Genomic DNA, 144,179 nt, shown 5'->3' on the forward strand with positions numbered 1-144,179 from the left:
GCAGTTTTTCACAAGCATCTATGTTCAGGGAGTACAGAACTGGGACCAGCTGGATACAAACCTTGCTATTATTTAGCTGAAGTAGGTAATGTATTTGGACAAACCGATATAGAAAAGAATAACTTTGAATCATTGCTGCCTGGCCTTTTACATACATTAGGCCCCCGTTTAAAAAAGGAAATGCATCATAAGAATATTAAGACTTTTAATTTGTTATCTTCAGTTCTTTTGATCAATTGCTCTTCTCCTAACACTTAGCTGAAAGGGGGTACTAAGACAAAGACAAGAGTCTGAAAGGGGTCATTTTGGAAGTTGTGCAGGGGGCATGTCAGGGTATAAACATCAGCTGACTGTGTGGCCTTGAGAGAGGAATGTGGGGGCGAGGGAACTCCAGCATTGGAGGGTGTGCTACAATGAGGGTCACAGGAGACCCCCATTCCCTTCTTTCAGAGTACTCCCTGGCTTCTGCTGCCAGGGCAGAATCTCTACAGGATGATACCTTCTGTTCTTGCTTGTTTCCTGTTTCCATCCCCCAAATCATGTACTCTTTTTAACTTGTCCCCTCCTGGGTTAACGCCAGAAAATAAATATGACTGGCTTTACAGAGTTGACTTGTTCCCACTTTCTGCTTATCAAAACAAAGAGACAGAAATCATTAATTTTTTTCTTTTGTCTTTTGTTGGACTTTGTCCATTTCAGGCACTTTTTAGTATGTGTCCCTCTAAGACTTCTCAGGAATTCCCATCAGTGTTTCTTCTTAATGGTTAAAATTATTTCCTACCCATCAAAAACATCCTTTTCAAAGGCAGGGCTTCTTTTATAAAGTTACTGTAAATCTTGGTTTCAAAATGCATAATGTAGAGAGGAACAAGATGGTATCTAGCCACTTACAATCAAGATCTTATTCCCTTGGACATTTAATTATTGATGGATAGTAATAAAATTCAGTATCTTATGACTATTTTAATTCCAAAATAGGGATACTCATTAGAGAAAATAAACTTTTATAGAAATGTCCAGAAGGTAACTTTTATCAAATTACTTTTTGATATTACACAGGACTTTACAAAAATGAAAAAAAAATAATAAAGAAGATTTTATTTAAGTTTTCAGGGAAAATAAAAACAGTTATGTATCAGCTCAGCAATTTTTCACAAAATTATTTATCAAGAATTATTTTGTTATCTTACTTAGCTAAAAAATTTATTTTATTTAAATAAATTTGTTTCATTTATTTGTTCAAAAATTAATTACAAAATGTTTACTTTTAAAAAAGCATCATTAATCCAAATATATTAGTAATAGTACATATAACTAAAGGTAAAACTGGTTACTTTACCTTAAGTGCCTTAACTCAATAATGTCATGAAAAGAGGCCCAATAAACCTACTAAGGAAAAGAAAATTTGTATTGCATCTTTTTGAAAAACATAAAATTCATCCATGGTAAGTGCGCAGTTTGATGATTTTTAGTTTACACAATTTTAAAGTTATCTCCATAATCTAGATTTTGAATACTTCTATCAGTTCAGAAAGTTCCGTCCTGCTCAAATGCAGTCAATCCCCTCTTTCATGCCCAGCCTTGAGCAAACTTCAGTCTGTGTCCTGTCTTTATAGTTTTGCATTTTCTAGAAATTTTAGATTAAAGGACTCACACTATGTAGTCTTTTGTATCTGGCTTCCTCTGTTAGCATAATGCACTTGAGACTCATCCATACTATAGTGTGTATCAATTGTTTCTTCTTTTTTGTGGCTCAGTAGTTTTCCATTATATGAATATACCTTATTTTCTTTATCCTTTTACTATTGATAGACATTTGGATTATTTCTAATTGTTGTCTATCATAAATAATGCTGCTCTGAACTTTTTCATATAAATCTTTTTATGGGCACATTTCATTTCATTTCTCTTGGTTAAATACCTAGGGTCATATGAAAGTATGTGTTTAGCTTTATATGTAACTGCCAAACTGTTTTCCAACTTGACTGTGCCATTTTATGTGCCCACCAGCACAGTGTGAGGATTACAGTTTTTCCATATTCTCCCTAAAAAACTTAGTGTCAGCAGTCTTTGTGATTATAGTCACCCTACTGCGTAGTTAGTGGTATCTCATTATGGTTTTAATAAACATTTCCCAATGGCTAATGATATTCTCCATGTTTTCATTTCTTATTAGCCATTCATATGACATTTTAATGAAATGTTTATTAAATTATTTTTTCTTCTTTTTAAATGAGTTGTCTTTTTACTATTGAGTTGTAACATTTCTTTATTCTAAATAAAAGTATTTTATTAGATTTGCAAATATTTTCTTAGCGTCTGTGACTTCTCTTTATTTTCTTAATGGCATCTTTTGAAAAAAAAGCAAACCTCTCAAATTTTGATAAAAGGCTAGTATGTTAATTTTTGTGGCCTGTGCTTTCGGTGTTACATATAGAAATTTTTGGCTAGGCGAAGACTGAGAAGATTCTCTTCAATATTTCCTACTAGGAAGTTTATGGTTTTAGTTCTTACATAGATCCATTCTGAGTTACTCTTTGTGTATATTGTGAGGTAGAGAGCTCTAAGTTCATTTTTATTGCATATGGATATCATTATCATTTGTTGAAAAAAGTTATACTCTCTTCATAGAACTGCCTTAAAACTATTGTCAAAAATCAACTGACCATAAATAAGAGTTTTTTTCTTGACTTCCTCTTCTATCCCATTGATTGATATGTCTGTGTTTAAGCCAATACTACATAGCCTTGATTTTGTAGCTTCATGGTAAATTTTGAAATCAAACAGTGTAAGTCTTCCAAATTTGTTTCTCATTTTCCAAATTGTTTTAGCTGTTCTAAGTCCTTTGCACTATAAATATTAAGATGATCTTGTCAATTTCCATGGAAAAACTTGCTAGAATTTTTTAAGAGTTGTATTAAGGCTTCTAATCCATAAACATGGTCTTTTTGTCCACTTACATAGCTCTTTCTTGATTTCTCTCAGCAGTTCTGCTATTTTATAGTTTTCCATATGCAGGCCATATATTTCTATGTATTTTAATAAGTTTTAAGGTATTTTGAATAGAATTGTTTTCTTAATTTCACTTTCAGATTCTCTGTTGTTAATATATAGAAATACAATGGAATTTTTGTATTGATCCTTTATCCTACAACCTTGTTAACCTTGCTTATTAAATTCAATAGTTTTTTTTCTGGATTCCTTAAAATATACACACATAAGGTCATGTTTATACTATAAAGACAGTTTGCTCCTTCCTTTCCAACTCTGTGTCTTTAACTTCTCTTTTCCCACTTCAGTGCACTGATTAGAAGCTCCAGGACATTGTTGAATAGGAGTCCAGAGAGTGAACATTCCTAATCTCAGAGGGAAAGCATTTACTTTTCACCATTAGGTATAATGTTAATAGTAGTATTTTCATAGTCACCTATTATCAGGTTAAGATACATATACTCCATTCCTACTTTGTTGAGAGTTTTTATCATGAATAGGCTGTTAAATTTTGTCTGATGCTCTCTTCAACTATTATGCTTTTTCTCATTTTATGCTATTTTTAGGTTTATTGATTTTCTAAGAGTTTTTTTGTTTTTATATGTTTTTTTATGTTGCTGGATTCACTTTGCTAATATTTCATTAAAGATTTTTGTGTTTATGCTCATGAAGAACATCGGTCTGTAGTTTTCTTTTTTTGTGATGTCTCTGTGTGACTTTTATATTAGTATAATAGTAGCCTCACTGAAGCAGTTGAGAAATGTTCCCTTCTATTTTCTCAAGTAGTTTGCGTAGTAACGGTATAATTTCTTTCTAAAATGTTTAATAAAATTCAACAGTGCAGCCCTGTGGACCTGTTTGGGTTTTTGTTTTCTTTCTGAGCATATATTTAATTACCAACTCACTTTTCTTATCTGTTTTAGAACTTTTTTTGATTTTGTATTTTTGCTTGAGTAAATTTTGTTATTTTGTGTCTTTGAAGAAATTATCTGTTCAACTAAGTTATCTACTTGTTGGCATAATGTTGTTTACAAAATTCCCTTACAATCCTTTAAATTGTTACAGTTTCTGTAATAACGTGCCCCTATTTCATTCCTAAATTTAGTAATGTTATGTTTTTCTTAGCTAGTAGATCAATTTTCTTGGTCTTTTTGAAGAACCGGCTCTTAGTTTTATTAATTTTTCTCTATTGTTTTTACTTTCAGTTTCATTGTTTTGCATGTTTTTTCTCTCTGATTTTTCTTTCTCATTAGTTCAGGTTTGATTTGCTCTTCGTTCACTACTTCCTTGATACGTAATGTGAAATTACTGATTCTGGGATCTTCTGATAATAGCATTTATAGCTACAAAATACTTTCTAAGCATTGTGTTAGCTGCTCCCCATAACCTTAGAATTGTTGTATTTTCATTTGTGGTTTCTTCTTTGACTCATCAGTTATTTTTTTGGAAGTGTGCTGTTTGATTTCCAAGTATGTGGGGTTTCCCTAAATTTCTTTCTATTGTTGATTTCCAGTTTAATCTGGTCATGTTCAGAGAACATACTTTGTAAGATTTCAATCCATGGACTTATTGAAATGTGGTTTATGGCTGGCAAATGGTCCATCCTGAAAAGTGTTCCATGTACTCTTGAACAGAATGTGTATTCTACTGTCTTTTAGTAGTTTCTGAATATGTTATTACATCCAGTTGGCTAATCGTGTTGTTATATATATTCTTAGTGATTTTCTATCTGTTCTTCTATACTGAGAGAGAAGTATTAAAATCTCTGATTATAACACAGAATTATCTATCTGCTCTACAAAATTTCATGATATACCATTGGCTCTAATTGGGTTATGAATTCAATATCTTAGCCAAGCACCATAGCCAGAAACACAATGGTCTGATGGTCCAGATCTGAGTTAACAGGCTTCCATCAAAGTCAGACTTTAAGCCAACTTTGCCCAAACTGCATGGACTGAAAATAGGGAAGGATAGTGTCCTATCCTCTCAGAAAAAGTGGAGTACAATTGGCAAAAGGAGGAATTGGTGCCATTTCCAGTTTGATTTATAGATGTTTATACATCTGTCTGGTTTTTCTGGACACATATTAAAATATCTTATTCCATTTCTCTTGCATCTAGAGCTTGCTACATATTTTCTTTTACTTCTTTCCCCTTTTACACTGTATCATAGCAAAATTCTTTCACTCGACCCCCATTATTTTGTTCTTCAGTAAGTCCATCTATCAAGTATTCTTTTTAATTTCATGAAGAAATTTTTATGTCAAAATCTCTGGTAGAGTTTCTGTAAGTGTAAAATATTCTCATATTTTTATTTCATTTTATTCTAAAGTCCTGATCTGCTTGTCCTGTTGACCTCATTTTCTCTTTATAATATTGTTAGTTTCCTTCAAATGTTGAATAATCCCTGTCTGCTCATTTTTGTGTCTCCTCTTGCTGCTTCTATTTGCCAAGATCAGCTTCAGGATTGTGCGGGAATGGCCAGTTGTGCATCTGGGAGGCCTGTGCACTGAGCCTCGGCTTTCCTCCTGTACAGCAGCGCCTGTCCTCCCTGGAGCAGTGCCTGCCCCTGGGGTCCCATTGCCCACACTTGCTGTAGCTGGTGGGCAAGCACCATAGCTGTCTGCTGCTGAGGGCAAGTCAGAGAAGCAGGGTACTCAGTAGTCTTTTGCCTACGGTGTCTTCCCAGTTAATAGCCACTTGAGGAATGCTCGAAGCCCACCTCTGTCTTCCTGTGGCCACTGGCCCTCCCATCATTCTTCCCATTGCAGTCTACTGTCACCTATGTTTACTTTGTGTTCTCCTTTATTTATATGTCTATAGATCTGGTCCAGTCCACCTTCCATCTTTCCAGAATTTTAACATTTCTAGACTACTGGTGGCAATGTAGCTTTTTATTTCCTACCTTGGTTTGGATTTACACTTTATTTAAAAAAACAGCATATTTTGCCATTTCATAGGTTTTCAGGTGGGAAGGTAGATATGTGTGCTCAGTTATCTTAATCAAATCTCTCTCTCTTGTTTTCTATGTAGTTTTAAAAAATTCTGCCCTGTTTCTGCCGTCTTGTATGGAAAGGACCAATATTTTCTATGGGACGTCCTGAAATAGTTAAGTTACATTAGAAAAGGATTGGGTCAGGGAGTGAAGGAGGAAACTTATGTTCTTGAGATTCTACTATTCATCAGTTCAAGTAATTAGTTTGGTGACAGCTGAGATCCAGATGGAAAATTCTGTTTAATACGAATAGTGAGATATTAGACATGTGCACACGCATGTGCATGCACACACCCACACATTACTGTTGATACCTGTGAAATGCTCTTCTCTTCTAGGAAATCAGAGAAATTCAGTGTACTTTGTTACAGAGTGACCTGAAGCAGATCGTGCCCTGTGTACTTCTGAAAAGGCCAATTGATACACACAGATTATTAAAGCCAGCAGCACTCCCAGGGCCCTTGGCAACCACGGTCTAGGGGGACTGTGTTTTTGTCTCCTAGAGAGGTTATTGAAACAATTAATAAATCTGATAAGACTATTTAAATTGTGAGATATTAAAGAAAGCTAATTAAGTTGGCCCCTAGATAAGGAAAACCCTGCTGAGAGTCCATTTTATTATGACAAACAGCATTTCAAATTTTGGAATAAAGTAAGGTATATACATTTATTTTATTTGTATTGTATTCCTATAAATTTTTACTCCAGAACTTAAACAAATGATGAAAATCTTCAGTGAATTTTTGTATTAACCTTAACCTGAAGCAACAGCCAAAATTTTGTGATGAAATTAATCTTTACATTGTGAACTTTTATTTCTATTTAACCTGAATCAACAGCCAGGATTTAAAATGTGTTTCCATGATATCTGCCAGTGAATGAGAGATGCTGGCAGATTTCTCATAGTAGCAGTACTACAGTATTAAATTTGAAAGTACACTGAAGCTACCTGCTGATTATGAAAAGTTCCTATGGTAGAACTCTACCTGCTAGGCACTTTATAACTTTACACTCAGATCATTTTAGACTGACACAGTAAGAGCACAAAAGAAAGCTCTTTTCTCTTTAAGCACCTCTGCCATTTACCTTAATAACTTTATTATATGTGGAACTTTTCGAGCCCAAGGATATTTTAAATTATTATTTGAAAACATTTTATTGAATTTATTTTAAGTAGCTACCACAAATATCTGTAGTTTAAAGTTTGTCTTCAGTATCTAGAGATATTCTTGTTTTACTGTTTCCAAGATATGTTCACATATCTCAGTCTTTGAGGAGAAAAACTTTTTAGGGTCCCAAGTCTTAAGCCTCTTAGTGAATTCTGGGCAACCATAGCTCAAAGAGTTCAAACAGAATTAGATGTAAAATAAAGTTTTTATGTCACTCAATTCATGATGGGAACTGTCAGATTAAAGCTAAATAACATCAAATATAAAATGAGAACCTACATTCCTTTCAATTTAAACCCAAGCTAGCATTTTAGATATAGAAGTAGTATTACAATTATACTAATTCTTATATCAGGAACCTTGCCTTAACATGTGAAATATATGCATTATCCTTTAAAAGTATGAAAATTACAAGATATTGAATAAAAATTGTGCTTACCTTTATTCATGGAAAACGACATCCTGTTTCTACTGTTACACACACACACACAGGTATACACATCCAAGTAGAGAACTGTTCCTTTTCTCACACAGTCAATAGATTGCACCCACTTTTATAGTTCCATATAATTATACAAGGAGTGGTTCATTCTAAGTCAATATCATGTCTTTTTATTAGACTTTTTATTAGACTACCTTACATAAATGATGGGTGAACACTAAGTTTTCATAATTTGAGCTTTAAAATTTGATTCCTGGCTATTGAAAAAGAATCACCTAATTTAATTATTGCTTTGTAAGGTTATCTCACCGATGGTCCTTTTGTAACCAACTTCACAAATCAAAATAGTTAACAGTGGTAGCCTTAGGAAACTTATCTAGCTTTTGCAGAAGACTGTTACCAACCTCCTACTAAATAAAAGGCAGATTACCAAGAAAAGTAAATAAAAGATTGTAGTTGTCATTTACTTGTTCAAATATATTACATTCAGTAAGTTGGGGACAAAACTGAGTTTCCAAGAGAAAATTATCCAAGATAAAATGTAACAAATGTTTCATACCATATGTATATGTGTGGATCTAACATAGATACAATTTGAAGAAAAGTAAATTTCTAAAGAGGGTAATTGACAAGTTACCTTGGAAAAGCTGTAATGTTTTCTTGAATTAAGCTATCTGGATATCAAATGTGACAACTTGACTGAAGATGCCCCATCTGATATGTTCTCTGTTTTCTGTTCCTAGCATTTCTATTTACTCATTTGATTAATTCAGAAATAGTAGACAGTAACTATTTACTAGGTAGTATATAAGGATCTCCCAAGGATCTGCCAACTTAATGTGAAAGAAAGAGAAGTGCCCCAGAGTATACAGTGTATTAGCATAGGCCAACTGCAGTGATAAGTAATGAGGCTGGCACCTCAATCATGTAAAGTCCAAAATAGGTATTCCTCATCAGCCAGAAACTTTCCTGCAAGTGGTGGTTCAGAGACAAGGATTCTTCCATATATTGACTCTGCCATCTTCTTCTCAGGGCTTCCTGTGTTGCCTTATTTATATGGACGGAGCCATGGAAGAGGAAAACATGGAGCAGCTCTAGGCACATTGTTCTGTGCCAGGCCCATTGTGGCCATATGACCATGATAGCCTCAAGGGAGGCTGGGGAATGTGGTGCCTAGGAGGAAGAGAAAGTATGTTTCTTGATAGTTCCGTCTGCAGGTGCTGTGGATGAGAGGTCAGGACAGGCTCTCTGAAGGAAGCAGAGCCCATCTTATTTGATGAGTAGAAGCTAATCAGTAGAAAACTGGGGTGGTGAAGGAAGATGCATGTGAGCAGGACCATTGTAGACAGAAAGAATGGCATGTGCAAATCTCAGAAGTGGGAGAGGATGGGCAAATTAAGGAATTACAAGAACATGGGTCAGTAGTCATTAGGAGTAGAAGGAAGGGAGAGCCTGAAAGACAATGGATGCTTTTGTAACTGGGCTGTCCACACTGTAGGGTTTAAAACTCTGTATTTTGAGCTCTTTCTAACAGCATTGTAGGGAATGAAATCAACAGGTCAAGAGTGGGTTCAGAAAAACCAATAAGGATGGCATAGGGTCAGAAAGTCAGAAAGAATAAAGTCCCAACCTAAGCAGTGGAAATGAAAAGGGTGGTAGTAATTATTAGACTTCTGGAACATAATTATTATGAAGTGGGAGAACAATTTGAGGGTTAGGTGAGTGGATATACACTCTAGAATAACTTTAATCCTTCTGATTTCCAAGGGAGGACATCAGAGAAAGGAAAAAGTGGGGTGTATTTCAGAGAGAAGGGAAGATAAAAAGATTTGTTATCCACAAGGCCATGAGAGGAGTTTTAAAATGGTAGAAATACTTAACTTCATAAAATCTGACAAATGGTAAAGAAAATGAGGACCAAAAATATCTTCTCTATATGGAAACCAGAATCTTGCTGGTGATCTTGGTAAGAGCAGTATGAGAATCTAAATTTATTACTGATTAACAATAAGTGCTTTAATAACATTAGAAATAATGACATCACATTTGTTATAATAAATAATATGGCTCACTCTATTGTTTAAATTATAAATAGTGACAGCTTTGATGTTTATCACAATGATACTGGATAAAGTTTAAAATGAACCTGATTATGCTCTGAATATATTTTTTTAATGATCTCTAGTACAGAAGTACTGGGGCTCCAGCCCCACTGTGTCTCTATGCAGAAGGCCTTCATCTCTGCCTACATTTGCTGGGAAATTTGATGATGATCATGCATATGATTATTATTACCAAAACATCACACTGAATATTGCAATTTGCAATAATATTCTTTAAAATTTCCCTATCAAAATGAGAGAAAGTCATGCTATAAGCAAGAGTGATAGCATAGAATTTGTGACTACAAAATTTCAAGTTATGCAGAATTGATAAGGGCTTTTTCAAACCCTCATACTGAACAACAGTATGCTTTAGTTATTATTTAATGAAATCATTTGTCAAAAAATCATTTGTCAAAAATAAACATTTAATAACAGATGTTTAATGTGCAATACAAAATCTCAGAAGAATAAGGAGTATCTTATAGAAAATTAGCAAAACTGGAATTGGTAGAACAGAAAATTGTGGTTTTACTAAGGAAATAACCTCTCCAAAATTAAAGTGTAGCACTGCATTATCTGAAGGAACAAAATCTCAACTAAAAGTGATTCAGAAATTCACTAATTAAATATATTTGGTCATACAATCATTCATACCTTTAAAAACTAAAATAATGTACCTTTTTCATTATATATTCTATGAGAAGCTCAAAAGGTTAAGTGGAGAATGACCTGCATTTATTTCAAACTTATAATGTGTGTTGTTGCAAAGAAAAAGAAGAAGTAATCTGTTTTTTTTACAAGTGGTTGTTTTTGGTTTTGTTTTTCTGTGGACTCACTAGGGATGATGTAAATATAATAATTCCATATTAGAAAGTAAAATAACTATAGAACAATGGAGAGAACTGCTATGAAGGGTGGTCTATTGCCTCAAAATAAAATCAGCAAACCCACTCCCAAAGTACCATTTACCCACAGAAGATTCCACAAATGCCCTGCTAACCCCAAAAGTCATGTAGTGACATGGAATTTAAAGTAAGACGACCAAAGTTTGAGTTCCAATCTGCCATCTGGCAATTTTGAAACCTTAGGTTGGTCATTTAATTTCTCTGAATCCCTTACGCACAAATGGAAATGGTAAAAACCAGCCTCACTGGGATTATGTTAGAAACAAATTAGACAAAGTGTGAGAAAGTGCTCATTAAACTATAAAGCGCTATATAACATAGTCATCTGGGGTTTACAAGCAGCATTACAAAAGGCTTATTTATTATGCTGATGATCATTTCAGTAATAGGACAAAGTGTTAAGAGCATAGTACAAGACAAACATTAAAGTCAAAGGTGTTTTCATGTGGTTCTAGGGAATAAGAAACTTTTGGTGAAATGACTATGGATTAATTTTTTAATTGAGTCACTGTAATAAAGGTTTTGCTTTCTCCTTATTTAAGAGTCACCAAGATACAGTGATTACTCACTGGCTAATATTATTAATGATCACAGTGAGCCGGGTTTCATACTTGCTATCTAATTTAATTGTTTTACATTTATTATCTCACTGAATTCTCATGGCAGTTTAGGAAAAAGGTCCTTTATTTTCCCCATTTTACAAATGAGGAAATTAAGGTATAGAGTGGTGGAGTGATTTTCCCAAAGTTGATGTGTATGGCTTTTAAGGACTTTTAGGGAGCGAGATTCTGTAACATCTTTGGTTGCCAATTCTAACATTTAATAATCTCTGTGTCTCAGCAAGTCACCTCACCTACTCCCTCCATTGCTCTCCTCAAGCAATAATTATTTTAATCTGTAAACACTGAGACTTGGTACTCTGATTCATCCTGACTGTGCTCAATAAACATTCTGAAATTGCCTGCCCAAGAAAAATTCCTTCCGTATATAAATTTCCTGTGTTGTGGTTAAAGAAGATGAAACAAATTACAATTACTTATTTGTTCAACTGGTACACAATTAATCCAAATTAGGGTTAACACTGGACAAATTTCTTTATCACCCTCTGAGGAATTCTAAGCACAGACCCAAGGGAGGTAACTAGTTAATCTCTAATGAAGGCCAAATTGAGAGCCAGGGTGAATGTAATTACTCTCTTTCTTTAAAAATCACAACACTACTACCAGAAATATCAAGGAAAATATCATAGGGTTTTTTTATATCTAACAACATTTAAAATAAATCTTAGTGTACAAACTGAAATGAAATAGGGAATAAATACATGGTCAAACATTAATCTCCCATTTTAAACATTCATCAAACACTAAAGACCTCTGAGCTAGGCCCTGGAGATCTAAAAAAGACATTGCTTCTGGCCCGAAGACCTTCTCTTAGAGGGAAAAGCACTTAGGCGTGTTTACAGGAGTCAAGAGATGGTGCAGAATGCATTTCAGGGAGAAGAAAGCATGGAAAAAATCTTCAGGACCTGAAAGTCTGATACAAGTTTCCAGTGCTCTTGTAGCATAAAATTGGTGGGTGAGTAGCTGCCTCATAGGTAGAAGTGAGATTGTTAAGGGCTTTCTCTTTCCTCTTGTAGGTTGTGTGAGACACCAAAAGACAGTGGAACAGCATTCAGTTTGCTTCTTAGAAAAATCAGTCTGGTACTGGTATAAAGAATGGGTTGGAAGACATAAAAATTAAAGGCAGGGGATCAGTTAGATGGTCCTAACAGTTGGGTGATGAGGAGAGTGTGGTTGGGGGCAGTAGAAATGCAAATGGTGAGGCCTGGTAGATGGAAATAGTTAATGGGAGCAGAAACAGCAGGAATTGTAAGCAATTCAGTGTAGATAGGTGAAAGGGAACTTTTCTGAGATCACTGTTTCCAAGTGGGGGTGACACATTTCATCTGAAGATCATAAGAGAAATCTGAACTTGAGGTACAGTTGAGACCATTGGAGTAAATGAAATCAACCAAGATGAATAGCTGGAGCAAAGATTGCAAGTCAGACTAATATCATAAATGAGTGAGGATTGGTGGAGCAACAGAAAATGCTAGGCAAGGAGTAGTATACATGAGACTGATAAACTTGAGAGCTTAGGTCCTGTCTAAAACCCTGCAGTTCAGAGTGTGGTCCATGAACTGTCAACACTGACATTGCCTGAGAGCCTGTTAGAAATGCTCAAACTCAGGCCCAGCCCCAGAACTACTAAATCCAAATATTCATTTAAACAAGATTCCCAAATGATATTCAGGCACGCAAAAGTTTGGGAAGCACTGGTCTAAAAGCTAAAAAATTTTTCTGCACAGGTGATTTGTTTGGTGTGAGAATATGGGCCTGGTATTGTCAAGTTTTCTGATCTTTCAAGAGGCAGTTGCCCAATTTTAAGAGACAGCAGCTGTGTGATCATGGTCCCAGAGGGACACAGAATTACTCCAAATGATTCAAACATAAGGATTGCAATAAAAGGCCTTCTTGTAGAGGCTGGTTAGGATTAAGAGAGCAAATGCTGGATAGTGAGGCTTCCAGGAGTGGGTAGCAATTCAGTGGAAAGCATGAGAGCCTGTTGGGGCTGAAGGGACAGGAGAAGGAATAGTTACCAGAGCCCCCTGGGAGCTGGAGGGCTGGAGGAGAGGCTGCAGGCAGGAACAAGGCTATTGCCAGACACCCAGCTCTGGAGGAGGGAGGAAGCAGGAAAGAGCTACCTTCACTTTTCTCCTCCTAGCCTTCAATCTTCTGCCAGTGTCTTCTGTTGGCTAGACGCCCCCTTCAGCAAGCTGTAAGGGACCTTCCAGAGCAAAAACAAGTAGGGAAAGAAGAAAGGCTGTGCAAGTCAAACCAAAAACTCTTTGGCTTGTATCTAGAATAAAGAGAGAAGAGAGCGAAGAATAGTGTCCCGGGAAACACCACTTGGGCCCCACCAAGTGTGGGTGTGCTGCATTGCCTTTTAAAGGGGAGCCACTTCAAGTAGGAGAAAAGATCATGGTACAAAGGAGTAGCTCAGGCTAAGAAGGAGCCCCAGAAGCCATCAAAGAATCCCCACAAGTAGGAGCTGCCAGCTTTGATCTCTTCACTATCTTCCTGTTGCTTCCAAGTGCTGTCTTCATTCTACTTCTCCTGCGCCTTCATTTCCAGATTTACATCTTTTCTCTTGGGTGATCTTCCTTTCGTGAGGATTCCAGTCCCATGCATGGGAATAATCTGATCCAATGCCATCCATCTGTTCAAACAGTAACAATCTACTGCCCTGATAGAACCTCTTATTAAAAGCTGATATACAGAGCACACATTTCTACAAAGATGTTGATCTTCCATTTTGATCAAGTGTTTATACTGCCAAATGTGCCTCATCCTCTACAGAGTTGCCTCATCACTGTTTTACAGTGTTGTTGCCAATTCACAGAGTGTCTAGCCATATGAAAAGTTTAAAACATCAGAAAAACTATTTCAGCAAATGAAATAAATATTTGGGAAGAAGATAAATTCAGATATGTTTGTTCCGGAATAGTAATCACTATATAATCTCTATCTTCATTTGTTGATTTTTCCTTCCTTTGGTGGACTTTTGTGCTGTCTTCTGGAGTTCTTTGATACATTTTCACAGTGTTATTTTATTTTGATTTCACAAAAATAACTTGATCTGGTGTATAAGATGAAATATCATCAGAGGTGCATATCCTTTAATTATTTTTGCATGGTGGTGATGAGCTAGCATTCATCTATTAACACTTCTGTCGATTCTTTGTAGTGTTATTGTAAGATTGGAAGTATTATCCTCATGTCAGCTTACTCATTTAGCTAGGGCAAATTTACATTCTGATATATGATCTGACTGAACCTTCTGTTAAAATATGTGTTGTGCATTATCTCTGTACACTGAAAGTATTATGAAGCAAATTATTTTAAATATTTTTCTTACTTTTCATGTTGATTTCTATTGACCTACATTTGGCATATAACACATGTTGGGAAATGCACTGTTGGAAAACTCATGTGAGGACTTTTGTTCAAAATGGTGCATGGCAGGCAGCCACAATGCAACCCAGGACAGATGTGGTTCCTTGCCTGCCAGATGTCTGTCCCACCTTTTTCTTTAAAAATACTGAATTTTGTTTGATGAGCCCCAGGCTAAGCTATAATGGGTCCAAACTGTTAAGGTAATCCTATTCCACCTTGCTAGTGATCCGTCTGGGTATGAACAGAATTGGAGACATGAGGAGGTTGGCTTGGGTGGTGGTGGGCTTCTGAGAATAATTTTTCTTGTTGATTACAGGAAAGAAGCAAATGATGAAAGGCCCTTTTATTTCTGCCTACCTCTTTCCTTCAACTTTGGACATTATAACATGAGGATTTAATTCATGGATATGTAGCAACTATTTTGTGACATGAAGCAAACAGTTTGAGGATGGAAGCTGGCATGCTAAGAGTGATATGGAAGGATGGACAGATTCTATGTGACACTATCATGAAGGTACTGAGTCAATCTTGGAACTATTTTTCTCTGCACTTTTTGTTAATAAAAAAAGTATAGTCTTCCTTTTCCTTGCATTTAAAACATTCTTTCTAATACATGGCCTCTCCCAACTTCTCACTGAACTACCAGTGATGACACAAGAAAAGTACTAGAAACTCATTCTAAAACCAAAACAGCAGCAATAAAAAGCCCTTATCGTTACTCCTTTCCCTTTATTAAAATTAGCACAAATTTGTAAGATGTCCCTTTGGTGCTGGTAAAAGAGGAAACCAATCAAAATCAAGCAGAGATTAGCTCCCAAATGTTGGTTTTATCTTTTATTGGAAGCAAGAGGACTCATTACTCATATTTCAGGAATAAAATCAACTAGCAGAAATTTCTTCCATGTCCTGCTTTTCTGTTACTGAGGCCAATTACAGTGACAGAAGAGTCAGTATTGGTAGCTTTGCCAATGTACTCTCCTGCTTTTGTCACCATAAAAGTTCATTCATTGGAAACTTATCCAGGAAGACACCATGATATTTCAGGTGCTTAGGCCCATTTCCTGAATGATGACTCAAGTCTCTTAACATCAAGACATGTTGAGGGAAGATAGGTCATGGTTATATAAATCACATTTGCTATCATAAAAGACAGTATCATTGGTTTAAACATCCGGTGTTCAAGAGGCACCATCATTCCTTTATATAAATACCCAAACCACAGTGATAAACATGCCCATTGTATTATTATTATGTCACTTGAATCCACAAAACTGGTTTGCTACAGAAAGCTGTTTTGTTTTCTGCCACATGAATTCTCTTATGAGCCTTATAATTGTAATTTAAAATGTTGATTTTTAAAAAGCAATTTCATCAAATGTGTTTGCTCATATGCATCATTCCAAAAACAGAATGTTGTAAAAAACATGTAACAAAACTAGATAACCCTATCATAGAGATCCATTGGAAAGAGGAGCATTTTAAAGAGTTCAAATGTGTGTGTGTGTATGTGTGTGTGTGTGTGTGTGTGTGTGTGTGTGTGTATAACATTCAGGAAATATTATCATTTATTCATTAAATAAACCATTAGTAACTAACTAAACTTGCTAATGTGTATATAGATGTCTATAGTGTTAAACTAGATGAGAAAAATAAGTCAGGAAAGCAATATGGGAATCAGATCCTATACTGAGTGAACTTCAGAAAGAGTGAACTTCTGGATCCACAGAAAACATTCCCATTTTTCTCTATTGATGCATATGCATTTACATAAAACCATCTCCCCTGTACTCAAACCAATCAGGCTCCTACTTTTGGTTTTATTCGACAGCAGTGGTGTAACAGATTTGATTCTGAGACCTCAAGATGTCTATAGTCAATTACACTCCTACCCTTTCCTTCTCCCCCTGTGCAAAGTGTCTAGGATTGTGAACCTGTAGACACTAAGAAATATCTAACTGATATAACCCATCAGGATGCTCAGTGGCCAGGACTCAATAGCCTCCAAAAACCACTCCAGGCCTATTTAGGAAGATGGAATGAGGAGGGTAGGGAAAGGGGGAGTTAGGCAAAAGCTCTTTCATTAGCATTAAAAAACTATGTACATGCTCTATTTGGGAACATGAATGCTAACTGAATTTTGTATGGTATTAAGGGACTATGGCAAATACTTCAGTATAATAATATTAATGTGGCTACATTTTTTAAAAAGCCCTTATAATTTAGAGATACAGACTAAAATTAATTAAGTGAATTAATATGAAATGAATGATATCTGAAATCTGCTTCAAAATGATACTAGAAGGGGGAAGTGAGAGGATATTTAAATAAGGTCAAGGCTAATATCCAGAATATATAAAGAACTCATACAACTCAACACCAAAAAAAAAAATCTGATTAAAAAAATGGACAGAGAATCTGAATAGACTTTTTCCAAAGAAGACATGCAGATAAGTAACAGACATATTAAAAGATGCTAAACGTTACAAATGATCAGGCAAATGCAAATCAAAACCACAATGAGGTATCACCTCAACTAGTCAGAATGGCTAATACCAACAAGACAAGAAATAACAAATGTTGGGCAAGGATGTGAAGAGAAAGAAACCCTTGTATACTGCTGGTGGGATTGCAAATTGGTGCAGCCACTGTGGAAAACTGTATGGATGTATCTCAAAAAAACTAAAAACAGAAATACCAAAGGGACCCAATAATTCCACTTCTGGGAATTTACCTGAAGAAAACAAAATCACTAATTCAGAAAGATATAATGCTCTCTATGTTTATTACAATGATATTTATAATAGCCAAAATATGGAAGCAACCTAAGTGTCCTTTGACAGATAAATGGATAAAGAAGAAGTAGTACATATATACAATGGAATATTACTCATCCATAAAAAAGAAAGAAATTTTGCCATTTGGGACAATATGTATGGTCCTAGAGGGTATTATGCTAATTAGAGTAAGTTAGGCAGAGAAAGACAAATACTATATGATTTCACTTGTATGTGGAATCTAATAAAACAAATGAGCAGACAAACTGAAATAGACTCATAAACAGAGAATGTAAACTTATAAGCAGGGAAACTGGTAGTTGCCATAGTGGACGGGATTGAGGATGGGCAAAAGAGATGAAGGGGTTAAGAGGTACAAACTTGTGATTATAAAATAAGTTAGTCATATAGATGAAAGTACAGCATAGGGAATATAGTCAATATTGTAGAATCTTAGTTTGATAAGAGATGGTAACTACACATAAATATTTAACAAGGTTGGTCATAGCTGATCGTTATTGCTGAGTATGGTTACATGGATATGTGGCAGTTCATTATGTTATTTTGTCTACTTTCAAAACATCTTTGTAAGGGAAATCTTGACTGATTTTCACAAATTTAACACACCTGTATAACTAGTACTCAGATGAAGAAACAAAGTATTGGCAGAACCTCAGAAGACCCCACTTCTGTCCCCTTTAGTGCTAATACTCCCACTTTCTCACAGTTTATAACCACCCTAGCATCTCACCTCATATCTTTGTCTATTTATGTAATTTGTATACATAGAACATTCCTTTGTGCTGTGGTTTTTCATCAATATTAGGTTGAGATATTTGGGAATTATTTTATGTACTTGTAAATCACTCATTCTTATTTTTGCATATATTATTCCAAAATATTAATATACCACCATTTACTCATCCATTCTATTGTTTGACATTTGGAATTTTCAGATTTTTGTTGTTACAAATAGTGTCACTGAAATTTCTATCTCATGTCCTTTGGCAAACATACATGTTCAGTTGTTGAGTATATATCTACAATTATTATAGATTATAGGATGTGTATTTATTCAGTGATAGGAGATGCCACTAAACTGTTTTCCAAAGGTGTTATACCAATTTATATTCATACTTGCATTATATAAGTGTTCCAGTTTCACCACATCTTTGCCAACACTTGGTATTTTCCATCTTTTTCATTTTTTTAATTTTTGGCAGGAGTATTATGGGATCACAATGTGGTTTAAATGTGTAGTTTCCTGATGACAATGAAGGTGAGCATTTAATATAGATTTACTGGCTATTTGGATATCATCTTTTGTGATGTACATGCTAAAATATTTTATCAAATTTTTTGGTATATTTATGTTTTTCTTATTGATTTGTAAGGGTTCTTTAGATGTCCTGACTAAGAGTCTTTTTCAGTTATATGTAAGATAATATCTTCTTCCACTTTGTCTTTATACACTCTGAGTGGTGTCTTTTCATATATACAGGGTTCTTAATTTTAATGTAGGCCACTTTATCAACTTTTTCCTTTATCTTAAATGCTTTGTACTATTTTAAACAATTTTTGCCTATTCCAAGTGATGAAGATGACTTCTTATATTTATTTCTGAAAGATTTGATGTTTTAACTGCCACATATAAATTTATGATGTACAGGGAATTGATTCTTATCCATGGTGTAAGATGGGCAAAGTACATTTATCCCTCATATGAACATCTAATTAACCAAGCACTGTTATTAAAAGCTGATATTGCTTGTGTACTTCTAAGTCAGCTTTGTCATAAAGCAGGTGTCTAAACATCTGTAGGTTTGTTTTTGGAATATCTATTCAGTCGCTCTCTTCAGTTTGCCTGTGTTTGCACCAGTGAAACACTGTGTTAATGCTGTTGATGGAATTTTAATGTCATTGTCTGGTAACCCCAAAATATGGACTATTTATGGGTCAACTCTCTGCCTAGTAATTATTGATTATAAGTGAGATAAAATGAACCATTAAGGACCATATTGGCTCTACCATGAAAGAACCATAAAAGCTCTAGTTGATGTAATTTCCCACCAGAGAGGTTTCCAATTTCCTTTCTTAGGAAGAGAGGGAGAAAGGATGAACATCTAAAAAAGTTCAGTCAAGGATTGTGCTGAGTCAGAGCTGGACTGCAGTTTTAATAAGACTCGTTGTAGGTCTGATTCATATTTATTTTAAATCCTTTCTGGGATTTTAATTGAGATGTTTTTGGTGCTAGCCTCTTTAATCTTGAAACACTGAAGGAGATTGGCTTCTGCCTTCAGATGATCTTTGTAGATCCTCACATAGCTTTACATTTTATCAAGGAGCTTGAGGAATATTGGCTGTCATTTTTAGGCAGTGAAACTTCCCAGGACCCCACTCTGCCTTTTTGAGGTGCTTTGCATTCCTCCTCAGCCTCCTGTGTAGACCTAGAACTCAGAAAATGGCCCATGGGGTAATTTCCCAAGCAGTGGGACTCCTGAAGTCCCCAATACTCCAGCTCCATATAAACTCCCAAAGTTTCGCTGATCTCTTTCTTTTCATAAAACCCCTCTGTGAATTCTAAAGTCTGTCTTCAGCCCATGCTGAGAATTTTCAAATACTCCCAGAGGAAAACATCTGGCTGTCATAGTTTACTTTGAAATGGATTTATCTCTCTGTAATTTCAGTTCATTTCATCCTGTTGCTTCAACTACTCAATGATACCTTTAAAAACTCGATTTGCATAATTTATCTAACTTTTCTTAGTTGTTTCAGTAAGAAGGTTAGTCTACTGTTACTACATACTAACCACATCTCTATTCCATCTACTTCTCAGAATGTGTACAGTTTCCCATAATAAAGTGTAAGAACAACAACAGAAGTGTCTACAGAAGAGTTGTGCTAAGTCCACATATGTTAGGAGTGTTCTCATGAAGAAGGTCTGAATAATGTGATTGGGGGGTGATATCTAGTGCTTCATTCAGGTAGTTACTGGGAATAACCTTCTCTTTCACTAGAAGCATTAGTGGAGAACCAGTCGGTGGAACAGAAGCTGAATTTCTGTACCCTTGTTTAAGAATCTTTCCTTCCTAGAACAAGAAACCAGAAAAAAAATTGATGATATTGTTGGGGGGGTTTACATTTATTTTCCTCAGTTCTTGTTCTTGTTGCAACAAAGAATCCATTTATCGACTTTCACTGGGTACACATAATCAACCAGTTTCTAGTGCACTTAAGGAATAAAAACATATAATATTGTAATATAATAGTACCCAAACCACATTTCTTCAATATTACAGAACATTGGGTCAAATGGATCAAAAATACAATTCCAGCAGTATTCTCCTGGGCTACCATATGAGTGACCCATCAAGAAAGCAAATTAGCAAGTAAAAATTCTTTCTGAACTCTCAGACTGCAAATCACCTGGCCTCTCCCCAAAGTATTCATATGATAATCATTCCAGAGCATCTGTAGAAATCACCTTTGTTCCTTCTGGCAATACCAGCGTGTGATTGTCCTTAGTCTTCCAGAGTTCCTAACAGAGTAAGCATCCTCCTCTATGAAGATTTTCCACATTGAAATATAATTATTTTAGAATAGGAACATAAACTTGCTTTATAGCTTCAAGAAACTTGCTTACAATATTTTGGCCTAATATCAGCATCTTATCCTTTTTAATTTAGATCATTTTCTTGGCCAGATAAGCTAAAATCAAAATAGCATTTGTGTACTTCTTGCTGAAACAAATGTCAGTTTGTATTTATAGCTTTTATTCCCTATATTTATAATGCATAAATAGTTATGACTGGACTTCCCACTGTTCTAAGTTTTAATTCTTTAATATAGAGAGCCTTCCAACTTTGTTATGTCTTCAGCATTGAATATTCTAGGCCTCTCATCTTTCCATATAAACTTTATAACCACTTTTCCTTTGGCCACAAAATGGCTTGCTGGGATTTTAATTACATTTAATCTATAGATCTAGTGGAGAATATTAATATCTTAACAATATTGAATCTTCTAGTCCATGAACAATTGTCCCATTTATTTATATCTCCTTTGATTTCCTTTATTGGAGTTTTGTAGTTTTCCACATATAATTCAGTACATGTTTTATTAGATTTATACCTAAGTATTTCATTTTTTTTGGTGCTATTGTAAATGGTATTTATTTTTAATTTCAAGTTCCAGTTATGTATTTCTGATATTTATGGAAGCCATTATATTAGTATATTAACATTGAATTGTGCAATCTGTTATAATTGCTTATTAGTTCTAGGTGGGTATTTTTGTTGATCACTTGAAATTTCCTACATAGACAGTCATGAACTCTGTGAACAATTTTACTTCTCCCTTACCTGTCTGTATACCTTTTATTTCCTTTCCTTGTCTTATTATTCTATCTGGGACTTCCACTACAGTATTGAATAAGGGTCAGTGTCAATAGAAGGTACATCTTTGCCTTGTTCCTGATCTTTGGGGAGAATATCTAGTTCATTTTTATCAGAAAACATACTTTGTAGGATACCTATTCTTTTAAATTTTTTAAGGTGTACTTTATGGCCCAGAGTGTGATCTGTCATGGTGAGTGAATCTTGTGAATTTAAGAAGAATGAAAATTCTGATTGTATTTGATGGAGAATTAGTAATGTCAGTTAGATCAAGTTGATTGATAGGGAGGTTTAGTTCAACTATATCCGTATTGATTTTTTGCCTCTTGATCTACCAATTACTAAGAGGGGTGTTGAAGTCTCCAACTATAATAGTGAATTTGTCTATTTTTCCTTTCAGTTCTATCAGGTTTGCCTCACATATTTTGATACTCTGCTATTAGGTACATAGACATTAAGGAGTATTATGCCTTCTTGGAAAATTGACTCCTTATCATTATGTAATACTTCTATTTATCCTTGATAATTCCATTGTTCTAAACTCTACTTCGTTTGCTTTTAGATTTACTTTAAATCTATCTGAGTCTTCATATTTAAAGCAAATTTCATATTGATAACGTATAGTTGGGTCTTGTTATTTTTTCTTAATCCACTCTGATAATCACTGTCTAAATTGATGTACTGAGACCATTTACATTTAAAGTGATGATTGATAAGTCAGATCGATATCTACTATGTTTCTACTGTTTTCTGTTTATTGTTTTTTCTCTTTTTATCCCTGTATTAGTTTCCTAAGGTTATCATAACAAATTGTAACAGGATGGTTGGCTTAAAACAACAGAAATGTATTCGTTCACAGTTCAGGAGGCCACAAATCCAAAATCAAGGTGTCAACATTGTTGGTGCTTTCTGGAGGGAGAAACCTTCCCATGCTCTCTCCTAATTTCTGGTGGTTTTCCAACGATCCTTGGTGTTCATTGGCTTGTAGGTTATCACTTTAATCTCTCCTTGCATTTTCACAATGCCTTCTTCTCTGTGTGTCTCTGTGTCCTCTGATCTTCTTAGTGACATCAGTCTTTGGATTCAGGATCCACCATAAATCCAGGATGAATTCATCTGGAGATTTCTAACTAATCACATCTGCAATGACCCTATTTACAAATAAGGTCACATTCTGAGGTTCTAGGTTGACATGAATTTTGGGGAGATGCTATTCAAACCACTACAGTCTTTCCCTACCACCCCCAAATTTATATCCATTTCATGTGAAATTTCATTTATCCAATCCCAACATCCTGAAAAGTCTTAACCCATGCCTGCATCAACTCTAAATAAACTTTTATCTTCTAAATCAGGTATGGGTGTGACTCTGTAGTCCATCCTAGGGCTAAATTCCTCTCCATCTATAGACCTGTGAAACTGGAAATCAAGTTATCAGTTGCCAAAATGCAACGGTGGGGCATTCTAGTTATGATATTACAGGTATTTTAAGTGAAAGAAGCCTTCTTTACCATGCCTCTTAATTCTTTCTGAGCTGTCACCAGAATAGCCTTTCATGATGTAGGTCTATGTCTTATAAAGGGACAGAGGAAAAGAAGACAATTGGTTGAAAGAGCCTGAAACCAGCTGTGAGAAAGTTTTGCGTATGTCAGGGTAGAGCCCAGAGCAAAGACCGACCATTACAGGGGCCCCTGACTGTCAGAAAGAGCTCAGCCCTAGCTCCCTGCTCTACCGAGTCATTGCCTGGGAGGAGCTAGGGAGAGAGTGGCCTTGGTGTGAATGCTGCCGATGATACCAAAGGTATGACAGCTGGAGACAGGTCAACCAACAGGGGTTTTCTGGATGGAAAGTCTGGGTGGTACACTCCCATGGCTGCTACAAAGCACCCTTTCCCCTCGAGGAATCTGCTAGTTAGAGCAGAGGAGACTGAGACTAAGAAGCTTAAAGCAACTTCCAGCAGAATCCTGAACTAAGGGAATAAAAAGGGAAGTTTATTTAGGATCTGCCAGTTGTCTGCTAAAAGGAACAAGGGATTTGAAGAGTAACTTTGATTATCATGCACTAAAAGTAAGAGCAAACTGGAAGAAGACCACTTCCTACAGAAACTGAGCCCCAGCTTCTACTCAGTTCAGTCCCTGATGGGATTCAGGAGATCTAGGATCCCTATATCCATAGCATAGATGCTTAGTAAAAGCAGATGCAAATCCTCATGGGAAGAGAATAGCATCACCCAGAGCCTCAAATTATCTACAGCTTTTATATTCAAAAATAATAAAAACACAAAGGTGAAATTTCATGTAGCCATAAATAAAGCCAAGTTAATGTAGTTTAATGCTAAAATTGAACTGGCACCCAGTAGGTTATATATCCATGAACAAAACACTGTGTGTTACTTATGTCATTGTTGATTATTACCAAGAGAAAATTTATAAGCAGTTATTCAGGATTTTCTATACTTCCTAGGGGAAAAATATAGAATTAAAATTCTAAACTCCTTCCAAGCTTTAACAAAATTGTAGTTATGGAAAGACCAATTACCTCTAAGTAGTAGTTTTGATTATTAATAGTGCTTGTGTTTAATGAGCATTTTATCAAAATTAGTACAGATACTCTGGATACTTCTGTATTCATATACAGTCTGAGTGAGAGTAACATTCTGCTATTCTAGTTAAGGATTTTTTGAACACCTGTTTTGTGCAAGAACCTGAATGAAGCACATGTGTTCTAAAAAGAATGTAATTCCTTTGAGAAGGAAGCAGTAGCAATTGAAAGAGAAAGAGGTCAATAATAAAAAGACAAGATGGCAATGCTCTGGCCTTGACTGTTGGTATCGCCTTGTAATGGGACCTTGGATAAGATGCATCAGCAGCCTGGCCCTCCATTTAGTGATCTGTGGAATGGGGTGATTGCAGTATATGACATTATGTTCTTCAGATGAATCACAAAACATGATTCCTTAAAGCAAGTGGGCCACAGGAGAGGGCTTTGTAACGTCTGGGGAGTGGAAAGGCAGCTTGAACTTGGAGGCTCTCCCTCTCTCTACCAGAAAGAGCATACAGCTTGCTTTGTGTTCATTATAAATAATGACTTGTAGATAGGCAAAATTAAACAAAGACATTTGTTGTTTTAAAAATCATTTTATTTTAGGCAACCGAGTACCATTACTGTGAACCTTACTAAAAGCTATTTTAACTCAGAGTACTTCAGTACCAAATATGTGGGGTTTTCCCTCACACCAGCCAATTCTCCAACTCTCCAGATGCCAACTGGCTGTCCTGTTAAGCCAAATCACTTCTGATACTAATTACTTGGAGTTGGCATAGACCCCACAGGGTATAAGGGCTCACTTGCTTAAGATGTCAGTCACAAGCAGTAGGTCCCTGGGCCACCCCCATTTCTTTCCAACTTTTACAAATAAGGGGCTCCCATGACCCCCCATGTTCAGTAATTTGCTAGAATGGCTCACAGAACTCAGGAAACTGTTTAGTTTCCTTGCTATTACCAATTTATTTAATGGATTCCCAGGGCAAGAAATAGGGGCAGAGGGCAGGGGTCAGAGAGGGTGCAGAGTTTCCATACTCTATCCCAGTATGCCAGCCTCCCAGGCACCAGGATGTGTTCACCAACCTGGAAGTTCTCTGAACCTTGCCTTGTAGGGGTTTTGCTGGATGTTTCATTATGTAGGCATGATGGATTAAATCACTGACCATTGATTAATGAATACCTCAATTGCCAGTCTCCTGCCCAAATCAAGAGGTTGTGGGTAGGGCTGAAAGTTACAACCCTCTAACGTACCTTGGTCTTTCTGGTAACCAGCTCCCAACTTGAAGCTATTTAGGGGCCTACAAAAAGTCACCTCATAAAAATTTCTGTCATTTAAAGAGATTGAAATTAAGATTAAGAAATTGCAAAGGATTGAGCTCTAAATCAGGAATAAGGCCAAAGACCAAATATTAGAAGAAAAGCTGCTCCTGTAACCCCTAATACTCAGGAAATTTTAAGAATATTAGAAGCTCTATTTGAGGAACCAGGGACAAAAATCAAATACATATTTCTTATTATGGAACACATTCATTTAAACTTTGAAATAGCTATTTTATAACAAATAGTTTGAATATGTCCTAATGAATTTTGCCTGGCCTAATACTTTTGGCTTTGCAATTTTACTTACAGTTTATTATTTCCTAGAATAGGAATAGTCAATAGGTTTTTAAAGTTTCAGATGATAGAAATGTATTGTCATAATTTCTTTCCCACAGAGAATTCTGGTAGTCAGTGTTTTAGGTGAGTAAGAGTCTAATGGAAAAACAGAGCTTAAAATCAATATTATGTTATCCTGTTGTTCTTAACAATTTATCACTTGAGAAAAGTGAAAAACACTTGGCAAAACAAAAAGCTAAACAAAGCCCTGAATGTTTTTGGATAATCTTCACTTCATTTTCATTTACTGCAATAAATTAAATTCCTTGGGATTTTGAGCTTATTTTCAGATTAAAAAGGACTTGTGTTCTTAATTACATGTTTTGGAAAATTCAGTAAGAAGGTTACAATAGATCTGGATTAAAGATGGTGGCATGAGATGTGAGACAGAGACCTCCTCCTAAAATCACATATAATATGAAAATATAATTTAATACAGCTAATCCTGAAAGAGCAACAGGAAAGAAGGCTATACCAGACTGCACACACCTAGAGAAAAGAGCAGACCTCATGGAACATGGTAATGTACCAAAGCTGTGACCTGGTGGGGCCCAAGCTCTTCCCCAAACCCAGCTCACCTGTGGGAGGAAGAGAAACAGAGCAAGGAAGGAGTGGAGGCTGGGACTGCTGAACACATAGTCCTGGAGATCTGCTCTGGGAGCATGAACCTACATTGCATGGTGCTCTTGTGATTGAGTGGGGTTGGAAAGCTAAGACAGGCAGAATACCTGGAGAGATGGACATTCCAGCTCTTGTGGAAACAGGGATTCATATTTGGCTGATCTGGGTGGGCAGGCTGAGAGACTTCCTAAAAGTGAGAGGGCTGCTAAAGGAGCAAGGATTGCACAGAGCGTACTGCTCAGGAGAAAGGATAGGTAGACAAAATTGTCTGGGTGCACTCTGCCCAGCAGGTTGGGAGCTTAAACGATCTTCACACGCTCCATCCCCCTGGCTGGCTACACAGCCCCAAGGACCCCCACTGTGATACGCAGCCTGCTGTGTCTTTCTCTCGGCTAGCCTTCATCTGGCTCAGGCTCACAAACCAGCAACCCCTGCCTTCATGTCAGGCCAGCCAGAGGGAAACCTGCCTATGGCAGCTACAAACACAAAGCATAGAGGCTTACACCTGTGTGTTCAGCCCACTGGTTCTGGCAATGGAGATGGGCATAGAAGCCAGGAAGCAGGAAATAGCTCTTTCCTCCTGGAAAGCACCAACACCACTCCCCTGCAACCCCCAACACTGCTCAAGGGGCTGAGCAGTTCCAGAGAGTAGAGCCTCTGGGCACTAGAGGGTACCACAGACAAATTATGAATTGTCAAAGGAAACTGGTTCAAAGCAAAATTATGAATATACCTGAGAAAGATTCAAATGAAATCGACCTCATGAATCTTCCTGAAAGAGATTTCAAAATAAAAATCATTAACATGCTCATGGAGTTACAGAAAAATATTCAAGAACTCAGGAACAAATTTAGGACAGAGATCCAATTGTTGAAGAACACAATGGAGGGTATTAAAAGCAGATTATATAAGGTGGGGGTGATGATAAATGAAATAGAAATTAGGGAAGAGGAGTACAAATAAGCTGAGGCACAGAGAAAAAAGCATCTCTAAGAAAGAACACTGAGAGAACTGTGTGACCAATTCAAACAGAAAAATATTTCTATTATAGGGGTACCAGAAAAAGAGATAGAAAGTGTCTTTGAGGAAGTAATTGCTGAAAACTTCTCTGGGGAAGGAGATAGTCTCTCAGGCCATGGAGGTACACAGATCTCCCAACACAAGGGACCCAAGGAGGACAATACCAAAACATATAATAATTAAAATGGCAAAGATGAAGGATAAGGACACACTACTAAAAGCAGACAGAAAGAGAAATAAGATCACATACAAAGGAAAACCCATCAGCCTATCATCAGAATTCTCAGCAGAAACCTTACAGGCCAGAGGGAGTGGCATGATATATTTAATGCAAAGAAGCAGAAGGGCCTTGAACCAAGAATACTTTATCCAGAAAGATTATCATTTTATTTGAAGGAGGGATTAAACAATTTCCAGATAAGCAAAAGCTGAGAGAATTTAGTTCCCACAAACCATCTCTACAATGTATTTTGGAGGGACTGCTATAGATGGAAGTGTTTCTAATGTTAAATAGCTGTCACCAAAGGTAATAAAAAGGGATAGACAAAGGGTACAGAATATGATATCTAGTATATAAAGAGTGGAGGAGGAAGAAAAGGAGGGAAAAAAAACACCTTTAGATTGTATTTGTAATAGCATACTAAGTGAGTTAAGTTAAGACTCTTAGATAATAAGGAAGTTACCCTTGAACCATTGGTAACCACGAATCTAAACCCTGCAATGGCAACAAATATATACCTATCGATAATCACCCTAAATGTAAATGGTCTGAATGTACTAATCAAAAGACATAGAGTCACTGAATGGATAAAAAAACAATATTAAGCTATATGCTGCCTACAAGAGACTCACTTCAAAATCAAAGATATACACAGACTGAAAGTCAAGGGATGGAAAAAAGATATTTCATGCAAACAAAGGGGAGAAAAAAGTAGGAGTTGCAGTACTTGTATCAGACAAAATAGACTTCAAAACAAAGAAAGTCACAAGAGACAAAGAAGGACATTATATAATGATAAAGGGATCAGTCCAACAACAGGATATATCCATTATAAATATCTATGCACCCAACACAGGAGCACATATGTAAAACAAATACTAACAGAATTAGGAGGGAAAACAGAATGTAATGCATTCATTCTAGATTTCAACACTCCACTCACTCCAAAGGCAGATCAACCAGACAGTAAATAAGTAAGGAGACAGAGGCGTTGAACAACACATTAGAACAGATGGACCTAACAGTCATCTACAGAACTCTCCACCCTAAAGCAGCAGGATATGCATTCTTCTCAAGTGCACATGGAACATTTTCCAGAATAGACCACATACTAGGCCACAAAAAGAGCCTCAGTAAATTCAAAAAGATTAAAATTGTACCAACCAAATTCCCAGATCACAAAGGTATAAAAGTAGAAATAAATTGTACAAAGAAAACAAAAAGGCTCACAAACACATGGAGGCTTAACAACATGCTCCTAAATAATCAATGGATCAATGACCAAATTAAAACAGAGATCAAACAATATATGGAGACAAATGAAAACAATAGCACAATGCCCCAACTTCTGTGGGATGCAGTGAAGGTAGTTCTAAGAGGGAAGTATATAGCAATCCAGGCCTATTTAAAGAAGGAAGAATAATCCCACAATTATTGAAACTGGGAAAAGAATAACAAATGAGGCCCAAAGTCAGCAGAAGGAGGGACATAATAAAGATCAGAGAAGAAATAAATAAAATTGAGAAAAATAAAACAATAGAAAAAAATCAATGAAACCAAGAACTGGTTCTTTGAGAAAATAAACAACATAGGTAAATCCCTCGCCAGACTTATTAAGAAAAAAAAAATCTACACACATAAATAGAATCAGAAAGGAGAAAGGAAAAATCATGATGGACACCATATGCATACAAATAATTATTAGAGAATACTATGAAACCTTTATGCTAACAAACTGTATAACCTAGAAGAAATGGACAACTTTCTAAAAAAAAATACAACCTTCCAAGACTGACCCAGGAAGAAATAGGAAATCTAAACAGACCAGTTACCAGCAATGAAATTGAATCAGTAATCAAAAAACTACCCAAGAACAAAACCCCCATACCAGAAGGCTTCACCACTGAAATTTACCAGACATTTAGAGAAGACATAAGATCCATTCTCCTTAAAGTTTTCCAAAAAATAGAAGAGGAGGAAATACTCCCAAACTCATTCTATGCAGCCAACATCACCCTAATACCAAAACCAGGCAAAGACCCCACAAAAAAAGAAAACTACATACCAATATCCCTGATGAACATAGATGCAGAAATACTCAACAAAATATTAGCAAACCGAATTCAAAAATACATCAAAAGGATCATACACCATGACCAAGTGGGACTCATCCCAGGGATGCAAGGATGGTACAACATTCAAAAATACATCAACATCATCCACCACATCAACAAAAAGAACGACAAAAACCACAAGATCATCTCCATAGATGCTGAAAAAGCATTTGACAAAATTCAACATCCATTCATGATAAAAACTCTCAACAAAATGGGTATAGAGGGCAAGTACCTCAACATAATAAAGGCCATATATGATAAACCCACAGCCAACATCATACTGAAGAGCAAGAAGCTGAAAACTTTTCCTCTAAGATTGGGAACAAGGATTCCCCCTATCCCTGCTTTTATTCAACATAGAACTGGAGGTCCTAGCCATGGCAATCAGACAACACAAAGACATAAAAGGCATCCAGATTGGTAAGGAAGAACTCAAACTGTCACTGTTTGCAGATGCCATGATATTGTACATAAAAACCCTTAAGTATCCACTCTTTAAACTACTAGAACTAATATCTGAATTCAGCAAAGTTGCAGGATACAAAATTAATACACAGAAATATGTTGCATTCCTTCCTATACACTAATGATCAACTAGCAGAAAGAGAAATCGGGAAAACAATTCCCTTCACAATTGCATCAAAAAGAATAAAATACCTAGGAATAAACCTAACCAAGGAATGAAAGACCTATACCCTGAAAAGTATAAGACACTCCTAAAAGAAATTAAAGAGGATACTAATAAATGGAAATTCATCCCATGCTCTTGGGTAGGAAGAAATAATATTGTTAAAATGGCCATCCTGCCTAAAGCAATCAACAGATTCAATGCAATCCCTATCAAAATACTGACAACATTCTTCAACAAACTGGAACAAATAGTTCTAAAATTCATATGGAACCACAAAAGACCCTGAAAAGTAGTCCTGAGAATAAAGCAGGGGGAATCTTGCTTCCCAACTTCAAGGTCTACTATAAAGCCACAGTAATCAAGACAATTTGGTACTGGCACAAGAACAGACCCACAGACCTGTGGAACAGAATAGAGAGTCTAGATATTAACCCAAGCATATATGGTCAACTAATATACAATAAAGGATCCATGGATATGCAATGGGAAAACGACAACTTCTTCAACAGCTGGTGTTGGCTAAATTGGACAGCTACATGTAAGAGAATGAAACTGGATTACACTCTAACTCCATACACAAAAGTAAACTCGAAATGGATCAAACACCTGAATGTAAGTCATGAAACCATAAAACTCTTAGAAGAAAATATCAGCAAAACTCTCTTGAATATAAACATGAACAACTTTTTCATGAACATATCTCCACGGGCAAGGGAAACAAAAGCAAAAATGAACAATTGGGACTATATCAAACTAAAAAGCTTCTGTACAGCAATGGACACCATCAGTAGAACAAAAAGACATCCTACAGTATGTGAGAATGTATTCATAAATGACATATCCAATAAGGGGTTGACATCCAAAATATACAAAGAGCTCATGCACCCCAACAAACAAAAAGTAAATAACCCAATTTAAAAATGGGCAGAGGATCTGAACAGACACTTCTCCAAAGAAGAAATTCAGATGGCCAACAGACACATGAAAAGATACTCCACATCACTAATCATCAGAGGAATGCAAATTAAAACCACAATGAGATATCACTTCACACCAGTTAGGATGGCCAACATCCAAAAGACAAACAACAACAAATGTTGGTGAGGAGTGGAGAAAGGGGAACCCTCCTACACTGCTAGTGGGAATGTAAATTAGTTCAACCTTTGTGGAAAGCAATACTGAGTTTCCTCAAAAAACTCAAAATAGAAATACTATTTGACCCAGGAATTCCACTCCTAGGAATTTACCCAAAGAATGCAGGATCCTAGTTTGAAAAAGACATATCCACCCCTATGTTTATTGCAGTACTATTTACAATAGCCAAGAAATGGAAACAACCTAAGTGTCCATCAGTAGATGAATTGATAAAGAAGATGTGGTACATATACACAATGGAATATTATTCAGCCATAAGAAGAAAACAAAATCTACCATTTGCAACAACATGGATGGAGCTAGAGGGTATTATGCTCAGTGAAATAAGCCAGGCAGAGAAAGATTCATTTATGAATCAAATGATTTCACTCATCTGTGGAGTATAAGAACAAAGAAAAAACTGAAGGAACAAAACAGCAGCAGACTCACAGAACCCAAGAATGAACTAACAGTAACCATAGGAAAGGAACTGGGGAGGATGGGTGGGAAGGGAGGGACAAGGGGGGAAAAAGGGGCATTATAATTAGCACACATAATGTGGGTGTGGGGCACGAGGAAGGCAGCTTAGCAACCACAGTGTTGTTCACGTAAGTGTATATTAATGATACCCCAAAAAATAAAAATAAAAATAATGTTTCTATAGCATCTTCAGTACTCATTCCTTGGAGAGAACTAACCCTCTTCTATGGTGTGAGGGCACACTTCATTGTTATTATGTTACTATCACTATATGTTTTAAGGTATTTTGATATACCTTTAACTCTTTAAAAATTTTATATTTGGGATACCAGTGTGTGGGCAGAGAGGATCAGCCTGACAGGCTGTCGTAGAGTTCCCAGGATGCCTTAGGTTGGTGATGGGCCGGGCCCTTCCCTGAGGCCCCAGGGTGTCAGCCTTGACTTCCTGCAGCTGAACAGTGGTTAGAAGCAGAAGCTGAGTGGCAGGGACCCGAGGTGGTGTTAGAGGTTTGAACAAAAGAATTTTTGCTTTGTTTTGTTGGATTTAAGTTCTAAATGAGGATTTTAGTATTTCTTTAGGAAAGGACAAAATGGAAACATACAAAATCCGGTAAATTGGTGAAATGATGATTTATAAATAAGAAATAGTCAGGAAGTCAGGAATCCAAGTGAAGATTCTAAGCTGCTTATGCTTGCCTTGGGCTTGTATAGTAGGGTCTCTCATAAAACTATACATTCTTGATTATGCCTTTTTCACCTTGTTTTAAGTATAATTCTTTGTGAAAACTTTAAACTGATTTCCTTGGGCTTTGGGGAAACAAGAGAAAGGACTTCCTGCTCTGGGATTAGTAGTTTAAAGAAGGGACAGTGAATTTGGGGTGACCACACCTAGAAGGCACTCTGGGAATCATGAAACAGTCTCCTGGGGTGGGTATGAAACAGCAGAGGGCATGATGCCAGTCGGCCCCTGTGACTGCCACGTTCCACCCAGGGCCCTGGCCTGTCAAACTGCAAAAGCACTTCAGCTGGTTAAGAAATGTCTCATCTTACAGCATTAAAGGATATTTACTGGGAGTGTTTTTTATGAAAGTAAATATGCTTTCTTCAAAAATACTGAAATATGATTTAACCTACTGATAAAGGGATTTTTGCTTCTAGTGTCTTAGGAGGCCTGATTTACCTCAAATGACAAAATGTACTGACAATGGCTCACAATGGCACAGTTTCTCCTATTAGTTGGAATTAGTCAAATCATTGTTGAGGATCCATCTCAACCTACCTTGAGAAATCTCTTCTCCCTCCTTTATTATTGCTGTTGAACCCTAAGGGGAATGCTTTTCTATTTCACCACTGCATCAGCTTCCAATTAGTGTTGCTGTCCCTCCCCCTGCCCATCCCCTGGTTTCTACACTATTAGTACTTAGCAGGGTTGAGCTTTTCTTCAGCACTTCTGTGTACAAGAAACCTCAATTCACCATGAGAAGCTTAATAATATTAAAATTGTGCTCTGAGAGCACTTTTCATTTTCCAGATGCGTAATGCTGCCCATCAGGGTGCTCATAGATGAAGATGAGGAAGCTTTTAAAGCCCATTAGCTTTCCAATTCCATTTTCCCTTCTTTCTTGGATTCACATCGTTTTTACACTGTTTTCTTCTGGGAATGGCACCAGTAACAGGGGAATCGGCTCTTAGATGAGTTCCTGAAATTAAGGCCATTAGAAAGATTTTTCTCTTAAGTCCACCTTGATCTCAGGTCCAACTATTTACAGAAATCTCAATTTAGGCTTTCCTTGATTGATACAATTCCTATCAATTTTTAGTTAGAAATTTGACACCTTATCTAGTCATTGAGTCATGTAAGTTATATTAGAAAACACTGAGAATAAAATTTTGTGTTTGTGTCTTGCAGAAGTTAAAATTATAGGACACAGCATTTAAGAATATCATAATGAAGGACATAGGTTTATATTTTAATTATAACTAAAATTTTAAAAATCTGAATCAAATAATTTGTTGTGATTTCCACATGTCCTTCACTCTTATATCATGCTACTGCTTGTGTACAGAGGTCATATAGTCATGCCAAATAGCTGACAGATGTTAGGTTAAGTGTTAGAATAGGAAGGTATTCTATTGCCCTTGGAAAATGAACTACATCTAACTTATACTATGGTGTCTCTAACATGTGTGAAGAACTTTAGATTTTTTGGAAGATGTGTTTTTTTAAAAAATATATATATACTAGTTAATTCAAACCAAGGGATAAAATGAAAAACTTTAGGAAGGAGCTGTCTATTTATCTTATAATGCCAAGACTTCTCTCCTTTTTTTAACCTAGAGTTTTCCTGCCTTTTTGATGTATTCTGCTTCTGTACCATAACAGTAAGAGCACCAATGTGAGAATCAGCCAATTTTGATTTTCATACAGACCATCCTTATGATTTTGGTAAGTTATGTAATCTCTGAGTTGGGATCTTCTCACCAGGGGATTTGCAGTGATCATATTCATCTCATAGTTGCACTGTAAGTATAACATAGAGGAATATTTAAAGCATGTATTAATAGGTAGCTGTTCTTATTATATTTATTGCCTAAAATATTGTACTTGTTTTAAAATATTTATAGACTTGAATTACAGACCTTTGACACCATTCAATTTTCTCACTTTATAGTAAGTAAATATTACTAAGTTAATTTAGTAACTGGTATCACCAAAACTGTTCTGAAATATTTTGTTCCTAAGGTACCACAAATTTACACTACAAGTACCACAATTTATACTAATTTACAGGTTGCATCCCTAACAGATCCATACAAATCACATCCCAAATGCTTATTCAGTATATTCCATTAGTACAAATTGTGGTTAATATTTAGGATAGGCCACATGAAACTATATCACTCATAAAATAGCTGAAATCATATGAATTTATCTATATGGACCAACACTCTTAATCAGCAGAGCACTGGGTTACTCTGAGCATGAGTCCCTTTGCGGCTCAGCTAAACCCTGCTGATCAGTGTAATTCCATGGGCTCTACTGTCCTCCTCGAGCCTGTGAGTGCATTAAAGGGCTACAGAGAAAATGTGAGGAGAGAACAGAGAACAACAACATAATTTCCACAAAACACCAACAGAAAGAAATGAGGAAGGATCTGAGCAAAAGTAGCACTAATTAGAGAGAATTATATTTTACACTCATGTTTAATGGAATATTATCCCACCTTAAAAAGCAAAGAAATCTTAACACATGCTACAATGTGGATGAATATATACTGCTCCGTGAACTATGCTGGTCACAAAAAGACAAATACTTACAGTATGGAGTCCCCAGAGTAGTCAAATTCATAGAGACAGACAGTAGAACGGTGGTTGCCAGGGTCTGTGGGGAGAGGGAGGGGGTTGTTTAATGGGTATGGAGTTTGTTTCACAAAATGAAGAGTCAGGAGATGTTATACAACATGCATGTACTTAACACTACTGTACTGTAAACTTAATGGTTAAGGTGGCAAACTTTATGTTATTTGTATATTACCACAGTTTTTAAAAAATGAATTATAGTATTCTGGAAACCACAGGTATGGGAACAATGTTTTTTGTTAGTTTTTTAATATCTGTTCCTCTAAAGTGATAGAGGTATATGTAACACCATATAGCAAGGAAAGAACCAGATAATGTGATAGTTCTGCTCAAAAGTGTCCAGGGAGACTATATTATAAACAGGTCATTTATTTTGGTTATCAGCACCCTTTGAGACCCCTGAAATTATTAAATGTTCCTTTGGCTGGGTTTGGGATTTACTCCTTAAGGCTTTCTAATAAATAAGTATATTAGTTTGCTAGGGCTGCTGAAACAAAATACCACAAACTGGGTGACTTTAAAAGCAGAATTTATTGTCTCACAGTTATGGAAGCTAGAAGTCTGAAATTAAAGTGTGGGCAGGCTTCTGTTTGTCTGCTGGCCATCTTTGGCCTTTATCATCTTCATATGGCATCTCCCTGTGTGTGTGCGTGTCTGGGTACAAATTTCCCCTTCTTATAAGAGCATCAGTCATTTTATGTTAGGGATCGACCCAATCCAGTATGACCTCATCTTAACTAATACACCTGCAGTGACCCTGTGTTCAAATAAGGTCTCATCCTGAAGTACTGAAGGTTAAGACTTCAACATATGCATTTTGGAAAGACAAAATTCAACCCGTAATGTAAGCAATGCACACAAAGAGATGAGAAAGCTTCAGGAAACTACTTAAGTCCTAGGGCCTATGTAATTTTCAAAAAGTTGGTGAAGTAAAGCATTTAATACAGTAAAAACTTATTCCCAACAAAGCATATAAAATGCTAGAAAATTATTTCCAAAATTTCACTAGCTAAACACAATACATAGGCTGTTCCTTGTGTCATTAGATGACACCACACACATACTTTTAAAGTTGGGTTGTGTACAAATGGGATTGTTTAGAAGTCTATCTGAAAAGTAAATCCACCATCCAGATACAACACCACACACACACACACACACACACACACACACACACACACACACACACATTCCATAGAATAAAATAATTGTCCATTCACCATCCTAGAAAAACTGTGGGAAATGTATTCTCTGGAGTTGATAAAACAGAGGGATGAGAATCAGGAAAGGTTAAAAGCACAGTTAGAGGTGAAGATAAAAGAAAAAAAGTGGTTTGTTAAGTAAAATTTTGTATTTCAATTTTTGAGATCTTAGCTTTTTTCTCCATTGGAATCCCATACTCTGGAAGCCAGGGTTATTACCCCCAAGCAGGAGATTAGAAGATACCTGCTTTAGATCGAATTCCCTGGGAACAGACTCTGAGACAGATTCTCATGCAGAGATGTACTGAGGAGTGCAATCATGAGATACAACTATAAGAAAGTGGAGAAGATAGAGTTAGACAGAGATAAAAGGCAATCCTTAATATGGTTGCTACTGAGGCCTCAACCAATCTTAGGGGTAGTTCTGTTGCTGGGATGTCCCTTCAGAAATTCTCCACACTAAGAAAAGTGGTCAGACATTTGTGTTTATTCAACAGCCAGTCTTTATCAAGATGTCCCTCCTGAGATGGAGCATAACCTTGGATGAGGTAGTTCCCTGTGGCATAAGGCAATTCCAGTGAATTCTGAAGCTATGAGCTCTTAGTAGCTGATATACCCAACAGCTGAGGGTTGGGTGCATTGGCCCTGAAGAGAAGATGCATGACAGCATCCAATACAGTATTTACATACCAGCTCAAAACCAAAAGCAAACCCAGTCACATCACTTTAGTGGTGACTCGCAGACACCAAAACCTCCAGCAGGCATTCAGCTTCAGTCAGCTTTTTAGTGCTGTATTTTTCAATACCAGTGGACAGCCAAGAACCACCAAACATTTAAGAACATTTTCTAATTTTAAAGAAGCCAAATGAACAAATTTTAAAAGTATGGCATAGAGATAAGACAGAGGGGGAGAAAGGTTAAAAAAAAGCAAAGACTAAAATTAGTATCATAAGAAAATGCATATTTTCTTATGCATATGCATAACAAAATTAGCATGAGAGAAGCAAAGACATCATATCCATGAAACATGACTCTTCAGAGAAAAAAAAATTCCTGAAATAATATGTAACAGATCATTTAAGAAATTTTTTAATTCTGTAGAAAGTTTAAAAAATAAGATTAAGAATGCCTTACAGAAAATAGGGAAAACAGTGAAATAGATGAAATAGTAATAAGATAATATGACAACTGTAGGATATCAGATATTTAGACTTTTAGAAAAAGGGAAAGAGAAAATAGAAGGGAGGAAATAAGTTAAGAAAATTTCTGAGAACAGAAAGATATACAGTTGCAGATGGAAGGACCCACCAAGTGCCCAGCACAATATATAAAATTGGAGTGAAATTGTAGAAAAACAAGCTTCCAAAGAGAAAAGAAAAATGATTTTTATGAAAAGGAAGAAAAAGTATTTTTTTAAATTAGGAGAGATTTCTCAACAACAATACTGGAAGATTGGAGATAATAGATTAATGTCTTCAAATTTCTTGAAGTTTATGTTTAAACTAAGATTTCATACCCAGAACAATTATCAATTAAGTATTCTGATGGAATAAATAGCAAGCTCTCAAAAGGTTACCTCATGTGTTTTCTACTTGAAAGGCTAAGAAAGGACGTGGCACACCATACCAAGGGAATAAAGAGAAAAAGAAGACATGGAATCCAGGAAACAAGAAACCTGTGACAGGAGGGGAGGTTAAGGTAATCACCAGGAGATCTTATGACAGCACTGTAGTAAGGCTAAGAAAAACCCAGACTAAAGCCCGTCAGAAAGCTCTCAGAGAAACTTACTAAAGATAAAATTGATAAAATACCTAAGGTGTTTGGACATACTTGAGAGCAGATTTATATAACTAAAGGAGAGCCTAAGGTTAAATAAGTAATAAATACATAAAAGAGTTAACAAAAAAGCAAACAATAATTTCAGTAAAAATAAAACATATAAAAAAGGAAAAATGATCACTATATATTAAAAAGTACAGCTTTCAAAAGCATTTACACAGTCATACTAAAAAAATTATGATAAACTAAAGCTTTAGGAACTCTCCTCAGAGTGAAAATGAGAAAGTTTATGCTTCATCTTACATTTTCAATAGTCAGTGGAGAACTAAAACTGAAAATCAAGAAGTATATTATTTTGACATATGGAGATGCATAACAAAATTAGATAAAAATAATTAAAAGTTGTGCCTTCATGGGGTTGAAAATAGTGGTGGTATGTACAAGAGACTTTTTTTGCTTGATTTGATTTGAACAAACTATTTGATTATTTAAAATACATATAGCTTATAAAAACAATAGGATTTTCAAAAAACATACTAGAATATCAATAGCACGATTGACCTCTGTCAAAACAATAACCCTTTTACTAAACTAAAGTAATTCTTACTTTATATTTTGGAAGATAAATTTTTCCACCAATTTGGGGAGCCAATGGTTTGGTGCCACCCAGTTGACTTAAATCTAGCAAATTATCTTTATATAAAGAAGACAGGAAACAGTTACCAACTGAAATATCCTGAGAAACTTGAAATGCTCAAGAACATGTATCATAGATCATGCCTGTCAAATTAAGAAAATTCAGTCAACATACCTAATATTGTTTAATTCCCATGACAAATGTTTCCATCACATAGGAAGGAAGAGGGGAAAAAAAGAAATAATGGTTAAGCCTTGACCTGTGAACAGTGATAAGTTTTTTGCCTCCATAAATTGGTAATTACAAACATTGAGGTTTTAGAGCTAGAAGGAGCCTGAGAAATTACCTAGTATAAAGCCCTCATGGAAGAATTCTAAAGCCCAAAGTAATTAGTTGACTCACCTGTATTAACTTGATGAAATACTAATTTAAAAATAAAGCACATTCATTTTCTTTAGATATTGGGTCATTTATACAGAGATAGAAATTTCAGAGTATGTATAAAACCACAAGCAAGCTTTCATTTGGCTTACGGCTTCCCAGCACCCAACTGTAAGATGGGGGAAGAATCCATAGATAAAGGGGAAAGAATGGATTCTAGGCCAGTTTCAGTGCAACCCAATAGAGGAGAAAAGGATAGTGGTATATATAGGGAGGCAGAATTTTCCCAACAACTATAGGTTCTCAAAGAGGTGGGTTATTTTGACGTGACCAGGAGAGAAGGACAAAACTTTAAAAGAGGATCATGGCAGGAGCATCAGCTGAATGAGCTGGCCCTGCCTGTTACCTCCCACCATCCCAGTGAGCTGGCACATGGGCCTTCCTTACAAACCCCCCAGGCTAGACTCCTGCCCCTTAACTGCAGTGGCAGGCCCCTAGGGAGAAAGATAGCTAATAACATAAAAGGAGGCCAGACAGTTAAGGTCTGAAGCACTTCATGCAAAGATAACACTGATCCTTTAAAACAACGAATGTAAAATCAATCACAACACTTTATATTTTAAACATACATCAGTGCCAAAAGTTCACAATACTCTGTTATTGTGAATTTTCATCAGTTCACTTTATCTCAGGCTTACAGTCCTTAGTCTCAGAATCAGTCTGGTGGCCAAAGAATGTTTTCTTATAAAGAAGTTTTGGCTAAGAAGGGCCTATGATGTGTGTGTCCCAGAAACTCCACTCCAAGACATTGCCTAAAGTCGAGAGCTACTTGAAAGTAGTCAGTATTCAAATCCCGACTATCTCATCCTAGGTTATTTGCACTTTCCACTTCATCAATTTATGTGTTCTTTACAAATGCCAAAAGTGTGAAATACCGATTCAATTCCAAGTGACAGTTCACCTTACATCTCTTCCTATCAGTTTTACAATTCCTTATAGACATCTAGCACACAGCTTTACAAAACCTCTGTGTTTCTGTCCTTCTTTCACATCTGATGCTTACCTTGTTGATTGACGTGATACTGTTAAAGAATGATGGCATTGTTATATGGTCCTGTTAATCCCGATTCATCCACTGACCATATGGGAACCTTTCTGAACTTCAGTTTACTCATCTGTAAAATGGGATAATGATACCTAAGAGTGCTGTTTTAAAAATTACATGAGATTGTTAAGAGAACAGCTAATAGAGTATCCACAGTGAGTGCCCCAAAATGGTAACCCCATTTCTTACTTCTTAGCATGACTGTCATTTGTTGATCACACTAGGCTTTCCTGCCTCTCTCAGAGAAAAGGGGTAAAAAACAGGGCCCCCCTTTTGTTTATGCCTTTAACTTATTTTTCAGATTCTTCTGCAGGATTAAAAAGTCTCTTTCTCATTGCACTGCCATGCTCCACTCTTCGTCCTCTTTCCAATGTACTCATTCTTGAAGCATTTTCTCATCTCCAGACCTAGATCATTGCAATGACCAAAAAATTTCAGAAAGCTGTGCCCACTTGCGGCCACACCAGGCAGCTGAAGCGGTATTCACCAGCGAAGACTCCCCACTCGAAGGCCTGGGGCTGTGTGCCAGAACCCAGCCAGCTCTAGGGTGCGAGGCCACGGTGCCCTCCACAGTTCACCCCGCTTGACCAACCCCTGCCACTGGTGCCTTCTGAGGTGCATGAGGGGCCCCCTTTTTTTTACGTAGGTTTCATTGTTATTATTCAGATATGGTGAGGCAAACAGTTTGGAGATGATTGCCACTGAAAACTTAGTTTGTTACTCATAATTTTCCAGAGGAGGGAACATACCATGCCAGCAGGGCCACAAAGGGAAGCACCAGGTTCTTTCAGGAGGTGGAGGGTGGGGGAGTGGGCAAGAGTTGTTACTGTGGTTTCCATGGAAAGGACCAGGCAGGGCAGGATAAGCAGGTTTAGGCCTGGCTAGTTTGAATAATCGCAGCAGGTTCTGGTGTCTAGGGACTGTCCCTGGTTGTCTGGTACCTGATCCTAGGATGATTAGGACAAGGATATACTGGCCCTGAGTGTGAGGGCCCAGTAGAAAAGGTGAAGGCGGTGGGGTGTGTGGCTCTGGACTGGTTAGTTTGCATGTGAAAGACATGCAGAGGGTGAGGGGAGTAGCTTACTGTCTCTAGGAATAGGATAGCCCTGGGAGGGGCAGTTCCTCCAGGGTCCACAAGGCCCCCAAAGATCAAAGGACTAGAAATATAGAAAATAAAAGGGCATGATTAATGCACCATTCTAGAGGAGGTTTACATGGGTCACTAACAGCAATTTCCATCATTCAGGTTAGGACATTTTTTTCATTTTGCTTTGATCTATTTTTTTCTCTGCTAATGTATTTGATTTAAAAAAAATGGGAAACAGAAAGGTCTGGTCATCTCTTATCTGCAATAATGAGTATTTAGTTAATATTTTCATAAGGAATTGGCCTGTTTCTTTCACAACTTCTGTACAGATTCTTATAGTTTCAGAGTTTCTTCCAACAGTTTGCATCATTTGAGGAAAAAAATCCAACAATGATTGAGACTTATGGTCCTAAAATTTTAAAAGTGTTTTGTTTAGATTAATTTGATTTTCTTTGTTTTTCTGTCTTTTCACTCCCCTTTTCTTTCTTTTTAATCTATCTTTCTTGCTTAATTATTTTTTTTTCATTCACTGAGTTATCAAAGCAACTTCAAGATTACATCAGGAATATTGGATCAAGTTCACATTCCTTAGGTGTATCAAAGTAAAATACTTCAAGTCAGCTCTGGTCTTACAGAACAATATGCCAAACAAGACAGTGTCAAAAATAATAGGCCATTTATCTTATTGATAGATGGGAGGAAAATGCCACACTACTACTTGTTTCATCTTATATCTTAGGTAGAAAGTCCTGGAATGTTATCATTTTGAATGATAATAAATAAATATGTTCATATTTATTAGCAAGTTTATTGATTGGAATAATATCCTTCACAATTTCTAGGTTACTTTTCCAGTTCGATATACAAGTGTGAAAAGATGATTGCACCCATCATAATGAGAAAATATTTAGATAAACTTATAGAAAAATATACTTGTTGAGCTATTGAAGAGCTGCAAAGAAAAGACTAAGTGAACTTAATTCTAGAGGCAAGCACAGATGGGTGGCTGCTTCTCTCAATTCCATCACTGAGAGAAATTGCTAAGTCTGTGAAATGGGTGGGCAAAGAAGCAAGCCTGCCTGAGACAGAAGAGTTTAAAGGGGACAAAGAGAAACAAACCAAACTTCCCTTGTTGTGAGTGGGTGAGGTGGTGGATTTGAAGCTGGAGTGAGCCCAGACTCACAGCTAGTTCTCCCTATGCAGCTGTTGTCCCCCATAGGAGTTTTCCTGGATATGTTTCCCGGGTGGTTCCCGGCAGCTGGCCATGGAACTAAAAGTAGAAAGAGATCTCATTTTTCCCCAATGTTTATAAAACACTCCTTTAAGAGAAGCCTGAAACCAGCCTAAAGGCATTTAAAATCAGAGTGATGCCAGCGCCAGCTCAGCTCAGTTCCTTATTAGGTTGAAGGGAGCCAGCTACCCCTGACCGTATTCACCTGGCAGGCAAAAGAGCAAAATACTTCTGAGGGAAGTTAGCATTTGCTTCGATCTCTATTGCTCTGTTGAATAAAATATCTGATATAAAATAAAAGATTATGAGACATTCAAGAAATAGAACCGTGTAACCCATCATGAAAGAAAAAAACGTAAAAGCCCATCTATACCTGATCTACTTTCCATCTCTATGGAATTTGCATATTCTGGACATTTAATATAAGTGGATTTACATAGCATGCAGCTTTTGGATCTGGTTTCTTTCACTTAGTGTAATATTTTCAAGATTTATCCGTGTATTATTTATGACAACTATAAGTTCTCAAAGAGGTGGGTTATTTTGATGTGACCAGGAGAGAAGGACAAAACTTTAAAAGAGGATCATGGCAGGAGCATCAGCTGAATGAGCTGGCCCTGCCTGTTACCTCCCACCATCCCAGTGAGCTGGCACATGGGCCTTCCTTACAAACCCCCCAGGCTAGACTCCTGCCCCTTAACTGCAGTGGCAGGCCCCTAGGGAGAAAGATAGCTAATAACATAAAAGGAGGCCAGACAGTTAAGGTCTGAAGCACTTCATGCAAAGATAACACTGATCCTTTAAAACAACGAATGTAAAATCAATCACAACACATCTCAGTCTTATAGCTGAATATTATTCCTGTGACAATAGATATGTGTATTTTGTTTATACATTCCTTAACTGATGAACATTTGATTTGTTTCCACATTTTGGCAATTTTAAATAACAGAACGGCATGGGAGGCAATTAGGAATGATTACTAATGGGTAGAGGTTTTCTGAATTAAAAGGAAGTTCTAAAATTAGTGGTGATGGTTATAGAACTTTGTGATAATGCAACATCATTGTATCGTACACTTTAAAAAGAAGAATTTATGTTACATGAATTATATCAGTTAAAAAAAAGCAGACATGTAGATGGACTCAGATTTTGGAACTAGATTTTAAAAACTTTAAATTCACCATTATGAATGTGGGAAAGTGAATACAAAGATTGAGAACTATGGCAGAAGAATAGAAACTCTAAAACACAACCAAATAGAAATTCTATAAATCAAAATTTGAGCATCAGAAATAATTCACTGACTGGACTAAATCGTCAATTGGTCACAACAGAAGAAAACTTTAGTGAATTCTAACATAAATCAATAGAAATCATCCAAACTACAGCATAAAAAGAAATAATTTTTGACCAAGCAGAACTGAAATCAGAGATTTTTCAGGACAATTTCAGGCAGTATGATATACATGTAATTGTAGTTTCAGAAGGAATAAAGAGAATAGGGCAATTGAAATGTTTAAAGAAATAATTAGCATGAATTTTCCAAAAGCATTTAAAGGCATTTAATTCTTAGATACAAGAAAATTAGTGAACCCCAAACAGGATAACTACAAGTAAAACTATATCTTGGCATACCATTGTCAAAAATTATGAAAATAAAACATAAAGAGAGAATCTTAAAAGTGGCCAGGAAAAAAAAAGACATTGTTTTCAGGTGAACATCTATAACCAAATTGAATACTAATTAAAAAAAATAAAGTGAGAGGACAGTGGAATGGTTTCCTTAGAATGATTAAAGAGAAAAAAAAAGCTACCAACTTAGAATTCTATGTGCAGTGAAAATATCCTCAAGTAGAAGGGAAATACAAAGATATTTTCAGAAAAACAAGAATGTAAGATTTCATTATCAGCAGACCGCACTACAAAAATCATTAAAGTTATTCAGGCTTAATAAAATTGATCCTAGATGGTAGCCCATATGTACACAAAGAGGAGAGATCCTTGAAGGGGTAAAAATATGGTGATTTCAAAATATTATGGTTTAAAATACCTTTAATGCTTTAAAGCATGGGTTGGCAGTCTTCTGTACAGGGTGAGATAGTAAATATTTTAGACTTTTTAGGCCCTATAATCTCTGTGACAAATACTCAACTCTGCTGTTGGAAAGTGAAAGCAGCCTATGTATAAATGAACTAACAAAGGAATGGTCATGGCTATGTTCCAATAAATTTTATTCATGAAAACAGCTATGTCATTGTAATAGCTTAAAAACATAAAATACTGGGGATAGATGACCAAAGATGTATAAGACCTATACACTGAAAATTACAAAGCATTGCTGAGAGAAATGAAAGAAGACCTAAATAAATGGAGCAGTATATCGTATTAATGGATCAAAAGATTCAATATTGCTAAGATGTTAATAATCTTCAAATTCACCCATAAATGTATTGCAATTCCAATCAAAATGCCAGCAGATTTTATTTCATAGAAACTAACAACCATTTCCTCAGTTTTATATGAAATATAAAAGACCTGGATAAGCCAAAATAACTTCAAAACACAGAAGAAAATTTGAGGGATAGTACTACTACCTGATTTCATGGATAATCATAAAGGTACAATAATCACCCAGTGTTTTATGGCCATGAAGATGAACCAATAAAACAATTAAACAGAATAGAGAGTCCAGAAATGTATCCCTTCCTATATGGTCATTTGATTTTTGATGAAGGTGCCGAGACAGTTAATTTGGGAAAGAATAACTTTTCAATAAGTGGTGTTGGAGCAACTGGATACTTACATTAAAAAAAAAATGTACCTCAACTATTATCTCATACCATATACAAAAATGAATTCAAATATATCAAAAACCTTAATACAATAGGTAAAACAATAAAATTTCTAGACTAAAATATAGGAGAAATTCTCAGTAACCTATAGTTGGCAAAGTTTTATTAACAACAAAAACAAATATAAAAGAAGACATCAGTAAATTTGATATCAAAATTAAAAAATTTTTCTCTTCAAAGGGTACTGTTAGAAAAATGAAAAAGCAAACCACAAACTAGAAGAAATACTTGTGAAACACATCTCCAGCAGAGTTGTACCTAGAATATAAAAAGAACTTTTACAACTCAGTAAGACAATTAGATTAAAAAACTAACAAAAGATTTAAACAGATACTTCACCAAATATGTGTGGATGGCAAATAAGTGCATGAAAAGCTGTTTAATATCATTGGTCATTAGTGAAATGCAAAATAAATCCACAATTAATGTATTACTACCCTGACTAGAATGGATAAAATTCAAAAAGACTGCAACTTTCATATTACTCTTGATCTGGGAACTAATTGATGCTCTCAACAACGTGAATAAATCTCAAACTAATTATACTAGGTGAAAAATGCCAGACAGTAAAGAGTACGAACTATGTGATACCATTTATATTAAATGTGAACTAATTTATAGAAAGATCAATGCATACCTAGGAACAGGGGTGGGCCAGTGATGTGTGAGGGGAAGTAATTACAAAGGGTCAGGAAGACACTTTGAAGGACTTAATTATGTTCATTATCTTGATTGAGGCAACAGTTTTGCTAGTAAAAACTAAATTGTGAAGCTTATCCTTTTAATCAAATGTGAAGCTTATTTTATATCAATTAAAACTCAAAACTTTCAAAAATACACACCACAATTATCATAAATAAATCAACAGCTTATCTGCTATCAATTTTTTAATATACACATTCAACAGGCTTTCTGGTTCATGAAGTTACACAATTATAGGACCATTGCTTTGACCTTCAATAAAATATAAATAACTAACAATGGCAACATTTTAAATCTTCGAGTTCAGCTTAGATTCCATCAAGTGCATCTGCCTGTGTCCTTCAGGATCTGCCTCCTCTGCAGCCGCAGCTTCCATTTCTCACCACCTCACAGTACCCCAGGCAGAGAGAACTACAGTCGCTGCTTCCATGCTCCTGTTCCCAAACCGCAGCTTCTGCTCTGCTCTCCACCCAGGGCACCCTGTGTCCCCTTCCGCGTCTGGCCATCCCCACCTCATCATTCAAGATAAAGTGGATCATCTTCAGAAGCTTTCCTTTACCAACCACCTCCACCCATCCTCCCACCGCCCCCCACCAGCCCACTCAGGATAGATAAATATTCCTTTCTCTGTGTTTTCATAAAATCCTGTCTACCTCTCTTACCACACTTTATTTAATGATGGTAACATCCTTGAGGGCAAGGAATAATCTTTCAACTCTATATAGAATGAGTGCCAGGCCTAATTAGAGGATACAATCCCTGCCTATAGTCTGTACTAAGCCCCCAAAGGTGTTTTGTTCAAGCTCCACAGTGTTTATAAAAATTCAGCATTAAAACCAGGGCCCCACCTGGGCCGGCATTCCTGCATGGAATGACCTGGAGCTAGAGCCATTTAGAGACCCAGCTCACTATGCACCTCTGTACTGTTCCCTACTCTTACTGTCAGTTGCCACATTTCTTTGACTTGTCCGCACCTTTTATGGATATTTGCACTTAAATCCATATTAAATGAGAAATAAACATTGTTGGAATGAATCAAGATATTTATAGATTAGAATAAATGACTGCAAGAGAAAGATTTTCAAAAGAATATATGCCTTTTATGGGAAGAGGACAGACTGGGGTGAATTTTTAAATTCTACTTATTATATCCCAAGCCAGAGTCATTCATTTTCATGATTTTAAATGTTTCCAAATGGTTCTCTACCTTTTTTCCAGGCCAAAGTAGTCACTTGTGTTCATATGAGCCACTCCATATCCATCTCAGTGTTTTATAAATGTATAGTAAATGAGATCAATCTTTTTGAAAAAGTGCAGAATTGTAATTTACAGGCGCCACAAATTATTTTTTGGTTTACATAAAACTAATTCAAGATGTATCCAAATAATGTATTTTCACTAACTTGAAAAAATCTATGGTAACCCATTTATAACAAAATACTGAATTCTAAGGAAAGTATTCTGATTTAGTAACCTTCTTTCCATCAGAATCTTGATAATATTTGCTCACTGACTCTATGATTGCTATTTGGCATCTCTTATCATCCCATCAATAAAGCAAATTATTTCCTGAAGTAGTTTCATTGGCATGTAAGTCAGGAAGCCACTTTTAATTGTAATTAAAGGACGCTGTTTAAAAAGCCACAATCTTCAGAGAGCTGTCCTGGAAAATCCATTTTATCCGGTAAGGTTGAAGGCACATATTTTACTACCTGTGTGCTTCTTGAACAAAGGAGAGTGGATATGGCAATCAAAGTGTTTCATAAAACATCTTCCAGAAAGTCACTGAAAAACTAGAAGTAAATGAGTAGGAAAAGAATATTCGGATTTCAAAATAGAATTATCCATAAATATAAAAATAATCTTCCACAATGTATATGGAGATAAGTAGTTATACATTTTAGAGATTATGATAAAGTTGCCCTTTAACTGGAAGAGGTATATGTAAGTGATTTATTATAATCATACAATGAATTATCTTTGACTTTATTGACCATTATGTTTCTAGGTGAGAAGGCTTCATTCCATGAATGTCCAGGAATAGGGACATTCCTACAGAATGGACCCCCTTATGGGGAGGAGGGAAGTGCTGTAATTAGGCTTTGCCAGACCTTGGAGGCAAAATGATAAAATGACAAAACCCATCATAAATTTGAAGAAATCCTGTGATTTGGCTCTACAATCCAGGCCTTTTTCTGTCCAAGGTATTATTAATGAAAAGCTACAAAAATAATACATGTATTCCTTTAATGTCCAGCTTAGTAGTTAATTATTAATGTATATATATTGGCCCCAAATGCCTCACACTAAGCCCCGGACATCGTATTTGCTCAAGAGATAGTTATTTAATTTCCTGTATCTGACTTGGGGCACCCCCACAGGAGTGTAGCTGAAGTGCCCTCTGCGAGAGGCACCATTTAATTGGTCTGGCCGCCTGGTCAACAGAACCTTGAGTGCAAATATCTCTCATAGTGCTTGCAGTGTACTACAGCAACAACAAGGAGCTGAGAATGACTGACTCCACTGCATGGAATAAGATCGTTGGGCAGTTTTCCATGTAATTAAATTATGGAAACAGATTAGGTAGATGGATAGACATATATGTAGAAATAAAACAATTAAAATTAAAACCTATCAACATCTTTCATTTTCTTTCTCTCCATCTATGTATCTATAATATGAATGCACTAATTACAAATTCTATACAGTGGTGTTCTGGTAGGTAATTTTAAATTCTTCCTAGAGAACTGAATAAATGGGGGTAATAATTTGCTAGGGCTACCATAACAAGGTGTCACAAACTTGTTTTTATTGCCTCACAGTTCTGGAAGCTGGAAGTCCAAGATCAAGGTGTCAGCAGGGTTGGGCCCCGCTGAAGGCTGTGAGGGAGAATCTGTTCTGTGTCTCTTGCCTGGTTTCTGGTGGTTTGCTGGTGATCTTTGGCATTCCTTGGCTTGTATTTGCCTCACCCGGATCTCTGCCTTCCTGGTAATATGGCATTCTCCCTGTGTGCATCTGTCTCTGGGTCCAAATTTCCCTTTTGTAAGGACACCAGTCTTTGAATTAGGGACCCACTCTACTCCTGTATGACCTCATCTTAAACTTATTGCATCTTCAATGATCCTGTTCCCAAGTAAGGCCATAGTCTGAGGTACCGGAGATCAGGACCTCAACATAGGGCACAATTCAACCCATAATACCAGAATGCTTAAGAAAAGTGTCTATGGAAAGGAGAGGGCTGTACAACACAGAGAAGACAAGTAGTGATGCTACAACATTTTGCTATGCTGATGGACAGTGACTGTAAACGGGTATATAGGAGGGACCTGGTATAGGGGAGAGCCTAGTAAACAAAATATTTGTCATGTAAGTGTAGATAAATGATAAAAAAAAAAAAAGCAGTTCCTGTGTGGTGACCTCCAATGAGTTCTACACAATGATATAAAGGGCATATAAAAGTGTAGGCAAACCGTAATGTGGTTGTTAGGGGGGACCTGATATAGGGGAGAGCATAGTAAACATAGTATTCTTCATGTAAGTGTAGATTAAAAATTAAAAAAAAAAAAAAAAAAAAAAAAAAAAAAAGAAAGAAGAAAAAGGGGGATTACTCCTTAACAGGATAAAACTATTGGTAAATCAAAGATCAACGCATGCTTTAAATATCCTTAATGTTGATCACTTAAAGGGTGTCAGATGATCAGCTATGGAGGTACTCTTTTCTGATAATATTCCTTTCTCTTAATTTAAAAAAAAAAAAAAAAAAAGCAGTTACTGTGTGCTGACCTCCAATGAGTTCTGCACAGTGGTATAGAGGGCATGTCAAAGTGTGGGCAAAGGGTCTGTTTGTTTCTATGCAGGAGATCAAGGCCTAGCTTGGATACCCAGAAAATGAACTAAGATACGATATGATCATCAAAAAGCCTCCACAGGGATCCGGACGATGCTGCGGTTGTGGCTGCATCCAGCCCACCATCTCCTGGACTTGCCATAAGAAGGAGGAGGGAGATGTCTAGGCTGGCATGTGCATACAGTGAGACAACGAATTTGACCGGATCTGTACTGTTGGAACTCAACCAGGAGTTGGGAGGGGTGCAAGTTGTAGCACTCCAAAATCTCATGACTATAGACTATCTATGGTTAAAAGAACATATGGGATGTGAACAGATCCCAGAAATGGGCTGCTTTAATTTGTCTGATGGATCAAGTACAGTTGGACAATATCCATCATATCATAGATAAATTTTTACAAATGCCTAGGGTGCCTAAATGGTTTTCTTGGCTTCACTGGAGATGGATGGTAATTATAGATTTGCTTTGTTTATGTCACCGTATTCCTATTATGTTAATATATGTGTGCAAATTAGTTAGTAGTTTAAAACCCATACATACTTAAGGTACTATACAAGAAGATATGTCAAAGAAATAATCAATCCTCCCAAGTTTCCTTTGTATGCTACATCTATAGCTTTTCTTCTTCCTTCCTAATTACAACCCTTAAATAGAATTCGTGCCTCATATCGAATTTACCGAGTATCATAATTCCTCCAGGTGGTAAAGATACCTCGAGACAAGTGCTGGGCATAGAAGCCACAGGGCATAAATCTGCAAAGAAGTAAAAAGCTAACCTTTGCAAACAATATGGCTTCTCTCTCACTTACCAACTTTACATTTCCCTGTATGGCCCCGGAAGATGACTGGTTAGCCAGAGACGGGTAAGATTCCTCAAGGGAGGAACAACCTAAGACAGGCACAGTCGCAGGGGGGCCATCAGGTGAGAATTTGGGGATCAACAGAGGTGAGGCTCAGAACCTCACCCCCCCTGCTTTGAGAGAAATCTTCTGCATCCGTGGATGTCTTGATGCCCTTGTCTAGCCTGGATTAATACTTAGTCCATAGGCACACACCTGATCATCTGATCATCTACATTTGCCTTCTTACAGCACTAAACTATGTTTTCTACCTTTATCTTGCATCTACCTACCACTTCAGCATTTTATTAAAAATAAAAATAATAATAATAGTAGGAGAAATGTGGGATCAACATATAGATCAAGTACAAAAATCAAACGAATATTCATATTTGACCTGATTGTTTATAGGTCATATTGCATGATCAAAACCGAAAGTTTCTGTGATGACTGCCCTTGTACTGTTCACCATGTAAGAATTTATTCACTATGTAAGAATTCGTTCACCATGTAAGAACTTGTTCGTTATGCTTCAGAAGATTGGAGACTGACGAGAATTAGGCTTGAGATGGATTAATGATTGTACATTGAGCGTTGACCCCCCTATACTGAATTTTATTGTCATTAACAACCATTTGATCAATAAATATGAGAGATGCCCTCTCAAAAAAAAAAAACAAAAAACAAAAACAAAAAAAACAAAAAAAACAAAAAAAAAGTGTAGGCAAAGGGTCTGTTTGTGTTTATACAGAGGATCAAAGCCTAATTTGGCTACCCCGAAAATGAACTAAGATACGATTTGAAAAAGAACTTCCAACATCAGCACTCTCGGGAAGACTCATGCCAGAAGATGACCATCAAAAACCCCCAACAAAGATCCATGCACTGCTACAGGTGTAGATGCACTCATCCCACCAGTTCCTGGACTTGCCATAGGAATGAAGAAGGAGATATCTAAGCTGGCCTGTGTATACAGCAAAACAACAAATTTGACTGGATCTAAACTGTTGGAACTCAACCAAGAATTAGGAGAAGTGCAAATTGTAGCGCTCCAAAATCTTACAACTACAGACTATTTACTGTTAAAAGAACATATGGGATGTGAACAGTCCCCAGGAATGGGTTGTTTTAATTTGTCTGATTTCTCTCAGACTGTTCAAGTTCAGTTGGACAGTATCCACCATATTATAGGTAAGTTTTCACAATGCCTAAGGTGCCTAACTGGTTTTCTTGGTTTCACTGGAGATGGCTGGTAATTACAGGTATGCTTTGGTTATGTAACTGTACTCCTATTATGTTAATGTGTGTGTGCAATTTAATTAGTAGTTTAAAACCTATACATGCTGAAGTTACTCTACAAGAAGGTATGTCAAAGAAATAATCAATCTTCCCAGGTTTTCTTCCACCTGCTACTTCTATAGTTTTTCTTCGTCCTTCCTAATTATAACCCTTAAGTAGAATTCGTGCCTCATATCGAATTTACCGAGTATCATAATTCTTCCAAGTGGTAAAGACACCTCAAGACAAATGCTGGGCATAGAAGCCACAGGGCATAAAATATGCAAAGAAGTAAAAAGCTTTCAAATAATAAGGCTTCTCTCTCACTTACCAACTTAACATTTCCCTGTATGGCCCCAGAAGATGACTGGTTAGCCAGAGACGGGTAAGATTCCTCAAGGGAGGAACAACCTAAGACAGGCACAGTCGCAGGGGGGCCATCAGGTGAGAAAATGGGGATCAACAGAGGTAAGGCTTAGAACCTCCCCCCCCCATTCTGAGAGAAATCTTCTGCATGTGTATGTTTTATTGCCCTTGTCTAGCTTGGATTAACACATAGTCTACAGGCACACACCTGATCATCTACATTTGCTCTCTTACAACACTAAACTATGTTTTCTACCTTTATCTTGTATCTACCTACCACTTCAGCATTTTACTAAAAATAATAATAGTAAAGAGAAAAATGTGGTATCCACATATAAATCAAGTATAAAAATCAAATGAATATTCATATTTGAACTGACTGTTTATAGTTTATAATGCATGATCAAAACCAAAAGCCTCTGTGATGACTGCCCTTGTAATGTTCACCATGTAACTTATTCACTATGTAAGAATTTGTTCTCCATGTAAGAACTTGTTCGTTATGCTTCAGAAGATTGGAGACTGATGAAAATTAGGCTTGGGGTGGATTAATGATTGTGCATTGAGCATTGACCCCCCTATACAGAATCTTATTGTGGTTAACAACCATTTGATCAATAAATATGAGAGATGCCCTCACAAAAAAAAAAATAAACAAACAAACAAAAAAAGGTACACACTTCCAATTGTAAAATAAATAAGTAACCGGGATATAATATATAGCATAAGGAATATAGTCAAAATATTGTAACAACTTGGTATGGTGATAGCTGGTACCTAGAATTATAATGTATGTAAATGTTAAATCACTGTGTTGTACACCTGAAACTAATGTAATACTGTGTGTCGACTACCCTTCAATAAAAAATACTTATCTAAAAAAAAAAAAAAGAAAAAAAAGAAAAGTGTCTATGTTCACCTTTCCTATGCTTCCAAGATCCCATCAACCATTCTCTGTTTCTCCTTCCAGTTTTGTCTTATGTAAAAGTGCCCTGTATCAGAGTGCTTTGTATCAGAAAGTTTACTGCAAATGGTAATTGTTAGGCCAGAATAAGACCAGGTTTTAAAAGCATCTTCTCCAGCTCTACATAAAGAAGGGTGCCTCTCAGCCATGCTGTCTGGGGGCTCACACCAGTCATGTGTTAGGTGGGAATGGCTTGTCTGGGTGGTCATGGCCTCTGAGAACCCTGCTTGCTGCCTGCCTCCCTTCTGCCCAGGGCCACACTGGAGCGTCCTACAAGGAGAGTAACTGCCAGACGGGGCTGGAAGGGCTCCTTGGCTGCCCAGTAACACACTCTGACAGGCATCCTGCATAAGATGGTTGACCTGCCTCGGTGGACTTTTTCATTTAACAACTTCACACCCACAACTACACAGGCTGCATGAATGTTATTTGGTAAAAGGACCAGATTCATCACTACTCTTTGGTTCAGAAATTCAAAAATTAGTTTCTCATTCATTCTCCAGGGGATACCATACTTATCAGCTTGTGATTATGATTATAAATACAAAGAGAAATTGGGAGATTTTATCAAACTAGGTTAAAACATGTCACTGGGTTTACCTTTATCTATGCAACCCATCACCCTGTCACAATTAAAAATAAAATTTCTCGTATCTCATATTCTTCCTCAAAGATTAGACTGGCTAGCAATAATGGAAGTTTATTTGACATTAGTCACTTAGGTAATAATCAGTAGCATTTATTAAGCTCACACTAAGTTAATAAACAGCAGAACTTCATTTATCTAGAATCCATGTGGGCTGTCAATCTAAAGAGCTGAATTTCTGGATGACTGAACATTATCACTCAGATGTAAAACTTGAATGAATCAGTAAATAAGCAAGCTTTGGATATGATTTTTTTCCTGATTAAAATCTATGTTTTGCTACTTATAAAAACGATTTAACTGTAACTTCTGTTGAAAATATGTTCAGAATGAAAATAAATTATTGCTCTGAATTTTATTATAACCATTATCCCAGAATCATCAAAAAATATGAATCTGTCCCTACACTAAGTCATCCAGAATCACTCTGAAATCCCGAAGTAGATTCTGGTTTCTCTGCCCCTTTGGATGCTGGGTCATTGTATGGCCCTTTTAATCCTCTTTAATCCCACCTGCTTGTGTTAACCCTTTTGCTGCCACTTCTCTACCTTGGAAACTAGGTCCTCAACACTTGTTAGATTTCTCTATAAAGTAAACAGAAGTGGGTTTGGGTTCTGCACCTCATGTGGAGCATTCAAGAGCATTAGTGTCTGGATACTATGATGCTTACCTGGGTTTCTTAGATTCTCTCAGTACTTTTTCTCAGCTGCTTTTTGTAAGTTAGTCTGATAGTTGTGTCTCTATAAATTTGAGGTTTCCAAACACCTGAGCCCTGTGTGGGTGAGGCATCATCCCACTTAACAGTAAGAATGAGTGCACTTTTATATACATGATTGTGTCTTCTCTGCATCCAGTGTTTGTGTCAGGCTTTCTTAAAAATATTAAGTCTCCACTTTCAGAGTCCACCAGCTTGTTGGACTACACAAGGCACCCAATTGAAGAACAGTGAGAATAAATACAATGGAGTAGACATTTAAGGATCCTTATAGATCATTTATGGGATATTAAATGTAGTAGTACATGGGTGAAATTAATCAGGAAAAAAATACCTGTACCCATGGGACTAAAGAGAAGGCAAGATGAGAGGGCTCCCCAGGGAGTAGAGTCAGAAGTAATTATGTAAATGTGGAGAACTCTTAGAAGTAGGCCAAGGAGAAATGAAAGCAGAGGGCCTAAAACCAAGTCCTAAGAAATGCACCTTGTTGATGGCTAGGAAACATGTTAGGAAAGGGGCTGCAGGGTGGGGAAGCAGGATATTAACTTCTCAATCAATAATCTGTGTACTCAATCTTCTGGGTAGAGTATTCGGGTATGTTATTTCCCAAACAGAGCAAGAGTACCAATTATATTGTTGTCCCCTTCTCAACATGTGTAAGAGGGGCTAGGATTAATTTTAGTGCAACTAGATGCAAATGAGGCAGTGCCCTAGGCCACCCTGCGTATGCCCTCATGGCTTTGTCTCTCTTTCTTACCACTCCATCCTTGCTGTCACAACCTCTAGTTCCTTTGGAGGGACTGCAGGGGTCAAGGTTTCTCTCTCACAGGGGCCCAGCCTAACACTTCTCACAGTGTCATTACTAAGGATATCATATTACTAAAATTATTGGTATTTCTGCATCCTTGGTACCCTTGCACCTCATTCTGGTAGAATTGGCACTTGATAGCCATGTAGGAAGCAAAACTGTCAATATTCAGTCAGTTTTGACCTATGTAATTTTTCATAAATACAATCTAATATTTTTATTCCTACCCACTGTGATAGAAACTACTATATTCCACTCATTTCGTCCCCTGATATGTGCTTCCATAGACCCACTCACTTAAGAAAGAGTTCATAGGGTGATGCTGTTAGGCAGTTCAATGGCTTTTCAACCTATTCCAAGTTTATCAGATTTTTAATTATTCTTGAAAAAATAATTGCTTGTTCTTTCTTAATGTATGCATTTTCCTTCTTGTCTCCAATAATTTCCCAGTGTTGTAGCAGCAATGGTGTTAAGATTTATAAAATTAAGGGAACCACTGAATGCATTATCACATTTCTTCAGCTTTGTGCTTAAGAAATCCTTTGCAAAATTTTTCATTGAAGACACATTTCAACTTGTATTATCAATTGTTTTACTTCTTTTGAAGTCAACAAGTAGTAGCTATTACTTAATGGAGATTTGCAAATAGGACTAGCATGTTGCATACAGTTCTACATCTGTTTCCTTTAAAGCAAAGATTGCCTCTTTTAAATGTGGTATGCTGAAACACACTCCTTTTAGATATTGTTCAGGAATGAATTCCCAAAATGCACTTAAATCATAGAATTTTGAACTGAAAATGAGATTAGAAACTATCTCATTCAAGCTTTAGACTTTTTAGAATATGAAATACAAATATATTAAGGAACTTGCCTAAGATATATTGCTACTTGGTAGAAAAACTGGGGCTGTAATCCAAACTTCTTGAATCCCAGTCAAATTTATGTCTGTGCCTACTGAGTGAAAGACTGAGCTATGAAAAAGCAAGAATGGTCACCAGTATGAGTGCTTAGTGATAGTTCAGACCACTGACCTAGACACTGGCTAGCCACCACGTAGAGAAATTTAACCTGCCTGTATCTGTTCTCCTCTTTTAGAATTTCATGGGACTCAGTATTCACCGAGAACTCTGAGTTCATTTGCCATCCCTGAAGCTAATATTAATGTTTCCTGAAATAGCGAGTCATCAAAGGTGGCTCAAAAATTTATGTGAGAGATGTGACTATATTAAGTTTGAAACTGAATACTGAAATTTGGTGGCTCAGATGGGATTCCTGTGGAAGCAAGAGTAAGATGTTTTCAGATGAATGAAACAAATGGCACCGTCTTGTCAGGAAAGATACTGTTCAGCTGGATAAAGTGTTCCTTGCTTGCCTTTTTAGAGCCCCAGAGATTCCTGGAGTTCCCTAGACTTTGAGTACATGGCCGCTTAGTCCCAGGATGTCTGCTGAGCTCAAGGTGTGTCCAAACTAAATAAGAATATGAAGTTCTAAGGCATCCTGGAAGCAGGATGAGCTTGGGGATTCCACTCATGTCAACCTACAGTATATTCTCTTTCAATCAATTTGAATACATGAGTTGGTTAGTTAGAAGTAGTTTTCAAGGTTGGATAGCATCTAACCTCTAACTGTAGCCCTATAGGAACCTGTTTTGTTCAAGGATTTGATCTTGATTCGGCATGTACAGTTGAAATGCATAGTGGTGCTAAAAAAAGAAACTTTTCTAAGTATAAAGGAAGAAGTTGCTGCACTCCCACAGGCCTGCTTACTTTCTCATCACTGAAATATAAACTGTTCTTCCACTTTTTCTTCACCATGGACGTCAAGATACGAACTGACAAATTGATACAAATATCATATGAATAAAATGATTGTTTTGTCCTATGAAGAATTTGACAACTTGAAACCACGTAGCTATATACTGAAAATAGATAAAAGTGAGAATTAAATTTAAAAGAATTAGACAGTTGAAATTTTTCAGTTTAGGAGATTAGCAGGGTTGCTGTCTACCATTATCACTTCTCAGGTTGCTTGATTAGTGGGACAGATCCTACTAGTTGCCTCCCAGATATATTTTCCCTTTGTTGCTTTATAATAAGGTCCCAATATTGACTGGGCACAGATAAAAGACAGATTCCTTGCCTCCCCCCTGGCAGAAAAGGACAGTCTTGTTATTAAATTTTGTCAAAGGAAGTAAATATAGAAGTGTTGTGTGCCGTTTTGAGGAAATTTCTTTGATAAGACAGGACATACTCTTCTTTCTGCATTCAACATGGATTTTATATGCTGGACGGAGCTCTAGAATCCATCTGGTGCCATGTGGAGGAGGATTAGAGCAAATAGCAGAAAGGAGGCTGGACCTTGGATGATTACATAGTTGCTAAACAAGCCTGCACTACAAACATCTGAGGTTTTTTTCCGTGAGAGAGAAATTAACTTCCTTCTTGCTTAAGCCATTGTTTGTTTGTTTGTTCAAAATCATATGAATGAGTTTAATCCAAATTAAGTATAATTCCTCAATCATGCAATCATTTAATAATCAATGATGATTTACTCCAACTATCTTCTCTAAGAACCTACTGAAAATACATTTGGTAGAAGCAATTGTACTGTCTGTTAGCCCACAAATTGGGAATTTGTACTTTCTCCCCTAGTACTGGGAGGTAGGTGAACCTCACTCCGTCTCCCCCACTGGAGGAGAAATAGCTGATCTTCTTGATAAATTTAGGGAAAGGACACTGAGCACCCAGGGGTCTCTTTTTCAGGCCCAGCTGCTCCCAGCTCCCCTCTTGGTCAGTTTCCTGTGACTGTCTCCATGCACAGAAGGAGAACCTGAGCCAGGGAGGGAAAATAAACCTCTGGAAGAAAGTTGTTATTTGGCAGCCTAATAATAAAATCTCTCATCTCCAGTTTATCGGTGTATAAACTGATACTTTTCATTGCCACTATTTCTCAACTTTCTGGCTTTCATTTGGGGCAAGGAGGCTGGTGTACATAGGGGAATGAATGCTTATCACTCCCAACCCCCAAGAAAAATGGTCACAAGAGGACAGGGGTTGCCCATCAGACTAAGATGTTTTTAGTAGTTTAACTGTTACTAATGGTATCATGCTCAAAGGTAACAGAATTCCTCTTGGGTTCCTCCTGGGCAGTAACTGACAAAGAAAAATCACGTGTCTAATTCTTTAGCTCACTTTTAGGTAAACTTTGTTTCATCATTATTTCATATAATTTATTGTTTTCTGCTCTGAAAAATGGTGTTTGTCAGATTTTGTAAGGCTGCCGTAAAGATGTTGCTTTGCTCCAGAATTAAACAGACATGACTTTAAGGAAAAGCATTACCAAATTTTCAGTCATCTAGACCTCTTGTTGAAGTACCACAACATGGCATAATAATTGTTTGTATAAACATCTTGCAAGCCACCATAGGGGTTTTTTACCACAATTGTAAACAACTTGGATTTCAAAACAGTTTACCACGTTCACTTTTGAGGACACAAAACTGAAACTGTTGACTCTTTCACTAAAAATGGAAATAATATAAATTCAACAAAGTCCACACTTGGAGTTCTTTATTACAGTTAAGGATGATTATTCTATTAAAAGAAAATGTCTTAGAACTGGCTGCTTAATTTAATCAAATGCCATTTTGATAACATTGAAAACTTTGTATAGCTGTTCCTCCAAGTTTGAGATACCGTGGGTAAATGACTTCCCAGGTATTGAATCTTCCCTTTTTTTCTCTCAAATAAATAATCTATGATCAAGGCATAATATTTAAAATATATAAATTCATTTTGTCAGCCAATATTCTGTGTGAGATTTTCATGATTATTTTCTTACTTGAAAATTTGCCTTTTAGTTTTGGTTTTGGTTTCGAGTCTAAGGATAGGTTTTGGTAGAGGTATTATGCTTGCTTTATTAGGCTGAACTGTGAATCATACCACTTTCTGTGTTCTGAAACAATTTAATAGCACATCAATTAAATTTTCTTTGAATTATTTAAATAATTCACCTGTAAAAATCCAAAGAAATTTTTGTAAACTATTTGATAAGTGTTTAAATTTGATTCTTGGTGATACTGTATCCATTTGGTAGTTTTCTAGAAAAGATTTGTTTTATTGTAATTTCCAGATTGATTAACATACCAGTGGGCATGGTATTTTGTAACAGTAGTAGCCTTCTTTAAGTATCCATCATGTTCTCTTTGATTTTCAGGGTTTTTTTTCAACCTTTAGATTTTCCAAAGTCTGTCTACTTTTTCTCCCAAAGAACCATGCTCCATTTTTTTCTGAGTAATCCATTCCTAGGTTGATTACATAATTTCTCCATTATAGTAATTGTATGGAATTAACTATAAATGCTTGTATTTAGTAAGTAGCAGATGTTTAAATAAAATTTTCAATCATATGTAAAGACACCGTTTATTATTGTTCCTGTTTGGAGTCTTCGGTGGACCATTAAACTCTCAAACTTATTTACTCTAAACCAATCCAGCAGGGAAGGAAGACATACAAGCAAATAACTGTAACGTAGACACACAAACAGATAATTAGTATATTAACTAATAAGTATGTTCTAGAGATACACACACACTATTGCAGAAACATAGATAGGAGTTCAGTTATCCAGCTAGGACTAATGGAATCAGGGAAGGCCTCTTGATGGAAGCAATACTTGAGCTTGGTGTTAAAGAATATGTAGGAAAACCCAAGCAAAGGTGAGAAAGGGGAAGGGTTAGGGCACTGCAGGCAGAGTAGAGTGCAGGACCAACAGCACGGAAATAACAAAAGGTGTGGTGTGTGCTGGGAACCACTGCGGGTCGGGAATTGCTGGAGTGTCAAGTCTGAGGCATTTGCTAAGGAGAGGTAAGGTCAGGACAGAGACAAGGATTCCCACGGCCAGCTCAGGAATTGAACTCCATCCTAAGTAAGAGAAGCTTAACCGTAAGAGATGGTCAGATTTGAGGTTGGGCAAATTTCCCCTTTGGCTGTGTGGAGGATATATTTGAGAGACATAAGAAGGGTAAACATATCAGGTGGGGTTGAAGAGTGAATGAAAGGTGAGAAAATCGAGATAGTGTTATCCAGAAAATTTTGAATTATAGAGTAAAATTGGATAGTGGTTATTGGGAACAAAGGTCAATAGAGGTTTGGAGGGCTTTGTTTTTTAAGGATGGAAACCTATTTCTCTCCTTACATGCTGAGGAGAAGGAACTGATAGAAAAGAGCAGTTTGAGGAGAAAAAGAGGAATGATGAGGTTGAACAAGGTCCTGGAGGAGGCCAAAGGTTTGGAGTCAGTGTCATAAATGTAGTCATAGGCGTAGGTGGAAGGGTTGGTCTTGGACAGGAGTGAAGAACCTTTATGAATCATGCAGGAGACATGTAGGAATATCCTTCGGTCAATTGTAAGCTTTCCTGGGATCACACTAATCTTCACGGATGGTAAACACTATGTCTCTTGATGAATGCATGAATGAAAGAGTAGGATGAAGATACCTGTTTCAGGAAGGAGTGAATGTGAAAGGAGGCTGACCACCCAACAGCTTCAATTTGCTTAATGAAATGTGCAAATGACATCCGCCAAGGGTATCCACTGATTTTGTTCAATGCCCCTCATCTCTTCCATGGAAGCATCATGGACTTTCTTTCCCCTGGCACTCCACAAGACCAGCCTGGTACACTTCCACTGCAGGCTTTCCACAGTCTTCTCTGGGAGCCACGTCTTCATCAGACTCTGCTAATGAGGTGGCCCTTCAGAGTGAGGTCTTGGGAGCCCGATGCCTCATGGCCAGCCTGAACGTGGCTGCCCAGGACATGCTAAACAACCCTTCCCCTACATTTAATGACATGCATTTCATTTTAACGCCAAGATAAAGTCCATATTAGCACTCCTGCTATGCACAGCACTTACCTTGATACTCATTCAGCCTCCCCACCATGCACCAATGGCGTCCTGACTCTCAGCAGGAAGGCCCTCACAAATTTACAGAACCTGGACTGTGTACTCCTTGAGGGTGACACCCAGGTTTTATTTCCTTGTATGTACTCGGTGCTTAATACAGTGCTGGGTATAATTTAGTTGACTCAATCAGTAATTGAATGAATGGTCAAATTTATTTTTAAAAAATGGTACCTCCCCCAAACACTACCTGACCAGCCTGAGTACTATTGCCTCTTACTATCTGGCTGCAGACCCCATTCCCCCACCTTTTCTTAGATTTCAGCCCCAAGCCACTGGTTCTTAACTTTGTCCCTTGCACCTTAAAAAGACTCATGAATTGGTCTTGCTTCTAGAGATTTTTATTTGATTGGTCTGGGTTGTGACTCTTTTAAAACACCCTGGGGGATCTTGTTATACAGCCAGAGTTGAGAGCTCAGGCCTTCTTCACATTGACAGAGCAGTCAGCAATGTTATACTAATTCCAGGTATTCTCCATAGTGATTTGACATTTGCATACATTGCTTAATGATCAGCACAATAAATCTAGTTACCATCTGTCACCTGCCATACAATATTATTAACTATGTTTCTCATGCTTTACATTACATCCTCATGACTTATTTACAAGTGGAAGTTTGTACTTCTTAATCCCTTTCACACATTTAGCCCATCCCCAACCTCATCCCCTGTAGTAGTCACCAATCTGTTCTCTGTATCTATGAGTCCAGGTTTCACTTAGTTTTGTTTAGTTTTATTTAGTTTTCTTACTTTGCTTGTTTTATTTTTTTAGATTGTGCATGTAAGTGAAATCATGTGGTATTGTGTTTCTTATTTCTCTTAGCATAACACTCACAAGGTCTATCCATCTTGTTACACATGGCAAGATTTCATTCTTTTTTATGGCTGAGTAATATTTCTGTGTGTGTGTGTATGTGTATAAGACATATATAATAAGCTTTTTTATCCATGGATGGACACTTAGGTTGTTTCCATATCTTGTCTACTATGAATAATGCTGCAGTGAACATGGGGGTGCATGTTCTTCTTTCTCAATATTGTTTTGGCTATTCAGTATCTTAGGTGATGTCATACAAATTTTAGAATTATTTGTTCTAGTTCTGTGCAAAATGACATTGGAATTTTGATAAGGATTGCATTGAATGTGTAGATTGCTTTGAGTAGTATGGACATTTCAAGAATACTAATTCTTCCAAACAATGAGCACAGAATATATTTCCATTTACTTGTGTCTTCTTTAATTTCTTTTGTTAATGTTTTATAGTTTTTATGTTTTAAAGTTTTTAGTGTAAAGGTGTTTTACCTCCTTGGTTAAAGTTATTCCCAGGTGTTTTATTGTTTTTGATATGATTATAAATGGGATTATTTTCTTAATTTCTCTTTCTGAGTTTGTTAGTTTACAAAAATGCTACAGATTTTTATATATTAATTGTGTATCCTGCAACTTTACTGAATTTATTTATTAGTTCTAACAGTTTTTGGTGAAGTCTAGCATTTTCTATGTATAGCATTGTGTCATCTGCAAATAGCGATAGTTTTACTTCTTCCTTTCCAATTTATGTCTTTTATTTCTTTTTCTTGTCTAATTGCTGTGGCTAGAACTTCCAGTACTTTGTTGAATGAAAGTAGTGAGAATAGGCTTCCTTGTATTACTCCTGATCTTAGAAGAAAAGCTTTATATCACTAAGTATGATATAAGCTGCAGGTTTGTCATGTATTGACTTTATTATTATGAGGTACATCCCTTTATACCTACTTTGTTGAGAGTTTTTATCATAAACGGATGTAGAATTTTGTCAGTGATGACTCAAGCCTCTTAATTGAAAACTTATCCAAACAGACACCATGATATTTCAGGGGCTTAGGGCTGTTTCCTGAATGATGACTCAAGGCTCTTAACATCAAAATGTGTTGAGGGAAGACAGATCATGGTAATATAAATCACATTTGCTATCATAAAAGACAGTATCATTGGTTTAAATGTCTAGTGCTCAAGAAGCACCATCATTCCTTTATATAAATACCCAAATCACAGTGATAAACATGCTCACTGTTTTATGTCCCTTGAATCCTCAAAACTATAGTTTGCTATAGAAAGCTAATGTTTCATTTTTTGTCACTTAAATTCTCTTATGAGCCTTATAATTATTATTTCAAATGTTGATTTTTAAAATGCAGTTTCATCAAATTTATTTGCTCATCTGCATCATTCCAAAACTAGAATGTAGTAAAAAACACTTAACAAAACTAGACAACCCTATCATAGAGATCCATAGGAAAGAGGAGCATTTTAAACATAGAGTTTAAATGTGTGTATGTGTGTGTGTCTATAACATTCAGGAAACATTGTCATTTATTCATTCACCAAACCATTAGTAACTAACTAAACTTGCTTATATGTATATAGATGTTTGTAGAGTTAAATTAACATGAAAAAAATAGGTCAGGAAAACAATGTGGGAATCAGATCCCATATTGAATCAACTTTAAGAGTGACCTTCAAGTAGAGTGAACTTCTGGATCCAAAGGAAGTGTTCCGCTTTTCTAAATGAACTTACGTGCATTTACATAATATAATCTCTCCAGTACTCAACAAGTCACACTCCCAATTTTTGCTATTGTTTGACAACAATGGTATTACAGATTTGATTCTGAGGCCTAAATTTTTTTTCCAAGATGTCTATATTCATTTGTATTCCTACACTTTCCTTTTTGCCCGGTGCAAAGTGCCTAGGACTATGAACCTGTAGACACTTTCTAAGAAATATTTAACTGATGTAAACTGATATAATCAGGATGCTGGGTGGCCATGACCCAGTAGCCTTGGAAACCCTGGGACCATTCCCAGACTACTTAGAATTATGCAGTAAGGAGGGTAGGGAAAGGGGCAGTTAGGTAAAAAGTCTTTCTTTAGTGTTAAAAAGCTTTGTACATGCTGTTTGAAAACATGGATGCCAATTACATTTTTTATGGTATTGAGGACTTATTGCCAAGTTTTTTAGTATTAAGAATATTATTTGAGGCTACATTTTAAAAAGAGTCCCTATAATTTAGAGATATAAACTGAAATATTTACAGGTAAAATGAATGATATGGTATCCAGAATTTGATTCAAAACAATATAGGAAGGGAGAACAGGGAATATATTTAAAAAAGGTTAAGGCTAATATCCAAAATACATAAAGAGCTCATACAACTCAACACCAAAATCAAATAATCCAGTTAAAAAATGGGTGAAGGACCTGAATAAACATTTCTCCAAAGAAGACATATGGATGGGCAACTGACACGCTGTGATTCTTGAATGGAGAAAGTAGTGCATTTACATGTAAAGTGATTATTGATAGGTATATATTTATTGCCCTTTTGTTAATTGTTTTCTGGTTGTTTTTGCAGTTCCTCTCTGTTCCTTTCTTTTTCTCTTTCTCTCTTCCTTGTGGCTTGATGACTTTCTTTAGGGTTATGTTTACCTTTCTCATTTTCTTTTGTGTATTTACTGTATGTTTTTGTTTTGTAGTTAGTGTGAGGCTCACATATATCATCCTATGTGTATAATAGTCTATTTTAAGTTGATAGGAAGTTAAATTTGAATACATTCAAAAACTACATTTTCACTCCCACCATTTTAGGTTTTCGATATCACGTTTTACATCTTTATGTGTCCCTTAACTAATTAACACAGTTTTCATTTACTTTACCACTTTTTTTCTTTTAGCCTTCTTAGTAGCTTATAAGTGATTAATCCAATTACCTTTACTATATATTAACCTTTTCCAGTAAGTTTTTTACTTTTTTATGTTTTCTGGTTATTAATGAGTGCCATTTCTTTTCATCATAAAGAAGTCCTTTAAGTATTTTTTTAAGGCCAGTGTAGTAGTGGTGAACTCTTTCAGCTTTTGGTTGTCTGGAAAGCTCTTTATCTGTCCTACAGTTCTGAATGACAGCCTTGCCAGCTGGAGTGTCCTTGGTTGGACGTTTTTTCCTTTCAGTACTTTGAATATTTGATGCCCCTACCTTCTGCTTTGCAAAGTTTCTCCTGATAGATCTGCTAATAACCTTAGTGTGGTTTTCCTTGCATATGACAATTGGTTTTTCTTTTTCTGGTTTTAAGATTCTCTCTTTAATTTTTGACATTTTAATCATAACATGTCATGGTGGGACTCTCTTTGGGTTGATCTTATTCAATTGCCTGGGCTTCCTGGGCCTGAATGTCTGTTTCCTTCCCTAGGTTAGGAAGTTTTCAGCCGTTATATTCTCAAACTTATCTACTTCTAGGACCCCTGTTATGTGAACTCTATTCCATTTGATGCTGTCCTAATGGTCTCTTAAATTATCTTCATTTTTTAAAGTTCTTTTTTCTTCTTTCTGCTCTGTCTGGGTGAGTTCCATTGCCTTATCCTCCAGCTCATGAGTCCATTCTTCTTACTTATTTAGTCTGCTGCTGAACCCCTCTGGTGTATTTTTTCAGTTTAGCTATTATATTTATATTCTTCAGCTCTGTGACTTCTGTTTGGTACTTTTTTATATTTTCTATCTCTCTGTTGAAGTTCTCACTGTGTTCATCCATTCTTCTGAATTCAGTGAGCATTTCTGTGACTAATGTTTTGAACTCTTTATCAGGTAAGCCACTTATCTCCATGTATTAAGGTATATTTTGGAGGTTTGTCTTGTTCTTTCATTTGGCATGTGTTTTTTTCTGCCTCCTCATTTTGCTCGACTCTGTATTTCTATGTGTTAACAGTGCCTCTCTCAGTTTCGGAGGAGTGTCCGTGTGTAGATGATGGTCCTTCTTGTTCAAACTTGCCCTACCTCTCAGTTGTCTCTCAAATCTTTGTGGTTTTCTGAACTATCTGATTTGTTCTTGATATACCCCAGTCCTCCTGGGGGAATGACAGCCCCCCCGCCATGGTTGCTGAAAGTATACTAAGACCTGTGAGTGATCGAAGGGAAGAATCTCATTTATCACCTAGTTTCAGACTGATTTGCAACCTCCTGGGCTTCCTGGACCTGGATGTCTGTTTCCTTCCCTAGGTTAGGAAGTTTTCAACCATTATATTTTCAAACTTATCTACTTCTAGGACCCCTGTAATGTGAACTCGATTTCATTTGATGCTGTCCTAATGGTCTCTTAAATTATCTTCATTTTTTAAAGTTCTTTTTTCTTCTTTCTAGCAGCAGCTTTGAAAGTTTGCCAATATATAGCCTTGTGGGGCCACAACTGTTATCCCTGATGGCCTCCAGACTAGATTTGGAGGTGTCCTGGGTGACAGTTGCAAAAAACAGGGCTCCAGATGAATGTATAATCTCCTTTCTGGGAAGCTTCATACAGCTGTAGTGAGGCCAATGGGGTGCATGAAGTTGGTGTCTCCCTGTTTCTGTTTTCTGGGAGTGCCTCCTTAGCTCCTGGATATGTTGGGAAACCTGAAGCTTGTCCCTCAGGCTGAAGATCCAGGCTAAGTAAACAGGCCTTCTTCACAGGAATACTGGGTTGCATCTCAGTCTGCTCTCTTTGTAATGCCCGTGGCGGGGAGATGGGGTAGGAGCTGCCAAGAACTGTCTTTTTGACTATTGTAGTTCTGTGGCACTTTGGAATGCCAGCCCTCTTGGCCACCAGGGCCAGGCAATCTGGAGGTTGTTGGGGATGGATCACAAGCACTGGCTTTAAAAAGGCAGCAGGACAATGTACCCTCAGGCTTCAGTAATACAGCAGAAAAGGGCCTATCTTTGTGTGTGTTGTGATTAAGAGCAGGCGAATGCTTCTGCTCACCAGCCCCAGCTACGGGGCAAGGGAGCAGTGCAACCACCTGAGCTCTCTGACCTCAGCGATTGCCATGCCTGCTTACCCCCACACATCTCAGCAAGGTGGCAGGGGAGTGTTGTGTCCAAGTTTGCCCTCCTGTGCCAGTACGCTCCATGGAGAATGCCACAATGACATCTGCCAGTGCCTCCATCTCTAGGGAGCATCTTAACTATCTTCTGACTCTCCAGCCAGTGCCCCCAGGTCAGCAAGTGAGTCTCCCTCACATATGTTCTTGGCACTTTTTAAAGTGCTTTATCACTGGGTTATGTTTGCATTTCTCATTTTCTTGAGACCACACCTAAGCCCTCCAAGAGGGAAATCTCAGTTTCCTGTAGTACTTTGGGACTCCTGAACAATAGCCTAGTTGATTTTCCAAACCAGACATTCTGGGAGCTCATCTCTCCAGTGCAGATCCCAGGGGCTGGGATGCCAGAAGTGGGAAACCAGCCCCTCATCCTCTGGGAAGAGTGCCTGTCTACTGAGATTCTTCCCTATTACATCTCACAGTGCCATGGGTGTTTTTATGTGAGCCTGTATCCCTTCCTCTTCTACCCATTTTAATGTAGTCCTTTTATCCTTTGTTTTGGAGAAGTGGTTCATCTAGTTTTCAAAACTTTTGCAGAGGGACATGATCCATACGTAGCAGTAGATTTGGTGTGTCCATGTGAGGTGGTGATTTTCAGGATCTTCCTGTGCCACCTCCTGGTACCCCCTCCCCACCTGCTTTTGATCTCCCCATCCTCACGGACTTGTCCATAGCTGTTCGTTCTGGCCCCAAAGCAGACCTAAGGCAAGCTGCCTGTGTGTACATTAGTGACATGTCTCAGCAGCAAAGGCCTCTCCCTTTATTCCAATTCTGATATATTGCTTCCAAATCTCTGCTTCCCAGGCACTAGAGTCTCCTATGAGGGTTTCATGAAGCCACAGAAAACAGGGAGTTCTTTCCAGATGGTGTCTCCTAGGGAAAGTAGTCTATCCACTTATCTCATGTTTAGACTGTTCTTATCCTATCCCCACCCCACACCATGCTTACGCCTTTGAAGCTGATGTTACATGTAAGCTTTCTGTAAATTATGTTTAAAATCAGTCATTCCCAGGATGAAAACAGATTTCTTCCAAAGATATAGATCTTTAGATTGTACTTCTGCCTTGGTGTCATAAAGAGAAATGGTTAGTTAAAATTGATTACAAACTGGTCTGTTGGATTTATCGTAGAGAGCATGCTCACACGCTCTTGTTAGCTGCAGCACTTCTGCCACCTGCTGGACACTTTCAGAACAACAGTTTTTGGGCGCTCTTCCTCTGCTGTTTCTTGAGCAACACGACCAATTATTTGGGGTCCCAAGCACACACTCAACAAAAACACATTTAACCATTTATAATTCCCTGTCTTAATCAGGCAGGCACTATATATGGACAGTACATCACCTGGCCGCATGCTTGGATCAGCCAGACTGGCCAGCATCCTCCATTTGGCCAGCATCTCCTAGAAAACCATGGTTTGATTATTAAAAGCAGTATCAACACTGCTTAGTGAATCCCTGACTTCACCCTAGAAGTCATTACCATGATAGATATTAATTTCATTCTAATCACTCACTGTTATTACTAAAGTTTGCTTCTCAGCAAAGGCTAACATTACTACTCTCCAATTTGAGGAATAATTTGTGAAGAAACACATATTTCAGGAGATACTTTTGCCTTTTAGTTTTAGCTTATCCCCCAGTGAAACTATCTGGGGGCCAACTGACCACTCACTTGATAGCATGAACAATTTAAACCACTGATTTGGGTTTAGAGATGGTAAAGATTTTTTTCTAAAAGCAAATATCTGTTGCATCAAACAGCATCTACTGTTTTATGTCATTTGGCAGATTTGGTGGAAGTAAAAACAAACTTCATGTGGCTAGACTTAATTCAGTTTTTCCCAATCACACAGATGATGGCAGCATATCCAAATTTTATTGACCCTGAACCCATTGGGACAACTCACCTCTGCTTATTCACTACTGCTAAACAGTACTTTCCTGTGGTTAGTTTCATGTAATTTAAATCTTCAAAGGCTTCTAATCCTAAAACTATACTGTTTTATATTTTGAACATAGAACTGCATAATTACTGTGACCATATCTATAATTTCCCTACCAGTGAACTGCACTTTGATTAGCATATGGCTCCTTCCTTAGGCAACACAGACCAATTAGTTATTTTCCAGTTCAGGATTGTCCAATAGAACTTTCTGCCACGGTGATGTTATATCTGTCCTGTCCAGTGCAGTAGCCACTAGCCTCATGTGGCTATTGGGCACTTGAATGCTGGTTCTACTAGTATCACTTACTTGCATGTGGTACCTGTAGTAAATAGAGTTACTGAGGAACCAAATTTTTAACTACTTACTTTGAGCTGATGTAAATGGGTATATTCACCTGTGGTATTACTTACCACCATGGATGCAGTTCTAGATGGTCAAATGATGCCAACAGATAAAAATGTTTCTCAAAATGTTTCACGCAATATCTAATTGACTAACATTACTTTGTGGGTTAAAGCTTGCTCAACTATTTTAAGTGCATATAATCAGAGAAGGTGGTCTCAGAATTAAACTTTTAATGGGAGTTCATACTCATGTTCTTGACTGTATTCTTTATCAGATTCTCTCTAAGCTGTCTGGTTCATTCTAAAGCACATCCCCCTGCTATCTCCAACCCATGCCTCTCGATGTCTCTTTTACTGATGACTTCATTTTTTATCTTTTATGGGCCTCTCATTCACTTGCTGCTTCTGACCATTGACCTCTGCCTTCCACACATTCTCCCCGAGTAATCCCATTCACTTCACAGTTTTAATTTCTATCACTCCACTGCTGATTTCCTAATCTCTGGCAGCAAGTTTGACCTTGGCTATGCCCCTCAGCACATATCCACCTGTCTAGTGGATATTTCCACTTCGGAAGCTCTAACATAAAATATCCAAAACATATGTTCCTCTACATCTGCTCCTCCTATAGACTATATACAGCCAGGCCAATAACTGAGCTCCACTATCTCAGCTTTTCTCCTTCACCCTCCCCCACGTAATCAGTCACCACAGTCTACTAATTTTTGCCTCTGATAGTTCTCAAATCCATCTCCCTACTCTCCATCCTTATGGTTACTGATTTATTCAATCTTTCAGTCTTTCTCCTATTACAACAGCCTTCTCCATTGTTTCCTTATTTTGTTAGTCTGCCTCAAATTCTTCTTCCACACAGCCATGGCTTTCTAAAGACATCTTTCCACACCCTCTGAGGGCTCCCTCATTGCCTAAGGATCAAGTCCAAACCTGATCATTGTCTTGCAGTGTTCCCTGTGACCTGCTCCATGGCACCGTCCAGGCTAGACTCCCATCTCTCTGTTCTCACACTTCTCCCTGTTATGCTTTCATCTGCTTGTAGCTCTGGACACACCACTGTTTCCCATCTCTCTTCTCAGGCCTCTTAGGTTTTATTCATTCTGCTCCCTCCACTGGAAACACTGTCTGCTCACTAACACCCACTGCCACTCCCTTTTCCTGGGTAATTTTTCCTTATTCATGTACAACTCAAGCAACAATTTTTCTAGGAAGCCTGTTCAATTCCCAGGCTATACCAAATCACCCTACTAGGTCTCTGCCTATCTTTATCACTGCAGTTATCACTGTTTTGTCACTCAGCTTCCTGAATGCAAGAGTTTATTTTATTCGATGATTGTGCCCAGTGGATGCTCAAAAATTTTATCAAACTTGTGAATGAAACTCATGATCAAATTGTAAAAACTGGGTCTCCCATTGTAGTAATTGGATAGGGAAGTGAAGGATGAGCTTAAGGGAAGAAAATTATACAGCAGGTCTGGATAAGATTTTCCTATATACAAATTATCCCAACCTCACTACACTAACCTCCCAGTCATGATCTCTTTCTTTACCAAATCATCTCAAATGCCTTCTATGAAAATCAACACTCAATTTAATTTTACCAAATATTGTTGGTGAGGGGGCATCAAAGATACACTAAGGGAGGTACATTTGCAAAGATAAATTTGCCCTCATAAATGTTGCTCAGAGCCTGATTAGAAGGACTTACCCTTGCCTCTCCTGAACCTTGCTAGGTTTGGCAATTCATAGTGGGTGAATTCCTCATGACTCAGGACCGAACTCAGCAGGCGGTTCATGGAGCTCTCAGAGTCTGGAAGCTTCCTGTCCTGCTTGCACTCCTCTGTCCTCAGTGCAAACTGTCACAGGCAAGCCCCAATCCACGACCCATGGACAGGTCTCCAGCTCTGCTGACTGCTTTCCCAGGCCGTACACCAGCCCCACTATCAAGAACCATGAATTTCTTCTAGATCAGAAGTCAAAACAGTTAAAATTTTGCTACCCCCTAAGGAATTACATTTAGATGATCACTTCCTCATGAAGGGACACTGATTAAAAGAGGGGTGTGATTTTCCATTGATTTCATTGACCATAATTTTCCTTTAGCTGTGGGGCTTTCAAATTTACAAATTCATTTCAAATGATTAAGTCAGTTCCTCCAAGCAAGTTAAAAACATTCAGACTTTATAGAGTCACTCTGTAACTGTGGGCTAGTACTTTGCTTAATGTTGTCCCTATGCGGCTATCTTTACATCCATCAGTTTTGGGAAATTTGGAGAAAATCACTGACATTTGAAAGTAATTCCAGAGTGAGAGTTACATACATACATACAATGAATAGCTACAGATGGTTTTGAATCTGCAAGCTTCTCAAAAGTTTTATAACCCAATCAATTTCCAAAGGATTCTTTCTGATATTTATAAAAAAGTAGGCTGCTAAAAAAAAAATCACATTTTGAGACCTGTTAGTTTTCTTACTACTCACACTAAGGGACTTCGATCTTTTTTCATAGTTCTACAAAATTGGAGTGCCACAGAGCAGAACACTCATGAAATCATTCCTTTTGAATGTAGTATATATTTAAGGCAGATTAGTTACAGTTGGTGAATTTGCAACATTAATCTCTTATTTAAAAACGTGATAATCAAGAAGAACAAGTTACTTAGCATAAATATTCAGTGAAGTTGCTCTTTTTCAGCAGAGAAAAACTAGCTTAGGCTCCATGCACCTTGCGATAGCTGTAAAACATAGCTACAAAAGAGAGAGAGCCCCAAAGCAGAATCAATCCCTTAATTACTGTTTTTCTTTTCCAATTAGGAACATGGAAATTCTCCCCACTTAACCCATTTCTCCCACTTGCTGAAATTGGACACTTTCTCAATCTCTTTTTTTTTCCTATCTGCAGGTTTTTGTGCAGTTTTATAAACTAACCTGTGCTACAAGTTTTGACTCAGAAACGTTTTATTTCTTAAAGTGCTCTGCCTTCAAAATTCTGAATGAATCTATCTTAGTAGATGGCACACACAGGCCCTCCATACCTTATGAAAATAGCGTGAAGTCATAGACACAGATTTTTGAAATGCTTTGTTAGTCACTGTAAGAGAAAATCAATGTTATTGTTTCCTTCTGTTATGCGGAGATGGATCCTTGGTCTTGTTGTGAAAAAGAATTCAAGAACAGACTCAGAAAAGCCATTGAGCACTATAAATGCTTTATTTGGAAAACAAAATTCAGAAAAAGACAAGAGTATACACCTGTGGGTAAAATTGCAGTATTTCCAGAATCTCTCACCTGGCCTTAGTGCATCTCCATATCAACAGGTAATTAGAAGGGGGAGGGAGGGCATATCTGGACCAGAGGGGTTGGGTGGGGTCCCTTTTGCAGCCAGGTCAGAACAGACGTGGGTGAGCAGAAGTGGACAACTGCTTGTAAGCAATAAATGGGTTTCTCCCACTTTATGTCTCCCTTTGACTGATTTTGGTTTCAAAGGTATTTTGCCCCGGGCTGGGAAAAATATTTTACCCCTGGAGTTACAACACCCAAGGTTTGGGGGTGGGTAGATACAGAGGGGGTCTCCCAGAGAACAATAGGAGCCTTTTTTATCTGAAGGGGGATTGAATATTCACTAAGTGGGGTTAAGTTTCAAAGGGAAGTCCTGGAATTGGGCTTGCTCCACCCTCACATGGGGTGGGGATTTCTGAATATATTTGGTCCCCATGGGGACTGTCATTTCACCGGGAAGGGTGATTTTTTACTACACTAATGATGGAAGGGTGTAGTATTTACCAATGTAATGGATTTTGGGGTGAAGTTTGAGTCAATTTCTCCCCCATGTTGGAACCAGACTGTTTTGGTCAGTCTGTTACCTATATTCTCACCCACATCCCTGGAGAACAACTTACATGGAATTAGTAGAATATAAGCAAGGATCTAGCTGAATGTAAACATCTGCCAGAGGCCCCCTCCCACTTCCTGCTCACGTCTGGCTATCTACCTCCTGTAACACTTTGGTGTAACTCTTAGCCCCTTCCCTCAATCTCTCCCCAGGAAGATAGAAGGCTCATCTGGCTAATAAGTATCCACTTTGAGGCGGTCACACTTTCTGAGGCATAAGCCTACGTGCTTGGCCCATTTCTGCCTCCTTCCTCTGGGGTGGGGTGTTCGGGAACCGCTCTCCTTCCCCTCTGGCCTCCCAAGGTTCAGCCTTGCCCCAGAACCTGCCTTCGATTCTGTATTCATTTGACCACCAAACTAAGCTATATTCTCCAACTTTGTCTATGTCATTGTGGGTAAAATTGTAGTATTTCCAGAATCTCTTGCCTGGCTTTAGTGCATCTCCATATCAACAGGTGTTCCTAAGGGGTGGAGAGAGGTAATTCATCTCCATATCAACAGGTAATTTCCTGGGCAACTGAGAGCCTGTCTGAACCTGAGAGGTTGGGGGGAGGATTCACTTGCTTCTGCCACTTCAGGAGAGAGACAGATGCCAGATGACTATTTTGGAAGCAATAAACGGGTTTTAAACTTTATTTCTCCCTTTGACTGATTTCAGTTTTAGCAAGGTATTTTGCCCCAGGATTTCCTCTCCCTGGAGTTATAGTCATAACATGTTTTATGTCTTACTTTGTGTTTTATTTATCATCTTACTCAGATTGCAAGCTGAGATAGAGTGTGTCTTTATTCTAAGTCCAATTCATAGCCCACCCCTTTGCTGCATTTACCAGAAACATGGAAACATGTAAAGACAATAGTAAAGTTTGAGAAGGAGAAGTTGTTAGAGGACCAGGGCTGTTATGGCTTTGGACTTCAGACTTCAGTGTGTAAGCAAGTATTTTGACCTCCAGTTTCCATAGGCTTATCTCAAGCCAGGGGGGCTTTTAAAATTGTACAGTAGCCTATGGTGGAGTTTTTGTCATATTCTGGGTGCTCTCACTTATGACTTTATGTGCAATAAGTGACTTTTTATAGAAGTAGGACTGCACTTTGGGGACTTGAGAAAATGATGCTCAGACCTTGTTGGCCTTCAGGAGCTTGGGCCTCAGCAAGGAGGTGAAAAGCCCTGGGTAAGGGCCCAGCTTGAGCTCAAGCCTCCACAGGCACGGGGAACAAGGGATAGGCTGTAGCTGCTCACAGTTCAGGGGAGTGTCCTAAGCAGTCATTGCCCAGGTGAACAGGCAACCACAGAGAAAAGAGACTTTCTCCGCTGAGGATTTCTATATATTGGGGACAGAACAATCTTATACTGGTTTTCCTGTCTGCTTAGCTGGGTCTGCTAAGGCAACTCAGTGCTATGAAGGCTGCCTTTAAATGATTAGTACAAGGTCATAAAGGGCTTAATTAGTTACCCAGATTTCATCTGCAAGCTGGGCCAAGGAGGAAATTGATGAGACTACCTTAGAATTCACAGGCTCCTAGCTTAAAAATGACAAATAACTTTTATGATAAGAGACCTTCTGAAGACTGAGCTGGCATTGCTGTGAGGCACAGTAGAAAAGGTAAAGGTTGCTGCAGAGGAGGCACTCTGGGAGGGGAGAGAAAGGTGCCATCAGCCCCAGAAATGGAGGAGCTGGGGAAGGATGAAGGGGTGGTGCTGGGGGCACTGACCCCTCTGCTACTGAAAGCTTGCCCAGTGGTTGTAAAGAAAATAAAGACCCAGCAGCCGAGGGTTCCCCAAGAAGAGGAGCAGCCCCCTCCCCAGGTCGTGGAGCACTCTATGCTCTGCCCCTACACTCAGGCTGAGCTGGTGGATTTGGGCTCCCGGTTTAGGCAGAAGCCCTCAGAGTCAATATCAGCTTGGCTCCTGCATCTGTGAGACTAAGGGGTAGATGGAATTGTTCTGTCGGGATCAGAGATGGGAAAGCTGTCTTCCCTGACAGTGCAGCCTGCCTTGAGGCAGTGATTACAAAAATGCACATCAGACCCCAGGGAGTCACTCCCTCCTTGATTGGCTTATGGCTGCACTTCATGCTGTGTGGCCCAATCAGGGTGATCTACAATCCTCTCCTGTTAGATGGCAGACGTATGCTGAGCTCCAACAGGTGTTACGAGGGCTAAGCATAAGAAATGTCATCTATAGTCCAGAGATTTATAACCCAGATGAAGAGATTTTCACTACTGGGATGAGAAATACTGTGCTTCAAACAGCTCCCACATCCCTCTTTGGGTTTCTAGTGGCCATTCTTTACCCTCACTTAGGGCAGCCCATAAGCAAGGTGACTTGTCCAGTAGCAGACTTAGGAGAGGCAGAAGCAATGAGAACCTGGAAAGAAATAAGACCTGTTACTCACAAGAAGAACTTACAGGGCCCCATGAAGGTTACAAGGACCCAGATTGGGTTGATTTAATATGGGCAGGAGCAGATGGAAGGAAATTAGATGGGAAGTCCAGTAGGATCTTACTAGAGCTATGGCAACAGCTGAAACCAGAGCAGCAGAGGCAGAGGTCAGAGACAGAGCCATGAGTCCGGCCTGTGTGTTTGCAAGACTTCCTGCCGGAGAAGAAGCCAACTGCACTTGAGCCCACACAGGAAGGTGGTTGGGGAACACGGTTTGACTGAAGGAAAGGTCAAGGTATCTGCCCTGAGGGACCAGGTGGGGACTGGAGGCAACGTGTTGAAATAGCTGTCCATTGGTCCCCAGTGAACATACAACGTGTCCTGGCTCTGGTGGACACAGGGGCTGAATGTTCACTGATTCATGGTAACCCTGATCGGTTCCCTGGGACCCCCACTATCATTAGATGGATATGGGGGGAAGGCTATCAGGGTAAAACAAGCCCAAATCCCTTTGGGAATAGGGTATCTACCCCCAAAAGAGTATACCGTGTATATATCTCCTATCCCCAAGTATATCTGGGGGATTGATATCCTGCAGGTTCTATGGTTGCAGACCACTGAGGTCAGTTCAGACTGAGAATATTTGTGGTGAAGGCAGTTCTGAGAGGACATGCTAGACACTCGCCCATAGCTTTGCCTGTGCCTCAGTGGGTGACTAATTCCGAACAGTATAAATTGCCTGAAGGGCATAAAGAGATTGGAGGAACTCTCCAAGAGCTAGAAAAGGTGGGTATTATAAAGCCCACCCATAGTCCTTTTAATTCCCCAGTGTGGCCAGTAAAAAAGCCAGATGGCTCCTGGCATATGACTGTGGATTACAGACAACTGAATAAACTCATACCTCCTGTGCATGTATACCCTTAGCTATGAACTAGGAACATACCATTATGTGGTAGATCTTGCTAATGCCTTCTTTTCCATTAACATCGAGCAGGAAAGTCAGGAACAGTTTGCCTTCACGTGGGAAGGACAGCAATGGACTTTCACTGTCCTTCCACAGGGATACCTCCATAGCCCCACCATCTGTCATGGACTTGTATCCCAGGACTTGGCTATATGGGAGAAACTGCCAACGGTGCAGCTGTACCATTATATTGATGATGTCATGCACATGTCCAGTTCTCTTTCAGATCTAGAAAGTGCAGCACCTAGATTGCTGCAACATTTACAGGAGAAAGAATGGACTGTGAACAGTACCAAGGTTCAGGGACCTGCTGTATCTGTCAAATTCCAAGATCAGAGTTATACCAGAAGCAGTTATAGATAAAGTCCAGGCTTTTCCTACCCCTACAACTGTAGCATTGCTACAGGAGTTATTGGGTGTTCTAGGCTACTGGAGAGTGTTTATCCACACTTGGCACAAATTCTGAAGCCCTTATAATACCAGTTGGTACTAAAGGGCATCAGGTAGGATTGGGATGAGACATGTGCATCTGCCTTTACTACAGTGAAACGGGCAGTCAAGGCCGTGCAGGCCTTGAGTGTGATAGACCCATCAAGGCCCTGTGAGCTGGATGTTCATGTGACTGAAAAGAGTTATGGCTGGGGTCTCTGGCAGGAGCTTGAACAAACTCACCAACCTATTGGATTCTGGTCACAAATCTGGAAAGGGGCAGAGGAACGATACACTTTGATAGAAAAACAACTGGCTGCCATGTATCACGCCTTGCTGGCTACAGAACCCATCACTGGAATGGCCCCGATAAAGGTAATAATCACCTTTCCCATCTTGGGGTGGGTACGAGACTGGACCCAAAAGCCAAAGAGTGGTGTGGCACAAATGCCCACACTGACCAAGTGGGGTGCTTACCTACAGTGTAGTGCTCTCTCTATTAGCCCCTTGATTGAAGAACTCCCAACGCTTGTTGGGGCTGGTGACATAATCTAGTGAAAAGCAGGAAGAACTTGCTTTTGAATCTTTAGTAGCATAGAGTCCCTATCAGGAGGGAAGAGCCCCTATACCTGAAGATGCATGGTACACAAATGGCTCCAGCCATGGGCAGCCCCCAAAATGGAGGGTCATAACTTTCCATCCTAAGACTGAGACAATATGGAAGGAAGTTGGTGAGGGTAAGAGCAGTCAATGGGCAGAGTTATGGGCTGTGTGGCTTGTGATCATCGAGGAGCCCTCCCCTATAGTTGTCTGCACTGACAGCTAGACTGTCTTTCAGGGCTCGACCCTGTGGCTACCAACCTGGTACCATGCCAACTGGCTGGTTGGTTACTGACCCCTTTGGGGGCAAAAAATATGGCCAGACTTATGGGCCTGTGGTCAGACTAAAATAATTACAGTATACCATGTGGCAGGTCATTTGCCACTGGCATCCCCAGGAAATGATGAAGCAGATTAATTGGCCCAGATACATGGGTTAGAAGGAAAGCCTGTCTCTGATGTAGCCCAATGGTTACATCAGCGTTTGTTGCATGCAGGGCAAAAGACAATGTGGGCTGTAGCCTGCAAGGGGGCTTGCCTTTGACCATTGAAGAAGTTAGTAGAACCCAGCAGGAGTGTGTCGTGTGCTCCAAAAGGGACTTACACCGAGTTCCACAGCAACATGGGACAATAACTAAGGGGCCTATACCCCTTGTCAGGTGGCACATAGGCTATATTGGGCCTCTACCTATGTCAGAAGGATATCAGTATGCGATGACTTGTGTGGATACAGCTACTGGACTTCTGGTTGCTTTTCCTACCCATTGTGCAGACTAGCAGATGACCAAAAGAGGCCTGGAGCATCTCTTTTCCACCTATGGCTGACCACAGGTAATTGAGAATGATCAGGGCACTCATTTTACTGGATATACACTGCAAGAATGGGTGTGACAGCTGGGAATCAAATGGGAGTTTCATGTGCCATACAATCCCACCACAGCAGGCATGTTAGAGAGGCACAATGGCTTGTTAAAATCTGCACTAAAGTCAGATACCAATAGTTTGCAGGGATGGTCAGTCTTCTTATGGACCGTGCTACGACATTTGAATGAGGGACCCCAAAAGGGAGCCCTGAGCCCCATAGACATGTTAACACATATGGCTGCCTCCCCTGTACAACTGCAAGTACAAACCAAGGAAGAATCACTGAAGCCAAGGTTTGGCCACCAGAATAACATCTTGCTGCCAGCACCAACTGCACTGAACCCCGGAGACTCCATTGAGGGGACGTGGCCTTGGACCTTTTGACACATGGACCAACCTGGCTCTCCTGGCACCTTGGGGACAAGGTCTGGAAGCTGGCCTCCTGTGTATTCCTGGAATAACAACAGAGTGGCCCCCAAAGGTCACAGTAGTATATCCTGAACGGCCAGAGGGTAGGAGCATCTTACCAGGGAGTTTTGTTTTATCATTGTGGCCAGTGCATGCACCTCCAGTAGCACTATATATAGACCCTTCAGTAAACCCCACAGGGAAAGGGGTAAAAGTATGATATACTAGACCTGGAAGGGACCCCCTTCCTGCTACAGTCCTATCACAGGACCACTCTCTTGCATGCATCCTACCTGATAGACAAAATTTGCCTATGATGGTGTCATTAAAACATGTGTCTTACCACCTCGTTTTTGTGGATTGGGAACTTCCTCTGGCTTGAAGATTATTATAATTTTTGTTATTAGGAACCTCCTCTGGCTTGAGGATTATTATAATTTTGTTACTTGTATCAAAATCTTGTTGTATCTTAATTTTTGTTATTATCTCTAAGTTGTTGTTATCCACTGTTGTTGTTTAGGAATCTGTTTATGGTGCTCCAGCTTTCTTGCACAAGGACTGTTGCAGAAGATTGAAAGTGTGTAGATTGTAAGGCAAGAATGCTGGAGGAGTGGAGTGTTGGGAATTTAGGGTTCCTATGGCCAAGATCCTCACTGAACTTAAACCACCTGATGATGTAACTGGCCTGTTGCTAGGCTACTGCTTCCACACCTTCAGGCAATAAGCTATTATTGCATTATATAGAGAGCTCGGCCCAGTGCTCTGGGCAGAGGCAGAGATGCTAGTGCTCGACCTACCACGGGGAGAACAAGTCTGGTAATAAACCCTTTCACCCCAAAGAACGTTTTGCTGTCAATTTCTTTGGTCACACTGAATCCACAGTGAACTTGCCTGGGGCTGAAACCCATTGGCAAGACAGATCCTTAGATGTGTAAGAGGGAAACAGAAGAAAGGTGGTGACATGCTGAGAAAACCTCAATGGGACTTTGCTGGCTTTGAAGATGGTGGGAGGGGGCCTTGAACGAAGCATGTGGGCAGCCCCTAGAAGCTTCAAAAGGTGAGGAAACAGATTTTCTTCTAAAGCCCCCAGAAAAGAAGGCACCACTGCCAACACCTTGTCTTTAGCTCAGTGAGACCATGCCGACTTCTCACCTACATACCTGTCAGAGAATACACTTGTGTCATCTTAAGCCATGAATTTGTGGTCATTTGTTACAGCATGAGGAGAAAATTAATGCATTGCTCTATCACTTCAGTAGATCCCTCTTTTCTTTCCTAATCCTGATGAAAATGATTCTTTCTCATCTTCAAGGTGATCTCTCCAACTGTAGACCTTATTTCATTCACTATCCTCTTTTCTTTAAAATTGTCTCTAAGTATCTCCCCTCCTCAGCCTATCTGGGAAACTTCATTTTCTTTCAAAAGTCACCAGACTCTTAATTATGTACACAAAAGCTTCTACTAAATCCTCATGAATTTCACCTTTACATTTTACTACATTTTCTGGGAATTTCTACCACTGGCTTTTAAATCAAGAAAGAGAGAGGTAGCTTATGCAGCACAAAGTGAGCAGAGAGACTGGTCTACTTTCTAAGTGGAGGAGTTCTTAGTCATTTCTGTTCTTTACTAAGTTCAGGTCTGAATCAGTGGGTAGGTCAGAAGATCATATGCTAACTGAAGAGACTGGCATTGGAATGCTGACCCTGAGATCTGGAGAGACCCAACACCTGAATCTCCACCAGACCTTTTGGCAAAGTCTTCACGATATCCCAAGGGCTCAGATGGAGAAACGTGGTCTTTAGATGATAGCACAAGGTCTGTCCTTGGCTGAACTCTGCCCTCAGGATGCTGATTAATGACCACGCCAGGCTGGAGGGGAAGCACACACTGTGACAGACCCGTGCAGAAGCTCCTGCTCCCAATCCCACTTCATCATCTGGCCATTTTCATTTTCAGAAGTGTCCCTGGGATGAGCTGCACAGCTTGTGATGGAATCAGGAAGTGACCTGCCCAGTGGGGGCACTGAATTCACAGCAACATTAAGCTGTTTGGGTGCTATAGTTTGGTGCTTTCATAGCCTCTTCACTCCAGGTAGTTCAGCTAGAGGCTCTAGCCAGGAGCAGAGAGCTGTTAGAGCACCACAGAAGCCTTGCTACTGGGTAGTCACTTCTACAAAGGCCCTGGACTTGTGAGCAGAATTTGTGGAAGCTACTAAGTTTTTATTCATATCTGGCTGTGGACTCCACCTAGGTTACTTAATATTTTGGTCTTTTCCTTTAGAAATTATATATCTCATTAAGACCAATCTTTTTTCTTAACTTCATTTAAAGCCAGTTTACTTTCCCCTTGCTCCTGTAAAGGAAATAAAAAAATCTTCTGTGTTTTAACATTATGTGAAACTAATGAAAATTCATTTCCAAAATCAATTTGTGCCCCATCCCACATTCTTGAATATGCTCTTCTGTCTACACTTTCTAACTAATGTTATCTTGCTTATTTTGCCAACCTAATAAGCAGCAATTGTCAGGTTCCAACAGGTGGAGAGCCACAGTAGTGGGCACATAGCCCTCCTGTGTAGCTCCAGAGGGCAGAGTGGGGACGAACCAATGGCTGCAACAACAGGGCAAGCTGCAGCTCAATGTGTAAGGGAAATTTTCTCAACAGAAATGCAGAGCCGTGAACAGTGCTCCCTCCTGAGTCTGCAAGCTCCCCACTCTAGGAAGCTTTCCAAAGAGGCCAGCGTGAGAAGAAGCCAGCATGGCAGGGAAGGGTGGACGGTGTTACATCCAAAGACTTACAACTCCACATTGTTATGGATCTATTACTCTCCTTTATCAGTACATTTGGGTTACTTGAAACTGAAGACTCTCAGTATTATATCACTCTCAGCAGCTTAGAAGGTCAGAAAATATAATCCTCTAAAAAAACTGGTAAAAATCAGTACAAAAGGCTGATGAGCTAGATATAACTCACTTGATAAAGAGTTTGCTGATGAGGTAAAAGCATCTCCTAAATATCATCAAAGAAGAGATAATTTAATTCATGTAAAATAGTATAAACAAAATAACCTTAATTATTTCAAAAATCCGTATTGTCTTTCCTGTTTAAAAACAGTGCTTGTTCAGTGTCAAAGAAAACCATGCTTTACAAAAACATATAAACCTAGCCAAGTTAATGCCTCATGTTCTCTTAGAGATAACCTGTTATCAGCTTGGTGTATATTTACACAGATTTTTTCTATGCACATATCAGCATATCAAACTAATCAAATTCAAAATATTCCAATGACCGAAGAGTATTATATTGCATAACATCTTTAAAAAGGAAATCTCAAGAGTAAAATTGTTTTCCTCTGAGGATGGGCTGACTCTTGATGTATACTTTTAAAAGATTTTAAGTCTTGTTTCTTTTCAGCACAGGAATAATATGATAAAAGTAAGGTAGGAAGAGTAATCGACCGTCAGTGCACCAGATGGATTGAAGCAAAGAGAAAGGCAACATCAAGAGAGTTCTTTCATGTTCCAGGCATGGGCAAGGCACTCTAACTTCCAAACAGGCTAAATCAAAGGCCCTGAGGGGCTGTCTCCCTTGCCAGGACAGCGGGTCTGTCAAGGGCTTTGACTTGGGTTTACTTCTCACAGCATACTGCACACAGGTGTAGACCATGACATTGGTAGTCACGTATCCCTGAGTTCTGCAACTGTCTGCTACTTTCCTTTGTACTTATATAAAAATGAGAGTGATGACACCACCCTCCTGGGATTGTGACAATTAAATGATACCATCTTTTTAGGAGCTCATTATGTCATACACATTTTCTAAGTGAGGATGTTTAAAAAGTTAAGTATTTTTAGAGAAGACATAATACCCATTCTCCTTAAAGTTTTCCAAAAAATAGAAGAGGAGGGAATACTTCCAAACTCATTCTATGAAGCCAGCATCACTCTAATACCAAAACCAGGCAAAGACCCCACGAAAAAAGAAAATTACAGACCAATATTCTTGATGAACATAGATGCAAAAATACTCAACAAAATAGTAGCAAACCGAATTCAAAAATATCGGGAACAAGACAGGGATGCCCACTCTCCCCACTGTTATTCAATATAGTACTGGAGGTCCTAGCCATGGCAATTAGACAAAACAAAGAAATACAAGGCATCCAGATTGGTAAAGAGGAAGTCAAACTGTACTATCTGCAGATAACATGATATTGTACATAAAAAAACCCTGAAGACTCCATTCCAAAACTACTAGAACTAATATCGGAATTCAGCAAAGTTGCAGAATACAAAATTAATACACAGAAACCTGCTGCTTTCCTATACACTAACAATGAACTAATAGAAAGAGAAATCAGGAAAACAATTCCATTCACAATTGCATCAAAAAGAATAAAATACCTAGGAATAAACCTAACCAAGGAAGTGAAAGACCTATACCCTGAAAACTACAAGACACTCTTAAGAGAAATTAAAGAGGCCACTAACAAATGGAAACTCATTCCATACTCTTGGCTAGGAAGAATTAATATCATCAAAATGCCTATCCTGCCCAAAGCAATCTATGGATTTAATGCAATGCCTATCAAAATACCAACAACATTCTTCAACACACTGGCACAAATAGTTTTAAAATTCATATGGAACCACGAAAGACCCCGAATAGCCAAAGCAATCCTGAGAAGGAAGAATAAAGCAGGGGGCATCTCGCTTCCCAACTTCAAGCTGTACTACAAAGCCGCAGTAATCAAGACAATTTCATACTGGCACAAAAACAGAGCCACAGACCAGTGGAACAGAATAGAGAGTCCAGATATTAACCCAAACATATATGGTCAATTAAGATATGATAAAGGAGCCATGGACATACAATGGGGAAATGACAGTCTCTTCAACAGCTGGTATTGGCAAAACTGGACAGCTACATGTAAGAGAATGAAACTGGGTCATTGTCTAACCCCGTACACAAAAGTAAATTCGAAATGGATCAAAGACCTGAATGTAAGTCATGAAACCATAAAACTCTTAGAAAAAAACAGGCAAAAATCTCTTGGACATAAACATGAGTGACTTCTTCATGAACATACCTCCCTGGGCAAGGGAAACAAAAGCAAAAATGAACAAGTGGAACTATATCAAGCTGAAAAGCTTCTGTACAGCAAAGGACACCACCAAGAGAACAAAAAGGCATCCTATAGTATGGGAGAATATATTCATAAATGACAGATCTGATAAAGGGTTGACATCCAAAATGTATAAAGAGCTCATGCACCTCAACAAAGAAAAAGCAAAAAACCCAATCAAAAAATGGGCAGAGGAGCTGAGCAGACAGTTCTCCAAAGAAGAAATTCAGATGGCCAACAGACATATGAAAAGATGCTCCACATCACTAGTCATCAGAAAAATGCAAATTAAAACCACAATGAGATATCACCTCACACCAGTAAAGATCGCCACCATCCAAAAGACAAACAACAACAAATCTTGGCGAGGTTGTAGAGAAAGGGGAACCCTCCTACCCTGCTGGTGGGAATGTAAATTAGTTCAACCATTGTGGAAAGCAGTATGGAGGTTCCTCAAAAAGCTCAAAATAGAAATACCATTTGACCCAGGAATTCCACTCCTAGGAATTTACTCTAAGAATGCAGCAGCCCAGTTTGAAAAAGACGGATGCACCCCTATGTTTATTGCAGCACTATTTATAATAGCGAAGAAATGGAAGCAACCTAAGTGTCCATCAGTAGATGAATGGATAAAGAAGATGTGGTACATATACACAATGGAATATTATTCAGTCATAAGGAGAAAACAAATCCTACCATTTGCAACAACATGGATGGAGCTAGAGGGTATTATGCTCAGTGAAATAAGCCAGGCAGAGAAAGACAAATACCAAATGATTTCACTCATATGTATGTGGAGTATAAGAACAAAGAAAAAACTGAAGGAACAAAACAACAGCAGAAACACAGAAACCAAGAATGGACTAACAGTTACCAAAGGGAAAGGTACTGAGGAGGATGGGTGGGAAGGGAGGGATAAGGGGGGGAGAAAGGGGGCACTATGATTAGCATGTATAATGTGGTGGGAGGCACGGAGAGGGCTGTGCAACACAGAGAAGACAAGTAGTGATTTTACAGCATCTTACTACACTGATGGACAATGACTGTAATGGGGTTTGTGGGGGGTACTTGGTTATTGGGGGAGTCTAGTAAACATAATGTTCCTCATGTAATTGAAGATTAATTATACCAAAATAAAAAGTTATGTATTTCATTCAGTTTCTGCTCTGGCCCTTCCATCCCAGTTCCTCTGTCCTGTCAGAATTGCTGAAATTCCTCCCCTTGAAATATCAAAAGAACCTAATTTTGTGCAAGAGCACACCAGAACACCAGGTAAATAAAGCTCCTGATATAATTCTCAAAAGAAAGACCATGTCATTTCAAATTCTGTAACTTCATTATTGTGATGCCCTACCATAGATATCCCATGTTCAGGATTACCAAGTGATACACTTTTCCAAACCATGCACGTAAGAGCCAAGATTAATACCTCTCTACCTCTCTTTGAGTGAGCAGTTTATAATATAACAATAAAATCAGCAGAAAGTCTTCACGGAATTACTTTTGAACCATTGAACAATGCTTTTTAAATGTATGTACCATCACTGGACTCTACGCAAATAATTAAATTAGGTCCAAGTTACAGAGATACTGGCTTTTTTTTAGAAAAAAGCACAGAGATTATAATGAAAGGATGTAATGCATTTTGTTGGTCACCATCAGCAAAATTTTTGACAAGTGGAGACCTGATGCGTTTTTCATCAGAAGGAACTTCGGTAATCAACAAGTTCATCTTCTCACTATGACCATACGTAGTTTTAATGTTCACAGTGAACAGAACAGAATACTAGCAAAGTGGAACTGATGTTTAGTGTTGCCTACAAGCTTAGCTATGAACCTGGTAGGTCTCTATGTGGGAGACACCTGTGGGTTCTCCAGCCTAAAATTGCTGCCTATTGTGATCTGATAACATATACATGTTATAACATGTGTTGTTAAAAGTCTAACACTGTTAATGCATTTTTACCTGACCCAAACAAAATCTTCAGTCTCATAGAAAAATTTAGCATTCTAGCTTCACCCTTGCCATCTGAAAGAGGTGTTAATGTCTCACTTGGTTGCCTGGTTTACAACTAGAGATGAGGCTTTCAGAAAAGGTTTATCATATACAATGAGAAATAAATGTGTGAATTCTAGGCTATTCCTTCTCACATACAAGAATATCAAAGGAAGGGGAAAATGGAATAAAGTAAATTCTTGATTAAATTAGGACTGATTTCTAAATCCTGGCAGATGGTAAACTAAGGGGAAGAGATGACTCACTGTATCTATTCAGAGAAAACCAGTGAACAGACTGCTATCCATCCTCTTATGAGTTTGCTTGTGCACTAGCCTAAGAAATTTACTAAATTTATTGAATTGCCCCACTGTAAAATTGGCTTAGTGAAGAAATGTTCAGGAAATCACTGTTGACCAGTTTTTAGAGTAGAAAGAAACATGTACTCACCAAACCAGGCCCACGAAAGAATATATTCCCAGGTGGATCCTTTTTCATGTGCCAGTTGCTCAGGTTTGCTTGTGTAACTCGGTTGACTGCAGTGCCCTCATCCACAAAGGCTGATGATTTCAGCCCCATGTCAATCAATATACAAAGCTCCACCTCTTTATCAGTTTCTAGGATTCCAAGCACACTAAGCATTTTACAAGATTCGTGAATTACACTGTAGAGGGTGTTGCTCTAAAATTCCTTTTAGACCTCTACCTTCCCAACTCTCCACTTCTTATGCCAATGAAAGCATTCTACGCTTTGGCCAGCCTCCCTCTGGTGGATGCCAGCCTACCTTGCATGCCTGGTTTCCCTCTCTACAATTTTTATGCAATTATAATGTTGCACAATTCCTCTGTCCTAAGTTGTACTTCAAACCTTTGTGCCATCACCTGCCAGGCATTTAGAATTCTCGTTAGAATATCCACCCTTTTGGGGAATCTTTCATGTATACCAATGTGTTTTGTTTGTTTTTAGGCTCTACTGAAATATGTTGACAGATACAATGGGTTTCTTCATAATGTGTAGCAAGAATCTTAGCCACACTGTTAAAATCTGTTTCAAAAAGGTCAGTTTACATTTTTAACCCTACTTAGGTAGAGGCTAAGATTTCACATACATGCTTTCAATAATAAAATCATCAACACCTAAATTGAGTTCCATTTATACACCATGGTAAAAAGGATATGTATGGGTAGAGGAAGGTAAGAAGATAAGATTAGAACAAACATACCCTTTCAGGTTTCAGATCCTAGAGATGAATAAAAAAGACAAGCAAATAGTCTCAGATTAATCTGATTAAAACAACTATAATTTGGTTTTCATAAAGCTTTGTGCATAGGGCAGATCTGCTTTATACACACAGAATATAACAAGCTCTGAGTTACCAACCCCATATTACATTTTCTGCTCATTTGAAAACAATACAGAAATTGCTAAATTCTTTAGAAGTGTTAGACCTGCAAATGGAGCATCACATACGTCACATACATGCAAAAGCCCATGTGTTGCAAACAGTCGTCACACCTCTTTAGTCTACTTTAATCTGTAACTGCTCCAGTCAAGGAAAGACTGGACAATTCTGTAGAAAACCCCTCAATCTGAGCTTGTCTGATGTTTCCTCATCATTTGATTCAGACTACCCATTTTTGGCAGGAATGCTAAGAAGAGAGTTACGATGTTTTCAGGGCATCATAACAAGAGGCAATGATGTGTGACTGTCCCATTGTGAGGGAGGCTGATTTCTCAGGATGGCGCCTGCCATGGTTTCCTACTATAAAGTTACTACTTTTTCTTTGAAATTAGTAAACATTTTGTGGGGAGATAAGTTTGAGACTATGTAATATCCTGTTCCTCATTAAACTTCCACCCACTAATTTTATCAATTATTGACAATTATTTATACCAAATCAAGTATAATTACAATGGTTGCAAAATAATGATTTTCTAACTCAATCATCTCTTTACATTTATTATGTGAGAACCTATTATAAAGAAAAGACCGTTCCTTTTCCCCATTCATTTATTTATTTATATCACATGGGGGCAACTCAAGGATTCTTATTTATTTCATGGTCGATTTGTTCTCCAATACTGCATAACAAATCATGCCAAAACTTAGTGATATAAAACAGCAATAATCATTTACTGTCTCTCATGCATTTTGTGGGTCATGATTACAGGATGATTGGCTGCACGGTTCTGGCTCCTGTCTCTGATGGGACTGTGGCAGGTCTCAGCTAGTATGGGGACCTCAGAAGTTGGACGGGGACTAGAGAGTCCACTTCCAGGTGTTACTAAGCTAGCTGGCTCTAGCGAGGAGGTGCTGGCAGTGGGTGGCCTTTCCACAGAACTGTTTGAGAGCCTTCCCAGTACAGCGCCTGCCCCCCAACCCCCAGTGAGTGATCCAAGAGTCCAAGGGACAAGCTGCAAGGCCTCCACGGCCTGACCTTGGGAGCTGCACGCCACTGCTCCCACCGCATTCTGCAGCTTACCCAGGCCAGCTCTGATTCCATATGGGAAGAACTACACAAGGGCATGAAAATCAGGTCAGGCTCATTGCGGGCCTTCTTGGAGCCTGACAAGTGGATTATTACCCTTTACTATCATTACTTATTTTTCCCCAGATTTGGCCGCTCAATCCCTTTCAAATTGACTTCTGTCCTTTTTTTTTTTTAAAGCTATTTTAAATCTAGTCTTCTGTTACTTTTTGCTCGAAACATTTTAGCTGATTTATTGCCCATATGTTCTTAGGTAAGTCACTTTTTCCTGCTTAGTTTAGTTTCTTTATCTCTAAAAAGAGATGCCAGTCTTTTTGACATCTCTAAATCAGCATTGGCCCCCATTAGGATGGAAGAAAAACACTGGAGATGACTTTTTCTCTCTCCCTTCTTCTTCCTTCATTTCTTGACCAGGTAATAGGTTTAAGCATCAAAAAGTACACACTCAAATTCCACAAAACAGGAAGGTGGATTTCACTCAGCTGCCTTCTCACCAACATGTAGAACCCAAAAGTAAGCATGAAAGTTAACCTTTTCCCCAAGTCATAAATGCCTGTACTATATTGATCAGGTCACATGAATTAATTTTTTTCACCAGAATAAACTTTTAAAGGAATGAATAAAAGTATAGAATGACAAGGTAAAAATTTCCCATCGATTCCTTTCTCCCATCTGTCCACCAGTATTCCCAGCAAGCAACCACTATTGCTCATTTCTTGTTTTACTGCCTAGAGATGTTTTATGTGCATACAAGCATAGAGTACACAAACACAGAGCACTATTCCCACACCTTTTGTTACTTAAGGACCACCCTTTACCATTGTTCTACACTTCAGTTTTTCAACTCACTGGTATATCTTGAGATTTTTCAATGATGGTACATAGTAAACTTGATTATTCTTTTTCTTTTATAGCATCACACTATTTCATTGTACAGATGTATCAGTTTATTTACTTCCTCACTGATGGTCCTTGGGATTGCTTTTAATTTTTTGTTATTACAAACACTTATAGCAGATAACCTCATGATAAGTCTGGTTCAACAACAGGAAAAATTTTTAGGGGTAGAATTGCTGGGACAAATGATATGTGCATTTGTAGCATTCTAAAAGGTAGCTCACTTAAATCTTCATTACTGAATCAAGTCTGAAGAAAAAGACTTCAAAAAGCTCTGTAACCTTTCGAAGTGTCCCCCTCATTCTTAATTTCAGGTCCAATGAGAAATTCCAGGCTCATCTCATCCCTTTCTTGCTCTAGTTCTAGAACCAACCATTTCTCTAAGAATTCCTTTTAGTGAAGAATGGTTTTAAGAAGCCACCATCTGGACTTTATGTGTGTGCATTGCTACTGGAATATCACTGCTTCTAGACCCTCTCAGAAGAAAGATCTAGGAAATAAATGTATGTATATAAACATGCAATTCTATGTCTGTATCCATAGAAATCCATGCATTTATACTGATACCTCCAATTCCAATCCTATACCCCAAGGCTTGTTCACTTTCTATATTTTTAACAACGTTCTCCAACAGTGAAAAATCTGGGTTCCATTTTCATCAATGTATTTGCTTATCTGCTCCATGGGAGGAAATAGTAAAAGCAGTTTCAAAATTGCTAATTCACACCACAGGGAAAACAAACCTACCAGATTAATATGTGTTTAGATAGTCATTGTTAATAACTCCTTTCCTCTTAGATATATTTGTTGCCATTTATATTTCAAGTTAGTACCCTCCTTTATCTGCCACACTTTTACTTTGTTATTTTTTTAGTATGAAAACATTACTGTAGTTCCAAAAGTCAAAACTACACAATAAACTAAAGTTTAGTTTCTTTATCTGTAAAAAGAGACCCCACATCACTTCTACCCTGCTTCTACCTCCCCTGGAGGGAAATAAGCTCTTCACTTTGTTCTTTGATTCTTCCTCTGTTTCTTTTTGCTAAAGTGAGTAGATACATGCACACATTATTATTTCTCCTTTTCTTTCACAAAAGTTAGTACTCACATGATGCTGGGAATTAATGCCTCTTGAAAGTTTGTGTCCTACATGCCACACTAGCCTTATCATAGTCTCCATCCTGCCTACTAATACTTGATTAAGGAAGAAAAAGCAACTTGTGCCTGGGTTATAGATGGATATTCAAGGCATCCAGTATCAGCTGGGAGTATATGCTACAGCACTGTAATGCCACTCAGAGGAGGACATGAAAGATGGGGGTGAGGGAAATCCTCCCACCAAGCATTAAGATGTCTATCAGTTTATCTAATGTCCACTTTGCCTGGATGAAGAGATGGTCAGAAGAGAAGGTATATACTGATTCATATACAAGGACTCATGGTTTTCTCATGCTATAGACTGAATATTTGTGTGCCCCCCAGAACTCTTTTGTTGAAGTCCTAACTCTCAGTGTGATGGTATTTGGAGATGGGGCCTTTGGCCAGAAAATAATTAGGTTTAGATGAGGTCATCAGGGTGGAGCCCCCATGATGGGATTAGTACCCTTCTAAGAAAACAGAGAGACTAGTGCATTTTCTCTCTCTGCCTTATGAGGATACAGCAAAAAAAGGCAGTTATCTGCAAATCAGAAAGTGGGACCTTACCAGACCCTGAATTTCCCAGCACTATGATTTGGACTTCCCAGTGGCCAGAACTGTGAGAAAGAAATTTGTGTTATTTAAGCTACTTGGTCTGTGATATTTTGTTGTAGACAACCTGAACTAACTAGACAGTCCATAGGGACAGACTTAAGAAAGAATAGGGTTGGAGAATTGATGAGGAGGAAGTTTGGGAAGACCAATGTGGAAGAATCTCTTGAACTGAGACCAGTGTATGAGGATATTTGGGCCTCATGTGAATGTTCACCAAAGCCACTAGATTTCAGAGGGGTCTATCAATGAGCAGGTGGGCAAACATATTCATTCCTTGGATATCAGCTAAACTCTTCCCCCAGCCACCCCAGTGTTTGACATGGCCCCATCTGCAAGAACTTGGAGCAGAGATGGAAAATATGCAGAGGTTCAACAACCTCTCACTAAAGCTGATCTGGCTGCTACTTTTCTGCCTAACTTGCTAGTAGCATAGACTAACAACCAAGCCTCTACTATGGCATCTGCCAGCTGGAGGCTGATTGCAGTGGACCCATTCTACCAATTACACGTCCTTACTGGACAGATGCTTATCCTGGATGTAGGTTTGCCTTTTTTGCCCGATATACTTCTCCTTGCACCTTCATATGTGATATCATATTTATCTTCCCCTTGTCCCATATTTCTAACAAAGAGAAGAGAGGCAATGATACCACAGCCAAACAATTCATTGCTCTTATGATTTACCTGAAAGAACTGGCTTATTGAAAACTCAGCCATGGAGCTAATTCTCGATTCTCTGCAGCATCCGACAGGATATGTTACATGCATAAAATCAGCAATCACTATTTAATTCCGTTTCTTCAACAGTCAGAATGTATGAGTCCGGGGTCAAGCATGATCATACATACATACATAAACAAACATATCCTATTGACTCTGTTTCTCTGACAAACCCTGATGAATTCACAGAAGCTATCCATTTTTTCTATAAATGACACATAGACAAATACTATCTTTGTCAAACAATTATCTCATAGGTGAGCACCAATGGTTAAACTTTCCCCAGAAGAATAATTATGGATGGTTTGATTTTAGTTACTCCTACTATTAGACACATACCTCAAGGATCCTGTGAATCTCGATTCATTACTCTCACTCAAATGCGTAAACAAAGGTCCAGACTCATGTTAAACTGAGAAGCATTTCACTAGTAGTTTTACAATAAGTGACTTCTGTCATGCATTCACATTTGACAGAACCTGTTGCTCACTGCAAAGCCTATTGCAAAGGTGCCTTAGTTACACACCTTCCCATTGCAATTACAGTGTAGTTCTGCCCATCTATGAATTGCGTTTTCTAAAGATGAGTTAATTTTGCTTTGATGAGCTGGTTTTAATAAAGAACATATTTATCCCCCACATTTGAATTAATTAAATCAAGCTTTTTCCCCTACTGAAAGATTTCCAAACATTATATATATTGTAAATTTCAAAACAAAAGAGTTCCCACTGTAGAATTTTGAGAAATTGACACTTGAAATATAAGAACCAACTTTGTAATTTTTCCTGTTTTCCTATACCCAAAATGAGTCTAAAATATATTTTCTCTGTGCTAATTAGACGTTTATTGGAATCGAAGAGAATAAATTATAACTCAGTGTCCTTCAATTGCCTTATATTTTTCTTATATGGTTTTGCTGATTTTAGGTCAGAATTTAAAGGAGGGAGAGAAAAGCCCAACAAAGTTATGTCAGTGAAAAGTTGTTTTTTGTTCTGCCTTTGCCTCTCCTTCGGCATCAGTATCTTTAGATCTATTTTCTTGAGATAATAAAAACAAGTTTCAGCCCTCCTTACATCTTTGGTGTCTGCTGGCTCATAGTAAATTCTCAATAATGATTTTTGTTGGCAATAATTACTTGGTATCTAAGTAATAATAAGAATTATACTTTTCAATGCCCTCTAAACCTGTAACAATCAGACATTGGTATGGATTTGACTTGCCTGCCTATATTTATACTGTGTTGAGTATTTCTCCTTTCGGTGCCAGTAGGTTTGGGTGGTTTTTTGGCTCCCTTTTCATGTTTGCTGAGAAGGCCCACACCTCCCTCCTGGTTGGCCCCAGCTACCTGGACACTTGTGTTCTCACGCTGATGTTCCCACCTCGTCTGGAGGACTTGAGTTGGCTTGCCAGTGTGTGCGCCTATCCACGTGACTCCCCTACAGAAAAACATAAAGCAGATCATTCTGTTTTCTAAGTTTCTGAGACAAACTTATCTTTCTCTCCTATATTTTAGTTCTCTTGATTACTTCCATTAATCTTGAATTAGCATCCTGCATAATATACAGTTTCCAAGATGTCAAGGGAGGACCTGTCACATGTTATGGCCTCCATCTAAGTTTCATAATGTGAGTGGGGACCAGTGGTGGCCAGTGTTCCTCCTTAACAGTGACTCTGGAACCATCAGCTTGAGTGGAGGTGAGGGATGGGGGGTGGAATGTTGTCTATTTTTATAGGTTAGACAGAAAACACATTATAAAGAAATTTGAGAGATTTATTAGGCTGAAAAATTGAAAGTGAAAGAGAACTTTTATCATTATGAAATTTCTGATTAATGTCAAGTCTTTTACTAGGTTCTGTAACAAATCAAAGACCAAGGAACAAAAACATTTGTGAGCAGGACCCTGGATTAATGGAAATTATGGAAATCACAGAAAAAAAAATCACATAGAGCCAGTAAAAGAAGATACTAACACAATTATTAACAGTCATAGTGAAGTCATGCTGAGAACATGGCCAAAATATTTAAAAGTTACCTGGTTAATGTAGATGAATCAGGTGTTAAATAATCCACATATAATGTCCACATCAGCATTTTAAATTTCAGGCTATAGTCTCCCAAGAACAGGACAAGAAGTTTCATCACTAACAATTTTAATGTCGATGGGAAAATGATCAGATGTTACTTATACAAAACAATTCTAAAACTTCAAGAAAACCAGGTTATAAGAGACAGATTTTAGTGGAATTTCAAAAGCCCCTCAAGCAGTGGTTTTTTAAAAGCTATTCTTTCAAAACTAGTCAAGTATATCACAGGAAAAATCAACTCACCATGAAAGGAAAGAATTCATGGAAGGGGTATTGAGGCTCTTCCCCTGAGAACTAAGTAGGACAAAGACTCTCAGCAACACTCCAAGGTATGTCTCTGATCACGCTGGTCAACATACATTCAAGCATGCAGTGATTAGATGAACACTAGTTTGGATCATTTATAAATCTTGACCCTGTCAGGTGCCAGGTAGTTAGTGATTGTGTGTAGAAATCACAGGCATTTATGAGCATTTATCCATCTAATCTTTTAAAATTCAAGCTCAAATTTCTGATACAGCATGTCAGCTAGTTCAAACTTAAGCAGTGCAAAAAAAAAAAAAAGATTTACAGAAATTGCATATGTACCCAAACATTTATTTATCTAAACAGAGTTTTAATAACTATAAAAATGGTTGGACCTTGGAGCTGAATTCTGGGAGGACACAGAAGAGCAGTGAGCTATTAAAGGAAATGTCCAGTGAGTAGTAGGAGTGAAATGAACCTACGTGAACATCTATGGATCCCCCAGACAGAACCCTGTAGAACAGAAGAAAAACTAAGAAGAGTAAATGCAATCATGTAGAATTACCAGCTAAGATTAATCATCAAACTGTAATAAATGTAGAAGACTATAAAAGCAATGAGCACAGCAACTCAAGCATGAACTGTGTCAAATAATTATAACATCTGTATATATGAAGGTTTGTTGGAACGGTTAGCATTTTAAAGGACTTCATTTTTTATTAGTTTTTATTGTAATTCAGTATGAAAGGATTTAATTTGAACAGTTTGTGATTATAAAAATTTGATTATGATTATAATACTAGTGATTTGGAGAAATAGTCTTCCTTTTATTTAATGAAATACTAAATTCCACCACTGGATGGCAACAAGGGTTCAAAAACCAAAGGAGTTTTGAGACCAGTGCTTCAATGTTCAAGTCTCAGTCAATGGACAAGTGCAAACCAAAACATAAGAACAGATAACTACCAAACCATAATAATCTAGTATGTAACCCATGGCATGAAATGTGTAATTTCATGTAATATATGGTATGTAGAAATGAGCAATTAAAACAAAATTTTTGTCTTATGTTTTAGTGATGATATGGATGGTTTCTTTAGTTTAAATAAGAAAACTACCTTAAATGGTACCATACTCACAAATGGATTAACTGCCATTAGACATACAAATAAGCTACAAAGATATATCAAGGCACTTCTTTTCTGTAAAATAAACTTAAAATTAATAATTTGCTTTGAATTACTTTCAAGTAGGAATAAGGTAATAGTCATCTTAATATCCCCTATATCAAAGTATTGGCCTGGTATCTAGATATTCAACAAATATTTATTGAACAGAAACAAACTAAAACTATATTTAATTTTGTATGGATGTGCAAATTATGTAATATTCCCTCCCTGGCTTTCCATCTTTGAAACTGTTGTAAAGAAATGTCAGCACTTAATTACTCACTCAGCAAAAGTATTGAGGGTTTACCATATATCAGACGTTTGTTTGGTGCTGAGAGTTTAAATATGAGTACTATCAGGTTCCTGCCTTCAAAGAACTAACACTCAAAGGAATAGAGCCTTGTAAACAAATAATTTTAGAAGTCTCTGGAAATATTTATAGATATACACATATACAAACTGCCGTGGGAGAAGAGAAAAAAAGGCAATGAATTCTAATAATGGGCAGGTCTTAAATATCTTCAAAAAATGAAGTTCCTGTGAAGTGTTTTGCAACCTGTTCACCTAACCATCAAAATACATGTATCTCAATTGGTCAGCAACATAAAATATCACAGAGAAAATGTTGAATTGGGGTCATCTAGCTCCTGTTAAGATTCAGGATAATAAAAGATTCAAAAAAGATAGTCTAAGTGTGTGAAAGACATTATTTTCTCATTTAGAAACCCAACAGGTGTGGGCCAGATGCAGAATGTGTTTCTGCCTCCCCACTGCCTTCTAATTCATGGTCAAGAGCTGCATGACCAGGGTGCCTCTCATCCCAAAGGGTCATTAAGAAGAGCCCCGACGGAGCCCCTGTGGAAGCTGCCCCTCCTCGGAGGTCCCTCTGCTTCTGATTCCTCCTCCCTGCCCCTCCTGCATCAGGCTTCTGCTGAAGAACCCTTACAGGAGATGGGTGTCCTCTATCCTGTCTTTACATGTACAGGAGACACAACCTCTCTAGTCTCTTTGGCAGTTTTACCTAAAACTGAATGGGAGAGATTTACATGGTCCTCACATTTTCTCTAAGCCATTTCAGTTCTCTCACACACCAGATTTCAGTGGCTTGACTTCTGTGAATACAATCTTCTGTCAGACACTTATTTTGTTTATTTAATTCTGCTGGTAATTACTGGAACACACTCTCCTAGTCATCCCCCAGAGCTATAACTGTCGACACTAGGAGCTAAAAATAAGAGGAACTCACAGGCATTTAAACAAATATTGATGTTTAAACAAAATCTCTCCTCCTTCATTCTAAGAATTCAAAAATAAGGTCCAGTCAATTATTTTTCACATGCTTAACTGTACTCCAGCTAAAAAATAGTGCTATGTTTTAATATCTGTAACTTAGAATTCTTATCCAAGCAAAATGTTCTTCCTTCTCGTGGCCCCCTTGTGGCAAAGATCCCTTAGGAAGATTGATCCAAAGATACAGCAGTACTTTATTTTAAATGTGGCCAATTGGCCAATAAAATCCTCTCACCCCCTCAATGATTTTCCCCTCTCTAATTTAAGTCTTTATTAGAAAAAGTGGGAAGGAAACTAACATGTTTGGTCTCTGTTATAGCTGTCTCATAAGAAATTTCCACACATTCCATTCCCTTCAGTAGGCTTTGTAACAAACCTCTTAGGGAGACATTATTTTCTCCATTTCCTTCAGGAGAAAACAGATTTGTGGGATTAAGTAACATTCAAATATCCCATAGGTAGAAAAGTGTCAGTGCAGGTTTTTGCACCAGGGTTGAGCTGCTTTTTCAATTGCTACTTCTATATTTGTGAAATTTAATCTATTCTTGACATCTGTATGGACGAGTATACTCTCTTCCTCCAACCCTGGTTTTGGAGGAAAGGACTGGAGTAATGACATAATTTTCTACAATGTACAGAAGATTATGTATGCCCAACATCACTTCAATAATTAAATGTGGTTTGATTGTATATGTAGTTATGCTTGGTGCAGGTGAGACAATTCAATAGCAACAATGAGAATGAATTAGTATTCAGATTATAACATTTGGCTTGTAAACCATATCTTCTTTACTCTTGTTGAGTGTATTGAAATAAAACCACTACCATGTAAAATGTGTTAATGGTGACATAATGAAATGTCTGTAGTCCTCACTGGGTGTTTAGGTCTTCCTGGTGTTTCAAAGGTATTTTAGGCCAGGGGATTACAGCGCCCCTCCCCACCCCTTGCACCAGCAAACCCCTGCTGGCAGATGTTGATTATTACCTTCTCTTTTAAGTGACTTGCAATCAAGAGCATGGATAATGGCCTTTTTATTCATATAAAAGTGCTGAGCATTCCAGGCCTTTTCTGGTTCAACAACTTCTCTGAGTTGGCCTTGAGGCTTTAACATCTCTGTCCCATGTGGTAAGGTTTAGCTGTGGCTTGAGGTCATCTTTTGAGATGTAAGAAAGTAACTTCCACCTCCAAGTTCTGACCCCATTTATAATTCTTGACTCTCTGAGATCTTGATTTTGGTCCCAGATTAGTCCTTTTATAAGACTCCATCTAAAAGTAGGTCCTGTTCTTCATTCTAAATTTTTTGTGTTTGTCTTAAACCACCTCTGATTTTCTTCCTAGGTATGCCTTCAAAAATTTAATTATAAATAGTCCTTTTTGACCTCAGAAGTCACTGGTGCTTAAAGCATATTATCAGTAGAATAATTTTTGCTGCAAGGAATAAAATCCACGATTTCAATAGAGATGTCATCCAGTACCCGGGCTCTTTCTATCTTTTCTCAACATTCTCAGATTTAGCTCTAGCTTTAGGCTGATAGCAGTATAGCTGCAGATATTCTAGTTTTCTCATTCTGACACTATCTGGAAAAAAGGAGACCATCCTTTCCTTGAGGTTACTCTTTGGAACCAGGAAAATGTTTCCCAGAAGCCCCTGCAGACCTCCCCTTGTGTCTCAAGGATCAGATTCACATTCTTTTTTTAGTTGAAGTATAGTTGATATACAATATTACATTGGCCTCAAGTATACAAGATAGGGATTTAGCAGTTATATACATTATTAAATACTCACCCCAACTAGTTTATTTACTATCTGTCACCATAGAAAGATGTTACAGAACCAGTGACTGTCTTCTCTGTGCTGCACTTTCATCCCCATGACTAATTTATATTATGATTGGGATTTTGTGCCTCTTTATCCCCTTCACCTATTTTATCCACCAACCCCAAACTTTCCCATGGTAACCACCAGTCACTGCTTAGTATCTATGAGTCTATTACAGTTTCGTTAATGTTGTTTTGTTTTGTTTTTAGGTTCAACAAATAAGTGAAATCATATGGTGTTTGTCTTTCTCTAGTTGGCTTATTTCAATTCGCAAATACCCTGTAGGCCCATCCATGTTGTCACAAATAGCAGGATTTCTTTCTTTTTGTGACTGAATAATATTCCATTATATATATGTACCACCTCTTCTTTATCCATTCATCTATTGATAGACACTTTGGTTGCTTCCATACCTTGGCTATTGTAAATAAGAGAGTAATAAACATAGGGGTGTGTATATATTTTTTCAAAGAAGAGATTTTGTTTGCTTCAAGTAAATTTCCAGAAGGAGAATTACTGGTCACATAGTATTTCTATTCTAGTTTTTTGTGGAACCTCCATACTGCTTTCCACAGTGGCTGCACCAATTTACATTTCCACCAACAACGTAGGAGGGTTCCCTTTTCTCCACATCTCACCAACACATATTTATTTCCTATCTTTTGGATAGTGGCCATTCTGACTGGTGATATGCACATTCCTGAGCCACTCACTTGCAAGAGGAATAGGCCTGCAATGATTGGCTTAGGCTAGTCATCCAGATGGAGTGAATGTTGGGGAATCAACTACAGTATTCACATGTAGTGAATTTCTTCCAAACATGTTACAGATAATGACGGTGTCAGTGTACTATTTGGTTGTGTGTATAGTGTCTCATCATTGGAGGGTACTGAAAACAGAGAAATAGTCTAGTATTATTGGTTGCAAAACTATGAAATGTTCTCGTTATATTCACAGGTCCTATTACATGCTGGAGCTCTCTAATATAATGCCAAGAAATGTATCCAAAGCAAAAATCTGAATGAATTATATTATCTACTTCATCCTATATCCTTAAAAGTGCAAGATTTTAAATGATGCTTTTTTACTGTTGCCTGATTTTATCAGCGGTCCCAGGGGCTAAAAAAACATCACAGGAATCAGGCTGGCTCTGCACAGGCTGTAATACTGACTTTGCTATTGGTAGGTCATCTAACTCTGTAACACCTAAAAGAAGGAAGTTGAAGGTGCCAGTAGGTTTCTCTGATTAGTGTGCTCGCTGTGTCCCCTTCCCCTGCCATGGGTGAATGGAGAGGTGTGCTTACTCCAAGTGAGAGGAGCTGCAAGAGTACCAATCAGAGAGCCTGACATACGTCCATTAGTGTTTGGAGGAGATGGAGACTGGGGCTGGCCAACTGCTCTGAAGACGGTGCGAGGGGAGATCAAAACACCAAGAGGGTGTGACTTCCCCACCAAGAACAAGAATGAGGTATGTGTTTCCACGGTGACCAAAACCCACAGGAGGAAGGTGATCTGGAGCCATCTTTAAGTGACCTCTTAAGTAGTAGGAGTCTTAAACTATAGCATTGTGCAGAAAAACAAGCAAATAGGATGTGGTGGAAGCCAAAGGAAGCCACAGCAAAAATTTTAAGATAGTGAGTAACCACTAGTTTCAGCATAAAGCGCACAGGCACCTTTCAGGGTGAGGGAACAAGCCCGGCTCTGGCAGGCTGCATGTTCATGGTGGTAAGTTAAAAGTTTGGTGGGGAGGAATTGAGGGAATTTCCATCTGTATTCATTCTTTATTGCTGCATAACAAATCACCCCAAACCTTAGCAATTTAAAACAGTGCACATTAAGTATTTGACAGTATCCATGGTCAGGGACTTAGGAACAGCTTAGCTGGATCCCCTGCCATAGGGCTTCTCAGAAGGCAACCATCAAAGTGTCAGTCCAGTGTGGAATCTCATCTGAAAGTTTGACCAGGAAGGAACTGCTTCCAGACACATGTTGACCAAAGGCCTCAGGCCCTGGCTGGCTATTGGCCAGAGGCTGCCATCAATTCCCTGCTACATGGGTTTCTTATATATGGCAACACACTTGTTTCATATTGCTGCATACCAAATTACTACAAATTTAGAAACTTAACACATTGCCCATTTATTCTTTCCCAGTTCTATAGGTCAGAATCCAGAAGAGCTTGATTGGATTCTTTGGGTCTTATAAGGCTAAAGTCAAGATATCAGCTATGCTGGGCTCTTATCTGGAAGATCTGGGGAAAAAAATCCACTTTCATACTCTTTTATGTTGTTGGAGGAATCCAGTTCCTTGTGGCTGTAGGACTCAGATCTGTGTTGTATTGCCAGCCATCACTTGGAGGCTGATCTTTGCTCCTAGAAGCTGCCTGTGTTCCTCATCAGGTGGCCTCCACATCTACAAAGCTAGCAATGATGTGGTGAACCCTTCTCAATCTTCAAGTTTCTCCTATTTGCCTCTTCTGCCGCCAGCCAGAGAAAGCTCATTGTTTTTAAGAATTTCAGTGATTTGATTAGGCCCACCCAGGTAATCTCCCTACCTGAGATTGACTTATATATGGTTCAAGTGGGCCATATAGTGTAACATAATCATGAGAGTGATACTGTTTTGGGGCACATAGCATCTTTGGAAGCACCAGTTTAGAAACTGCCTTCCACAGGCAGTTTGATTCATGAAAGTATAGTGGCAGAGAAAGCAGTACAGCTTGCCAGCAAGATATAAGTCACAATGGTGTGTGAACAGCAGAAGGTGATGATTACCAGGGCCTACAGCCAAAAGTTTTCAAAGAGGGAGAATTTTCAGTCATACAACAGAGAATAAGGAAGCACACAGACTAGGGAAACACAGGATTGCTGGGCCACACCAGGTGATGCTTTGAGGTCAGAGATTAAGAATTCAGCGTATTAAAATATTTACAAAATGCTTCCCGACTTCAAAAATCTCAGTCTAATTTGTATGGGCTAGATACTAGATGGCATTTCTAGATTGATGAATGGTCTGAGGAGTTTTGATTAATTTGACCATAGCAAACAGGCCATTCGTTGCAAGACTACCTGATGGGCAGCCATGACCCCAAAGAGTTTTTCTACCCAAAGTCCACAGATTCATACTCACATGTTTATTTTAGGGGAAAATAGCCAAAAATTTAGTCAACATAACAGTATAATTAAAATGTGAACTTACTATTAAGAAATGCAAGACATAATTGGGTAAATGTTTAGTGCTATAACAACTGAGCTAACACTGAGTTGGCAACTATGTTATCTGACTTCAAAGTTTTCCTTAGGATTCTCCAGCCTTGCACAATTTGAACAACCAAGCTTAGAACCAAGCTGCTGAATGAAAATATCATCTAATATGCAGACAAAATGTATGTAATCATATGATTCTTACATATATTGCTGAGCAACAGAATATTGTTCTGACCTTAGACAAGTTACTTAACCTCTCTGAGCCTTTGTTTCTTAATCTGAAAAATTAGAAAATACTGTTTCTCTCACAGAGTAATTGTAAGTATTAAATTAGACAACATATGTAATTAGTGCAGAGAAATACATGTATTTATTATAAATACATTTTATGCTCAATATACTCTAAAAAATATTAATCCAAAAGCTGTCAATTTAACCTAAATCACTATAAAACCAAATCAATGTCCAAAATCTATTCCAAGATTCCAAAGGAGCTTTGCTTTTGCAAAGTCTTACATTTTTTTTGTAGCTCTTGTTGGAAGAAGAGTCTAAAAACAAAAACAAATGTAAACCTCTTTTTAGTAATAGACACTTTATCTTAATTTTCTACTTGTTCAGAAGGCTGATTTTCAATCACTTACTCTGTTGTGATGTTGGCAAAGAACCTAATTATTTCTCTGATGGAATTGACTTATAAATGTTCATACTTCAGAAGACTTAGTAAATAAGTATTAGAGAATCTCACAAAACCTATGAATGAAAAATGTACATATGAGTTCAACCAAGAAAGAAATTAATATAATCAGACATCTATTTGATTTTGAAATTGGAGAAGAAAGCAAATGACTTAATTTCATGACAAATGGGAACTTACTTGGTGCCAAAATAGGATGGATCATTTGTTGTAGACTCAAAAAAAAATATTGAGTCTTAATTATATTGGCCTTTCCAGTGGCCTTTTTGGTTCACATAAAACTTAAAATTTGCAATGCAATTAAACTAGAATTTGAAAAGGAGTGGAGCATATTTCAATTTAATACCTGCCGTTTTTAATAAATTAATCCATCACTGAAACATTAAAGGCTGGAGTAATTATTGTTAAAATGTTCAGTCACTTTTGATGGCTTGACCCATCTCACTTAGGAAGCAACATTTGCTTCCAACATTCATTTCTTGCAATATAATTTATTTGGATGAATTAGAACCACTAGATATAATATGGCACTATCAAGGCCAACACCAAACACAAAATCACACACACACATACGTACATATCTTCACTATGGTGCATACATGTTTAGTGACTATATACTACTCATTCATTAATTCAATGAACAAACAAGACTGAGGTCTACATCATGGTATCAGGATTGATCCATGTTCTGAAGATATAATATTAAGCAAGATATAGTCACTGCACTCAAAAAGCTCACAGGTTATCCAGAGAATATAACAGGCAAGAATGATATCCTGTCATATGTGTTCCAAATAATAAAAGGTGTCATGGGCTTACATAGGAAAGTCAATTTCTATTCTCATCCCAACCAGCAGACCACTCCCAGGTAGGTAGCATTGGCCAGGTAGAGACAAAAAATGCACATGGCTTTGTACATATGCATAGATGCCCCTAGAAAATCAAGTCAATCCACGTTCTACTTACAATCAACTACTAGTCTTCATTATATTTGAATTACAACACAATTTTTCAGATATCTAGTTTGCTATAGAAACATACAGTTTCATCCACATCCTATCACTTTAATTTTTTTCCAAGAAGTATCATGGTTATACTTATATGAATTATTATTTACATAAAATAAAAATGATGAATTTATATGAACTCTTCATTGCTTTCTTGGTGTTGAAAAGTGGGGGAATATCACCTTGTTCATCATATATTTCTGTATCTTTAAACTTTTAAATATACATGCATTACTTCCATGGTCACAAGACTATATATATAGTCACAGGATAAATATCTTCACTGCTTGTCCTAATGACCTCAAGAACTTTCCTAGCTATTTCCCTCTTTCTCTTTTGCTTCATAGCCCAATTTATTGAAAGAATATTCTAGACTACTTTTCAGGTCCTCATCTTCCATTTGTTCCACAAACCAGCAAGTCTGCCTTCCCTTCTTGGTGTCCCTCACCTTAAGGTGAAAACAACAAAAGACTATCTCATCTCTTTTATTTTTTCATGTAAAGTTGAATGAGCACAGACTTTGTTGTCCTCTCTTCTCTCTTGAGCCACTACACTCTACCATTTTACGTTTATCTCTGCTTTCTCACCCCCTGTTCGGCTTTGCTGGTTTCTGGAAACACTGAGAAATAATTATGTGTTACTTATACAACATATATTCCCATTTTTTGTTTTAAAGTCTGTTTTGTCTCATATTAAATAGCCATTCCAGCTTTCTTATAGCTGCCATCTTTCGTATATCTTTTTCCATCCTTTTGTTTTCAGCCTGTATGTACCTTTGAAGCTAAAATCTGTCTACTGTAGACAACACATAGTTGAATCATTTTTTAAAAATCCAATCTGATCTCCTATCTTTTGATTATCTTGTTCAATCCATTCACTTTTAATGCTATTTTCCCATTTTGCTTTTGTATTGTACATGTCTCATCTTTTTTTTTATTCCTCTGTTCCACCTTTGCTGACTTCTTTTGTAGTGAGTGCATTTTTCCAGTGTAACATTTTAATTTCTTTAAAATTTTTTAATTATATTTTTGAAACATTTTCTTAGTAGTTGCTCTAGGACTCATAATATATGTCTTATTACATTTTACTTCAGACTTAGACTAACTAAATACCTGAGAAATAGAAAAACTTTACTCCCCTCTAACTCCATCTCTCCACCCTTTTTTCTGTTATTGTTACATATGCTGTGTCTATATAGGTTAAAAACCAAACAATCCATTGTTATTTCATTTTTTATTCTTACGTCTTTTAAAGAGGCTGAGAGGAGAAAACTATACACTTATAGAGTTTATTACATTAATATTTTTATTTACTATTTGTTTCTCTTCATTTCTTTCTATGAATTTGAGTTACCATTTGATGTCATGTCCTCATTCCAGTGCAGCTTTGTTCTCACCTGCCTCATTTATTTTGTTCTTAGCAAACATATCAAATATATTATATATTATAAATATACAAATTAAGTAAATATACTGAATACATTGATAAAATATATGTATAAACTATAATATATATATTTCTATGCAGTTTCTTTTAAAACTAGTTAAGAAATGTGAAAAATATTGTTATAATTACCTACTTAATTAGGTTTGAATTACTGTCATTTCACTCACGTTTAGCTAGGAGAACTTAAGGCAGGTCTGCTAACAATAAATTCTCTCAGCTTTTGTTTAAGTAGGAATGTCTTTATTTTGCCTTCTTTTTTGAAGGATAGTTTTGCTGGCTAAAGGTTCTTGGCTGACTGTTTTAGTTTGAGTACTTGATATGTCATTCCACTGCCTCCTGGTCTCCACTACTTCTGATAAGAAGTCAGATGTTAATCTTATTGGAGTTTTCTTTGTGTGATTAGTTCTTCTGCTATAAGATTTTCCCTTTGTTTTGGTTTTCAACATTTTTATTACATTGCATATGGGTGTGGTCTGCATTTATCCTACTTGGACTTTATTGGATGCATAGATTATGATTTTCAAGAAATCTGAAGAGTTTTCAGTCATTATTTCTCCTAACATTTTGATTGTCATACTTTTCAACCCCAGAATTTCTATTTGGTCCTTTTTAAAAATAATTTCTATCTTTTTACTGATTTTTTTTTAAATTGAGGTATAATTGGCATATAACATTATATTAGTTTCAGATACACAACATAATGATTTGATATTTGTACACACTGTGAAAAATAATTCTTGTTGCCAAAAATTCACTAGAGGGGCTCAATAGTAGATTTCAGCAAGCAGGGAAAGAATCAGCAAAGGTCATGATAGACAAATAGAGATTATGCAATGTAAAGATTAGAGAGAAAAAAATGAAGAAAAATTAACAGAACCTCAGAGAAATGTGGGCATCTTTAGGCACACATGTAATGAGAGTCATTAAGAGAGAGGAGAGAAAGAGGGAGCAAAAAATGTTGGAAGAAAACAAAACACTAATTTGAAAAAATATATACACTCATGTTCCTTGCATCATTATTTACAACAGCCAAGATATGGAAACAACCTAAGTGCCCATTGGTGAATGAATAGATAAAGATATGATTTACATATATAATGGAATACTACTCAGCCATAAAAAAGAATGAAATATTGCCATTTGCAACAACGTGGATGGACCTTAGGGGAATAATGCTTTTTCAGACAGAAAAAGATAAATACCATATGATTTCACTTAAATGTAGAATCTAAAAAACAAAACAAAACAGAACTCATAGGTACAGAGAACAGAATGTTTTCTATTTGATGAGATGTTGTCAATTTACATTGTCTTTAGACGTAGTTTTCTTTAGTTCTCCAAAAATGGCTGCTTTGAAGTCTTTGTTAAATCTAACAACTGGGCCCTTGCAAAAACAATTTCTATTTCCTGCTTTTTTCCCTGAGTATGGGTTATACTTTCCTGCGTCTTTGAATATCTTGTAATGTTTTATTGAAAGATGGGCATTATGGATAATATATTGTAGCAAGTCTAGGTACTGATTCTTCCCCTAGTCAGGATTTTTAAATTTTAAATCTTATAAATAATTTACTGAATAATTCAAATGTAAACATTAATGACTAACCCAATTTATACATTTTAAAAATCCTCTCATTTATCATGTGTTCTTAGATATGGCACAGGGTCAAGCACAAAGCAGAAACAAAATATTTGTGAATAAATGAATTCTACGCAGTTAATAAAAGGTGAGAAATGCTTTGCTATGGCTGGTAGTAGCAAGGAGAGTTAGAAGGCCTACGGGATTGCCAATAAGATAAACTGGTTTCCTTTCCATGGCCCTTGTCCCATTACGTATTCTCAACACAGCAACTTTTCACAACTATGTCACATTTGTCACTCTTCTCAAAGTCCTCCAATGGCTTCCCACCACTCTCAGAATGAAAGGCTCCCATTGTTTCTCTGCCTTATCTCCTCCTATACTCTTCCTGCCTTACTCTGTTTCAGCCACTTCGGCCTCTTTCTAAAATTCTTTTACTTTGCTCATTTCATGTTATGTTTTGTCTGCCTGGAGTGTTCTTCCCTAAAAAATTCACAGAATTCTCTCTCTCACTTATCTCCCATATTGATGTAAATATCACTCTATTCCCAGTATTTTTTATCTCCCTATTTTTTCTAATAAGCAATTATCACTATCTAATATGCTACATAATTTACTTTTTATCTTGCTTATTATCTTTCTCCTTCACTAAAATGTGAGCTCTTGAGGGCAGGGTTTGCCTCTTTTGTTCCTGCTTATCCCTTGTTCATAGAAAGGTACCTGGTACATAGTCAACACTGAAAAATATTTGTTAACTATATGAATGCATGAACATGTCAGTTTGAGTGTTGGATAGATAACACTTCATTCACTTAAGTGGTGTTTTCTTACTGAGTACTAACTACACTTCTAGGAATTCAAAACATACTAGGAAACCAGACAGAAGTCCTTCCCTGTCCTCATGTACTATAGTGAAAAACTAAACAGAAAATACAAGTTTTGTTGTTTAAATGTATCATGAAGAAGCTTAAGGCAGGATAAAGGGATAGAAAATATGAGAAAATAACTAGAGAGAGAGAGAATTTGTTACGGGGAAAACCTCTTTACAGAAGTGACGTTTGATGTGATGATGAGGATGATAATGGAGATGGCAATGACATGATGACAAAAATGAGGAAGACCGTGATAATAGTGGTGGCAAAAGGTTACACAGAAAGTTGCTGGGCACTAAATGCATTTTTGTAAAATTGCCATTACACAGCAATGATTCCCTAGAACAAGTTGTCTCTTGTTTCTAATTTGTTAAATTCTTGAATGGAAGATTGTGTAAAAATGTGAGAATACCACCATTAGTTCTGTTCCTGGTTCCTGTTCTGTTACATCTTGTTCTTTCTCAAATTGCTTGTTTACTCCTTTAAAAATGTCATTTATACTTTCTAGGATGGATCACAATGTATTTTAAATAAATTCATAACCATCGCTATTTCTTATTGGACAGAAAATTTAATACTTCTCAAGGAAAGTGAACAATGAATTCTCACTTTAATGAAGTCTGTGACCTAAAGCAAATTGGGCAATGTCTAATCTCTTTACTATAGTCAATTAAAGTTTCTAGCAGCCAAAGAAGTTCCAAGTAAGGATTGACCAGAGAGGGAAGTTCAGATTAATTAAGCAGTACTTTACAATCTGCACACAGGCAGAAGAGTCATTTTCTGCAAGAAGCTACCAGCTACTATAGAACTGGCCCAGGAATGGACATAGGCTGGTACCTCCGGAAGGCAGAAATACCTACTTCAAAGCATCTATGACATGCAATGACCACCATTAAATTTCCTCAGCAAGAAGGGAGCCTTGTATGAGGCTAGTAGCTTATTAACTAACCAATAGCTCATGACTTCATTTTCTTTATCTTGCCACATCTACAGACAGCAGTTACAATGAGACCAATTTAAACTATAGACTTTCAATGAAAGGTTTCCCCAGAGGTCCACTGTACTCCCTTGGTCTTTGTGATGGGTTGAATTGTATCCCTCAAAAAGGTATGCTGAAATGCTAACTCCTAATACCTGTGAGTGTGATCTTATTTGGAAATAGGGTCTTTGCATATTTAGTCAAGTAAAGATGAGGTCATTAGAGTGAGTCTTACTTCATTATAACTGATCTTCTTGTAAAAAGAAGGTCCAGTGAAGAGACACAGGGAGGATGCCGTGTGATAACAGAAGCAGAGATTGTGGTGATGCATCTACAAGCGAGGAAACACCAGGGACTAGAGGTAACCACCCGCAGTTATGAAGAGGCATGGCACAAATTCTCTGTCAGAGCCCTCAGGAGGAAGCAACCCACTGACACCTTGATCTTGCACTTCTAGCCTCCATAACTGTCAGTCAATAAATTTCCGTCATGTTAAGCCACCTTGTTTACAGAACTGTGTTACAGCAGCCCTAGGAAATGAGCACAGCCTTAGAAACCACTTCACACTCTGTTCTCCCCTCCTCTTCAAATCTCAAGGGGTCAGATGACAGCAGCACAAGTTCTGACTGGATTGTATGTTTACTTGTTGTTTACTCGAAGCCATCCTTGGCTAACTTCAAATCAGGAGGATGATACCATCAAGTCTCATCAAGTGTCCTTGTTTCTGACTGCATTACACTTACTCTAAATCATAACATGACACTTTCTGGTCATTTCCTTTCTTTGAGAGAAAAGAGGCTTCCACACAAAGTCACCTATCAATCTTTCATTATTTTATTCTTCTGGAAGGCAAGGAAGGATACCTTTAAAATGATTATCAACTTCCAAATTTTTGACAAGTCTATTGTAAAAAACAAAGTCATCTGTGTCCAGAGAAGATGGTCCAGTAGATTAACGTTTTACATATTAATCCTGCCCCTTTATAATGATTTTCTATGAAACTTGGGGCAAATCATTTAATCTTTCTGTAACTCAGTTTAGTAATATTGACTTAATTTACAGGAATGTCCTGAAGATTAAGTAATATTGAATTGGAAAACACTCAAGAAATATAAGGATAAATGTAAAGGTTAAAAAAGAATGACTCCTTCACCAGACAGGGAAGTTCAGGTTCTGATTAACTCACATTACTCTCCAGCCCATACTGTCCTCAGGGGAGTCTTCTCTCAAAAACAGGGTCTTCATTAATTTTGGAACAATAGAAAGTCACCTTACAAAATGGGATTGATAACTTTTTCTGATTTCAAATTATTCACATTTCATACACTACATTAACAATAATAACAGGATAAAACAGTGTTTCTGCTTTCATGGATTGCATATTCACATTACCATTTTCTGCAGTACTAGTTAGAGGAAGAATTGCCAGAATTTTGTGGTCCTAAGTCATTCTATATTAGAGCTCCTAAAGCCATAGATAAACTCTATGTTTAGAGCAACTGAGATGTCTCCTATGTTTGAATTCTGTGGATATTATATCATTTGGGGAGGAGAATGGGTCATTATAATTCATTTCACATCCTAATTTACATGGCTTAGAATGTACTTTCAAGAGTGTACAGATTGGGCCATCAATATCCTGCCCAGATAATAGAAGATATAAGTCATGTTCTTTTGTTACTTCACTTTACAAGTAGTTTGTTCACTGCTGCTTCATTCTGTGCCCTGGTTGAACACTGTTGCTCTGTTGCATTTTAACACTCGGAGTAGTTTTTATTTGCTAACTTATTTTATTTGTTAATTTATATAGTTGTACTGTTGGCAGATTTCTTTTTCAGGGACCTGGGACCCAGGACATTGAGGAGGAAATGGGAACTCTAGCTTGTGTTCCATCCTCCCAGTCATCAGAGAAGAGATGGCTGTAATGCTGACTTTTTGTTTTATTAAGGTATCACTAATATACAATTTTATGAAGGCTTCACATGAGCAACATTGTGGTTACAACATTCACCCATATTATCAAGTCTCCCCCACACATATCCCATTGCAGTCACAGTCCCTCTGCGTAGCAAGATTGTAATGCTGACTTTTTGTAGTGTTTGGGAAGAACAACACTGAACTTATAGTCAAGGATGGGCAAATCTACAGAACCATTTCTCCTTTGACTGATCTTCCATGCCTCCTGTTGGCTTAAAGGCAGTCTCTAGATTCCCATCTCCATATCTGGGCTGTCTCTTAGAGACTGTAGAGACTGTAGTTTGTCCCTTAGAGACTGTAGTGGTCTTTTAGAGACAGGTACTTTCTTAGAGATTTATATGATGAATGTACAATTTGACTTCCTATCCCCTACCTGAAGGAGATGAGCAAGTGTGGTTACTTGTCAGGACTCAAGATCTTTGCTGGAAGCAATCTGGATGGAGGTAGAAGAGCAGCCTGTCCCAACCTTGGAGCTGTGAGTGGACTCTCTACCTCACATCATCTCCTACCCTCACCCCTGTACTTCCTCCCTGTGAAGGGTCTCCCAGTGAGAGTTTGCTTTGCCATTCTATTCCGTGAAAAATATGCCCCTTCTCTCTTATACTTTCTAAATTTTAATAATAGAGCACTTGAAACCTCTTTAGGTCTCTAATCAGTGTGAAGTTCTAGAATATAGCCCCAGAAGTCAAATATTTTAATAGAGAATTTAAAAATTCTTCAGTAATACTCATCTGTACTACCCATTGCAATAGCATTGTGGGTCCAAACCCATAAGTGGAACTCTTTTCTTTTAAATGCATAGTAAAACATTTTAAATGAGAGATCCAACCACTACCAAACGTTCAGCAGAATGATTCCCCAAATTTTGTGCCCTTAAGAATTTAAGGGATGCTTGTTCAAAATGTAGAGTTCCTGCCCTTACCCAAGAAATACTGATAACAGGTGAATCTTATGCAGGCAGGTGGTAGCATGCTTCCAAGATGGCTTTCATTAGTTCCTTCCCTCCAGATGGGAGTACCATTCTACAAGCAAAAGGTAGAATCTGTTCTACCCCTTTATATCAGGCTGGCCTGTGACTCTGACCAATAGAATACAGACATTACACTGTGGGCATTCTGAGCTGGCAGCTTCCACCTGGTTTTCTTGAAATTCTTATTCTGGAAGAAGTTAGCTGTCACTGAGAAGACCAACTACACTGAGGTCACCATCCTGTAAGGAAGCCCAAGCAGCCAGCATGAAGGGAGAGGTGCCTATAGCAGCCTTAGCTGTTCTAGCCACCCCAGAACAGGGCCATGTGAGTGAAGAAGGTCCCAAATAACTCCCTAGCCATCCCCAGTCATCATCAAACTGTAATTTCATGAGAGATCAGAAATAATAACTGTCCAGCTGAGCTCCATTAAATCCCAGAACTATAGAATATAATAATAAAATGAATAATGTTTCTTAAGCCACTAGACTTTGGGAGTATGCAGCAGTACACAGATTTTCAGGTAGGCCTCAATGCCTGACACTTGAAGAAATACTATGTTAGATTATCTTAGAAAGGCACTGAAATAGTTAATGTTTTTAGGCTGTGGTGACTTAAAACAGAGACCTAAAAGCTTAAGTTGATCTTCTTCCTTCCACTGACCAGAGCACTTCCAGTTTCTCAATGTTTCTGTGGTGTGGTCTAGCCACCATCCAACATCTTATGTTCTTAGCTTTGCCTTTACAGGAGATACAGAATTTTAGAGGCATATGGCTTCCATGGTTGGCCTGATTGTTCAATATGAGCCTAGTCCTGGATTCTTTTATGGCAAATAAAGCAGGTAATAGTATATGATCAGTGCAAACACTTCTGCCCTATGTTTCCTTTTCCTACCAAGAAAGACACCAACTTTAAAAAGCATGCTATGTCCATAGATACTGGCATGCTAATTCAAGGTCTCCCTTACCTGAGGTTTCTCATGGAAATTTCTTTAGAATCATCACTCTAATAAGCTCTTACTACATTTTGTTATCTTTCTGAAATACTCAGCCTTGAACAGTGCATGCCACCAAATTCTAGAAGGCTGTATCAGAGTTATTTCTTCGCCTCCTTTTGACCTATGCTCGTGTTCCAAAGACAAGCACAGCACCACCCCAGTCATGGGTACTCCAGCTTAGCTCCTTGGTGGAGAGGTTTTCCTTGATCAATTCTAGAGTAGTAATTTACTTAGAGACACAGATGGGTCATCTTCAGAATTAAAAACATCCCAGGATGTGCTACCATAAGGTAACCTAGATAGAGGCCTCCCCATGCTATACTCAAGAGTTGCATTTCTCTTGTGAGTATCACCATCAGTAAAGAAATAAACAAAACCAGGAGCTTATACATCTACAATGCATGCATAATATTTACTCATAAATTACATATAAAACATAGACATATAAATACAACTTTTAAATTGATGAGATAAAAATAAATGGTATGAGATAATTATATATGTACATTGGTCTCTGCCCTTAGTTCCTGGCACAGAGCTTCTGAAACCCTTATGTGTTCCTAGGAGAGCCTGTTATTCTACTGAGGTGACTCTGGGTGGCTCCTGGATGGGGGCAGGTCACCAGAAAGACCAAGCCATGATTAGAAACAGAATTTTCACTCCCCACTTCTCTAGAGAGGGGAGAGAGGCTGGAAACAGCGGAGTTAATAATTGATCATGCCCATGTGATGAAGCCTCTATTAAAATCCCAAAATACAGGGGTGGGAGAGCTTCCAGGCTGGGGAAGCTGCTGGGAGTGGCAGGGTGAACATGCTGGGAGCGGCAGACCCAGAAAGCACATGGAAGCTCCCTGCCCCTTCCAACATACTTTGCCCCGAGTCATTCCTTTCCTTTGGATGTTCATTTGTATCCTTACCACATCTTTATAACAAACTGGTAAACAGCAAGTAAACAGTTTTCCTAAGCCTATGAGTTGCTCTAACAAATTAATAGAATGCTAGGAGGGGGTTGGGGAACCTTAGGTTTGTAGCCAATTGATCAGAAGCACAGGTGACAACCTGGACTTGTGTTCAACATCTGAAGGTGGGGAGCAGTCATGTGGGACTAAGCCTTCAACCTGTGGGATCTGACACTATGTGCAGGTAGATAGTGTCAGAATTGAGTTGTAGGACACCCAGCTGGTGTCACAGACATTTGCTTGATGTGGGGAAAAATAGCTACATATTTAGTGACCAGATGTGTCAGAAGTGAAGTGTTCTGTGTGAATAGGAAAGCGACATCAAGTAGGGAAGAACTGAGGTTTCTAATACAAATGGAAATTATAATTTATTTTCATACCTAGGAGATCATCTTGCACAATTATTAACAAATGGCCAATGAGTGCTGATGTGGCTAGATAGGGGCCACACTTTGAGGACCACAGCTCAAATCAATTGCTCACAATACCTCACAACGCAGTAAAATGAGGTAGGATAGGGTGGAGAAATCTGCCTTCAAATTCTGAAGGTTAAGCAGTCTTAGCAATAGCCATGCCAAATACAGAGAAGACCAAAGTCTAGGTAATGACAGATTCAATATAGGTGTTATCAAACTTGCCAGTGTTGGCCCAATTTTTTAGAAAGAACCATATAACTACAAGATCTGATAGAGCATATGGCTGTCTTTGTTGTTTTTTTAATTAAATTATAATTGACATACAATGTTATATAAGGTTCAGGTGTACATCATAGTAATTTGACATTTGTATACATTGCAAAATGGTCATTGCAATAAGTCTAGTTACTCTCTGTCTTCAAAGTTAATATAAGTATTATTGACTATATTCCCCATGCTGTCCATTACATCCCTATGATTTATTTTATAACTGAAAGTTTGTACTTCTGTCTTTGAAGAGTATCTAAAAGCATAAAGAATTGAGGTATTGATGAATAGGTCCAAAGTTCATTGGGCTCCACATATCATTGCATGAAAATTTGAATGTGACATTATAATCAATTATTAATCAGTCACTAGCAGTAACAATTTTTTAATTAAAGAGAAATCACTAAGATGTTTTTGTAACTTTCACAGGTTTCAATATTCAGATTCATCCATTGTTATTATTGAAGAATGCCTTATTCCTAATGTTTGCAGAAAATGATTTGTAATTACTTTTCTTAGTTGGTGGTAGGCTTTTGTTTTTTGATTATTTTGATTTATTTGGCTGTCATTTAATAAATGAATATACTCTTAGGTCATTCATAAAGTTGTAAATAGAAAGGAAATCCCCATACTTAGAAAATAAATTCCATATAGAAAAACAAAGAATCAACATCAATATAAAGTAATTTCTGTATCAAATATTTCCCAAGGGAATTAATTTTACTTGTACCTGCACATCTAAAAGCATTCTTTCCAAACAGAACAACATGCTTTGTAAAGTATTCTTTTTGGAGATAGGCAAGTGCTGATGGTTTTACCAAAGCCCAAAGATGAAAACAAAACAAAATAAAGCCAAAATGTGTCATAGAAACATCCTTTTAGGTATAGTACAAGAAAAAAAGTATTTTACTACTGAATTATATCGTGAATTTTCTCTCCAAGATTGCTAGTTGTTAGTCCATGAATGATATGAATAGTCAATGAGTTGTATAATAAAATATATTATATTTTCCCCCATATAAATGGGGGAAAGGAGTGGTTGAGAAAGGAAGGAGTAGATTTACCCCCATGACAATTTTAAATCTGAGCAACTTGGCCATCTTCAGATGGCAGTAACAATCCTCCTTGGAGGAGAATTCACAGGAAACACTGAGAAAGTCTTCGAGGAAAACCTGGCCTTAACTCCTTTCTCTGCTGACATTTGCTGTTATTTGATCTGTCCTATAAAAGGAGCTGTTTATTTTTTTTCCCTCCTGGTACATGTAGTTTCAGTATCTGTTAGGATGAAGCATATGAAGTTGCCATATTTGACAATTTTTGACCTGCCATAAAAAAATGGTTTCATATATTACAGCCTAATAATTTATCAGGAAGAATGATGCATATTAAATATGTATGTTTCTAAACTCATTTTGTTTCTTTGGATTTAAATTCTTGCAGGAGAATAGTTTGTAAATTGCATCAAAATTTTTAAAAATTAACTAATTTACATATATATGTTTTAACATCCAGTTAAGTGACCAGGCTGACTTCGAATACCACTAAATGGGGGTGGAAGCATTACACAGTGTTTTTCTTTCTTCCATTGTAAAAAGATTGCTTAAAATAATTACTGAATAAGCAATCAACTGCAGAAGGGACTTGAAACATAAATTTCATACACAGATGGAAAACTAAAATCCTACAAATAATTCATAATGTACCTGACCATAATCTTCAAAAAATACAGATCAGATTTAATTTTAATATCTGGGCTCAGTCAATACATAAGAAAATCCTTGGCAGTAAATTTGGGAAAGAAAAATCATTTCTCCCTCTCTTCCTCCCTTCCTTTCTTCCTTCCTTCCTTTCTCTCTTTCTCTCTCTCTCTCTCTCTTTCTTTTCCTTCTTTCTTTTCTTTCATCTATTCAACCAGTTACCATTTGTTGGGTGCCTGCCTTATGCCTGGCACCATTCTATCAAATGAGTTTGCACTTACGTAAAAAATAGGAATGTTCCTTTCTCTCACTGAAACATTTCTAGTCTAACCATATTGCCATTTGGGAGAGAGAGAATGGTTTAATACCCATACAAATGCCTGCATAAGGATCAATTGGCTATTTATCCCAAATTTGCTATGGTATATATCTTACTCTAATTACAAGAATATTTGTAAGAAGCATATTGAACCTGATAATGATATGCTTCCATACAATCTGGAATCTGTAATTTGATAGACATTAAATCACTTTTGGAACTAAAATTTCTTAATAATAATGTCATTTTTGCAACTTGGCTGTACATATACATCCTGCTTCATGTATATTAAAAGAACTCTGATCATTCCCAGCTCTTACGACTGAAAGGAAATTGATTCTCAGGCTCAGTGGTTCTCAACCAGGGGTGGTTTTGTCCTTCTTCCTCCCCACTTTTCCCCCAGCTCCACCACCCAGGGACATTTAGCAACGTCTGGGGACATACTTGGTTGTCACTACTGGCATCTGGCAGCTAGAAGCCAGTAAACATCCCAGAATGCAGTGTCTCAGCCCACCCCCAAACAAAAAATAAAGAGACCAAAAAATTTTCCTTCCCAAATTATCAATAGTGCCGAAGTTGAAAAACTCTACTCCTACCAATAAAAGGGATTATTTCCTCCACATCTTATTTTTACTCTGTCTCCAACCCAAAGTTTAACTCCATTGGTTTATCCAAACACTCATTTATTTACATTCCTCCAAAACCATTGTTAAGACATTATGGGGAATATAAAGTTACATAAAGTAGGATATCTGGTCTCTAATTTATATCTGATTTCAAGAACCCATCTTACATATAACTGGATAATTATTTGGCTTTCTGAAAAGGATGCGTGACCAATTAAAACATTCCTTTGGGTGATGATACCAGGACGCCTTTTGTGCATCCTGTTCATTATTGCAGCTCCCTCTACCTCAGGTTGAATGCCAATTTGCATGGTAAAGTCTGGTTCTGAATTCTCTGGAAGATAAAAAAGCAGCTCTTTTGTTCAAATTGCATTAAAGGCAGAACCGTGTGGGGGTGAGAAGGACAGGAAAATACGACCCTTTGTAATCATAATGTGGGGGAAATGTTTGGCTTAATAACAGGTTACAAAATAGATTTCTTAATCTAAAACGATGAAATCTCCTGAGTCGGGGCAAGCTGATACTGCAGATCATGAACAAATAAGGCAATATTTATTCACATTGTACACACTAGGATAGACTGAACAAGTAACCCTGTCTTGCCTACTTCAGTCACATTTTCCCTTTGACTATACTCATTTGCATCAAAAATGGCAATGAGTCAACTTGAGAAGAGAAAATAACATCAGGATTGTGTAATAAATCTCTATGCAAAGAAATATAGGTATTCTTTGTATTTTATAAAGAAAATATAAAGACACAAAAAGCTGAGTATGAGCAAAGAAGATACTGTGTTTTTTTATCAACAATTACTGCCGCATATACACTACATGTGTGTGTATCAGAATATATATAAATATACAGATTCCATATATACTTACAGAACACACACACACACACACACACACACACACACACACACACACACACACATTGTGTATTATCCAGAAACATCCATGTAATGAAGAGGTAGGTACCCTGCCTGTCTTTTCTTTAAAGAGCCGATTAGGTGGTTCAGAGTAGAGCAGTGTGCTATTTGCTCTTATCCTCAATTTTCCTGATGATTCACCTAGAATATGGCTATCTATCTAGAAACAGCTAAAATTAACAGGACAATTTAGAAAACCCACTGAGCTAAAGATGCACAGTGCAGACGAAAGGAAGGGAGGAAGATGGGTGACTCAGGGGATTCTTAATGGAATTTTAAACCTTTCAGTTTTCATGCTCACTCAATTTATGGATGAGGCACTGTTCTCTTGGATTCCTCCAAAGTGCTTTTTTGGACCACTCATTACTGCAAACTGGGGGAGGTAGATAGCAGGTGTGGTGTTTTAGGAGACAGTGAGGATTAGAAGCCAAATTTCCCGCTCTGGATTTCTAATGTTAAGAAAGTTGGTTCACAGGGAGCACCACAGTGACTCAGAAGCTGGCACAGCATTTGCTCGCCCTGGGGGGCCTGCTCCAGTGCTGACAAGCTCCTCACCTAAACCAGCCCCAGGGTGGGAAGGGGGTTCAGAGAATCCATTGGTCTGAGAACAGAACAGTAATTCCTCACGGAGCAGCTTGCATACCCAGGAGGAGGAAGGTGGGTAGAATACCCCACAGGATCACATAAGAGAGTGTCCCAAGTTGGGAACTAACGCAGGGTAGGATCATCGTTTTCTGTGAGCTCCCTACCCCCAAAGAGCTCTCCGGTTCAGATCACAGCATTTGAGTGGTCACATGATCTGGCAAAGTTCAACTATTCAAAAACCTGAGAAAGGGATACTGGGTACTTTTCCTAAAATAGGCAATCCTAAGAATTGGTGCAAAGCTTCCCCAAAAGCCCATGCTCATCCCACTGTTTCCTAGTGTCTCAGAGAAAAGTGGATGGTGGCTGGGCACTTATTGAAAGATGTTTCCAGTTTAGTCTTATTATGGGGGTATATTCTCCCTTTAATTTGTAACCATGAACCAACCTGAAGTGGACAGCCAAAATGAGACAAAGAAAGAGGAGGTTGTGGGAAGTTCCATGAGAAACTATCGCCCCTCTGTGGTCACCTCCTCAGTGGGGTCCCCAACCAATCCAGGGTCTCTGGGCAGTAGGACCTGTGGTCAGGAAGACAAGCTAGATGCTGTGTAGAGGGAAGCACAAACAAGCTACAGTGATCCATCACCACCTCTCAGGGCAACAACTTACTGAGAGTAGTAGCATCTGTCTTCCTCTTCTGGTGAACTCTACCCTGGAAAGAGGGAAGAAAATGCTAGGAAAGGAAGCTCCTGGTTTAACCAAGTTAACCATAGCACACTCCAGCAAGAAAGGATGGTCAAGTTAGATAAAGACTGAAGATTAATCATTCAGTCTGGAAATCTTTACATGGTGAGAGTAAATTGGGTGGTGTAATGGGAACAAGGTTTTTTTGGTGTAAGTTTATGAGAGATCAGTTGGAAAAGATAAATGTTTTGAGAAATTTACTGCAGAAAGGAGGAGAGAAATGTGGTAGGAGGTGGGAGATAAGAGGGGCCAAGGAAAATTTGTTTTATTTGGAAGAATAATGACATGTTTGTATGCTAATGGAATGATCCAGTAGAGAGTGTGCATTTGATGTTAAAAATAAGGGAAGAATTGCTGGAGCAATGTGTCTGCATAGAAAAGAAGAGAGAGAACCAGCACACTGGTTCTGAGCCTCAGGCTTTAGAACAGGCCATGCTATCACACACTGCACGCTACCTCCACTGCCACCAGCCTGCTCCGTGCCACCATCACCTCCATCCCCGAGGACGGCCCTGTGTCCTAACTAGTTTTCCTACTTCCACCCTTTATCCACCCATGAACTCTTCACAACACAGCACTCAGGGCGATCCTCTTAAAATGTGTATCAGATCAGGTCAGACCTGTGCTCCAAACCCTGTAATGGAGCTCCCTTCACTGGGAAAAAAGTCACAGTCCTTGCAGTGGTGCACAAGGCACCTGCTGATCCAGTTCTCCATTATGTCTACTGGCTTTTCTTGGAACTCCCTGGAACCCCCTGCCACAGGGCCTTTGTTCTATCTTTTGTTTCTGCTTAGAACAGGCCAGTCCTAGATATCCCCTTATTTGACTCCTTCTCTCCCTTTAAGTTTTAGTTAACATCTCAGCAACATTCAGTTAACATTCTCAAAGAGGCTCACCCCTACTACCTGTTTAAACTTGCAACCTTAGTCCCACCTTCTATCCCCCTCATTGTGCTTTACTTTTCTTTTTATCCACACATATTTACTACCTTCTAAGGTAATATAATCAGCAATTTTCTTATGTTGATAATTGTTTCCCCTCTCCCCCAGATAGAATGTGAGCTTCAGGAGAGTATGTGCATTAGTATAGTCAAGCTCCTTAGACCCACGCCTGGAACATAGTAGCCAGGCAATAGGTATTTAGAGGATGAATTAATATATTTAACTATCAGAAAAACCCTTGTGTGCTCTCTAAAGATTTATGAATGAGAAGTCAAAGACTGACTCTGTGGCAGGTAAATATATTACTCTCTGTAAAACTTGTCAGGTGTGTCTGCTGAGCTGCAACAAATTAATCTGAAAGCTAAAGGAAATGTATAATATTTTTATCTAACTTTTTGCATTCAATACAAAACACATCCATCAAATAAATATTTATAATAACCTTCACATGTACTTAGCACTTACCAATTTAAAATTTCTTTCAGTTAAACCTCTACCAATAACATGGTGAGACAGGAATTATTATTCTCATTTAATTGGTAAAGGAAATGAAACTGAGAAGACTTACAGGGCTTACTTGAATTCTTCTTACAAAATTAGTAAACCGGGGAGCCAGTTCTTAATTCAGACTTTCTTTACATTCCATTAGAGATGCTTCTTAGCTTAGCTGTGTTATTACATGGAGAAATATCTCATATAGCTCCAAATATGGTAATTAAATATTGAAGGAATTGTAAAATTTGACATTTGTAGTTCAAGAGCCTTTGTATCAAATTTTGACTAAATATCTGTATCTCTATCCATCTATGTATCTTTCTATCTATACATACATATATCAATTTATTGAGTTTTTACTCTGTGCTGGGTAGGAGAGTGTTATGCAAATATGATCCCATTTTTACTCTATCCCAAACACTGTCATGGAGATATCCCATTTTATAGTTGGGAAAACTGAGACACAGAGAGGTTAAATCACTTACCCAAGGTTGACAGCAGGATGAGCCACAGTGTGAACCTGGAAAGCCATCATCTTCCCACATGTCACAACATGCATTTTCCTTCCTTAGCTAATGATAACAGGTTCAGTTATCTTCCTTAGATAACATTTAGAGGGAAATCATTTCTGAAGTACTTTCCTTCATTGTTGAAAAAGGATGTCTGTTTCTTAAAATGCCTTTGGTGTTCTGCTCTGGACCTCATCATCGACCAGGCCTGCTGTCCTAGGTGGGGCTGACATAAAGTCCCTCTTGCAGTGAGGTTAGTGACGCTGTCTCTCAGAGCTCCTCTTCTCCTTTGGAGCCTAACATCTGATATAAGTGCTCAGTCTTCAAACACATGCCTTAGTGGGTCCCTAGACTGGCCATTGTCAACCCAATTCCTGGAGGCTGAGTCCAGCATACCCAGATCATTGCCAGAAGATGGTTGTGCTCATGGAAACTTTCTTATTTTAAAATATGGTTAAAATGTCTTCATTGGTGAAAACCTTTTCTGCTCTCTGCCATCCTCATGCCTACAGACATTTTAATGTGAACAGTTTGGAATGGGAGGGTGTGAAGAGGTCAGGCTACAATTTCAAGCTCAGATTGCAGATGTGCACACGTGCAGACGAGCATCTAGGAAAGCTATCCACATGTTCATAAGCTCATCGAACTACACTCCAGAAATCTTCTCACACCCTGAGCCTGATCAGGATTTCTCAGTTCAAAATCTAAGCTTCCTGGGGCCTAGAAAGGTAGGCATACTTTTCACTACTTCTCTTTGCTGGCCTATCATTACTCCTGGAGGAACCACAGAACAGAGGAAAACAAGATTCTTATTTCTAAGAGATCAAAACAGCTCACGTAGCTTTTCTATAATTCCTGAAATAGGAATTCTGCACTTATCTAGATTTATCCACAGTAAGAGCCAGAGAAGTTTCTTTCATTTAAAGTAATTAAAATGTAAGCCAATTGGATAAGACTAACCAAATAATTAGTCTAAAACTAGCACAATCCCACTTCCTGAAGCGATTATCTGAATAGTTTCTTTCTGAATGCTGCCTGATTTTTATTGGGCTACTTCACTAAATGCCCACTAGATTTACTTTGATTTCTTTTGAGCACTGGTCATTTATTCATTGATTCATTTAACAGACATTTTATTGATCACTTATATACTGGAAAATGTGCTGGGTACCAAAGATGGAAAGATGAGTTTCATCCAGTCTCTATCCTGAGATGAATGTCTCAGGCATGCATGGTCTCCTGGGAAAACAGTTACCTTAGCAGGTAATTATACTGTGATGTGACAACTACAGTGTGGGATATAGTCATGTAAGACCCTGGGCCTTGTTTTAAACCAGACAATTACTTCTCCATAGGAAAGTAACTCAGAAATAGATACTGTCACAGTACTGTGTGCAAAACTGTTCAGCAGAAGACTATACAATGCATAGAGCTACCGTATCAGTCTCTGTGCCAAAAGGGGGGAAAAAAAACAATCTTACAATTTGAAAAACCATTAGGAATCAGATCATTACATACAGGGGATGGCACTACCTGACTGTCCTAGACTACTTCTAAAAAGTGCACTTCCCATAATGTGTTGTGTTGTTTTTAGTTCTTAATGACCAAGTTTTAATCAATTATGCATTTCTAGTCCTTCTAAATTACCAGTTTTCTGTCTTTCTTTTTCTGATTGCCTACCTATTTTTAAATTTGTATTTATATTTATTCAGAATGTAGGTTTCTGCCTGCCTGCTATTTAAGTGCTCAAATATTCTTTCCATGAAGGTCTTTCACTGGTACAGATCAGCAAACAAGTAGAAGCCTAAAACTGCAGGGTAAGAGACCAGTCCTAGTGTTGCTCCCTTCTGGTGTCAGCACATGAGTGTTACTGAACCAGAGGGGAGGGGGCCAAGGTGCTACTTACACCCAGACTGACTAGCATCCCTTCTGCTCTGTCGGGGGGACTAGCAGTTATCACCTGGGAAATAAACTCCTGTACTTCTCCTTTTTACTTATGGAGACTGCTGGGGAAGGTGGAAAGGAAAGGGAAATTTCAGATCTTGATGTGTTCTTGGCAAGGATGGGACACTAGGTAAATATGTTTGGGGAATTTCTTTGATGAACTCATGTGTCTTTAGGTGTACAGTCAGTGTATGGATCTGCTTTTCTTTGCGTAATCAAACGGAGTTTCCAAGTCTCCCGGGAGGAGAGGAGGTGAGGCCAATGCAAAATGAGAGAAGTGGGGGAGAAGCAGAGGCCTGGAGAACAGGACAGCCTCAGGAGATAAACAGCCATAGGTTCAATAAAGGATTTTAAGGGAAAAAGATGCCATTCACAACTACTTTGTAGTTTCTGGTCATACTGTAGTACAGCTGCCTGAGATACTCACAAACTTTCAATAAAACTCTACTACATAAAGCAACTTTGTATTTGAGGTTGTTTAGGAACACAAAAGTAAAGGGATCTATCATGCCCATTAGGTCATCTCAGGGCAGAGCTGAGATCAGCCATAAGAACAGAAACACAGGAGAGGCTCAGATGTCAATGTAAAAAGAAAATTAAAGCAAGAACTGATAGGAGAAAGATAATCCAGAGTATTCCTGGATGTGATACCTGTGTGTGTGACTGTGTGCATGTATGTGTATGCTTAGGTGTGTTTTAGAAGGTAGTAGAAGATTTGGGTTTCTCACTATACATGGAATGGAGCTTGAAATATTTTAATTTAAAAGCTGAAAGATTAAGTTAACCCACAATTCCAAAGGAATTGGGGATTCCAGGGCAAATAATACTTGGATTCCACAGCAAACATGTTTCAGATCCAGTGGTGGTTGTACCTATAAACCACACTTGTATTGAGAGATGCTTATTGTTTTGTGCTTGTCTGATAAGTTGGATAGCTCAGCTGGCTGAATCTTTACTAATGAAACCAAGCTCATGAGCTTCCTTCTCACTCAGGCCTTTTCCTTTGTGCTGAGGGCATCTGTACCAAAGTTGGGGCCAGTCCACAGTGGCTGTTACAGAGTCATGCAAAGACCTGCCCTTCCAGACTCTACAAATTCTGTCCCTTCTGCCTGAACTAAATCCCCGCCTCCATCCCCCAGACCCAGTGCACTATCATTTATCTTGTAAGACTCAGCAAGACTGACCTCTCCATAACTCACTGTATGTCTTCCCCACTCCGGAGAGAACACCTTTTCCCTAACTCTCCCTCTATCCCACCCACTGTGCTCTGTTGGAACTTTGTGTTCATAGCTCACGGAAGCCCATGGAGAAAGTCAGCCACAGTACGTGCTTAAAGCTGGGGCAACTAGTAAGGACTTTTAAGGAGAAAGATGCTTTGGACTTTCAAATTAATTATCATTCTGTAATCCCTTATTGCAGTGCACTGCTCTGCTTGTATCATATGTCAGGCCCCCCTGTGATACTGTGTCATTCCAGGTGTAGGGACCCCGCCTTCTGATCTTATCCTTGAATCCCAAGTTCTTCCATCACAGAAACTTACTAATAAATGTGTGTCATATAAGCAAATTAACAAATATGCAGATGGACAATTGGATGAAAGGACAGATAAATGCCCTGCCCCTTGACATCTGCACTATTTCACCAGAAGATGCAAGGCTCTTTGTTACTCTTGTTATAGTTATATTTTGCTTTTTTTAAAAAAGCCACTGGGTGGAGAGAAAAATCTTTATTTGTGAAATGAGATAAAGTAGAAAAGAAACCATTTAGGACTAACCTTGTCCACAATCATAAAATACACCTTATGTAAACATCTCATAGGTGGGCATAAAGGAGAATAAGAAAGAGATTGTGGATGGGTTATTGACAGCCCTTCACCACAGATAAGAAAATAAAATCAAAAGCTTAGAGACTGCGTTTGATCATTTTTGTAGTGTAAATAGCACCTCCATTTAGGAGATAAATGCTTATATACATACACTTGCATACATGTGTACATAAATTATTTCTTTGTAATATTAATTCTATATAAATTATTTCTATATAAAAACTATATATAACATATATCAGAATTATATCTGAAAACAGTACAGGCCCTTTAATTTGCAGGGATCCAGTGCAAAATGAAACTGCAGAACCCTGTGTTCAAACATTCAGAATTTCAAAACAGTGACAATAGAGCACTAAACCAATGTCAGAGTCCTTCCAAGTGCAAGACTCCATGTGACTGCACAGTCTGCATACCATGAATTTAGCCCTACCTAATTACACCTTTATTATGATCTTTAGATACAATAGGTGTTTGTGGGCTTACAATTATATATGATTAGCTGTCATGCTATCTTCGACTGGAAGCTACAAAATGTCAAGGATTACACTCCATGGATATATTCTACTTTGTGGCTGTTATACACATTATTCATATCCTCTGACACTAATGTGATTGTGTTCTAATCCATCAAGATCGTTTACATCAGATTCTTCCTTCTTGGCATATAGTAAACTCTTGATAAATGTTCAACAGCAAAAATATCTGTTTTCTTTAATATTAATAAAATAAAATTCTCATCAAAATCCCTCACTAGTGGCAAATAGAAAGAGGTATGGGGGAAGATAAATTCACCATGCAATGTGCATTTATGTACTTAAAGTTTTGAATATATTTGCTAGTGTTTGATAGATATATCCTAAAACCTTCCCTCAGTTAGGACAAAAATTAAATACTGCATTTCATAATAAACTTTAATGATGCTAAATACACTTCAGACCCAAGGCACACTTGCAAAACCACAGAAAATGACATTTGCCACCTGCTTTTCAAGTCAGAGTGTTAACTGCAGCTGCTTCCCTCTGACCCCACTTGGAACACTGATTCCTCTGCCTCCTTGGAAGTCCAGTAACTGCTGAGAGTTTTGTACGTGCTATTCAGGTACCAGGTTCCGTTTTTGGTATTCTTTTTGTCAACTCAATTGTTCTGCTATGTGTGACTTAATCTGATTATGGTTCAAGTCCTGTCAGATCAGCTCTAGCTTTATTTTTGTAGCATTTTTCAAGTGCTGGAAACTTGCTTTAGTCTGCTACTTAAATTCAGTGATTATCAAAACCCATTTGACACCTCATTTTTTTTATGTCTGTTATACCAAGTACTATACTAGATACCTGTGCTTCTATTACCTAAAAGCCAGAAATATTGAGAGAGATAAGATAGGATCAGATTATAAAGAACTCAAAGTATTTAAATGTATTATTCAGACTCTGAAAGGAAAGTATTTATTAAAGTGAAACTGACATCATATATTAAGGTTTTTGAAAACCTAGCCATCACATGAATTGCTTTTGTGTAAAACTCTTTTTATATGGTTCTATGGGTGGGAGGGGAGTTGAGAACTAAGATACAGTTTTCCTTTATTTTCTCTTAGGAAAACATACCATGGCCTCTGGGCTTAAATCATTCTCTACCATTAACATTTCTCTTTTCAACTGATTATCAAGCAAAACTGGTATAAAGCCCTTGAATAAATATATAAGTGAGACTGATTTACTAAGACTTAGTAAAATCGTATCTCTTAAGGGCTCTCATAGTTAAATTTTCTTCAGAACTATCATCATTGATGTAGATTATGCCACTTCACCTTGGAATCCATGGCAACCACCTTTGTTTAAATTTTATTTAAATTCTACATGTTTCTTTATAAGCTATTTGAAATAAACCAACATAGACCAAGACATAATAAATAACTGCAGAATATATCCACTTTTCTTCCCATTTGACTTCCACAGGTCAGCTCAAGTAACAGGTGACATATCCCAGGTCTCAGTTCCCAAAGAGGCAAGTTGGGGGACACTGCGTAAAGGGCAGGCTGCTAAGGAATGTCTTGGGGGAGTGGCAGCATCTTCAACCCTTCTCAGGGGAAAGTGTAACTGCTCCTTGGTGGCACAGAAGGGGGATGAAGGGCTGGTGAAGGGTGAGCAGAATATCTATGTGTGGCCAGAACTAGAAAAATCAGCAGATTTGGGCTTTACACACATCCTTGAGTGGGTTCACACATGTACTGTTTACAAGCTGAGACACATTAAAATATGCCCAAAATAAGAGAAGAAGGGGGGGGCGGAGCCAGGATGGCGGCGTGAGTAGAGCAGTGGAAATCTCCTCCCAAAACCACATATATCTATGAAAATATAACAAAGACAACTCTTCCTAAAATAGAGACCAGAGGACACAGGACAACATCCAGACCACATCCACACCTGCGAGAACCCAGCACCTCACGAAGGGGGTAAGATACAAGCCCCAGCCCTGGGGGACCCGAGCACCCCTACCCCCGGCCCCTGGCCGGTGGAGAAGAATCAGCAGGGAGGGAAAGAGAGCCCAAGACTGCTGAACACCCAGCCCAGGATTCCAGACCAGAGCGCAGACACAGTGCATGCGTGAGGTCCTGGATACTAGGGAAACAGGGCGGCAGGACCGGTGAGCAGGTGCCTGAGGCTGACGCCGGAGAACAGTTTTTTTCTTCCAAGGTGAAGAAACGGGAGCAGTTTTTTTTTTTGGCAAGTGCTTTTTGGAAGCCTTAAAGGGACAGGGACCCCAACACTAGGGAAACAGGGCAGCAAGACTGGTGACCGGGTGCCTGAGACCGGCGCCTGAGGACAAAGAAAATCTCACGTTTTTCCCTTTTTTTTTTTTCTCTTTCAATGTTGCTGCTGTTGTTTTGGTTTGGAGAGTGCTTTTTGGAAGTCTTAAAGGGGCAGGACAGGACACTTAGCCCAGAGGCAGGGAATCTGGGGATCTCTGGGCACTCTAACCCCCTGGGCAACAGGGAGCACAGAGGCCCCTTACGGAGATAAATAGCTTCCCGGCCACTCCCCCTCCAACGGGGCTCCACCATTTTGGAGGAGCAGCCCCAGCCAGGCCACGCCCACAGCAACTGAGGAGATAAACTCCAAACCAACCAGGCAGGTAGCTGAAGCCCTGTCTGCGCACAGCTAACAAGCATAAGCCACTAGAGGTCTCTATTCTCCCAGGAGAGGAAGGCCACAAACCAACAAGAAGGAAAGCTCTCCCAGCTGTCACTCGTACCAGCTCTGCAAACTATCTCTATCACCATGAAAAGGCAAAACTACAGGCAGACAAAGATCATAGAGACAACACCTGAGAAGGAGACAGACCTAAGCAGTCTTCCTGAAAAAGAATTCAAAATAAAAATCATGAACATGCTGACAGAGATGCAGAGAAAAATGCAAGAGCAATGGGATGAAGACCGGAGGGAGATCACAGAAGTCAGGAAGGAGATCACAGAGTGAAACAAACCCTGGAAGGACTTATAAGCAGAATGGATAAGGTGCAAGAGGCCATTGAAGGAATAGAAACCCAGGAACAGGAACGTATAGAAGCTGACATAGAGAGAGATAAAAGGAACTCCAGGAACGAAACAACACTAAGAGAATTATGTGACCAATCCAAAAGGAATAATATTTGTATTATAGGGGTACCAGAAGAAGAAGAAAGAGGAAAAGAGATAGAAAGTCTCTTTGAAGAAATAATTGCTGAAAACTTCCCCAAACTGGGGGAGGAAATAATCGAACAGACCATGGAAATACACAGAGACCCCAACAGAAAGGATACAAGGAGGACAACACCAAGACACATAATAATTAAAATGGCAAGGATCAAGGACAAGGAAAGAGTTTTAAAGGCAGCTAGAGAGAAAAAGGTCACCTATAAAGGAAAACCCATCAGGCTAACATCAGACTTCTCGACAGAAACTGTACAGACCAGAAGAGAATGGCATGATATATTTAATGCAATGAAACAGAAGGGCCTTGAACCAAGGATACTGTATCCAGCACGACTATCATTTAAATATGATGGTGGGATTAAACAATTCCCAGACAAGCAAAAGCTGAGGGAATTTGCTTCCCACAAACCATCTCTACAGGGCATCTTACAGGAACTGCTCTATATGGGAGCACTCCTAAAAAGAGCACAGAACAAAACACACAACATATGAAGAATGGAGGAGGAGGAATAAGAAGGGAGAGAAGAAAAGAATCTCCAGACAGTGTATATAACAGCTCAATAAGCGAGCTAAGTTAGGCAGTAAGATACTAAAGAAGCTAACCTTGAACCTTTGGTAACCATGAATCTAAAGCCAGCAATGGCAATAAGTACATATCTCTCAATGGTCACCCTAAATGTAAATGGACTTAATGCACCAATCAAAAAACACAGAGTAATAGAATGGATAAAAAAGCAAGACCCATCTATATGCTGCTTACAAGAAACTCACCTCAAGCCCAAAGACAGGCACAGACTAAAATTCAAGGGATGGAAAAATGTATTTCAAGCAAACAACAGTGAAAAGAAAGCAGGGGTTGCAGTACTAATATCAGACAAAATAGACTTCAAAACAAAGAAAGTAACAAGAGATAAAGAAGGACACTACATAATGACAAAGGGCTCAGTCCAACAAGAGGATATAACCATTTTAAATATATATGCACCCAACACAGGAGCACCAGCATTTGTGAAACAAATACTAAGAGAACTAAAGAGGGGAAATAGACTGCAATGCATTCATTTTAGGAGACTGCAAACACCACTCACCTCAAAGGATTGATCCACCGGGCAGAAAATAAGTAAGGACACACAGGCACTGAACAACACACTAGAACAGATGGACCTAATAGACATCTATAGAACTCTACATCCAAAAGCAACAGGATGTACATTCTTCTCAAGTGCACATGGAACATTCTCCAGAATAGACCACATACTAGCTCACTAAAAGCCTCAGTAAATTCCAAAATATTGAAATTCTACCAACCAATTTTTCAGACCACAAAGGTATAAAACGAGAAATAAATTCTACAAAGAAAACAAAAAGGCTCACAAACACATGGAGGCTTAACAACATGCTACTAAATAATCAATGGATCAATGAACAAATCAAAATAGAGATCAAGGAATATATAGAAACAAATGACAACAACAACACTAAGCCCCAACTTCTGTGGGATGCAGCGAAAGCAGTCTTAAGAGGAAAGTATATAGCAATCCAGGCACACTTGAAGAAGGAAGAACAATCCCAAATGAATAGTCTAACATCACAATTATCGAAACTGGAAAAAGAAGAACAAATGAGGCCTAAAGTCAGCAGGAGGGACATAATAAAGATCAGAGAAGAAATAAACAAAAGTGAGAAGAATAAAACAATAGCAAAAATCAATGAAACCAAGAGCTGGTTCTTTGAGAGAATAAACAAAATAGATAAGCCTCTAGCCCAACTTATTAAGAGAAAAAGAGAATCAACACAAATCAACATAATCAGAAATGAGAATGGAAAAATCATGACAGACTCCACAGAAAAACAAAGAATTATTAAAGACTACTATGAAAACCTATATGCCAACAAGCTGGAAAACCTAGAAGAAATGGACAACTTCCTAGAAAAATACAACCTCCCAAGACTGACCAAGGAAGAAACACAAAAGTTAAACAAACCAATTATGAGCAAAGAAATTGAAAGGGTAATCAAAAAACCACCCAAGAACAAAACCCCGGGGCCAGACGAATTTACCTCGGAATTTTATCAGACACACAGAGAAGACATAATACCCATTCTCCTTAAAGTGTTCCAAAAAATAGAAAAGGAGGGAATACTCCCAAACTCATTCTATGAGGCCAACATCACCCTAATACCAAAACCAGGCAAAGATCCCACCCAAAAAAGAAAATTACAGACCAATATCCCTGATGAATGTAGATGCAAAAATACTCAATACAATATTAGCAAACAGAATTCAACAGTATATCAAAAGGATCATACACCATGACCAAGTGGGATTCATCCCAGGGATGCAAGGATGGTACAACATTCGAAAATCCATCAACATCATCCACCACATCAACAAAAAGAAAGACAAAAACCACATGGTCATCTCCATAGATGCTGAAAAAGCATTTGACAAAATTCAACATCCATTCATGATAAAAACTCTCAGCAAAATGGGAAGAGAGGGCAACTACCTCAACATAATAAAGGCCATATATGATAAACCCACAGCCAACATTATACTGAACTGTGAGAAGCTGAAACCTTTTCCTCTGAGATCGGGAACCAGACAGGGATGCCCACTCTCCCCACTGTTATTTAACATAGTACTGGAGGTCCTAGCCACGGCAATCAGACAAAACAAAGAAATACAAGGAATCCAGATTGGTAAAGAAGAAGTTAAACTGTCACTATTTGCAGATGATATGATACTGTACATAAAAAACCCTAAAGACTCCACCCCAAAACTACTAGAACTGATATCAGAATACAGCAAAGTTGCAGGATACAAAATTAACACACAGAAATCTGTAGCTTTCCTATACACTAACAATGAACCAATAGAAAGAGAAATCAGGAAAACAATTCCATTCACCATTGCATCAAAAAGAATAAAATACCTAGGAATAAACCTAACCAAAGAAGTGAAAGACCTATACCCTGAAAAGTACAAGTCACTCTTAAGAGAAATTAAAGGGGACACTAACAAATGGAAACTCATCCCATGCTCATGGCTAGGAAGAATTAATGTCGTCAAAATGGTCATCCTGTCCAAAGCAATATACAGATTTGATGCAATCCTTATCAAATTACCAGCAACATTCTTCAATGAACTGGAACAAATAATTCAAAAATTCATATGGAAACACCAAAGACCCCGAATAGCCAAAGCAATCCTGAGAAAGAAGAATAAAGTAGGGGGGGATCTCACTCCCCAACTTCAAGCAATACTATAAAGCCATAGTAATCAAGACAATTTGGTACTGGCACAAGAACACAGCCACAGTCCAGTGGAACAGATTAGAGACTCCAGAAATTAACCCAAACATATATGGTCAATTAATATTTGATAAAGGAGCCATAGACATACAATGGCAAAATGACAGTCTCTTCAACAGATGGTGCTGGCAAAACTGGACAGCTACATGTAGGAGAATGAAACTGGACCATTGTCTAACCCCATATACAAAGGTAAACTCAAAATGGATCAAAGACCTGAATGTAAGTCATGAAACCATTAAACTCTTGGAAAAAAACATAGGCAAAAACCTCTTAGACATAAACATGAGTGACCTCTTCTTGAACATATCTCCCCGGGCAAGGAAAACAACAGCAAATATGAACAAGTGGGACTACATTAAGCTGAAAAGCTTCTGTACAGCGAAAGACACCATCAATAGAACAAAAAGGAACCCTACAGTATGGGAGAATATATTTGAAAATGAGAGATCCGATAAAGGCTTGACGTCCAGAATATATAAAGAGCTCACATGCCTCAACAAACAAAAAACAAATAACCCAATTAAAATATGGGCAGAGGAACTGAACAGACAGTTCTCTAAAAAAGAAATACAGATGGCCAACAGACACATGAAAAGATGCTCCACATCTCTAATTATCAGAGAAATGCAAATTAAAACTACAATGAGGTATCACCTCACACCAGTAAGGATGGCTGCCATCCAAAAGACAAACAACAACAAATGTTGGTGAGGCTGTGGAGAAAGAGGAACCCTCCTACACTGCTTGGTGGAAATGTAAATTATTCCAACCATTGTGGAAAGCAGTATGGAGGTTCATCAAAATGCTCAAAACAGACCTACCATTTGACCCAGGAATTCCACTCCTAGGAATTTACCCTAAGAATGCAGCAATCAAGTTTGAGAAAGACAGATGCACCCCTATGTTTATCGCAGCACTATTTACAGTAGCCAAAAATTGGAAGCAACCTAAATATCCATCGGTAGATGAATGGATAAAGAAGATGTGGTACATATACACAATGGAATACTACTCAGCCATAAGAAGAGGGAAAATCCTACCATTTGCAGCAACATGGATGTAGCTGGAGAGTATTATGCTCAGTGAAATAAGCCAAGCAGAGAAAGAGAAATACCAATGATTTCACTCATCTGAGGAGTATAAGAACAAAGGAAAAACTGAAGGAACAAAACATCAACGGAATTACAGAATCCAAAAATGGACTAACAGGTACCAAAAGGAAAGGAACTGGGGAGGATGGTGGGCAGGGAGGGATAAGGCAGGGGGAAGAATAAAGGGGGTATTAAGATTAGCATGCATGTGGTGGAGGGAGAAAGGGGAGGGAGAGCTGTACAACACAGAGAGGACAAGTAGTGATTCTACAACATTTGGCTATGCTGATAGACAGTGACTGTAATGTGGTTTTTAGGGGGGACTTGGTATAGGGGAGAGCATAGTAAACATAGTATTCTTCATGTAAGTGTAGATTAAAGATTAAAAAAAAAGAAAAAAGAAAAAAAAGAAAGAAAAGAAGAGGGATTACTCCTTGATAGGATAAAACTATTGGTAAATCAAAGATTAACTCTTGCTTTAAATATCCTTAATTTTGATCATTTAAAGGGTGTCAGATGATCGGCTATGGAGGTACTCTTTTCTGATAATATTCCTTTCTCTTAATAAAAATAAAAAATAAATAAATTAAAAAGAAGCAGTTCCTGTGTGCTGAACTCCAATGAGTTCTACACAGTGGTATAGAGGGCATGTCAAAGTGTGAGCAAAGGGTCTGTTTGTTTTTATGCAGAAGATCAAGGCCTAGCTCGGCTACCCAGAAAATGAACTAAGATACGATATGAGGAGGAGCTTCTGGCATCAGCACTCTCTGGAGGACTCGTGCCGGGGGATGATCATCAAAAAGCCTCCACGGGGATCCGGGCGATGCTGCGGTTGTGGCTGCGTCCATCCCACCGTTTCCTGGACTTGCCACTGGAATGAGGAGGGAGATGTCTAGGCTGGCATGTGCATACAGTGAGACAACGAATTTGAGTGGATCTGTACTGTTGGAACTCAACCAGGTGTTGGGAGGTGTGCAAGTTGTAGCGCTCCAAAATCTTACGACTATAGACTATCTATGGTTAAAAGAACATATGGGATGTGAACAGATCCCAGAAATGGGTTGCTTTAATTTGTCTGATTTCTCTCAGACTGTTCAAGTACAGTTGGACAATATCCATCATATCACAGACAAATTCTCACAAATGCCTAGGGTGCCTAACTGGTTTTCTTGGCTTCACTGGAGATGGCTGGTAATTATAGATTTGCTTAGTTTATGTCACCGTATTCCTATTATGTTAATATGTGTGCCAAGTTAGTTAGTAGTTTAAAACCTATACATGCTTAAGGTACTCTAAAAGAAGATATGGCAAAGAAATAATCAATCCTCCCATGTTTTCTTCCATATGCTACCTCTATAGCTTTTCTTCTTCCTTCCTAATTACAACCCTTAAATAGAATTCGTGCCTCATATCGAATTTACCGAGCATCATAATTCCTCCAGGTGGTAAAGATACCTCAAGATAAGTGCTGGGCATAGAAGCCACAGGGCATAAATCTGCAAAGAAGTAAAAAGCTAACCTTTTCAAACAGTATGGCCTCTCTCTCACTTACCAACTTTACATCTCCCTGTATGGCCCCGGAAGATGACTGGTTAGCCGGAGACGGGTAAGATTCCTCAAGGGAGGAACAACCTAAGACAGGCACAGTCGCAGGGGTGCCATCAGGTGAGAAATTGGGGATCAACAGTGGTGAGGCTTAGAACCTCACCCCCCCTGTTTTGAGAGAAATCTGCATCCGTGGATGTTTTAAGGCCCTTGTCTAGCTTGGATTAACACATAGTCTACAGGCACACACCTGATCATCTACAATTGCTCTCCTACAACACTAAACTATGTTTTCTACCTTTATCTTGCATCTACCTACCACTTCGGCATTTTATTAAAAATAAAAATAATAATAATAATAAAGGGAGAAATGTGGGACCCACATATAAATCAAGTATAAAAATCAAATGAATATTCATATTTGACCTGATTGTTTATAATTCATAATGCGTGATCAAAACCAAAAGTTTCTGTGATGAATGCCCTTGTACTGTTCACCATGTAAGAACTTACTCACTATGTAAGAATTCATTCACCATGTAAGAACTTGTTCATTATGCTTCAGAAGATTGGAGACTGACGAGAATTAGGCTTGAGATGGATTAATGATTGTGCATTGAGCATTGACCCCCCCTATACTGAATTTTATTGTTGTTAACAACCATTTGATCAATAAATATGAGAGATGCCCTCTCAAAAAAAAAAAATAATAAGAGAAGAAGCTGACTTAGAGACAGAAAGGATAGAATAGAGATAAATGGGGAAGAATAAAAATTCTAGCCTAAATCTTAGTAACTAAGACTACTCAGTAATACCTCCTAAGTCAGTTAGGAAGCTTTGGCTCTGAAGACGAGAGGCTCATCCCAGCAACAACACCACTATGGCTCTTGGGTTACCTAACTAGAAGTTGCAAGGTAAACTGGGCTTCGGGATTGGTTAAATGAGCAACTTCAGCTCCACTTGTGTGTAGTTTTCTTATTTTCCTCTCTACTATGTGTCAGATTCATCCTTGGGCTTGGAACAGGGTGGCAGCAGCTGCTCTGTGTCTTCCATCAGTACAGGACAACTTCCCCACTGAGGGACAAAGGGTTGTTTCTTGAGGTTCTTTGGCAACAATAGAAGGAACTCCTAGAAGCCTCTCCTTTAATCTCATTGGCCCACATTGGGTCACATGCCCACTCACAAGCCAATCATTGGCAAAAAAGGGGGTATAGTTCCTCTCTTTCAACCAGCGCAGCCCATTTGTAAATCTGGGATTTGCTTAGTGCCGGGTCTTGTTGGGCCTGCATGAGAACTCTACCAGCTCTCTAACACTGGGCTGTTTTTCCACTACCAGAATTAGAGTTCTATTTGAGGACATTTGAGTAGCATATTTTGTAGTGAAACTCTATTGTAAGAGAAAGAAAACAAAGATTTCTTCAGAAATAAATATTCCTGCTAATATAATGCATTTCATGTTTTTATTATGGAAATGATATTACCCCCTTTGGAAAAATGTAAATACAAAGAAGCATAAAGAAGAAAGTAAAAGTGACATACAATTTTTTGCCATCATTAACTTTCTGAAAAGCTCTTGCTACTTTGTTTTCTGTGCATTTTTGTTGATCACATATTCTATTGGTTTTAATGACAAAAACCCATTTCAAATTGATTTAAACAAAAATGAAACTTTATGTAACATATACTTTGGATATTGCAGGAAACCATGGGGGCAGCAGAACCATATATGTAACTAGCACCAGAAATTGGAGGACAAGTGGGAATGTAGGGAGTCTGAGGTTCCATCCTTCTCCCTCTTCGTGGCCTGGCTTTCTGTGCTTTGACAAGCAGATAGTCAAACATGGCCACCTCATAGGCCCCAAATCTACACCTTATTCTTTTTCCACGAATGAAGAACAAGCACAGGTTGGGAAAGACATAAACATTCACAGTCATTCTGCGTAGCAGTTAGGAATTCTGTGTTCCAGTCTCCCTCTCCTAAAAGCCTGGGGCTACCAGACATTGCCAGATGGTAGGTACTGTCCTTCTGTCCTTCGAACAGGGAGCAAATGAGAGCAAGGCTCTTCTGTTTTGACATGTGTACCTGGGGTGTAAGGGTCAGGAACTGAGTCCTTCCTGAGTGCCAGCACAGATTGAGGGTAATGTCTTCCAAACTAAATATCAATTAAGAGGAAGTCAAGGTTGGAAGACAAAAAGGAGGAGAATCCAAGGGGATGGAATGAAGTTAGAAGCAAGGTCTCAAATGCCTGAAGGGATCAGGTATGTGAAGAAGTGGAGCAGGTCAGGGGTGGACTGAGGCTGTCTGGAAAACCCATGTTTTGTTTAAAGTCACTGCTCCTCAGTTCCAACCATTGCTACCCTTGTGGAGATAGCTTGGATCTCTGAGATTCAAAATCTTTTTGAAATAAATCAGAAATGTGGAATTTTATAGAACTTCTAATCTTTAAATATTGTCTCAGTTAAAAAAAAAATGTGTTTGATGGATGGACTTAGAGGGTTATGCTAAGTGAAATAAGCCATGCAGAGAAAAACAAATACCATATGATTTTGCTTACATGTGGAGTCTAAAAACAAAACAAAATGAAATGTGCAAAACAGCAGCAGACTTATAGACACTGAGAAGTGACTGGTAGTTACCATGGAGGAGGGTTTGGGGCCAGAGAGCAAAATAAGTGAAGGGGATAAAGAGGCATAAAATCTCAATCATAATATAAATCAGTCATGAGGATGAAAGTACAGCACAGAGAATATAGTCATTAGTTCTGTAATATCTATATTGACAGAGAGCTACTACAGTAATTAGAGTGAGGATTTTAAAATGTATATAACTGTTGAATCAGTATGCTGTATACCTGAAATCAATGCAATATTGTATATCAACTGTAGTATATATCAACAACAGCAAAATAAGTATTGCCATTTTAGTGGAAAAACTAAACAACCCTGTGTTGGACAAACATGTCTGTGGTCTACATATGAACTCAAGTTGTGACCTCTGACCAGGAATAATAAGAAAGCTAAGTATAGTCACTTGCTATTGTCTGCTATGTGGTTTTTGAGACCACAAACACAGAATAGCTGGAAACATTTAAAATGAAGAACCTCCATTTTATAACAGAGAAGTTAACTACCTCGTCTGAGGCTACACTTCTGGAGATGGTGAGGGTTGTCACATTCCTATGCAAAGAGCACGTCCTCTGTGAACAAGTGAGCATCTGAAGTAATGTGCTCAGGTAACGGATTTCACTGACTAGCACCAACATGCCTGGATTCTGTGACTGTTTAATAATGTATCACTTCAGCATGTAGATGAGTTCCAGATAAGACATCAATTTGTGATGTTTGGGTCTAAAAACAGAGTCACAGCCTAGTCAACATTGCCCTTTATATTAGATTTCCTTTTTATTTGGCTATCAGCCAAGTTCCTGGGATCACCATAAATCTGATTACAAAAACAACAGCCTAGTTTAGGAAGAAAAACTGACTTTGTGTTAGAAATCGGTGGTCATAGCTGTTTTGACTGGCTTTCTTCCTTAGTAAACATTAGCTACTCCATCTGTTTACCACATCAGCAATGTCAGGTTTTATACTGGAAGCCTTTGAACTCACAGCCTTCTGAGGGCCTTTCATTGTGGATCATTTCCCTAAACACATGGGAGCAAGGCCCTCCTTGCTTCCCGCATCGCCAACACCAGGGAACACCTGCTCTCTGCCTGACACTCCGGTCAGCTCAGGATGCTGCAATCTGTCTCTGGTGTGGGAGGTGGGATCACTGGAAGAGAAACCTATGTTGAAGCACTTCCTCTATGTGTGCACACACATTTCAGGTGTACACCACCTTACTGCTCCCTTTTATAGCAGTGGTTTAGCAGAACAGTCAACATGCAGGCTTTTCAAACAGACCCATAATTAGAGATTCACAAATCAGCTCTTGGTGTAGGAGCTACTGCTTGCCTTTTGCAACGTTTCATGCTGTGTAGGTTTGGATACTGGGGGACAGAATTTGGTCTGCATGCTGAATAAGATGTGCAATATGTACGCCAGCAAGTACATGGCCCAGAATTAGATCCTGGGTGAATTCTAAGAAAAGCCTTGAAGTGAGGGTGGTTTAGGATTTAGGGTCCTTTTTTATTTTCTAGGCATAAAGAATTCCATAGTCAAAATCTGCTACTGGGGCCTTAGTCTTTAAACTCTTAGATGACCTCAACTAGTCATAATTAGAGCTCTCTAAGAGTCTGGCACTTAATGAGATACAAATCAAAGAAATGGTTAATATTTACTGACTGCCAAGAGAGTGTTTTACATGCATTTTCTCATTTAATTTTCATATTAATGGAGGGAACATAGCATTACAGTTAAGCACAAAACTTCTAGAATTAGACTGCTTGGGTTCAAATCCTAACACACACTCGCTATTAACCATGTGAGACTAGACAGTTCACTACTCTGAGCTTCAGTGTCTGCATCTGTTAAATAGCCAAATAATAACTATATCACAGAATCTCTGTAAAGATTAATTGAGATAAATCAGACAATGATCTTAGCTCAATGCCTGGCATGTAGCAAATTCTCAATAAATGTTAGCAATTATGTACCATAATTAGTGTAGGTATGGGAATCAAGGGTCAGATAATTTAAGGTCGTATAGGTATGGTTTGAACTACATCTATCTGGAACTAAAGTCCCTGCTTTTAAACCCCATTATATTCATTTCCATGACAAATAAATAGATGTTCTTGAACTATTTTGTCCCTGTAAGGGTGGATGTTGATAAGGGTATGTGATCTACCAGTCATTGGTCCACCAAAGACAGTCCAACTGTCTTTTGTTCCCTACCTTCTACTCAAATACGTATGTTGGAAAGGACAACAATAGTAGAAATTCAATTTTTTTTTTTACAATTACTCTTTATTTAAAAAAATAATCAGATGAACCTTGGGAGTATTTATTATTTGGTTGTCATGCATTCTCAAAATTAACACTGGAAGCATATGAACACAGCAACAATTTAATTAAGCTGTAGCATTTACAGGATTTTCATAAAGGTGCAATATAAAATATGTCAAAACATTAGTAAAAGATGCAAGATAGTACATATTTTAATAGCAACTTTACAAATGTTTATCTGTAGGATTTCTATAGCATTTTTTAAATGAACCTTTATCCCACAAGAATGACCAATTTTAATTAAATTGGTACAGTACATGGTAGTTTATTAATATTTTAAACATTATTGGTGCCCCATAAAATATCATTACAAATATTCAACTGCTTTATTCTCAGTGATCATACCCTTTACTCTCACATAGTATAAATGTAGCTAGCAGGTTTTTTTCTTTAAAAATAAAACTTTTACTAGAAGCAGACATGCTCCTTAACTTCGTTATCTGTTTAATTTTGATCCCTGAATAGTAGCAATTCTTAAAGTGACCATGCATTTTAAAAGTACAGATCAGGAAGGGCTGGGGGTCCATTTCAGGTACAACCCTATCATAGGGGTCTTCCCTAGAGAAAGAGTAACCCTCTCTGTGTTGGGAGGAGCACAGAAACCTTTTTTCACACTGACATCCTACAATGCCATAGAAAACAATGTCATAGAAAGACAGTACTTCCTAGTAATTTGTATTTTTTATTTGTAATTTGTAAGCAAATTTATCATTTACAAAACACTATACCACATACACCATCTCAAATGATACTAGGAGCAACATCATGCTCTAGACATTACGATCATCATGAGACTGGGGAAGCCAGACGCGGAATGGTCAAGTCATTTACCCAGATCCCACAGCTGGTAGTTGGTAAAGCAGGAGTCAAACCATTTCTAACTCCAAAACCTTGTCCTCCTTTTCCTGCTCCCACTGCCTTATACCTGCATTTAAACTTAAATTTCATGTAGAGACATAAAGTCTTATAACTAAAAAGATGGAAAATATTTCACAACAGCACTGGTTCCACCGTTTCTATTTCATAGTCTGAGAAACAAAGGACCAAAGAGGAATCTGAGTTAGTTACAAAGTCGGAGAGGCCAGCAGACATGACATGCGGCTCCATGGCATTAACACACTGGGAGTGGCGACCCACAGTGGACAGATCAGGGACCTTATTTTCAAGTTATCAATTTAGTCACATAATAACTCTATGTCCTAATCCGAGTTCCTATTTCTGCTAAGTATATATAATAAGAAAAAAAACTGTTATAAAGCACCCACTTTACTTCTATGAGGTAGATACTATTGTTGTCCCTATTTTACATGTGTGGAAAACTGAGATGCCAAGAGGTTAAGTTACTTGCTCAAAGCAGAGAGAGGAGGTGGCAGAGCTGGCATTCTGTGCCCAGGGGTTTGGCTCCTTGACTCATTTCCCTAACCACTGCATTGTGCTCCTCCAGCCCCAGGCTCTTCCTGTGCACAGCCTCGGGTTGTGGTACACACCCTACTGAGCTGTAAGGTCACATACATAAGGGACCTGGTACATAATCCACAAAATGTCCATTTTTTCTTTTATCTGATTAAACGGGGGCAAGGGAAGGCATTCCTACAAAGGACACCACAAGCAGTCATGGACTAAATTCACAAGCCCATCAAAAGTTAAAGTTATAAGCAGTGGACTAGACTAGCAGTTGAGTTCAATAAGCAAAAGAAAAAGAGAAGCATATGAAAGAAAAGAAATGAGGTTTTTTAAAAGAGATGCAGCTGCTGGCATACTGCCTAATGCCTTTATTGTCCGATACCCCAATCCCTGTCTGTCAATTAGGTTGCTCTTCCTCACCACTTGGGGTCACAAGTGTCTCAGACTCAGACTGCTCTTTCTTCAGTTCTGGCTCATGTACCAGGACACAAGGCAAATACTTAGTTAACCAACACCATGAAAATGCATGAGAATAAAACATAGCTGGACAAAGCGCATCTCTCCCTCACTAGACTGTTAGCTCCTTGATATCAGGGACGATGTTTTATTCATTGTTGCATCCCACAGTGTCTTACCTGACTTGTATGTCTAGTGTCTTATGAAGTTCTTATATATGAATAGGTGTTCAGTAACTATTAGAGGAATGAATGACTTCAAGAATATTTTCATTGATCATGCTCACTTGCTCATTTGTACTTCTCCAAACTATTCATGAATGCAGAACTGGCAATGGTTTTTAGAATCAGCCTATCCTCTCAGGAAAACAGTTTTACTCTTGAGATTTCCTTTTCTAAAGATGTTATGCAATATAATACTCTTCTGTCATGGGAATATTTTGAATTTAATTAGTTTGATGTACTGATATGTGCATAGAAAAAATTTGGGTAGATATACACCAAGCTATTAACAGGTTATCTCTAAGAGAAAATGAGGCACTAACTTGGCTAGTTTTATATGTTTTTGTAAAGCATGGTTTTCTTAGACATTGAACAAGTACTGTTTCTAAACAGGAAAGACAATACAGATTTTTGAAATAATTAAGGTTTATTTTGTTTATACTATTTTACATGAATTAAGTTATCTCTTCTTTGATGATATTTCAGAGATGCCTTTACCTCATCAGCAAACTCTTTATCAAGTGAGTTATATCTAGCTCATCAGCCTTTTGTACTGATTTTTGTCAGTTTTTTTAGAGGATTATATTTTCTGACCTTCTAAGCTGCTGAGAGTGATATAATACTGAGAGTCTTCAGTTTCAAGTAACCCAAATGTACTGATAAAGGAGAGTAACAGATCCATAACAATGTGGAGTTGTAAGTCTTTGGTTGTAACGCCTTCCACCCTTCCCTGCCATGCTGGTTTCTTCTCACGCTGGCCCCTTTGGAAAGCTTCCTAGAGTGGGGAGCTTGCAGACTCAGGAGGGAGCACTGTTCACGGCTCTGCACTTCTGTTGAGAAAATTTCCCTTACACATTGAGCTGCAGCTTGCCCTGCTGTTGCATCCATTGGTTCGTCCCCACTCTGCCCTCTGGAGCTACACAGGAGGGCTATGTGCCCACTACTGTGGCTCTCCACCTGTTGGAACCTGACAATTGCTGCTTATTAGTTGGGCAAAGTAAGCAAGATAACATTAATTGGAAAGTGTAGACAGAAGAACACATTGAAGAATGTGGGATGGGGCAAAAATTTACTTTGGAAATGAATCTTCTTTAGTTTCACATAATGTTAAAACACAGACGATTTTTTATTTCCTTTACAGGAGCAAGGGGGAAAGTCAACTGGCTTTAGATGAAGTTAAGTAAAAAGACTGGTCTTAATGAGATATATAATTTCTAAAGGAAAAAAGACCAAAATATTAAGTAACCTAGGTGAAGTCCACAGCCAGATATGAATAAAAACTTGGTAGCTTCCACAAATTCTGCTCACAAGTTCAGGGCCTTTGTAGAGGTGACTACCCAGTAGCGAGGCTTCTGTGGTGCTCTAACAGCTCTCTGCTCCTGGATAGAGCCTCTAGCTGAACTACCTGGAGTGAAGAGGCTATGAAAGCACCAAACTATAGCACCCAATACAGCTTCATGTTGCTGTGAATTCAGTGCCCCCACTGGGCAGGTCACTTCCTGATTCCATCACAAGCTGTGCAGCTCATCCCAGGGATGCTTCTGAAAATTAAAATGGCCAGATGATGAAGTGGGATTGGGAGCAGGAGCTTCTGCACAGGTCTGTCACAATGCACGCTTCCCCTCCAGGCTGGCGTGGTCATTAATCAGCATCCTGAGGGCAGAGTTCAGCCAAGGACAGGCCTTGTGCTATCATCTAAAGACCACATTTCTCCATCTGAGCCCCTGGGATATAGTGAAGACTTTGCCAAAAGGTCTGGCAGAGATTCAGGTGTTGGGTCTCCCCAGATCTCAGGGTCACCGTTCCAATGCCAATCTCTTCAGTTAGCATATGATCTTCTGACCTTCCCATTGATTCAGATATGAACTTAGTAATGAACAGAAATGACTAAGAACTCCTCCACTCAGAAAGTAGACCAGTCTTTCAGCTCACTTTGTGCTCCATAAGTTATCTCTCTCTTTCGTGACTTAAAAGCCAATGACAGATTAAAACCACAATGAGATATCACCTCACACTAGTAAGGATTGCCACCATCCAAAAGACAAACAACAACAAATGTTGGCGAGGTTGTGGAGAAAGGGGAACCCTCCTACACTGCTTGTGGGAACGTAAATTTGTTCAACCATTGTGGAAAGCAGTATGGAGGTTCCTCAAAAAGCTCAAAATAGAAATACCATTTGACCCAGGAATTCCACTCCTAGGAATTTACCCTAAAAATGCAGGAGCCCAGTTTGAAAAAGACATATGCACCCCTATGTTT

General features: G+C 38.1%; 1 long non-coding RNA gene across 1 annotated transcript; it reads right to left on the reverse strand.

Annotated features, from left to right (window-relative positions):
• Positions 1-32,835: 32,835 nt before the first annotated feature.
• Positions 32,836-87,542, reverse strand: LOC118968304 (uncharacterized). The gene is made up of 5 exons (XR_005055914.2): positions 87,260-87,542; positions 40,618-40,729; positions 35,513-35,576; positions 34,625-34,715; positions 32,836-33,894 (listed from the first exon to the last, which is right to left on the reverse strand). It is a non-coding gene; the product is annotated as an uncharacterized lncRNA (long non-coding RNA).
• Positions 87,543-144,179: the final 56,637 nt, after the last annotated feature.

This window comes from Manis javanica, chromosome 2 (genome assembly GCF_040802235.1).
Source record: "Manis javanica isolate MJ-LG chromosome 2, MJ_LKY, whole genome shotgun sequence".
Taxonomy (NCBI): domain Eukaryota; kingdom Metazoa; phylum Chordata; class Mammalia; order Pholidota; family Manidae; genus Manis; species Manis javanica.